This window comes from Lipophrys pholis (assembly GCF_963383615.2).
Source record: "Lipophrys pholis genome assembly, chromosome: 15".
In the NCBI taxonomy this organism is placed as follows: Eukaryota; Metazoa; Chordata; class Actinopteri; order Blenniiformes; family Blenniidae; genus Lipophrys; species Lipophrys pholis.
In genome coordinates, this window is record NC_137642.1 from 20,942,207 (window position 1) to 21,064,102 (window position 121,896).

The window sequence follows — 121,896 nt, forward strand, 5'->3', positions numbered from 1 at the left end:
CAATGCAGGACAGAATTCATATCATATCTGAAGACTAAAATTGTAGAAAGGCAGTAGAAGTTCACAACAGCCTCATCGGGTCACTGAGGAGCTGGTCTGAAGGCGAACAGAACTATCTTCCATACTGGAGGGATGTCAAGCTGGACATGGGACCGCATGTCACCGAGCAAAGCATTGTGGGAATAGCCTACTGACTGAATGAGATGATTTTTAAAAACATTTTTTGGTGGAGGTCTTTATGTGGCCTTTGAACTAACTTCGGATGTACACTTTATTTTTTCCTTTTAGGTGTACAAATAGACAAAAAAACCAAACCCAAAAAACTTGCCAGTAAAATGACTACAGATGCGTAAAAAGGCCACCTGGCCCTCTTAAAGGAGGGACTAGTATCCAGAGGAAGTCATATGAAATCCATACAATGGTAGAGGTGGGACAATGAGAAGGTGAGTAGTTTTTTTTTATTTCCTGCCTTGCTTTTAAAGTTTATTGGGAGGAGTGTTTGTCTCTCTCTTTCTGGAGAACTTGAATCCATTGTTCGACTTTGAGGCAACAGTGACAACAGTGACACTATCCATCACGCAGAAAAAGCAGGAAGTATTTACAACGACTGTCAAAGTTCACTGACAGCTGAGATGAAAGTGGTCGAGCCGGCAAAGTCGAGGACCGCGTGAAAGATATAAGCAAGGTTTACAGTCCCAGAGGTAAAGGCTGGTGTGGTGAGTGAGAGGTCCTGCAGCGGCAACACTTTTTCAGTCCTCAGAGCTCAAATCAAGACAGACGATTTGAGTGTCTTTGCACGTGAGTGAGGTTCCACCAAAGCTTCTTCGTGTTTGCAGTGACGTGAATTAAAACGGGCTTTCTCTGCTTTCCGGTAATCAAAATGAACAGTTGGTCTTCTATTCGAGTTGCAGATACTGTTCCATTGACGTCATTTGATAAAAATATCACTGTGCTTGGCATCGAGGCTTCGAGATAGATTCCATCTTCTCAAGTATAAAGCTCCGGACACTGAAGGCTGGATAACTTGGAAGCAGTGGATACATACGATGCATAAAAGTCTTTAGGCCATATAACAGAAATGTCATCCACATGTAAACATGAACATGCTCCCCAAAAAAGATCAACATCAATCTTTAAGTGTTGTTCTATGGTTCCTAAACATCAGACTGGTCTCCACACAAACAATAATTCACCTATAGGGAATTTTTTAACCTTATAAATCACTATAAGTGCTCATACTCTCATCCAGTCAAGGAGCCGACAGCCGTCGTCCATCATCCGTGTGAAAACAGTGATGGGAAGAGGGTGGAATGAAGGTGAGGGCGATGGACAGCACTCCTGACTCATCTGTCTTCTCTGGTGAAGAGGCTGACGCTTCACCCATCTGATCGGGCAGTTAAATGCAAGGTGTGCTTAAAGGGTGCTAAATGGGGCAACTGTAAAGTTGACATTGAGATGGTTTATAAAATGGAACTTTCTTGTAATTTGATTGATGCGAGCAGACGACTGGGAGAAATGTACTTTTCTGAAAACTGTCACCCAACAATTGACCAGTTCAGCTTTGTTACATTTGTTTATAGCTCAAGTGAATGGAAATTGTAAATGACAGCTTTTTTTTTTTTTTAAGTGTGAGGTACTCAAGTACTTTTGAGTAAGGTACTCCCCTTGACACGGCAGCAAGTGACAAGAGAAAATGTTGCGTATGACGTCATTTTGTTTGCATTTCATGAGTACAGTTGAGTCCTGTGTGGGTTAAAGAGTCAAGTGGGAAAACGCTCTTATAGAGCCATCGGTGACCAGAAGTTAGCAGATAGTTAAAGTTGATATTATTCTTAATCCTTCCCATGTAAAGTATCAAACTTCGTTGGCATTCCAGTTTTAAAACTTTCCAAAAACGCGCAGATTCACTCGAGGTTAGCAATGTGATTCATTATGAGAGGATGTATCTTTGTAGAGTTAATTTTTTTACGGGTCTTTGTAAAGTTAGTTCGCAGACGTTAGTGTTCCAACTGTAAAGCAGTTTTTTTCTGGTGAAGTGGATTTGCTTTGCCTCGATCTTCTATTTACACTAACAAAGAAAACTTTTTTTCATCCCTTCCTTTATTTTTCCAGCTTTAGATGTCATAAGAGAATATGAAATCGACTGGAGCGGAATTGTAGAAGACTTGTTTTATGACCGTCTGTGTCAAACTGCCTTGTGGAAAGTAGGACGTTGGAGACTTGGTGGCAGGTGTGTCCCTCACTGCCGGCACAATGAAGCCGTTTCTCAGCAATGACATGAGTGCTGCTGTGTCGAAGGGGGCATCACTTGTAAATTGGCTGAACTGAGGGAACTGGGGGGAAATGTGAAATACTGAAAAGAAAAAGAAATAAGAAAGCACTAAAACCTCCTGCATCACGGATGTCTAAGTGCAGTCATTACATGATAAGCTTTTGCCGTTAGTACTGCATGTATTTGATTAGGACACTTATGGAAACTTTAATGTGAAAGAGTGGGCGGAAAAGCCATCAGGAGAGTGATGGCAAAATAATATGTTAATGTAACCTTTGAATTGCACATGTGATTAAAGAAATGTCAGGTAAGATGGAAAGTGGGGCGGTAATGTAAGGTACACATCCACTATATGTCCACGGTGCCAAAGTCTGTCTACAAAGTGCACCAGTTATCTGTCCATTTTCAAGCTTCAGGGACGTTTTCAACTTTCTCCGGGTTGCTGCTGTCAATTCCTTCAAAGGGGAAATTTCAGCCGCGGGAAACTTCATTTGGCTCGCAGGCAACATGTGATTCATCCCCAAGGTGCTAACAAAGTTTGTCAAGGTGAAAGCAATTTTGTACGCGTCAGTCACATGAGTGACAAACAGCGGCGATGATTTAATTTCCCCCGATGGCGTCCTCGTGTATGTGGCTGCACGCAAAAGGGAAACGACAACAGCACACACCTGCACTTCAAAATGGGGCAAAAAGTCCAACAAATGAGGCCCGTTAGAGACATATAAAAGGAAGGATATGAGGGCAAGTCATTTGTGCTCATGATTTAATACTTCATATCAAAAATAAGGATTAGATGAATCATTTTTATGAGCCACTGCTTCCACTGATGCTTCACTGAAATCCCTATGAAACAGCATGTCCTGGGGGACTGCGGGTAAATGCTATTTACCAATATTTGTATTCGTGAGTCCATGCCGTTGGTCCAGAATGGAAGATCTCAATGGCGAGAGGATGGTTTTCTATAGACATTTATTCACTTATTGATGACACCTCCGGGCTCAATCCGAATCATGTTGGCACTGGTGCCAACTGCAGGCCAACATTAGATGGTTGACTTTCTTTTAGGTGTGCTGGGAGAGGGGAGCAGCCCTCTTGCACTCGTCCTTCTCCTTTATCTCTTCATCGACAGCAGTTCAAAGGTGATTCCAGAAAATGATGGATGAAGGCCGAGTTGCTCCACAAACAGGCCTTTGGTCTATCCCTGGGACAAGAAACACACACGCAACCATAAATCTAATGCGCATGTTTTTAGACATTGGGAGGAAACTGTGAAAAATCTGTGTTCACTCTGAAGCAACACTGTTACCACTACAACGCCACACAGCCGACTTGAATTATTTGATGTTTTTTTCATTTGTTTGGAAGAAATCATGAAAAATGAATGACTTTGTTGTGAAAAGGTGTTTTTAACACTCAAGATCCACTCAATATTTTTTGGAATACAGATGACGCACATCCAACCAATTTCCATAAACAGAAAGGTAGGGCTGCGAAATTATAACAAAAAAAACATAATCACAATTATTTAGTTAGTGTTGAGTTTAAGAAATATCATCCATTTATTTATTTATGTATTTTGTTAAATGAATATTTGTTCATATTAAATTTTCTAAACCTTTAAAATTTGTTTGTATTTTTTTTTCCCAATTGAATTGTTTTAAAGTTCAAATTTTATAAAGAATATGACTCCTTTAACCTCCTTGGGTCCACATATGTGGACATAATTTTGATTTGTCTCGATCTGGGTTCGGGTTTTAGGAGGTTAATGAAACCTTGTGATGACCTTGAAAACACTTCTCCTATAGCTGTTTTGTTTTTATAAACTGGCTCGTTTGCTCGCATGATATTGTCAATATCACCTCAGGTCTCAGTGTTGTGTTGTGTCCAATACTCTTAAGAATTATTATTATTATTTTTTTTAAATATATGCGTTTTTTGGGAAAATTTGACCATTTACTCGGTGGTTGGCCGGATTGGAGACACTTGCGGGCCGATTTTGGCCCACAGACTTTATGTTTGACACCCCTGCCAAAAACATTCTCACAACACTGCCGCAGCAGCAGCACAGGTTGTCAAAACAGGCCAGGAGCGATTCATGGATACTGATGTTAGTTTCTGATCCTGGAGTCCAGTGCTGGTTAGCCCGTAACACTACGTATCTCTTCAGTGGTGACATGTGCCGAACCTGACCTGCTCCTCAAGGATTATAGACCCGAGTTGTGTTGCCCGAGTGCACACCAGATTTGAACAGTGTTTCACCACAGTTTGTCAGATTCAATTTGTCTTGCCATTCTCCGCTGGGCTCTCTCATCACCAAGATTTTTATTGTCAGCAGAACTGCTGCTCATCAGTGACTCTTTTTTCATCATCCTGTGTGAACTGTAGAGACTGTGGGGAAAGTCGAGGAAAAGATCAGCGGTTTCAAAAATCCTTCATCAAACCAACATAAAGGCCCCTCCCGTCTTACTTACATATGATTTAGTGTATTTTCTGGTTATCATTGATGGAAGTGAAGCTTTGGGATCCCAGTCTGCAAAAAGGTAGTCCGAGTGGTAGGTAACTGAGCCTCACCAAACAACACGACTAATGTTCACAGTCACTTGCACACAATTTGCCAGGAGCGATTTGTCAAAGCCACTACTCTGTAAAAGGTACGGTCTAATTGCTGGTGTATAAATATTCCACAACATCAGTCTTTTTTCCACGAGATGAAAAGGGACATTAGGGCTTTCTATTTCCCCCTGCACTTTTAAACCCATTATTAATTGATATAGATGTCATCATTTTGTCAAGGCTTTGGCGTGAATATTTCATCCTGTGGGAAGGTGGGGGAAAAAAGACGAAAACTGTGAAACCTGATGAAATGGACATGAATGAATAGGTCTGGTGTTGTTGGTGCCTTTGGATGGATCAGATGGAGACTAAAAATAATTCTAAATGTCAGTGATAGATTTTGGCAAGAATAGGTAATGATTTGAATAATTGCTAAATTAGGTTCTAAAATAATTATTCATGAAGACATTATATGGCTGTTCTCGTTCACCTGCTTGAAGTTCTCAATGGCTTTTTGAGCAGAAAGCTTTTGGGGTCCATTTTATTTTAATCCCTTTTGTGTGCAGCTCCAATAATTGTGTGCAAACTAAATATAAGTATATGAAAATGTAGCAGATGTTGAGACTGTGTATTTCTTAATTTGTCACAAGCGTTAAAATCTAGAGACAAGTAATAACTAGGAAAAGGTGAAAGAGGTGAATGGTGAAGTTATTGTATTACATTGCAAACAATTCAAATCTCTGCATATAGATTGCAAGACCAGAAATGGTCACTGCTCACAATCGGTGGGTCTTCATGCATCGCTGCGTTGAATAAAGATGTGATTACACAGTCTACAGAACCGCATGGGCTCAGGATGTGATACTGCACACTTGGACCCGTTGGTGTGGGAGGATATCAAACATATTGGAGAATTAGTGCAAATAATTCCAATTGTGGAGCGAAAGATAAAAGGAAAATAGAAAGGAAAATGTAATATCCGTCACAAAGTCAAAGCTGTAGAAACAAAGTAGAGGACTGGGCCAGGCACTCGGTAGAACATATACCTTTGCCAACGCCACCTTGCAATGTTAACGTCAAAAGATGATGTTCTGTTGGTTCCCATTCTTTTGTGTTACTTGAACGCACTGTTAGAGCGAGTTGGCATACGTTGTGGACAAAGGAGGCGTTGAGTTGAGTTAGCAGTGAGCGAGTAGACGGCTAAAAGTAGCGGCAGCCCTCCAGTACGTCGACATGGCAGCAGACGCTGATCTCCATTGATCTCCTCCATGAGGTGCTTCTCATGGGATATTGTATGGGACATTTAAAAAAAAAGAAAATTTCCTTTTTTTTTTTTTTTTCACTTATTCAGAAACAGTTATCCGATAACCATCCAAACATCTGATGGATTGGTCCCTGGATGATGACAAATCACCCCTAAAGATTTCATGCAATTTGGGTTGATATTTAGTTTTTACGAAAAGTTGGTAAAATACATACATAAACCCCCTGTGCCAACTTCATGCACACCTTCAACATACAAAACCCGATATCCTCAAACATTCACTCGATCCTTCCATTACTCGTGGAATGTTACTGAACTTCCTGTAGACAGAGTCTCAGAGCAGTTTGCCCCAGTCGGTTTCAGTTTAGTCTCCATTTTGACAGTTATTCCTTCACTGAACAATGACCATAACAAATGTGCTTTCATAGTGACAGAGGTGAATCCTTTTTAATACAGAAGCTCCAAGAAACAGCAATCAGACATTAAGAGTCCTCTCTCCATCGGGTATGTTTTTAAGTTGGGTGGTCTTAACAAGCCCACCCTCTGCTGCTGAACTGGACCATTGGATAATCATAAAGAGATTCAGGGTCCTTCTGATAAAAAAAACAAACAAACGAAAAAAAAGAACAGGTCCAAATTCATTAATATAGAAATACCACAGGGTTGCAATGATCCACACCCTACCCCCACCCCCCGGAACAAGCTAGTACATTATTCAAAATGAGCAACTCCAGCCAAATCTGTCAGCTTCAGGATTTTATATGTCATCTTTGAATGATTCACCGCTTAATATCAGCTTTTAACAATGAGCGTCACACATGGGTTTATTTACACTTTGCAAAACATCCCAACTGTTTTGGAAATGGGTTTGTATTTGTGAATCGTTGCACTGTAGTCAGCAGAATACTAAATAAAGCAGACGTAGTAATGACTTTGTTTTCATGGAGATTAACGTAAAGTTGATCCAAGCTTGGGCTGAGGGGAAACTCACTCTGACGTCTCTCTGTTTGCACATAATGTGGGCGGGCTCGCAATTATCGTCGCCGTCCGACTGCACTTGGTTATCTGCTCGGGCTTCCTGTCAGCAGGCAATCTTGCTGGAATCAGGCAGCCCAGTTGAAATACCATTTCACAGATCCTCGCTGTCATTCCTGTGTGCACAGCTGCTGCGCCACACGGCCCCTTCTCCTCATGGCCGCTTGAGTCAAAGACCGATTTGGTCTCGTTTGCCCCTCCCACACCTGCAACCAGCAGCAAACCAACCAACTACAGTTCCGTCTTTAATTCTACACTTAATTATGTCTATACATTACAACTTTATCATTGCTTTATTTGTGTTTGATTCTCTTCCGCTGTATAACAAGATGAATCACCTGAATCATTCAGTTACGTTTATCTATACGACACTTTTGACCCACCGTTTGGATCATGGGGTTTGCGAGCCTTTCTTTGTGGAATTTAGAATAGAATAGAATAGAATAGAATACTGTAATTTGCATGTTCTCCCTGTGATTACATGGGGTTTTCTTCGTGGACCCAGTTTTCCCCCAAAAAACATGCATTTCAATCTAATTAGTGTCTCTGAAGGCCCCGTTTTGCGTTTTGGGCATCGTTCTACACGACAACAGATCCCAAGGTGGAACTTTTCGAAAATGCTCCGACTCTGTCTGTGTGAAAATGGAGGAAAGCAAAACCTTTTTACGCTGCGACTCAAACCGAAGTGGTTTTTCACAAGAAGGCTGCCCAGTATGAGCTGCAGGCAACGCAGCAGGTTATCCAGCATGTTGCTCTGTACGAGATGAAGCAGCACCAAGTGGAGAGCGAGACACTATGACACGCAGCAGTGGTCCTCTCTCTCTCTGTCTGCTGGTGTTAGTTGCTGGTGCTGTCCAAACTAGTTTCCCCTTCCTCTTGATATTTTGGCAGGACATAATTTACAGTCTGTCTTGCTTACGTCATTCTCATGAACATTATAGAATCTCCAAACTACGGACATCCACGGTGCTCTCTTGCATACCGGGGATGATGCCGACACATGACGTTACATAACACTCACCGGGTTGTTCTAGCGATCTATGAGTACTCCATGCAGTATTCGTGCAGTACCTGATATCGGTATATTCCAACATTTCATTAATGTGTCCCACTCGAGATGGAGTTGGACTTTATCTGGCCACTGAACTTATATGAGTTTGACACTGCTGTTCCCAAGCTGCAACATGTTACTGTACCATCTTAAAATTCGTTTGTATTATTTTGTTTGGTCAGGCAGTAAAGTAGCATCATTCACCATAAGGGGGTGAAATGTTTTCTCACATTACAATATAATCCAACATACAGTATGTGGCAGGAACTTCTCAACTACAGACTTGAGTACAACTAAAATCACATTTGACATTTTTTTTAAAAAATATAAAAATAACGACTGACAGTTTTGTAATACGCGTAAAAACACTTTCAACAGTCCAATTTAGAGAAATACTAATGGAACAAAAGAATAAATCGTAAAGCCATTACAGGAGGTTGGGAACGACCGCGACAGTCGCACTGCTTGGAGAGCTGGAACTGAGCGGAGACAGATGGCTAATGTGGAGAACACAGCACGATACATGCCGAAATGAGCAGCAAGTGAGCAGCGACGCCGCCGCTACAGACTGCAGACATTTCTCATCACTAAAGGAGCAAATGCAATGAGTGGAAGCTCCACATACTCGCATTTAATTTCAATCAGCAACCCAGGATTGTGTCTACCTGGTAGGATGCTGGAAGTATCGCCATTTATAGTAAAGTGTAAAAAAATGTGGACGGAGGAAATGCTGCTGCTTCAATTAGTCATTTTAATGAGATTAATTTCTAAAGCTTTCATAAATTCTTCTGGCAGATGTGCTGGGTGAGAAAAACATTTTTGTAGCCCTCACAGTGATCAATGTTGCCCATCCCTTATTTAGAGCAACAATATTGTAATTACTTTTAGCACAGTGAGGCCGTCTGAGCAGGAGAAATCATTTCAGGAAGGCTTTATAACCTCATTATCCCGTGCAGTATTTTGGAGGTGATCGCATCCCCAATGACCTGTTTTTCTTTGCCATAAATATCTAACTAATATCTAATGTCAAAAAGCAAATATAAACAGGTGCGGTAGCGCCGCGGCATGCTCTCAGATAGAACGAGAATCTTCAGGGTCTCTATTAAATTGAGGGCACGGGATGCTACACTCAAAAAAATCTGAAATATGTTTGATTAACATGAGCATATTGAGTTTCTTGTTGTTAAATGGTTCATTCTAATACATGTTGTTCAGATGATATGAATAAATGGGATTCAATCTACTTAATATGAATAGATCGAAATGTGTGACATGATTAAAATACATTAACTCAACAAATAATTTTTTGTGTTTGTGGAAATGACTGAGAATAATTTTTTTCAGTGTAAGAGGGTTGTAGTGGTTGGATTTAACAGTCCCTCTTTTGGATTCTCTCTCTGCTGCCAGGTATACAATTCTCAAGTGTCCGCCTGCATGCGGCGCTATGGCTAAATAAGCAACCCGCGCCCTTGGATTCATGAAGCCTTTTTTTTTTTTTCTTTTTTTTTTCATGAAGCCTGTGGGTTTCTGAATACATTTTCCCAAACAGTGAGTGTTGCTACGCTGTACGTACATACTGCATGTGCACAAATACGCACACTCGCATTGTGAATTATTTCCCTACCGGGTGCACTGCATCGACTTACATTCATTTCCTGCAGACTTGCTCCACTTTTAACTGTGGCTACAATTTGTTGAACCCTTAAACTACCGTAACTCTGACCTTTGATCCCATTGCTTGAGCGCATGAGCCCATTTAAGTCCCCAGACTTCAAGTTACGTTAATCACACTGTTGGGAAGGTCCCACTGCTCTGACTTTGAATGAGGTTGAAAGGAGTCCAAACTCTGATCTGAAGAAAACAACAACAACAAAAAAAAAACAGATGTTCTTCTTGTGATTGTTGCTACTATATAAACGGGGGAAGACTAAGAAAATTAAAGCTCTAAGCAGTGTTGAACAGGTCCTGGTACATGCACACACATTGGAGCGTGGTGCATGCCGAGGTTTTGCGCACGCCAGAGTGCGATGGAAACAATATGACATGAAAGGTCCAAAAATGTAAAAATTTCTTATGGACTGTCGGCAGAGATTGAATACTCCCCCTCCCCTCAGTAAAACCTCAAGCCACAGTTAATTAATACAGTTCAGTGGTTAATAATAACTCATAGAAATGTAAAACATGATCTTTTCTGTTGCAAGCAAGTCGCGCTACATCTGTGTATGGATATCGGCATATGGGTTTGATCAGGGGACGTATTTGATCAAGCATGTGAAGTTTTAGGCCCATTGCAGCCTGGAGAGCAGAATTCCGTGTCACTTTCTGTTTCATGGTGAACCATCCAATTTTTTGCAGGCTGCCATGGCTACACAATGTACATACACACACACAGGTGTGCCTCTATCACAAGGGGATATCACATTGATTACATTCATTTTGTTTTCTTTCAAACTAACAAAACTCTGATACATATCTACTTCTTGGCTACACAAGCTGCCGGAACATCAAGGTTTCTAGTTTGAAAGGTCTGATTGATCAACTGGGAGCGTTCACGCAACAACAAAATACTGCAATGTTATAAATGACAAACAACATTATCGTCACTCTTATAAGCCAACACACAGACAAACACACGGAACTACTACTGGCAAACAACCAGTGTTCAACTAATGAAGTCTGCCTGTTTTTGACCTTGACATGCGATGAGGTTTGTTCATTACAGAATGCAATTGTAGAAAATAACACTTTATATTCTAGATTAACAAATGCTGTCATTAAAAGTTATGTCACATTAGCCTCTATTACCCCAAAGAAACCTCACATTCAAGTGTGAAATTCATATTCGAATAGCATTCAGGAATATTTTTAGTTCCACCTATCCATGAATGCTCCAAATGAAATCAAACATGAAGTCTTGCTTATGGCCTCATTAGGATTTCTCTGAATGTGGAAACGAACAAAAGGCCTCCAATAAGACCGTCTTTCTGTGCTGCTGTTGGTTTTGGACTCTAGGAAGAGCAGTTCTTCACTTCTTCTGCATCTGTTTGATACGTTTACATGCAACGACAGGCAATTGAAAATAGTCACAGATGTAAAATCACAAGGAGGTATCTCTGTTACAGCCAGTTAGAATAGAATAGAGACTGTTGGGCTCACAAGCTGTCCTGACTGTACCCTGCCCTCTGCTCTTGACAGCACAGAAACTGTGACGATTGACAAAAGAAACAACAGATTTGAAGATGCTCTTTTAGGGGTTTTCTGTCAGATTTAGGTACTAAAGCTGCTTTGATAATATGGTAGGCTTTGAGCAAATACACCTGTCATGATCATTCTCCCTATTTCAACCATTTGAAATAACAATACGCATATTCACAGGTCATTTTCATGGACTGCAGGATGGAATAATGTTTTGCACTCCTCCCTCACCACATCCCAACTGGAGGTCAGGCCCTTTCCAAAAACATCTACATTCTACAGTCAACCGTCTGTAGATGTGAATACTCTATGAATATGTATGTCTGGCTTTCCATATTCCTATATTTGCCCTGTAACAGACGAGCAATCTGTCCAGTGAATAGCCCGGCTTCCACCAATTGTAAGTTGGGATTGGCTCCAACCCCCTGTGATCCTAAGGCCCCGTTTACTTGACCATGGCATTTTCAGTGGCTCCGTGCTCTGCTCGTGTTTTCACTTGAAATCGTTATCGTGTAAACGGGCCCCGAGTTGGACAAAGCTGTAGAGAGGACGGAGGCCATGTCTGATGCTCGTCTCAATGACAAGAGTCCAGTGTTTTCTTCCTCTATGATTGTCGGATCATTCTTATTGTTCAGGGCTTTTATCCCCGTGTGAGATGCTCTGAAAGACCAAATCCCATAATATCCAAGGACACCATGAACTTTCAGAGACCATACCCACAATTACCTGCTGTGGATTCTTTGCATTTTAAATGCTTCGAGGACTGTCTACCTCAATGAGTTTTCGTATCTGTCAACAGTTTTCCCAAGACCTTGGTGCACGATTTACAGATGCATCTTTCTGGTCCACTTGCTCCAGTCCAGTACCTGCCAGCATTCAGTTTGTCTGCATGCAGCAGAGACACAGATGCGGCGATGAAAGAGAATCAAGAACATGTCGACCTTCAAAAGACCTCCATACCTCATTCTTGACTCAAGAGCGCTTTGCTAGTGTGAATCAGCACACTTGGGTTATATGATACAATTACAGTTAGCTCGTACAAAATCAATAAAACCTGTGCTTTATTCATAATGAGTGTAATGGTGTATTGCACCTCTACTTTCAGATAATGCAATTAAATGGACACATTTAAATGCTGTTTACAATTCACACAAAGTAATCTATTTACATTTATGTCAGTAAGAATCTCAAACTGCCCGAAGCCTTGATCCATGCTCCCATCTCTCTGGACCATTTGAGCTACATTCACCATATCGTTGTATTTAAACAAAACATCGTCTCTCAAGGATGGTCCAGTCCCCTGGAAGAGCATGTTGACATTTTATGTGTCTGCAAACCATGAATACATTGATTGTTCACATTTGGAGACGGTTGATTTGATTGATCCCAGAATGCAACCTCGAGAAGTTCCTGTTATCGTGTCAGAAACAATAAAGTAAAGTGGCGTCAAGAAAAGTCCTGTCTGCCTTGATGGAAGACAGAAAGATGGGAAAAAATAAAAACTTTTGGGGACTTCTCGCAAAACACATAAATAGAGCTGAGTTCATGTTTTACGAGTTTCTTTTTCATGAATGGATGGTGCACACTTATGAGGTTTTATTCTGGTGCAATCACGTCGACTAATGTACACCATAGGCTGCTATTCAGCCTGTTCTTATCTGCAAACAGCAAACTTCATGTCGCGTCCAAACTTCCTTAGATTCATGTTGTAGATTGCTTATAAGATTGTTATAATTGCAGTGTGTAGTGGGTATTAGACAATTTACAGACATACTTCATAAAGTCAGTAAGATGACTTAATTTAATTAGTTTGTCAAATCTTTTGATTTCCTTATAAACGGTGATACGTAAACACTGACAGTGTACCTGACTGTAACATTACCACCAAAAGTTAAAGGTAAAAGAGGAGCAAGATGAAGAACAAAGCAAGTATCTCCTGACTGTGCTATATGTAGTATTAAACGTGTTAAATCACTTTTGACTTTCAAAGTGAACTTGCATCCTGCCTTTAAATCTGCACTGGCTGTTTTCTGACGCCATTCCTCAAAATGCACACAAAAAAAAAACAACAACAAACACGGTACACCTGTAATGTGGCATCGTCCTCTTTTTGCAGTGATGAAATACTGCATATGAAAGCTGCTTTTATCACACGAGACCCCAGGAGGAATATCATTACAAGCCACACGCTGTTTGCATTTTGGTATGACTGAACGGAGGCAAACACAGTAATCCTGGTAGTACATCTGTGACAGAACAAGGAGGCTGACTAATAAAGCTTATAGCAGGGAGCGGATACATCAGAGACACCAGTATTGATTGGTCCATTTAAAAAAATTCTCTACGTGACTTTTAGAGCTCAGTGAGAAGAAAATTCAAAATGCGATCTCGTCTTCGCCTGGCGTGCATTACCTACGGTCTCAATTATAAGCTCAATTTAGCATCAAATTAAGTTCCTAATCATTTTCCACACTTCTTAAATTCAGCCTTCCTCTTCACTCAGTGAATACACTTAAAAAGAAAACTGGATCAACCTATAAATTATTTACAGCCTATTTAGTGACATTTGCATCAAATTGCACCTCGACTCAGAACACAATTAAAGCGCGATCAATCCTCAAAGCTCTTTCACCGAACAAATCTGCAGAGAACCTTCACACTTCTGTCATTGAGTCACCCGCAGTCTAACTTTGCTGTCGGCTCAAACGAGTGGCCGTGTACTCGTTAATGTTTATAGCTGGGGTTGCACCGATAACACAATTTTAAAGTACAAGTACGAGTACGAACATTTAGCTACTTGATGATACTGATTACTGATAGGAGCACTTTTTAGATGCCATAAACGTAATTGAAACTCCATATGCGAATGATATGTGAAGGCTATGTGACGGCGTGAACGACCTCCGTACAGCCTCTGGGTGGGCATTACATGCACCTCCAACAGTCTTACTGAGTTTAATCATTCGTACAGTGCACCGTCAGCTGATTCCCCATTTAGAACCCGCTATTCCATATGCTAGACCTATGATGAAGTGAGCAAGCAAATCCATTGGCTTAGATTATACAAAGATGTCCCGAAATATTGTAAAACATATCATGTCAAGTTATTACTGCAGCCCAAACTAATAGACTAGACTAGACTAGACTAGACTAGAATAGAATAGAACAGAATGCATTATATATAATAAATAGAAAGAAAGTTGAATATCAAATAAGACAGGATTAAGAAATGTAATAAGTAACTTTAAATAATAATAGTGTGTACATGACTTGATGATCAATATGAGCACAGAAAGAATGAAAATAACTAAAACACAGAAAACATTATATACAGGGAGAAGTTATAGAGTTTTATGACCACAGGAAGGAAGGACATTTTAGAAATTGTACTAATTTTGGAATTGTTTTCCCCCCCCATTTTAGTTATTGTGGGTTTTTTTTTTTAAGTCTTTCTTATTCAAGAGATAAAAGTAGTTTTGAAAATGACTCTGTTGTGTGAATAAAATAAAGATAAAAATGTCTATTCAGATATAATTTTGTGAAGATTTCAGGGAGCCCTCACAAAAGAGTCCAAGGTTCACATGTCGCCCCAGAGCCGCAGGTTGCAGACCCCTGTTCTAGCTGAAAGATTTAATAGTACTTTAAAAAAGTATTTATGAGTCGTGCCATCTTTCTAGTTATTTGCTCATAGAGAAATGCCACAAGATCAACAGTTAAAAAAATCTAATAAATCTAACACCATCAAAGAAAACACAAAACTGATGCAATAACCATTACATTAATGTCTGCTAGATATATTATGCAAATTGTTTTTTTCGTTTATTTTACATTTAAAGCTGCTTAACCTTTTGCTTCATTTTTCTTGAGTTAATTTATTTGAATTTATTATTACATTAAGATGAATATGCTTCTAAATGTATTTATACACCGGTTACTGTTTTCTTCATTTAATCATCTTTTAATTAGTTGTTATTGCTTGCATGCATCCAAGAAACCTCATTTGTGACGAATAAACAAATTTGAGCTGAAAACTTTACAAGTTTGAGAAAAGTCTAAAAACAAAAACACATTCAAAGTCAAAAGATGTGGCATTTCTGAAATAATTACCAAATGCAAAGTGGATCAGATGAACATAAACCGACATCTGATGTTCAGTCGTTAAGACAGCGTCGAGTCAACACTGTCACACGGGCTTTGCAATCACACAGTAGAAAGGTTTTCCCCAAGCATCCTTGAGAACCAAACTCATGTTTTCTGGTTCAAATCCTTCTGTCTCTTCAAGTAATCCCAAACAGACTAGATGATGCTGAGATAAGGACTCTGCTGGGGCCATGCCCTCAGACTCTTTCTTCTTCTCCAGAAAGTAGCTCCTAATGACATTGATTGTGTGTTCGATATTCAGCTGTACTGTTTTTTTTTTTTTGTTTTTTTTTATGTCTTCCTAAAGGAAGTAGGGTTTGTCCTGCAGGAAGGAAGAATCACCCTCAGAACACCTCGTGCTCCACATGTTTTCACTCTGCCGTCTCTTGCTACTGGCTGATACCAGCACAGGCCTTGTCAGAGTAGAGTAACTCCTGAGTGAAGGACGAGGTTCGACGAAAAGCGATAATGAGGCTGAAGGGTGAGGATTAAAAAAAAAAAAAACCCCGGAGGGAGCAGGGTGAAACCTGTAAAAACATTGACCATTTTTGGTGCTACAGTCCTCTGTAGAGGGGGCACGTAAAGCTGTGGGGCCCCAGATCCTCTGGGAGACTATATTGCTTTTTTTTTTTTTTAAATAGAATCTTGTGTAAGACAGGGATGTTGTGAGATGCACTGAAGTTCGAGTACAAGACCTTTACTGTCATTGTACAACTGCAGACAACAACAGCACAATGCGATTATGGTGGTACTCCCTGAGTTACAATACAATTAAATAAAGGCTAAGATGAAATAGGATAAAAAGTAATAAGTGTATTTCATAAATATGTAATAGTCCAAATTAAGGTGAGGGTACACAATATTGCACATGAACAGTGATTTCTCAACTGTCCCCTGTGTCCTGTGTGACATTGGGGGTGGGGTTGGGTGGGGGGGTGGGGTCAGGCAGAGTTCAGCAGTTTGACAGCTCTCGAGAAGAAGCTGTTTTTTCAGTCTCGTGGTGTGTGTGCTGTTTGACCTGTATCCCCTGAGTGGAGGGAGGCATGTGGCGTTTATGTGGTGAGCAGGATGTGATGCGTCACGGATGATGCAACATGCCCGGTTTATACATCAGGCTTGGTAGATGTTCTCAACAACTGGCAGTTGAGTCCCAATGACGTTTTGGGCCGTCTTGATGACCTCTGGAGCTTCCTCAGGATGAAGAGTGGTTGTTGTGCCATACCGATGGAAGTGGGTGTGTGTGCTGTCCAGCAAAGGTCAGGGCCCTTTCTGAAGTCCACCACAAACTGTTTTGTCTTCTTGCTGTCCAGAAGCTGATTGGTGGCCATCAAAGTGAGCAAATAAAAGAATAAAGTCCTCTGCCAATGACGGGCTGCTGTTAACAGGGAGGCCTAAATACCTGTCCACATGCACCTGGGATTATTGTTGAAGTTGTCTTTAATTTTGAGTGTGTGGTTTTGTTTAGATGCTTCGATATCTTCCAAATCAGGTGTGCAGAGTCTCTCTGTGATGGATGAATTCCTGCATTGAGCGTTCCAGACAGTCTATGTACCAGTGCAATATCTATTGAAGAGATCATATAATTAAGATTACGGTACTTGGAGAATTTCCACGCAGGAACATGGCGAACATGCAAACATCATACAAAAAGGCCCTGGTCATTAGGAAACCAGGGTTTTAATGCTGTGAAGCCAGATTGTCAACCACTTAACAGTGCTACCACTCCCTGCTCTAAATACAAAATAACCTCAGTTGTTGGAGAGAATAAGTAGCAGTTCAGACGTATTGAAAATTTGTAAATCTGTTTATGTGGCGGTTTTGTTGGGTTGATTGAGTTCCTGCATAAAACAAGTACTAAAACTGTTCCGAGTGGTATTTTATACAGTTAATTCACAATGTGATATTTAACAATGTTGATCCAAAACGAAAGATAAAGCAAATTTAACACCACCTGTGAATACTTTAGGAGTTAAGACATCCTACCTCCATATTGATTCTATGCAAAGACGAACACAAATGAGTGAACTACATTCTGATAGTGACTGACTGCATGAAATCACAAGTAGCTGTTGCTGTAAGTGCAAATTGCAATGGCGTCATAAGCCAGTCATGATCCGGACATTGGTCACATTTTCAGATGTGTTCAGAAAAACCATAGGAAATCACAAGTATACGGCCGTTGTTTACAGTCCACAAAACATACGAGTACCAAATACCTCCTCAGAAAAGCTACCTGCCATCGCAGGAATTGTTTGAAGTATCTGCCGTCTTCCATAAATTAAAATTTAAAAAGATTTAATTACATATGTTGATCTGACTCAGTTATCCCCATTAAAGTTTGCTTCATGATCCAAGCAAACAAAGAAGTAGAGTCGTTTTGTTGTGTAATTATCTCTGTGGTGCTAATTACTGCAGAGCATATGAAAAATAAATAGGATGGATGTTCAAAAATCTCCCTTTGAGGTGGTTTAGGTAAAACAAAGAGAAATAATGTGAGACAGAAAAAAATCCCTGCATCCCAGTATGGATCCTGGAGACACGACAGTTTGTGTAGGTGTGATCAGGTTAAAGTCATATTTGGACAACAACAGAGATGTTTCCGGTGTGAATGAGGTCAAAGTCATGCGTCTTCATAGCAAATGAGGCAGCCATGTTAATTCAGAGTTGTACGAGCGATATGCAAAAAAGATTTCTTCCAGTTACTTTCCCACAGTGTTCACAGTGAACCCTGTCCGTGTTACAATTGCATTGACTGCCCGTATTTTCCCCAGAGTCAAAATGCCCTTGCAGAGAGGTGTGAGCAGAGTGGTAGCGGTGGGGTTTGGAAAGACGGTGTGGGCCTGAGGGGGGTGTGTTGGCCTGCACACTGGCACCTGGAGTCCAAATCCCCCAGAGGGGTGCCACAAGTGCAGCTTCTTGCCTGAGGGCCACTCCTCCATCCGCACCGTGTCGACCATGATCCCGTCAGTGTTTCCCCCACAGCTGTGACTGACAGGCTGCTGGCTGCTGCTTAATCAGTGAGACTGACCCAGACCGTCAGTCAGCACAGCCTGGGGGGCATCATCAACAAGCTCATGCTATGAGATCCTACCGTCTCCACATTAATTCACCAGTACAGCGCAGTGGAGGTTGATAATGGCAATTTGCATGAACCTTTTTCAGAATTTCTTGGAAAACGGGGCCAGAGTGGATAGCATTGAGTTTTAAAATATACTATATATATATCTTAGTGATGGAGCAGGTCCAGTACCAGTATCGGGTATCAGGTCAGAAACACTCCGTCATGTCATGCATCAGCACGAGTAAGCAAGTACGCAAGAGAGCACGACCGACGTCAGTGGTTTGAAGATTCTTCATTATTAATGAGAAAAACAAAAGTAAGACAGACGGTCAGTTATAGATGTACGTCTATCCGTACTGCAGACCGTAAGGCTTTTGGAGTATCAGACTTTATGACATTTAATAGGTACTTCTATTGGTAATCGGTATCAGCAAGAAGCTAAAGGGTAGTACTCATCCATGTACTCATCTTTTAAAAGTCGTATGAGTGCATCCTTAATATTTCACTAATATAATAATATCATTGTAGTGCTTAGCATTCTTCTCACAATGACAATAGTTTGAGTTTGTGCAGTTTGCATGTTCTTGTGTATGTCGGTTTTCTCTGGGGACCCTCAGTCCTAAGACATGATTAGATGAGATTGTGTCTTTCTGTATTTATTCTGTGATAGAGTGATGACCTGTCCAAGGGGCACTCTGCCTCCACCCTTCGTATCAGCTCCAGGTGGATGGAGCCAAAGTCCTTGGAGCAACACCTCCACAAGCAAAGGGTGAAATCATTCACACGTCAAGGCCCCAGAATGAGTCTGTTCCTCTCCTCGACAGACCAGATGCGAACAAGACGGCAGTCTAAACTTCTTGCATCTGAACTTTTCAGATCTAATTTAAACATTTTGTAAGTCGTCATGCCTTCGGTTTTCAAATGCCACCAAAATAACCTGATGATGAGTACAAATCAGTGCTGTGGTGAGAAGGCCAAGTGTTAAAAGGCAAGAGGACAAAGAATGGGTAATATGAAAGTTATTAGTCCTGGTTTACTATATCTGTGTTTTGACTTTGATAAAAAATACAATTATTTCAGATTTCCAACAAAACTAACTAAAAACATGAATATTCAGATTGGACATGCCCAATGTTGCAGAAGACATTCCCATTTTGATGTAAAGGTTAAAAACCCTTGCCAGGGGTTGCCAATTTCCTTACATGAATTTTGGGGCCTTTCAATCATTTAGGATGTGTGACTATTATTGACAGCAATGCGTTTTGTTATTATTGCATGTATAATTGTATCATGAATTTTATTGTAATTAACATAACACATATTTGGCTCCGAGAAGGCTGGAGAGTCATTTTGAGTGTACAAAAATGCTCAATAGATGGACAATAATAACAGTGTTCCAGAGTGTCATGACTCCTGGTCCATGTTCTCCTGGGACTTGGCAGTCTCATAGTTGACAGTCACCTCCAACGGCAATCTAACTTCCTTGTCTGTCCATACGAATGTCCGTGTACTCACTATTGTTTATGTTTAGAAAGTATTGGTTTTTTTTCTTTCAGAAAACAGCCAGCACCTAAGAGTGGCCTTACATGAAAACTACTTAATTTTGCAATATTTCCCAAAAATTGCTATGAAAATACAAACATTTTCTCAAACTAAAAGGCCAAAAAAATCATGCCTTTTTACTTGTGACACCGTCACAAGTTGTTCCCACCCAGTGACACTTTCAGCTCAAAGCGTCTCCCATCCTGTCGGGGTTGGGGACTGTGTTGGTACGACGGTGGACTTTCATTGGAACCGCACGTCGGCACTGAGGTTTCACCGTTAAAGCTTCTTACTTTGTTTGAAGAGTCCTCCACTCTTTTCTCCGGAGCAACATAAAACTTGAGCTGCGCTGCGTGTTGCAGGTAAATGGCTTCCGCGGAAATCAGTTTTCCTCCGTGAATTGAAGTAAATTTTCCAATTTGCGCTATCATACAGTCTAACGTGCTTCCTGCAGGTAAGCATCTGCAGAGCATTACAGGGTGATTAAAAACCACTCTGCTCTGCCACTCACTTTGAATAGATGTGGAGCACACACACTTCACACGTGTGGCGTAACATCAGCCGTAATGATGTACCTGCAGGCATTAGGATTCACGGGCTTACACCGGCAATCAGGTGACCGAATGGATAAAAGGGAAGGCAGGAGCACAGTGAGGCGCTGCAGCCAATGGGGAATGGTTGACAAAATGAGAAAGCGATCGTGGCATTGGGCACAGAAGCCCAGACTGCTGCCAGTAAATGAAATTCTTCTACTTGACTGACTAGCTATTTTACTCCACTAATGAAAAGTCAGGGAGGTTCTGTTTAGCTTGGACTTCTCAATCACAATGATCATTTCCTTAACACAGCAGAGATGATAAGACAGTGGTGCGGTGAAAATACGGGGAGAGCAATAATCTGAAGCTGTCTGATGGAAGCAATCAGATGGAGGATTTTGTTTAATGCGACTGCATGGGGAAATAGCCTTGAGGCTGGCAAATTGTAGCATCTAATGAAACAGTTGAATTTATGTAGTAGGTCTATAGGAGGAAAGATAAGCCTTCTTTATGTGTATTAGCAGGATATGCTACAGGCTGTATGATCACGTAAAACATGACGGTACTCCATTTGGATTATGAAATCCACTGAGTCGCATCGCCTCAATGTGCTGTCCATGACTTTGGTGCGCCAATAAAAATGGCAGATGTAATATTTGAAGAAACCTCTTACATCCAGCAAAGACCATTCCCATTTTGTACACATGCTTTGGTTTCTACATTATCTGATTATGATTATGGAGTGGCTCTTACAGGAGCAACCTCCCCGCGAGCAGAGGACAAACAAGGCATCAGAGTCGCTCCTTTCATACAAGCTCGCCTGCTTCCTAACAATAAAGCTTTAGCGGACTCTGACAGACCGTCGTGGAGCAAACAAAGCCTGGCTGAAGGATGAAGCAGAAGTCTTGTAAAGAGAAGTTTTGCAGCATATTTGGACTGAAGTGGTACAATTAGAAAGTCGAGTTTGATGTTTCAGAATCAAAAAACAAGTAAATGAAACAAGAGAAGAATCCTAAACACAGCTTTCTTAGGTAAACTGAGAAACATTTTGTGTCGGCGTGGTAAAGCATGATCAAACTTGTACATTTTGTATTTGGAAGAGCGCTGAATTGGTACTTTGGATTTGCTGCATAAATGTTGCAGGGATATTGCACAAACTAGTGACTGCTGGTCAAATTCAGATCATAATTTACCTAAAGTTCATATTCAAGGCGCATGACACAAATGTTGTCACATTTAGAATTCTTGATGATATATATGGGGGCTCTCTGGAATCTGTTAGTCATCTCTCCCTTCTCACATCGCACATCCACAACGACCAGGAGATCAGCAAACATTTTTTTTCCAACATGTTTTTCAAACATATTAAAAAAGTCCTCCGATTCACACAATAATTTAGGAACTCATTGGTAAAGTCAGTTTGCATTCTGTCGCAGCCCAGTGGGACAGGGACGAGGTTCATTTTCAGAGCAGCTTTCACTCAGCACCAGGAAGTCTCACTCAACCATATGAAGAATTTCAATGAATATTTTATTTGACTCGTTGACCTTCATTTTGTCTTGGTATTATCGTACCTGATCATACAATCCAACTGCTTCCGACAAGCCATCAAATCCTTTTTGTTAAAAATTTACATAAAATGAAGTATCCAAAAAAGGTTTGCAAATGTGTTTTCATGCAACTGAATCAATAATACTAAAGCACAGACTACATATATAAGATAATATAAAAACAACAGTGCAGCTTTGCAGTTGCAATAGAGTACTAAATAGTAGTACTGTTCACAATTGCACACATGGTTAGACAGAAATAGTATTAGTTATTGAATTACCTCAGCATCATAGATACTTGAAATTAGACACAGCTCCTCAAGCTTTCTTATGAAACTTCATATTTAGAAAAAGGAGAAACGCCGACACAGTTTGGACAACGAGTGCTTGTTGTAACAGCTTAGATGCTTCACATCGTCTATATTCAGCATACCTTCCAAACCTTAAAAACTGTTTCTCTGGCACACATTCCTCAGCCTCTATACCTAAAAAGCTTGTTTTAGTAGTTCGGCTGCGATCAGAGCTGGTAGATTTGGAGGCCATGTGTTTCTCCCATTTCTTCATTCTCTTCCTTGATCTTTCCCCTGTCTATATCTTTCTACTGAAAGCACTATATCCAGCAGCTTTGTACAGCTAACCGAGCCTGCGTGTTATGTCAGTGGCATGTATCCATATGTAATCAAAGTGAAAGCAGGGTGTGACAGCGCTGATAAGATACGTGTCGTTTGGCCTCGGAAATGTCAAAGAAAGCCGTCAGGGCCATCAGCGGCTTCCTTGAACGCTCACATAAGAAGCAGTGGGACATTAGCCGCAGCCCGCACGGACATTATTGAGGTGTCAATGGCAAAAACTGCTCAGACAGCAACAACAACAATGAAGGCAATGAAATAGGATTGAAGTCTTTTAAGGAGTCGAGAGGCGACATTGTAATGATGCAGCAGCACCACGATCATTCTGTAGCTCTCTCGACAACAACACGGACACAGGTTGGTTAGCCGAAAAGAACGTTTTATTTCTCCGTCTTTCTTCTGGAGATCAGCAGTCAGCCTTCTTGTCTTACGTCACGAGAGCTGTTATGCTCGAGTTCAAACGTGTACATGCGTTGTTATTGTCCATCTACGCATGTGCAAAAAAACTATTAACTACAGCTGGGGCTGTTTTCCTCTATTTACACTCGAACAGACTTGGAGCATCTGCAAAAAGTAGTGCCCCCCCCCATCCACAGAGACAGAGTCAGGGCTTTCTCCAAAAGTTCCACCTTCTGAAAGTTGTGGTGTGAGTCATTGTGGACAGGCATCAAAATTAAGCAACAGACTCAAAATCGAAAATTGAAAATGTCACATTAATTTTCTTTGACATGTGCAATTTAGATTGTTATAACCTCAGAGCAGACAAAACTTTAGTCCCCTTCCTGTAGCTCTTTAAACCGTGGTGCACGAGGTCCGATCATTTACTATGGAAAGTGAAAGATGTGACTTCGCACCTTGCACTTCAGGTTGTTGGATTTTATAAATAGCTCCTCTATAAATCAGAGCCGAGACATTTTTCCAGACGCCGAGGTGTTTATTGCCATGAAAGTAGCGGGTCAGCAGTCACACTGTGATAATAAAACAATGTCCAGCAGTAACTTTGTAACGACAGAGGCGAGTGGGTCTTTAAGACCGATAAACCCGGCAGAGACCAAAACAGCCACCGAAGACTGAGGACGACATGGGGAAAGAAAATTAGATGAAAGGTGAATTCTTTTCTGTCTGTGTGCCATGCGAGAGACAACAATCCACTGAGCAGACTGTTGTTAAACACAGCGAAAAGAAGAGCGAGACAGACAATAAAAGATCTAACATGGGACCAAATGAAAAGACGGTCCCAGACAAAGGAATGATCTCGGGAGATAGGGGCGATAGAAGGAGAGAGGGGAGGAAAAAGCAAAAGAGCACCCTTTGATAATACTGTGGTAAAAGTGTACATTTTCCACTACTTGCCAGTCTTTTTTATGGAAAGATGTTCCCTCTAAATATCTAAAGATCTGGACCCAAACAAAGACTGTCAAAGAAAGCTTTTGGTGTCTTTTGAGGATCCCAGGGCAAATCACTGTGTCCTAGACCTCCTATTCCAGTAGAATTCTTCCACTTGAAGGTCTAATTGTTCCGAAATGGACATTTTTTGTTTTACAGTTTTTATGTTGTTTGCCAAATTGCCACGACACTGACACAGGAGCTAAAAATGCTCTAAATACTACGCATGCACTTATATCGATACCAGTATCGGGTATCGAGTCTGATGCTGCACGGAGTGCTCGTACTCGTGAAAGATCCCCGATAGAACCTGGCCTATGTTTTTGATATCAAGTCGTGGGCCAGAAGTAGGAGGGGCTCGGACTGGAAGTGGCCCTCGGACCAGGAGTCTGAGTCCACTGTTCTAAAATACAGTTTATTAAAGTATTTTCTTTGAAACCACACACACGCGAGTAGAGAACGATACGCTAATAGGATGGTTTTTGGATTGACTTAGTGCCTTGCATGGCAGCCACCTCCGTTGCTGTGTGAGTGTGTGAATGTGTAAAGCTCTTTGGGACTGCTCTCGCAGTTGAAAAGTGGTGCAATAGGTGAAATCCATTTACCATTGAACTTTTTTAAGCTAAAGTTACAGTATTATTTGAACAATTTAAACAAGTTAACCTTTGTTCACGTGGACACAGTAAACTGATCCAACACTCTTGAAGTTGTTCTTATTAATCCCAAAAATATTTGCAAACATGTCAGTATTCATGCTCCACACTTGAAGAGCAAGTTTTGTCAACAGTTTACAACTTTGCGTGCCTCTTCACAAATTTGCACGACATGATCGCATCCAAATCGTTTATTGTGCAATGGTTTTGTTTTTTTTCCGCTAGGTGCAAATATGTCAGTTTTTTCCAATTCTGCACAGAGGGAAAGTGTGACATTTCTCTGCTTATCTAGCAATTACAAATTTCGCCTCAGCAATTCCCCTGAATCAAGCTGAATAAGATAATGCTTGAAATGTCAACTAATAGAGTAGGTGACAGTGCTGTCAGTCTTATCCCGTTTGGAAACTTCACTGTGTTGTATGTCAAGTCAGTTCAAACCCAAAGCTTGCAATGCAGCCCCACATTAGTCAAAAATTTAAAAAAATAAGTGGTTCTATATACGGCATATGGCATGGAAATGTAGTATGAACTCACAACATCATGTGTCCTGTTTGTTGGTAATGAAATTTTGCCTTGCCTCTGTGTTGCTGTCACCTTTCCACATTCCTGTGGATGACGGCGCGATATAATGAAACTCGTCAAGCAACAATTTCCTCCAGACTCCCCGCATGCTAAACTGGAGGTACGGTAATGGCCTCGCCATGTAATCTCAGACGTAAAGAAGAGGAGCTTCTTCAGCCTCGCCAGGACCCCCCCCCCAGCACCCCCACCCCCAAGTCTCCTTGCACGGCGTCTCTCAACACATTCAATTATAAAATCGATGAACGCATGTGTGTTCGGGGAGCGAGCCACAATCCTTGCCGTTCTGATATGATTATACTGCCTAATTGCATTTTTTAGCAAGGATAATACGATTATGTCTGTTGAGAGCAAATGTGAAAAGCCTAAATCCTGCCATGTTATAAAACTATACGGGGAATTGGTAATAAAATGATGCCTGCTTACTGGCTGTGTTTTCCCCTCCTGATTCCAGGGTGAAAGAGGCAATCAATCTCCTGCTGCTGCTTTTCGATGTATTATAGATATCCAGTGCCTGGACGTCACAAAACTGTTTACAGATCAACCTGGATGAACTTGGAGCCTTTAGTTATGTGCTTTAAGGATCAGATAGAGGACCTGACCACGATATTAAATTCTCTGGGGCTTATCCTGAGCCAGGAGCCACAAAACCTCCTGTTATTTTTGTCTCATATTTATACTTCAGGGCTCACATGGGGTATGTCACCAAATCTGCTTTTTATTATGTCAAAAAAATCTCAACAGAAAGTGCAGATATTTCCCTCAAAGAGAGGCTAATGCACATGTTTATGTCAAGCGGTGAATCCAAATGAAATAATATGGATTATTTGAGGCAGGGCTGGATGAGATGTTTATCTCCAGGGCAGTGTAGTAGATGGGGGTCAGCATGCCGTCAGGAGAGAGAAGTAGGCACCTTAGTTACAGTTTGGTCTGTAAAATCTTTTTGACAATGACACAATATTTGGCTTTATAGTATTGCTACCCTTTACAATGGAATGACTGAGATGTGCTTTGCTTGCAGACGTGAGGACTAAATTTGACAGTATTTTGATCAAAATCAGGTGAACAGTGTAGGACTAACACCTTTGGGTAGCCACTATTTCAAGGGACCTAAAGTAATTTGACCAAACGAAATATTTATCCATCAAGTTATTCATTTACATTTGTTTTAAATCCCTTGCAACCAATGACAGCCTGAAGCCTGGAAGCCTCATCAGAGCAATTATATGAATATTCATAACATTAACTCAATTGCACTCAACAGTGACATAAACCGTCGCTATATAACAGAATTAGTGTGTGTAAGGTTTGTCTGTTGGTTTATTGGTTCTTTTGGGGGAGCCTCCAGTCCCTCTGGAAAACAAGGCCAGACTCTAACCACCGATTAAAACAAGAGTCCAGCTCAACCACCTCCAGTTACGTACTGGGAAAGTGTGTTTGTTTTTGGTAAGAGAAAAGTCTCTGTCATTTACTACACTTACCATGGTCTTTTGGGGTCTTTTGGTATTGCTCACCATTGTGTTTTTGTTTATTTATTTATTTTTAGCTATCTCAATGACGGCTCCGAGTTTCCATCCTAAATATGGCTGATGGCAAATGTCTCATCCTTGAAAACAATTTATTTTATTTTTTTTAAAAATGAGGTAATAAGGCCATCCCTGTACCAGCAGAGCAGCTAATTGTCCAGTTATTTTGGTCCCTGGAAATGGTGGAGGGCAGATATCAAATATGTTATGATTAACGCAATGTTCACCGGATCCTAAGTTAAGCAGAAAGTTTGCACTGACAAATCAAGATTGTTTAATTTCAGACTCATTGCGACGGTGAACCGAGCTCAGTTGCTGAAACTGTGCCAGTTTTTAAATATCCAGGGCCTTAATAACTGTATGCTTTGTCCACGTTGCATTCAAAACAGTTAAATACGGTAATGAGTGGAGAATAGACTAGAAGCTATACTCGCTGCACGGTTGTCTGTTGACGCCGCTGAAGGGAACACAATGACTTCATAATGTCTCTATGCAAAACAACAAATCCCTAAACTTTGCCAAGGAAAGGTGGCTGTCAGAGTCTCGCCATAAATCAGAGCATTGTCTGGGTGCCTGTGGTGAGCAGGCAGACGGTTAAGGCCTTGAATAAAGAAGCTCTGGTTCCTTGGGTACTTCACAAGGCGACATCAATCAGCCTTGCTTGTCAAATGACGAGTCCTTAAGCGTCTCCCAGCTAAACACTGAAGTTATGCGGAACATGTGGATGATGGTGGAGAAAATCTAGGTACGATATCTATGAGAAAAACACAAAAATACTGGGATGTTGATTGGAAAGAATTAGAATTGGTTTCCCCAGAAATTATAGAGAGGATTGTCAAGAGTTTGGTGTTGCAAGTGTACTGTAAATACGTCGGAGCGAATTCTGAATGCCTCATTTCTCCAGAAGTCTAAAACAAAACTTGACTTTATTAAAACTGAAGGTTCTTAATAAGCTGAGCTCAGTGTCACGGACTGTTGCGCGAAAGTTTCCAGCTTGCTTCGCTTGGACTTTACGACTTCAATTCAATGAAGTTAAATTATTCTCCAAAAGAATGGGGTAGATGTTTCCCATTGGGGAACTATGTCTTGGTCTTTGTTCATGTAAAATTCCCTGGACACCCAGCGCGAATGCATCTGCGGCTTTACTGAAATAGATTTCTAATCAACAGAAGGTTTCTCTTCGAAGCTTCTTTCTGTCCACAACTGAGGGTCGGCGAGCAAAGGCACACCTGATTGATTTCCAGGTCATGTCAGGACAATGCAGAAGACAATGCGAGAGAAATGAGGTGGGCCACACCCTCTTTAGGAGCGAGGGGCTTTGTCCCACCATTTGTCTTAAATTGGTGGAGCACTGGTGGCACATTAACCCAGACTGACCCGTGTGTGAATTGAGAGGGACGAGATTGATTTGTAGCCAGAAACAAATTCCTTTCTCCTTCCTCTTTAAGGGTAAATAGAGAAAGTACTTGTTTTCTATTCCTTCTCCCGCCTCTCTTTCATTCATTACATTCCCTCTCAAGCAGTGACCACAATTTAGCCCCCATTTATTTAAATGTTGAAAAGAGGCACCTCCACTTGCTTTTCCTTTTTACCTTCACAATACCCGGCAACATCTTAAGCCTCATTTCATTACTCCGAGGACCCAAATGGACAATTATGAGATCAGTCCTTCAGGGGATGAGAGAGCTGCTTAACAGAACACCTAAGGACGTGTGCGATGCAGAAATGGCAAGCATGAAGCACGGACCAATAAATGTATGCCCAATGAAAAAACCTTCTATTAATGTTAGCCAGTAACCTTCCTGCCCCCGCATTTAGCCAAAGTATTTCTCCTCATCGTTATTGTATATTACTGTCAATTACAGGCCTGTGTAAAGGTTGTGTGAGTTCTCGTTGGACCCCTCCCCCACCCTAATGAAATGATTGAAGCAAAGGCTGTGTGGCAATAGGAAACATGAATGGCGAACATGTAGGATGATGTGCTTTGCAAGTCTCCTTTTGATGCTTCAAAAATGGAATTATTCTACACAGTATGAACGGACTTTACTTAGACTCAGTTTATGCAACAGTGTATATAACATTTATAAAAAAAAAAAAACATTTTAGATTTAATAATGCCAATAATAACTATTGATGTCCTGATCACACTTTTTGGCTCACTATACGATTTTTCAGATTTGAGTATTGGCCGATATCGATACTTTCCCAATCCGATACTTACATTGTGACCATACTTATAGTATATTATAGTAGCAACTAAGTTGTCTAAAGCTAAACGCTTTATTGAAAGAAGCTTTGCTTAGTCGCAATTATTGTAAAACTCACTTATGGGATCAAAATTCCGAACAACCGAAAATGTCCAATATCGGACCCAATGTAATATCCACCGATTCGATCAGGACATCCCTGATAACAATTTTAATTTGATTCAGGATTTCCCAGTGACTCCATTCAGTTAAAGTGAATCTACCAGAAGAAAAATCTTCCTATAAAACGCGGCACTTCTGCACAGAGAATAAAACAATACAGGAAAATAATAACGTTACGATTCATTTCCACAAGTTTCCGTCGCGAAGTTCCCCAAATCGATCACACCAAAGTCGACACGTTTACAAAGAAACAGCAATTTGTCGCCATCAAACTGTTTATGTTTCGCCAAGAAAGAGCTCCATTCCGAAGCTCAATGGTAATTATGCTGACAGAGCTCATCCAGCAGTACCAGAGGTAAAGTGCAAATAAGCTCCTGGGCTTTTGCCTTCATCCCTCCTGTCTCAGCTGCCTCCAGTGTCTCATACATCTGCCGTCTCTGACCTACTTGCATACATGCAGAAGATAAAAAGGTCAAACAGGAGAATATCCTGTGGCCTGTCTGTGCATGTTCAGGATATTTTAACATGTTCAGGCACGCGTGTTTCAGTAAAGCTTTTAGGACCCATTTACACGGAAACAATTTCAAGTGAAAACACCAAACTTTCGTTGTGATTTGGGTCTCTGTTTACATGAGGACGGTGCTCGGAGCCACTGAAAATGCACCTTTTTAAAAAAAAACTGTGCCAGTGAAGCGTGCCACCCTCAGGTTCTCCAACAGAGGCTGATTTCCAAATCACCATTCTTTTATTAGATCAATTCAAAATGAACACAAAACTCGCACACAAGGACTCTGCAGCCCCGTGTGTTTCCTCCGCCTGTCATGTCCGTGTCTCTGGGCGGACGTGGAAACCTTTCTGAATAGAAAATGCAAAATCATATGCATTCTCACCTGAAATGTTGTGTGAACATATCCTTAGTCACATGTAAATGCTGTACCTGTTTATACATCATACATTTTTACCTGAGTTAAAGTTGCATGGACAGAAAGACAGAAAAGGCAGCAGTGAGCAGCAGCGATGCACCAGATGTCAAACATGTTTGTTTTTTCCCCCAGCAACATATCCAGGTTTTAAAAAAAAAAAAAAACAGATATTTCCCTCTCTACGTTTAAAAAAAAATCTTTATACAGACCACATAAACACCTCGTTCAGAGCTGCTATTAGCATGCCAAACCTGTAGGGGGCAGTGTAGCGAGATGCATAAAGCCATGACAGCCACTCAGAATTCTGGAAAAAAAACATGACGTCACAAATTGTGACGTAAATATCCGCCTCCCACCCTTGAGATGCAACCGGAGACACAGGCCGTTTTCCCATTCCTAGAACGCCAGTGCGTACTCGCATACGTCATGAGAAACTACTTGCAGGGCGTCCTCGGAAGTGCGGATCTCCTCCGCTATCTCTTGCCAAATGTATTATGGGCTTTCCAAGCCTACACAGGTCCGTGTCGATGCATCCTCGATAAAGTGGGCGGAGCGAGAATACATCCGGGTATTCCATGCGTACTCGGTGAGAAACGGCCTAAGAATTGGTTCAGTACTTGGTCTCCCACTGATGACGTTTCACGGGTACACAAGAATAGACAAGTATGGGTATTGGAAAACGGCCACAGAGTTTATCCAGATCTACACTGTGGGCGGGGTTTTCAAGAATCCTCGTTTGTGGTTGTGTGTTGGAGTCGTAGCTGCGTTTATGTGTAAATACGTGGCCAAAACGCAGAGAAATATCACAGTTTTTTTGTACAGGACTAATAAGGAACTACCATGACAGAACCGGGTTAATTTCACACATCATAGAAGATCTTATCATTTTCATTGCATGCACCAATAAAGTTCTCCTCTAGTGTTTAGCACACAAATCAATAGGTCTTCTAAAGTAATCATTGGACACACCAATGACAGTCTCCTACAGATTTCTGACAATGTTCATCGCACTGAGGAAATATCTAATTCAATTCAATTCATTGTGCCTTTACTTTGTTTTGCTGTCTTCTTTCAAAGCAAGAAAGTTTTTAGAACATACCTTTGGTTTGGCTCAGAGGAGGACCCAAGATGCCAGAAAGCGCCGTAGGTGGAACAGAAGCTCCACTTTTATTTCCAACAAGCAAAAAGCGAAACTCCAGACGACCAAAGAAAAAAAAGTCCACGAGATCACAGGAGAATCACAAAGGGATGCTGGAAAGTCCAGAACATGGGAACACAGAAACACAGACAGACCAACAAGAACAAACAAATCTCCACCCCTATATATACACCATCGTCACCAGGTGCAGACAATCACACACTCAAGCACAGTTGAAAGACATCAGGGCACCAATCAGACACAAGGAGGGGAAGTCAAGGAGCCTGCAACAAAAGACAAGAGTGGGACTTTCAACAGAACACAGGAACAGTAATCATGAACCATGAGAGTTTTTCCGTCTTCTTTAGAAACATGAAGGAATGTCCAATATGTTGTATGACGTAAAAACTTACTTGCATGAAAAGAATCCAAAATGCTTGCAAAGAAATATCTGCCCTTTGTTTTAAATCCTTGTTTTGCATGTTTGCAAAGTCCTCCAACACATCAGATTTGATCTTTTTTTATTTTCTTGATGACGACCTATGTCAGATTCAGGCGTGTTGGACCAGAAAGATGCTGGAAATATGCAAAAATCAACAGCTTTGATTGTCCGTCACGTCCCATGTTTGTTCTATCCATACATATTTGGTGTGCTCTGCACTCACTACATCATCGTAAAAGTGACTGGGAGATTTTTGGTGACCCTCCAGCTCTCCAGCACCGTGGAGTTGAAGATATTCGGCTTGGTCTCCAGGCTTAAGTTTCTGGATGTCCATATTGGTGTTAGCAAAATAAAAGCAGATCCAGCGTCACCAATTCTTGCCTGCACATCTTTTTCAAAGCTTCACTAGAGATCACGCTGCCTAGATACGTAAAGGAAGGTACATCTTCAGGGCTTCATTATCCAAGGTAATGGGGTCATAGCTGGTCTTTTTCATTCTCTACACAGATAATAGAACAATACTACCAGTTAAATTCAAAACCAAATGCAGTGTGTACATACTTTTGGTCTGGAACCATATTTATCCTGGTTTATCTAGCATTACCACCCAGTATGAGTGAAAAAATGAGCCTCCTTGTTTTTTGTTTGATAAATGAAGTGGCGGGATAAAACACAAATTAAAGTGGGCCAATCAAAAAGAACCTAACATTTAGGTGAAGATTTTCCATCCGGTTTCATTTCTAGACTATTTGTTTATTCAAGATGTAAGGTGAAAAAGTTCAGACCAGCACTTAACTAAGCATAACCACAGGAAAAATGAATAACCAAGGTTACCCCGAAAGCAGTAAAATCCATTAAAACGTCATCGAAGCAATTACTTGTATTTAATTAACACAAAAGCAAAGCATGAACATTAAGCCTTATGTGAAGAGTACTTCATGGCCAGAAGCAAAAATTCTTGCCGTTGCCTGGAAACCTCAACAAGCCTCCCCATTTTCGGTTTATAGCCAACAAAAGAAAGTTCATACGTTGAATAATGAGCTATATAAATAGTGCACATCAAGGTAAGCCGTTTTTCTCATTGTGTTGTGAGCCAAGCTACTGGCTGAAGGCTTCTACTCCTCTCGTACATTAGTGTTGTTTATTTCCTAAAGAATCAATCCTCTCGAGACCTCTGCTGACTCTCTAATGCGTTTAAAAACAAAGAAAAAACCCGGTAATGATGACTTCCAGTCTCTTTTTTTTTAATTATGAGTTTGACTTAAGGAGTTCATCAATCCCGTACTATCCAGAGTAGCATTGGATACCTGAGGTTCTTTAGAGAAGTTTTATTCTCAAGAGGAACATTTAGAAAATGTGATCAATTAACATTTAGTGTAAGTGTTTGATAAAAATATTTCCACATACAAACGAGTAAACTAAATTATATAAGGTCTTCCTTTTAAGAAAAGGTACGTCCAGTGTGTTTTTTTGTTGTTTGAAATGCGATGGCATTGTCCGACACACAGAGATGAAATGAAATGTAGTGATTTCTGTTGACGGGACATAAAATCAACTCACATTTCACTTTGGTAAATAGGAAACATAAACAACACATTGCCAGCCTGGCCGCCCACCAGTGAAGATGGAAGTGACATCGGTGGAAACAACGATAATGGTTTCATAACAAGCCTTCAAAAACAAGCTTGATGAAGTGCCTCAAGGAACAAAGAGAAAACTCCAGAAAACTCAAAGAGCACAAGAATAAATACAAATGAAGTAGAATGGAAGTACAGAAGGGAAAACGAAGAATAAACAACTGGTTGGATAACGACAGCTATAACAACAATTTTGGGGCAAAAATATATTTTAAATGTTTTATTTCATTGAACATATCGACACTTCCTTTATGCAACCTTTATGAACAAAATAAATTTTTTCTGGAGCAAAACACACGTTAATGATCTGAAATGTAGAAAAATGTTGAAGAGTTACAAATTAGATAGACTTTATCTTACCTGGGTTTTTTTTTTTTTTTTGGTCTTGTTTCCGTAGCTAATTTTAGCAATTCTTTTCTTTATATGGATTTTTACGACTTTTGCCATTTTATGAATCTTCACTTGTGCTTTTTTCTTTTTTTTTGGAGTAGTTTTGGCTATTTTATCCTTTTATAGTGATTCTGGCTGATATAGCTGTGCTGCTAACTCGATCAGACCCGGTAAACGATAAGAAGACAGACCGTAGGAATACGCCTCTTGAAATGAAGACTCACTCGGCTCACGACGGCTCGGTCACGTCCTAAGGACGCCTAATGTCAGGAAACCAAAAGTTTCAAGGAGATGGACTGAAACGAGAAGGAGGAAAAGAGGCCAGAAACCACCTGGCGAAGTGAAGAGTCGAGTCCATCATGAGGCGAAGGGAAAGCTAAAAGGTCAGACAGGTTTGGTTGGTGAAGTAGTATTGCTGTCTTACGTCTCTGACGGGATGAAGAGGGTGAGTGAGTGAGTGATCAGACCTCATTTCTCTCAATCTTCTATTGTCCAGTTCTGGAGGCCTGTCTGAGCCCTTTCCTGTTCTTAGTGGACAGCAGCGGTACCAGGTGGTCTCATGTGGTTATTTCAGTTAATGTTGGCTTCCTATCTTGAACCAGTCCGTCCATTTTCATCAGAACTCTGGCACCAATGTGGCATTTTGTCACAGAGAACTGCTGCTCGCTGGGGTATTTTCTATTTTTCCCCCCCACACCATTTTTTGTAAAGTCTCAAGATAGTTCAGAAGAAGATCAGCAGTTTCTAAAAAAAAACAAACCCCAGCAGTTTCTCCATTTTTTTTCATGCCCAGATTGAATGTCAGCAGCTTATCTTACCCACGTCTACATGCCGAAATAGACTAATTGATGTGGACAAAACAGTACGATGTTCTCAGGAAATGAATTTACAAAACTAACTCTTATGTCACGGTGACCTTTGAAATTTTAATAATTTCATTCATGAACAAGAATGGACATGTGAAATAAAATTGAATAAACTTTTCCAGATGTGGCGCGATACAAGAACTTGATAGTTCACACAGTGACCTTCTATTCTCTCTCTTGACTATCAATAGATATCATCAATCCATCCAGGTTTTGTCCCGCTCAGTTCACATCAGGTCCCAGTGGAAGTATGAAGATAAAGAAACCCGAATATCCTTCATGATATTCTGCAAGTCTTGTGTGGACCCCGCAAGCTGTTTCAGTCACTTATATCCACCTAAACCCAGATTGGGAATGTGTAGACAGGTAAACAGAAAGCTTACTGACTCACCGACCACGTCACCAAATCTGCGAACCGATATCATGAGATCTTCTGTTAATGAAAACTAACAAGGCGACAGACATCAATAACATCAAACAGAAGAAGCTACGTCACTATGACGACGGGACGCCCGGCATTGTTGCTTTGCTTGGTCGTGTCAATACTTTTACGTTGTATTTTCCATTCAGTTTGTTTAGGCCAAGCACAGATAGACGTCCATCACGAGGGTGAGTATAAAGTAAAAAGCATAACGACGGAATAGTGTGACCGTCTCCCTAAGCTTTTCTTTATTGCCTGGCATTCTGCTTATTACATTTTACACCTGCATGTGTGTGTGTGTGTGTGTGTGTGTGTTGAAAACAATTTTCAAACCAGCATGTATAAAATAAATCTGCATTCTGATGAAATTACAAGAGGGAGAGAGTAAGTGATGAATAAGGGATAATCTTTAATGAAATTGTTGAACTCGTTCATTCTACAGAAGCAATTTTAGCCAAGCCGTTTGGGATGTTCGCCTGTAATCACGGTCATGTAAGGGTAGAAGGTAAAGTGCGTCATATGAAAAGTAAGTTAGGCAGGCCATAAAGGACGCAATTCAAAGTAGCAGGTGAAAGAGTGAGGGCGTGTTGAACTCCTTCCTCCTTTGAGCCAATGCAGAGCGGCTGATCTGCAGAGAGAGTGGTCATCACAAGTGAGAGGTACAGTATATTGAAGTGTTCTCTCTAAAATTAATTTCTTGGAATTCTTTTTTTTTAGACTTAAATAGGTCTAAGCCTCACATGGAAGTAAGAGGAAACTGTGTATTTGATGCATACAGACTAAATATATTCATAGTATTTGTACATGGTCATTTAGAATTACCGTCTGATCCTGTGATGGTGTCAAGCGGTTCGTCTGAACTGTCCCTTTTCCTGAGTGCGTGGACGGCCTGGCCAGAGGTCTGCCTGCCACTCAGCACATCTGCGACATGAGAGGACACGCAAGGACCATGCAAATGTGACATGTAATTATACATACAAGCAATAAATGTAGGTTTAAAGTTGACCAAGACCCCATTTACACGACAATGACTCAAATGAAAATGCATGGGCTTTGAGCACCGTTGTCCTGTAAGCAGGACCCTGATGTGCAGAAAGGGTGCTGGTTAGAACTCTAGAGGTTTGCTATAACTAAAATTGGGTAACTTAAAGAATCCTTTTTTAACTAAGCAGATTCTCGTTAATTGCAACAAACACAGAAATAGGACCTACTCTCTAAAACAGCAGCCATGTTTTGTGTGTTCTGTTGGAGGCTGCTGGTCCACTGGTTGAGGACAACACAGCCAACACCGGCCAAGCTCAGCAGCAGGGCGGTGTCCACAGGTTTGTCCACGGCGACTTGCGCTGTGCTGGAGAGGAGAGAAAACAGGGACAAAATAAAGACAGAAAGGAGGATTCAATACATTTGCTGCAGCAAGCCCATCAGATGTCACTCGAGACTTGGGGTCTCGTAAAACATATTAGGAAGGCAAAATGGAAGGAGGGAGGTGAAGTAGGTTGAAGCGATAAGAGGAAGCCTCGTTAATTCTAAATTCAGTCAAGTTGTTTCGTTACCTCTTTTGCATGTCGGTGACTGGCTGGTGGAGAAAGCGAGCGTTGTTCTGAATCCGGTCAAAGAGCAGAGCCATGCAGCACCCTGAGGACAGCAAATGTCATTATCGTTATCTGGCAGCAGAACAATGACCAACTCTGAGGAAGTCTCCCCGGCCACCCTGTGAAGGGTGAACTGATGTGATCTTCTCCTCTTTCTTTTGTTCTTCCGCCTGCACTGTAAAAACATTATGGATTACCTTTGTTTTTGAAACTGATGCATGGGAGTGCGTTAGGTTCACTGATTGAATTGTACTTTTTTCCCCCCCTGCAGCTTGTGGATTCAGTCAGTGTCTGCTAATTTCCAAGGATCGTTGAGACGCGATCGTTTACACTTGCTGTTATGAAAAAAACTATTTATTCATTCAAATATTCTTTTTTTTTTCCAGAGGAGCTTTTTGGTCTGCATCTATTGCTTCAATGCAAAAAAAAAACAAATTTGAGCGCAGGCTTTTTGCAAGGTTTGGTTCCCTCTGTGTGTGTGTGTGTGCATCTTTACTAAAATCCATGCTTGTTAGATCAATGACTTTGAATTGTCTCTTGTTGATCACCAAGAGATTTTTAGTGAAAGGCTTTAGCCTCAGCAACCCCATTGTGTAGAAATAAGGCAGAGACATCTTTGTGTTGTGCCAGTTACTTAGATTTTACCAGAGAGAAGGAAAATGTGCAGTTGTCAAGAAGGGAGGAGAACATCTGGACTACTAGGACGAAGTAAAGGTTACACTATTCCTCAATTGTACAGATGGTTGGACAGATGATGGATAGATGAAGGGATCATAGCTTTATGGACAGAACCCATTTTTATAAATTGTTCATACAATGAGGAAATATAGTATACATATGAAAAGCTGACCGTGTTATTTCAGCACCATGCACTCCTTACATATAGAACAAACAGGCCTACTGTACAGTGGGTGTGGAAGAACCACTGCGTTCGCTCATGCGACGTGTGCGAGCAAGGTCACCGCCATCCCTGCTTCTTCTCAGTGGCAAGCGAGGTGCGACAGAGCCTTGAAATTATACAGGCACAATCATGAAGTGTCAAAACAATGCTCCAGCCGCGGCGCCTTGTCACATTAAGAGAAACCGTTTCACTTCAAAAGACGAAAAATACACTCCGATGAAATATCACGCTTCTGAAATAAGATAGGTGGTGCAGGTGGTGCTTCGCCTACTGTGTTTCTGAGAAACAACAAATCTGCCATCGCCTAATCATGTCGTGATGGCCAATGACGTCGGAGCGATCAGCTGGAAATCGGAGCATGGTGTCAGTCACACTATAGTTAGCAGCACTAATGCCGGCATGGCGGGCGGCACATGTGTCTGGCCTGGAGCATCTCGGAGGGCCAAAGCTCACACTCTGCCAGTCACTCTCCGCCCATCCTCAGACCTCCTTCGGTCCCTGGTGAGGAAGCAGGAACGACTCCACAAAAATGAACCCACAGCTCTTCTGGATGTCTTTTGAAGGTGAGAAGAGCTGGGAGGCGATTTAGGGGCCAGGTTATTCTTTATTTAACAAATGGTGAAGTAAGGAAGACATGCAGCCTTTCTCTGTCCCTGGACTGTAAATAAATTACAACTGTCGCACAGTCTTTTGAACTATAGAGCCGAGAAAATATATCTGAAGATTGACTCATTTTTTAACAAAGATACTTCTTCTGCAAACATACACATGCTCATTTATTCATCTTATTATTTAAACCATGAACATCAACACAGATGTGAATGTGGAATGATTAAAGAAACATGTTTTCATGGGCCACAGGCTGGTATAGTGGTTTGCCCTCCTGCCTCACAGCAAGAAAATCTAGGGACTGAGTCTGGGTGTAAGAGGCCTTTTTGTATGGAGTTTGCATGATCTCTCTATACATGTGGGTTTTTGAGTATTATTGTTTCCTCCCTACGTCTAAAAATATATATTTGAGGTTAATTGGTGACTATAAGTTCATTGCGTGTCTGAAAGTGTCTGGAAGTGCTTTGCCTTCACACACAGACAGCTAAGTTAATTAAAGCAGTACAAAGACAGATTAATAGAAAATATTCTCTCTCAGGTGGGGTTTTGTGTGACTTCAGACATCGACGGAACGTCACTCGCGGTTCTGCTGTAAAAGACAATTTCTCTCAGATTTCAAGCATACTGACCCTTCCCTGCGAGGTATGCATGTTATTTTACCTTTTACACATTGATGCGTTTTCTGTTTTATGAATGTTTACTTTATGTATGTCAATAGTTTGACTGTGGATCTGTGGAGAAATAAACCCATCAAACGAACTGTTGTTTCATTGATGCTTGGGTGGGGTGGGTGGGGGGGTTGATAGAGCGAGAGAGGGGCTGAAGGGCCACATGTGGCTCCAGAGCTGCAGGTTGCAGCCCCTTGGTCTAGACACTCGTGTGATGTGATGAACGTTTCATCTCCATAAGAAACATTTGCAGAGTTCATTCTTTTATACGGCCACCCTCAAACTTAACGCTATGCTCTGCAGAGGAAAGCGTGTAATGTACGAGTGCACTTTACCAGACAGATTGAAGGCTGCCAGTTTAGCAGGTGGGATGTTCGCCAGGAGGTTTTCCAGGCCGGCGTAAATAAAAGCACTGCATCTGCTCAGCAGCTGCTCCACCACAGACAGACTTGACAGAGAAAGGCGCGTTAGCGGAGCGGCGACGATTAAGTGTGTTGTGATGTAACAAAAAAACAAAAAAAAAACACTTCCTGTCTCAGACCTGGGTTTTTGTTTGGTGCCTATGAAGCCCTCCCACTGATGAGTGGAGTGCTGGTTGTAGGTTTCCAAAATCTTCTTCATCACAATACTGAAACTGCTGTCGCCTGTATGGAGAAATCATCATGTAGTATAGTAAACACAAAGTAAATGGAAAAAAGGAAGCAGTCTTACATGTTTCTGATTGGAAAAGAGGTTGTGTTCTATGAAAAGGATAAATGCTCAATCCAAAAACATACGTCTGCTCCAATCAGTTTACTTACCAAAACGGCCTTTATTGTGAAGGTCGACAATGTCTGTTGAGGAAAGTTAAGAATCATTTCTACGAACGTTTAACTTAAGTCGACTGGTAATCGATGAAACAAGAGTTTTACAGCTCAAAAAAAAAAAAAAAGAAGATACATTTGAAGTCACGTGTGTCCACTGGGATGGTGTTAGAAGGCAGCGTGTGGTTTGCAGCAATCTGGGTAAATAATAATAAAAAATAAGGATGAGTTTCATGACCACAGCAGCAAAGTCAAAGTAAGCTGACGCATACATGCACATGTCTCTGGCATATGGACAGCTGCACATGCAGAAGGCAGGAGTGGCCGTTAAGACCGAGGAGTAGGAGCAAAAGAAATCCGTGGAAAAAAATAAACGAAAGTGGTGCATGACAGAAGATAAATTCTCAGAAGGTGCAAATAGGATCTTTATGAAAACACATTATGTAATTGATTGAAAAACCACACTTAAAAGGGAGGGAACTTAAATAATTGGCAGTGCTGACAGCAGGTAAAAGTAATTTTGCCGTCTGTATCTGGCAGGCCAAGATTAATTTACTGAACTCACCGCTTTGATGGCTTGGCTTTGATCTCTCTTCGCCTTCGTTCCCTTGCCACCTTTGGTCTCCTTTTTGTTGTCACTTTCAACTGCCACAAACAGGAAGCAGAATTAATACGTACACTTGTCTGCGGGCTAGATTACACAGCTTTCAGACTTGGTAATAGAATTAAAAGAAGGAAAAATAGTCTGCAAAGCCAGTGACATTTATTGGCGACCAAAGAACTAAAAGTTTCGTCCTGCCTGCAAAAGTGACATCCTTGACCGTTAGGCCCTGTGTACATGGCAAGTTTTGGATGTTCGTTTACACGACAACAGATACAAAGTTTAAGAGGTGCATTTTCCGAGCTCCGAGTCTCGCTGTCGAGTGAATGGATCCCCCAAAACGCTACAAACGTTTCGCGTTTTCTCTTAAACACGCCGTTGTATAAACAGTGCTTTACTTATGATTTAAAACATCTCATTAGAATATGCTCATTTACACGGACAACAACTACAAGTGTATCCGCAAAACTCCCTTCACTTTTAGAGGGCCCGTTTACACGACTTGGTCGGATCCACTGCATCCGTAAAGTTTTTATACCGACTCCCTGATTCCCCCCTGCAGAGACCGTCATGGGCTATGGAGCTGTCGTGTAAAAGGGGTTTACAATGAAGGCATTTGCTTCATTTTACAGGAAGAAAGACTAATGTTCAATAAAGTGACAGAGAGATTTAGGTTCCCACATGATGAGTAACACCTTCAGTGCGCGCACACACACACACACACAGAAACACACACACACACACACACACCCACACCCACACACGCTTAACAGTAACCTTTTAACATAGACTCAAGTGATGCAAATGATTCAACCTTTGAAAAGGTTCACATGTCTGCAGGATGAGTCTCAACACGCTTTTTCTTTTCTTCCCAAAATAATAATCTACATTCTTCCTCCCCCGAGGACCGAAATATCACTGCCGAAAAACCCATTTTACGCTCACAAAAGACATCCAAAATAAAACAAATGTGACAGATAATGTTAATTAAAAACAAGACCCATTTCTTTTCTATTTTTACTGTTGGAAAATTAACCGGCGCCGCATGCGGGTAATTACTCTGCAGACTATCGTGACAGATTTATGCACGGGAGAGATTTTATTTACACTGAAATTGAACTTTCAATTAAGTAGCAATTTACAAAGGAAGAGACTCTCAAGGTTCAAGAGGAACAGCAGTAAACAGTGCGCTCCGTGTGCTTGACGGGGTGATGTGTTGTGTCAGACTTGCTCCGGGTTTGTTCTTCATGGATTTTTTGGGGTTTACACTCTTCAAAACAACCTACTATTCTGAGATTGAGAGGCGGAGTGAACAAAATACAACAGAGGGTTTCATGAAATGTGGAGTGACACTTGAAGATGGAAAAATCAAACAATGCATTGAATAGTTTTAATTTTCCTAACAGATGATGTCTGTCTGTCATTTAGACTTAAACTGTCATTTACCCAGTCAGTGGTTAAAACCACGGACAGCGCCAACCCCGTGGAGCAGGTGCGTCAACATGGCCGCCGTTAATTTGAGGCTCACTTTAGCCGAGTGGACAGGCGGCGCTCACGGATGTCTGCATGAAGTTCTGCGCGGCGGCGGGATGTGAAATAACCTTTCAGCGCTCAGCTAATTCTACTTCTCTGGATGACTGCCCGTGGTCCAAATCCCGATGTCAAGATGCTTTTGCAAATGTAGAGCTTTTATTTACTGAACCGTGATGAGGAACTACATGAAGCAAACATCCAGGCAGATATTCAATTGTTTTATGAATATGGATCGAATTTGTGGTTTCAGGTCTGCCTCAAATGGATTTGAACATTAGTTTCTCCATCTCTTTTCATTATAATAACTTATTTCTGTCGATTTCTACTACTACACTGACGTCCATTTATTCTTCTTAAAAGGTACCTCATGTTACATGTAAGTGATTTCATTGATAATTCATAGTCTGGGTGGCAGCAGTGACTTTCTTGCACGGTATTCTAAGTTCATAGTTTGAACTTACATATTTTTCATGTTTCATGGTACCATTGGTGAATTCTTATGAGTAATTACACCATCTTCAAGTATAATGACTTATTATAACACAGACTCTTGTAGATCTCGCAGCAACAATCTAATTTCTGGATTGTTTAGCCTAAAAATGTTACATTTTTCATCTTAAAAGGTATTTTTAAAATCAGGTTTCCGTTACTCAATTTGATTAATTATTCTTGGTATATCTTTAATTTAGTTCTTTTCTCATTGTAGCTTGTATTCAACGTGTTCTTGTCCACGAATATCTCTCCCATCATTCAGAATGTGTCTCTCAAATTGTAATTCAAGTCGTATCCAACTTGAGCATCTTCTATTAAAGACATTGCATGTATTATTTCTGTGATGTGGTGATGTCTCCAAAGTGGACAAGTTGAATAGTGCAAATTTAAAAAGGTAACACAGTTTCCTAGATAACAAAGAAATGAGATGGAGTGAGCAGTGACAGGCTCAGATTAAAAAGCTTTGGGCAATAGAAAAGTACAAATTTAAAGAAGGTGTCTTACTGGGGCTGTAATATCAGCATCAATGAAAAGTAAGGCTTGTCGGTCTGTATCGCTCAGATTCATTGGAACAACTATCCAGCCAGAAGCGTGTAATGTAAAGCCCTTCATGTACTTTTTTTAAATCAGCAGCAACCTCCCAAGATCAAACAGTATTTGTTACTTTGACACCCTAAATTTTCATGAGAACATAATACAAATATAATACAAGCATCCGCTCTAAGGTCTCTAAGTGGACGTATAATTTTTGCAGGTGAGAAAAAAGTATGGATGTATTACGCCAGCTGTTTGTGAATATAAATCAGAATGCTTCATCATGTTTCATTTACATGAACACAGAGAATTTATACCCACAGAGGAACGCTGAGGCAGACCTGCGGCTCAAAAAGCCTCTTAGTGCTGGGAACACATCCATTAAACACTGTTGATGCTAACATGTCACACTGCGTGCAGTCATGTTGAAAACTCAACCCGGGGTCCTATGACCTGCTGCAAACTGCTTTAAATCCACCTAAACTGGGCAGGTTTGTTAATATTCAGCAACATCAAACACAGCTTAAGAGCCTCAGAGGGTCTGTACACCTCGAGTATACACTTCCGGGTGGAGGTACTGTATGTACTCTTGCTACCTTTCTGTGGCACGTCTCTGTTCATGCGACTGTAAAAAAGCTGCAGAGAAAAGTCTCGCGACACAGCGTTCAGGTGTCCCTCTTGTAGGATGGACAGGGACTCCAGCGGCAACTCCAGCAACATCCTGTCGGCCAATATCACCAGATATTCCTCTGTTTCCACTGGGAGCTTCGCTGTAAATGCCACACAAAGAAAACAACAGGGATTATCAGCTTGGTGTCATTTCGTTCTGACAAATCTATCTTTAAATACATGAAATGCTGTACTGGATTTTCAAGACATATTGCCCCAATTATAAAGTTTATAATAAGTAGAACTGTGGAGGGATTTCGTTGGCATACTGTAAGACAGGGGTGTCAGACATAAGGCCTTCTGTGTCATTAAAACTGTCTTTATGTTGAGATTGTTGTCATTTCTGGCAGTAATTGTTTGATTTTTTTGGAACATATAGATATTTTCCTCACGTATAATCTGCACCAAAACAAAGGAAAACTTTGTTATTATAGTTATTATGGCACTATTTTACCTGTCCGGCCCACTCAAGATGAAATTGGGCTGTATGTGGCCCCTGAACTAAAATATGACTGACACTCCTGCTTTAAAGGAGTGAGACTATTTTGGATCCAGCTTTAAAGAGACAGGCACACAAATATGGCAAAACATGACAAAGGGATGCACACAACATTTTGCCTCAGGTCAAATCTATAAAACCCATGTACAAACAATTGGCCTGAGGGCTCGGGTCAGCCAGTTCCAAACGGCTTCTAGACGTCACATGCCTTCCAGTTCGTAGAGGAATCACCGCAAGTATTGGAATACGTCTTCATGTGATACATGGTAAAGATAACCACACTGGCTTCAGGGTACGGAGACACACACACAAGCTCACGCCCAGCACTCTCTTCTTTTACCTGAGCTTCCCCTTTCTTCTTTATCTCTGGTTTTGGTGAGTGAAGTCAGTGAAGTCAGTGAAGGCGCTGCAGGCCTGATGGTTGGATAAAAGAACAGGAGAGAAACAGTGCAGTGTTATGTCTGATGTTGCACACACAAGAAGTAGATTTGGACACTAAAGTGTAAAAAAAAAAAAAAAAGGTGCATATAACCTGCTGCAGCTGAGTACACACGTGAATACTCATCTCTCAAAGTGAAAAGTACCACAAACATGAAGAGCAGCTTTGAAGTCAGAATGAAAAAAAAAAAAAAAAGACGTCCCGGCAGTGAAGTATTTGCTTTTAAAAAGTCCAAATGTCTGCAGTAAGTAAGATCTATGGTGCAGAAACCGCAGTGCATCAACAAGGTCATAAATGTACAGCAGACTCTCAGACACGTGAACTGTGCATAAGTCACCACGCAAAAACTCCTTTGATAAGTAACTGCACGACTTTGGAAACATTAAAAATCTCAACTTCAAAGTAGCAACGATTCTTTCCTTAGGCAGCGGAAAGACTAAATGAAAATTGTGGAGCCTTTGTAGTGGACAAGACGGAGAGGATCTGATGACGCGGCGCTCACCTTAAGCCACTGAAGTCAAACTGTGTGAGAAGAGGATTCAAATAGTCTTCCATGCCTTCTACAATTTCTCTGAAGCTGGGCGCCAACTTTTCTGTTTTCTGTAGAGAGAAAAAAAAAAAAAAGGAGACATTTTCAATCTGTAAAACTTTTAAGAAGTATAATACATGGAATAAAATTGATTTCAAGATGTAAAACCGGACAAGAATCACTCTTATATCAGAATTTATAACGACATACAAAAGCATCATGTGACACCTTTCCAATTCTATGTTTGTTTAATGTATACATTATTATAGTCCAACAAGTTGTGGTAACAGCAAAACAACCTGTTATCTTTCAAAATCAATCACCGTATTTTATTTACATATTTTTTTCTACATATATTAAAGTAAGAGATCTATATTCAGAGCGAGACGATTGCACACACATCAGCGTTCCAGAAATTTGAAGCAGGTTGTCACTTCCCCTACTTCAGCGCTTAGTAAAAGTACTTCATCAGGAATTCAGTGTCTATTTAAGATTGTTAATTTGCAAAGAAATTAAGTTGGTTTTGTGGCTCAACCCCCTCCCCACTCCTCCATCAACCAATCCCTGCAAAGGCAGATTGATTGACAAGGTGATTGACTCAATTATGTTGCTCACACTGCACCGCTGTTCATAATAATCGTGTGGCATTCCACACATTTTGAAAAAAAAAAAATCAACTCCAGTAATGAGAGCAAACATTACATTTTGTTAAAGAGATTACCACTTTTATTTAACGGCCTGCCAGTAAAGACTGAAATAACTGTGGATTTATAACATTAGGTGAGATCTGCAATTAGCCACCGCATGTTTTTTGTTAATGGCCATTGTGATCCAGATATATGTGGTAGGCGGGTGTTTTCACAATTAAAATGTACTGCCGTCTTTCCCGTTCCACTAACCGTTTTGCATCACAGATCATTTTAAAGCTTCAATCTCTCTAATTCTTAAGAATAACATTGAATTGCATTAATTGAAAACATATTTACGTTTCAGTAAAATATGAATAGGTTGCAACCTCCACTTATTAATAATAAACCGCTGGACACTCAATGTTGATCTGAAGCTGGTGCCAGTGCTCGGATTTATAAATAACCAATCTTGTGTCTACAGCAGCGAGAGCTATGAGTTGATACTAACTGTCGCAGAGTGAGCATATTTATGAGGCATGCAGTGGTAACTGTGAGCAGATTGCCTGAAAAGCTGAAGTCTCAACAAGACAGATTTGAACCTGCTGTTCCTCGGAGGCCTCCGGGCGGCCCTCACTGTTGTACCAGGAGTCCGTCCTGGGGAGGCCATGTCTGCTCCCCTGGCCAAAGGCTCCAGTTTGCTCCTGAAGTGCCAGCAGGGCTCGCGGGCTGACCGGAACCTTCGCCATCCAGGAACACGTCAGGGTACCTGCAACAGCAGAACCGACACACAATCAGACTCGCATACAGAAACACACACACACACACACACACACACACACACACACACACACACACACACACACACACACACACACACACACACACACACACACACACACACACACACACACACACACACACACACACACACACACACACACACACACACACACACACACACACACACACACACACACACACACACACACACACACACACACACACACACACACACTCACACACACCAAAGGCTTTGTAATTGGTCCCGGCGAGCTCCGCCGCCCTCTCCACCTCCTCAGGCTCTTTTTATAAGATCTCCTCCCTTTTCAGCCGTCTCTTTTTGTTCTTTCCTTGCTGAGTTTTCAGTTTTAATGAATGTTTTCTCATTCGCTGGCAGGAGGTGTCAAGGCATTCCCTTTATCACTTCTCATACAGCTCCGTATGTCAGACGATTCCCAGGAAAGGTCATGTGAACAGGTTATATTGTATGCTAATACCCTGTGATGACTTATGAAAGCTGGTGTTTCATGCCTGGCCAGTAGCAAAGGGGTCATATAGAAATGCCTGTGATTTTCCTCACTTTTGTCCTCCTTTGTCTCCATTAAGGTTGAACTTTTCATTCGCTTTGTAGGTAAATGTTACGCGCAGCGGCATTATTCATCTGGCACGGTTTTATAACATAAAACAATGACATGTACATATGAGAAGGACATCTGGGGATGTGGACCAAATTATAAGCAGTAAAAAAAAAAATACATTAACACAATAATGGTTTGTTTGAAATGGACCGGGTTCCTCGTGGAAGTCCGAATGCATGAATCATCATTAGAAACGTGGAAGCACTCCACCTGAAGCTTGTGCAGTTTTTCTTTTTGTAATTTCTGAAGCTTTGATCGTCTCGTACAAGGCGCCGTAAAGTTGTGACCTAAAAACGAAGCAAAACAGACAAAAGACATGAGGCGATGGTTGAAATCCTGATACCAGAAAGTATCATTAAAATTGGCTCCATGTTGAGATTGTAATTTCAGATAATAATTGTTTGGTTTTTGTGAAAATAGGCTGTAGACATTTTCATCATGTATACTCTGCGCCACAACAAAGTCAAACGTTAAAAGTTTAAATTTAAATGTCACTATTTTACCAGTCTAGCCGATCCACAATTAAATGTTACAAATGAAAGATGGATGTGGATGCTTTTGTGAGAAAAAAAATAGGTCCAAAGTTGCTCCCTTCTCACCTCCAAAAAACCAATCTATTCATCTTAGAAGGAGAATTTATTATAAAAACTAAAACAAACACAGGGTTCAGAAGATATCCCAGGATTGAGTCAATGAAGTCTAAGTGACCGTGACCTTACGACCTCGAGGAATCTAATTATTCCAGTATTTCAGGTATATAACAGATTTGAGGGCTACATTTATGAATGGGCCTGAGCATCCAGCAACCTAATGCCAGGAGACACCCCCAGACCCTGAAACACTTGAACTTGTAGCATGAGATTCACATAGCACACTCTTCATGCTCCATATATGGCTTTAACTTAAATACATTGTGATTTGTATGACCTGCAGGCATATGGTACACTCAGTCTGTTAAATAAATGAAAACACGAGGAGGAAAATATGATGGAAAACTGAAATTACCCATCATCTGAGTGCTGAAGCAGCAAGATTTTCAGGCTGGGTGGAAGTTTCGCCAGGATGCTGAGGTGACCAGGATTGATGACCAGGTGGCAGAATGGCTAGAAGTTCAAAATTGATATCAAGATCCCAAATGTGTCTGTATAACAGGAGGAGTCTCACAAATAGACATCATATCAGGAAGAGGTTAAGTGGGGGGAAGTTTGAAAAAAGGCTAAAGGTTGAAAATGCTAAAGATGACATGACAGTTTAGTCATGTCCACTGTGTCAAGAAAATTTGTCACTTTCACCCTGGGCCCGTCTACACTCGTCTGTATCTTGCGTTTCGGGCTAACCACTTGAGTTCGGATTGTGTTACTACCGCTAAGTCACTTTGGCTAAATGGGCCGGTTGCGATACGAGTCATCTAGTTTGTGCTGGACGCTAACTTCTGCCCAGGCCGCTATGAAGCACCGTGTCTCTGCAGACCTCCGGGCACGGACGTTCATGTTCTTTTTCGTAGTTTCGTTGAAAGTTTTAAAGACTTTAACTCAGACTGGCACATTCTCTTAAAACGAAAACACGTAATACATATGACGTATTTTCCTGCGAGGTCACCGTGTTCAGATGTGTCCCTAAGCACTAGTTACATGCCGAAAATCTGGCAAATGAAAAAAGATAATGGGAAAAAAAAATAAACCGGTGCCCATGATGGTAATACTTTGGTAATACAACCGAAAAGATATCTGCCTTTCATATGACCCTGGAGCAGGATCTGGACCCAAGACATGCATGTTGGTTTGCCATTAAAAACTTTCAAGCCCAAATATTTTTCCAGCTCGACGACTCATGTCAGTGGGATTGTCGTTACTCTACAGTACATTTGGAGCAAAAACCTATCAATGGGGATTTACTGAGCTCGGTATGACAGCATCCATAAATCACGAGCGCCGGTGTTTGGTGACCCGGTACCTTGGTGGGGCCGGCGAGGGAGTTCTCCGCTCCCTTCAGCGTGCTGCTGGGCTTCTCCCGGTGAGAGAGGTGCAGATCCCTGCTGAGCAGAGCCGTGAGCTGGGACGCTCCAGTGTCGGTGCAGGCAGAGCGTAGGACCTGAGCCATCAACGCAACAGTGCGGCAGCTCTGGAAAAAAAAAAAAAAAAGAATAAAAATTTAAAGAAGATGGATGAGGGAGCAGATGGCAATTGCAGGAATTGTGGTATGTGGCGACAGCGACTGTGCTCTGCAGACTATTCTACACACTTACACGGAGCGGCAAAACATTCATGTGACCCGGTGCAGTACTGTACCTGAAAGAGGGCAAGATATTGACCTGCCACAGCAGGATCACGCTGGCCCTGACACTCCAGCATGTTGAGGGAGGCATCAGCCAGGATGGTGGGAGACAGGTTGTGTTGGAGGCACAGACTGACAGCCTCAGCCAGGGCTTTACTGGCCTGTGTCATCAGCTGCTGGGCTACTTTTCCTCTCTGCAGCACAATAAAATAAAAAAAAATGAAAAAAGTCTTTAAGCACTTTACGTTGTTAGTTGCTTCCAACACTTCAACACTATAGAGATACTGTCCACTTTGCTGCCTAATATATCCCTAATATAAAGAGAAAATCATTGTTCTGAGACTGCAGTGGTCATAATGTTATGGCTGATTGCTGTGTAGTGCTGGGCAAGGCCTTCCTCAGAGCGTTCAGGATCTGTCTTTCATTAGAGGAACTTCAGCAACAAGTCCTCCAGAAATGCTCTGAAATGATTTGTGCAGATGATGTTTGCAAACAGCTTACGGTAATTACAAAATTTGACATCTTTATTAGTTTATGGTAACGTATGTCTGTGAAGACCGTTCAAATCGCTCTGACTACATTTTAATAGCTAAATTCAGTCTTTCAGCACTACTTAACATTCCCAAATGCTGCTACATAAATAAAACATTACTCCCTTCTTTTATTCTGTCCCTGGATTGATGCGGACATGAGCTTTTGCTGTGCTTACTTTTAGTATGAGAACTATGCAGAATGCTCTGAGATTCCACCCTCTGAGGGATTTGAGATGGGAGGAGAACCTCGGCATAAAGACTTCAGATTAGACAGCCGTCAGGAGTGATGGGGTCACTTGTCGAAAGGTATGTACCTGAGTCTCAGTGCTCTTGGCAGAGGTCATCCCAGACGCTGTTTTGCCAGCTTCAGCGTGTTCCTCCGGATTTTCCCGCTCCTTGGAGACGGCTTTAGGATCAGGCCAGGCGCCTTTCTGTACAAAGTTATTTCAAGATCACAGAAAAATGATCGTGATTAGTATAAAATCCCATGAACCATGAAGATCTAAGCTCTTCCATCTCACATTATGTAAATGATCATCCTCTCAGATCACGATAAGCTTTTAACGAAATGTTGCAGCTTTTTTTCTGGGTCGGTTGCTTATTTGTCTCATACGTTTGTATGTGGATCTACAAACCAAAAATAGCCCGCTTTTCCCCCAGATATTCCAGAGATTTGGGCCGAACATCCATCTTCTCCTCCAATTCATCCCAAAGGTGATCATTTGGATTGAAGTCTGATGACTACAGGTACCTTTGAGTCACTTTATGTCTGATCGGACTGCGGTCATAAAGAGATGGTCAGCAGCAATACTGAGAGAGGCTGTGGTGTTTAAACGATGCTTAACAGAGACTGAGGCTCCTTAAATGTGGTCAGAAAATCAACTGTTGACACAAGGCAAGATGGATCCATGCTTCCGTGTTGTTTCAACCAAATTGTGACTCTACAATCTGAATGTAAATCGAGACTCGTCAAACCAGGCAACGCTTTTCTGATCCTCTATTCTCACACGAGCTGGTCCTCAGTTTCCTGTTCCCAGCTAACAGGCGTAGCACCCAGTGAGTTCTGAGGGCAGAGACCATCTTCTTCATTCCTTGGTTGTAATGAATAGTTATTTAGTTTATTGCTGCCAGTCTGGTCTCCTCTGATCTCTGGCCTCAAAAAGGCTTTTGACCCAGACGACTGCCACTTACTGGATATTTTCTGTGTTTTGCTCCCTCCCAATAGATCAGCCGTTTCTAAAATACTCAGACCAGCCCACCTGGTCACTTAAATCCGCTGTCCTCTGCAATCTTTTGCTCGGTTTGGACATCAGCAGGTCATCTTGACCAGACCTTGGAATCATTAGGCCCGGGGGGCCTTATGTGGTCTTTTACCTCTGCTTGCTGCCCTCAGGGAGTCACTGGGTAATTTTCAATCACATTACAATTACCATATATGATGCATGCATTACTAGCAAGCTATTGGATTTATAATTTAAAATGGTCACATTTTTCACATTATCGGTAGTGTCTAGCAATTGTTACTTCACAGTGGAATAAAAGATGACTAATGAAAAAAAAAAGATAGGATCTACGATATAAGTATAAGTATTTACTTACTTACTGAACTTCAAATTTAGAAAAATGTAATCATGATTTCCAGACAAAGACTGGGAGAGATAAAGTAACTCAAACTCCAAAAAAAAAAAAAAAAAAAAAGCTTTTTATTAAGAGATAATTCTTATTGACCAAAGTTCAAGTCAACTTCTGTTTCGGCTCTCAGGAGAAGTCAAATTTTTTCATGTGGTCCTTTCTGGGAATGAGGTGCCCACCCCTGATCTAGACCATGTCTACATGTTGAAATACACTAAGTGATTGACTGATGAGCCACTTGTGTTTTCAAGTATTTGAACACTTTTACCCTCCTCATTTAAAATTTTTTTTTTATAAATAATGATAAAGAATAACACTGAAAACAAAGGAATTCCATGTTGTGTGATCTACCTGCTTCTGTAGGTCCCATAGAGCACATGCTAAAAGAGGCTCCTGCTGCAGAGCAGAGAGTCTCAGGTACTTTCCCGTCAGGCTCAGGCAGTAAGCTCTCATTTCCACGTCGTCCGGCGGCTGAAAGTCGACCGCGGCCAGCTGGCCCAAAGTCATCTGCTCCAAGGTTCTGCCCACACTCAGCCACTCCTGAACAAGACATGATGAGCTCCAGGTCAAATGAGGAGATGGATTACTTGTACGAGCATTTGACAAACAAATATTTGGAAACAGATCTTCCAGAAATTTGTCTGGACTCTTTACTCAGAAACCTAATTCAGTAGCAGATGTTACCCCAGATTTCAGCTATATTGGCTGGAAGCGTCTTTTTCATGAGGAATATTAGTTACAAAGGCTGTTTGGTGGGAAAAAAAAAAAAAAAAAAACACTGCTGTCCAAATTTTATGAGGCAGTTGAAAACATTTTTATTCAGACCGGCCTTAGGTTGACCTGCAGCTGCTCAACTTCACTCATATATTATTTTACTGCTCTGTATTTTTACTGCCCTTATTTCTGTTTTTTTTATCATTCTGCTTTTTTATTGCTGTAAAGCACCATGTGGTTGTTATCTGTGAAAGGTGCTATTTAAATACATTTCACTTACTTACAACTGACTTCTGTGTCCTGCATTTTCAGGGTTTTTTTACACGTACATAAAAAAACTCTGGCACTATAAGGACAGTCGTTCACAGAAAGGAGATGATAAATGACAGCATTATATGGGCTCTGGATGGAGGCCTAGAGAAGACGTAGCTGGCAGGTGACACTTAACATGATCATAGCTTCCTCATGAAAACTATAAAATGTCATATAAGCAATTCTCACTTAGGAATTCTATGCAGAATTGCTTATCAAGCCTATGAAACGTGTTCAGTGGAAATCATCATATACAAAATCTCATACAGTGTTACTGTCAACATTTATTACTGAAGCAAATGTGGAAATCAAAGATTAGAAAGAACTAATATCATATTGCATTAAGAAGGAATTCATAACTCTTTGTTAATGGTTTAAGAACATTTTAGAGTATATAGTATGTCTTGGCCTCTTTTCAAACAACATAAGCACACAAATTAACTTAATGTGTCCTTGGTCTTCTACTCCGCTGCAGGCTGTTGGTCATAAAAGACATAAATAGTCTAGATGAAGGAGCACTCCTGGGTCTCTGGTGAGAATGAACTGGCTCTCAGCGATGGTCACAGCAGCTGTGAAGTGGAACGCTGAGACGGTGTTGCTTTGCATGTTAGCACCCTCAAGTGGCAATGATATCAAAATGCAGACACGTGTCCCACACCTGTGACCCCCAACTTTTTTTGTTAAGCGCCTGCCCGGAATAGCTCAGACAGAAGTAGTGGACGCCCTTTTTGGTCTCTCATTTCACAAAATATTACAGTAAACCACACTCCTGTCACACATAAAAACTAAATATGTATTGCAGCGTGTGCTCTACATTCTAGAGCAGAGGTGTCAAACACATTTTTAGGGGTCACTTACAACGCAATTTCATTGCTTTTATAATTTGCTTGGTGGTTTGGCCGGATGCGTCTTTGTTGCCTGACCTGCTCTATGGAGTTGGGCTCCGGCGAGCAGCGTGTGAAGTCCTCCAGAGCTCTTTCAGCAGACGTCATCTTCTGCTGGGCAACAGCCCGCTGGGTCTCCTGAGCGCAATGCTCCTCCAGCATGACTAAACTGAAGTCTGCCAGCGCCAGTCGGAGGCGCAGCAGCCGCCGCACGGCTGCCAGGGAAAGGCCACGACTCTGGAAAGGATAAGAAGTAAACTGTCCATGTTGACTTGTGTCGTTTTTTGTTTCACACACAGGCTGGAAGTCAAGATGGAGACTTTAACAGAAACTTAGAGACACAATATTTAGCTCACATTACTCATTTTCAAAGTTGATTTCAGCTTTTTTAATGTACATAAATGGACATTAATGTTTTTTTCCCCTTTTTTTATAATCATTCATTAATATTTTGTACATTAAAACCTTTTGTCTGATACAAGCCAATTAAAAAGAAAACGTAATGTATAATTTTCTAGTTTCTCATTTTCAATATATTTGATGATTAAAATCACACAGAGCTTTTACATTTCAAGAATTAAATGTATTTCCTCTTTGAGGATTATATGCCAGTTCAGACAAAATTATTTAAAATCGGGTTGTGTCTCAAAAGCGGTGTTCACCTCCGATATTAGCTTTAATGTGAGGGTGTGTAACGGCGTACAATGTAATTGGCTGCAAAAGATTGATCTGATCTGGAAATCTTCCCCCTTCCACATTGAATTGTTCTCACAAGAGAAACCTCAATGTACACAGGGTATTTAAAACCAATATTCATTATGGCAGGCTGGTACACGTGACAGAAAATACAAAAAGATAAAAGGGGAGGGAGAGGTTGTATTGTACTGGGACGCGGCACCATCTGCTGGACACACGGTGCTCTACACCGTACCCTCCAGCCTCCCAACAGCTGAACTGAGCAGCCGCTGAAGATTTATTCAGAAAACTAAAGAAAGACTTTGTGATTTTATCAAGATGTAAATGAAAGTTGTATCCAGAGGCAATGTCTTCCCGAAGTCCTTAGATAACCGTGTGTGTGTGTGTGTGTGTGTGTGTGTGTGTGTGTGTGTGTGCGTGTGTCTACTTCAGTCTAAAAACAAAGCTTCTCATTGTATAATTCATACCGTAAAGGACATTTTTAACATGAAAATAGTTTTTCTTTCCATTGCAACTCCTGCTCAGAGATTCCTCTGGATAGAATCAACATTTCTTGCCATCTGCACAGATCCTTAATCAGCTAACAGTCCTCGCCAGACTGTTTGGCAAATTACACTCCCAGACTGTAACAGTCAAGCGATTGTGCTTCTGCAGCCGTTCCAAACACGCCTCATTCTCTGCTGATCACTGTCCTCAAAAGTATCCCACGGCCCCGGAAGCCTTTTGAGAGAATATCAGCGAGGGTCAGGTGTTTCTTTACCTCCTCCTGCGGGGGAAGCAGGCTCTGAGCGTTTAGTGCCACGTGCTCCTGCGCAGTGACGGCCAGCTGCAGCTGGACGAGGCCGTCAAGGAGGAAGCGCCGTTTCTCCTCTCTGTCGGTGCTGTGGCTGGCCAGGATTCTGCAGAGGAGCATGGGGATTGATAAAAAAGACAAACATGCGAAGTGCAGGGATGTGTGAGGGAGCAAATGAAAGGGGTTAATGCGAATAGGAAAGCGTAATGTGTTCAATACTCTGTAAATCTACAAACTGTTTGTTAATGTAAGATGAGATTTACTTGTTTTATATAAATGTGGAAATGAGGGCAGGCCATTTGAAGAAGGGGAAAAATGTAAGAATTCTGTGTGTGGCAGTTTCTATTTTCTATTTCCTATCGGAGGAGCAATATGTTGAATTCACAGAAGTTTGCAGGTGTTACAGTTGGAGAACTGAGTTGAGATCAGTAGACGTTGAGAGAAGTTGCATATGACCCGGTGCTGTGTGGGTTTTTCTTCCCCCATGACCCAAAATAAAGAAAGTTATGGGATTAATTGATGTTAGACAGGCCAGCGTGACAATAACTTCCTCCACCAACACAACAATATCAAACTTTGTTACATACACTGTGCTAGTGAAGAGAGAAAAATTCTGATACTAATTCTATAGCCTACTCCTGTTCGCATTAATATTTATAGTGATTGTGATAAACACGCAGCAGGATATCTGTTTGCATCTACAAAGCTTGATGAGAATGTGAATAATATATTGAAGTGGTAACGTCATCATTTAGGTTGGAATTTTCCCGAATAGGAGGCAGCAGAGAACAGATGACATTGTGTATGTTTCTGTCTCGCACAGTCACAGTTTGTTCAATATACAGTGTCTGTGTTCAGTCTTGAGCTCAAACTTTCTATTTCTGCTGTTTTGGCTCATTGCTTCAGGAACCACAATGAGCCAAGTTAAATACACTAGTGAGATTTAAAATGGAATGGTGGTGATTGGTTTATCTAAATATGTTTAAATAATGTAATATTACATCTGCTTGTGTGTTGCACTATTCAAATGTACTCAAATTAGTAAAAAGAAAAAAAAAAAAAAGCTATACTGAGATATACAATGCACTGCCAACACACAGCATCAATATATGATGACATGTCAACCCATATTCCTCCAACAGCATTTTCCATTTGCAGCTAAACCAAGTTTACATGTCACTGTTGACTAACCTCAGACCGTGTGCACACTCCCCATGTGCCTCTGCTGCCTGCTCTTTATAGTTGAGTTCAGTGAAAGCGCTGGCACACTCTCTGAGTGTAGCACAGGCCGTCATCAGCCTCCATGTGGCCTCAGTGCTCAGCGTCTCTCTAGGCTCACCAGCACCAAAGACGTTTAAACACTCAGCGGCGCCTCTGGAACACAAGACGACACAATACTTGCTTTACATGACATACTGTAATGAATGTCATCAGTACTAATCAAGAGGAATTTAAGATTTTATTCAAAAATACTCTGAAAGCACTGCATTTAAAGTTACTGTGTGTTATATTGTAGTAGGAACAGTGGGATGCTGGTGGCACTATTAGGTGGGATAGCACAAAGATTTCTTAAAAAGGCCTTTCACAAGACTTTTTCTCTGGGCTAATTCTGTGTTCCCTCATTCAGTTTTTGCGCCTGCGTGTTAAAGAGGCAAGGCACAAAGATTATTATCGTAGGTGCCAGTTTAACCAGCCCCACGCCGGTGGGAGCACATACACAAAAAGCACATCAAAGTCGACAGGATTTTCCAAACTGGTGCGCTCTTACTTTTGTTAATGATTCGGAAAACTGTCCGCAAAAATCGCAACAAAATATGACAAACTGGCCAGTCAAAGCAGATGGGATTTTGGTGAAAAACACACAAAAACTCATTCCTATTCATTTATGCTTAATACTTTGAGTCTAAAATAATAAAGAAATAATCTGAATGATTAACATTTCAAATTTACTGAAAGTAACAAGCTGTAATACCATTTGGCACCATAGGATGGTGTAGTGAGTCAGTCTAACAACCTTGCTGCCATCCATCCAACAAAAGAGGAAACCACAGCAGCTTCTGGCCGGAGTGACAGGAATGTGAAAGCTGAAAGCTTTTTGCAATAACTAACTTTGAATCTCTAAATAATTTTGACAAACTACTGCCACCCAGTGCACAAAAAAGTAGCATCACTTCAAACTCGAATACTGTAACATAAATACACCGCATGCACAGAACACCAAGCAGATGTAATATCTAAATAACCTACATGTGTAATCATCAATTTGATGAGAGAGTGTTGAGTTTACCTCTTCTCCAACGAAGTAATCAAATATGTGAGCTCTGGCACTCGGTTTATTCGTTGCTCCAGGATGAGCTTCAAAGCTGCACAGCCTTGTTTTATGATCTCATCAACCTATAAATTTCAATGAAGGGAAAACATTCATGACGACCACGTTGCATTAACACTGTAAAAGTGCTGTTTGAAGCAAATAAATCATTACTTTGGTTTGGTCCTGCTGCCCTACTACAGCTGTAACCTTGGTGAGGGTGAACTGGTACCAGAACTCCTCGTCTCCTCCCAGGACCCGAGCCTTATCCAGCAGGATCAGAGCTTGAGCAAAGTTCTGCTCCTCGCATGCCAGACGGGCCAGGAAGATCACACTCCTGGAAATGGAAGTCTGATCTCCCAGCTCCTGAATGGAGAGAGTTGAAAAACGAAGGCAAAGTAAAAAAATATATAGTTTTCTCCTTGCTTGCATTGTTATATAACACAACCAAGTCTCACACTTTGGTTTCCTCAAATTGACACTAACACCATTAAAATGCAAACTGCATTATACGAGACTGATGACGAGATGTAGGACAGCCAGATCTATATTTTATTTAACTCACTATTGTGTTCACATAAATAAAACATATACTGACATATCTATCAAACTATGAACTCTGTCAGAGTTCTGGTTTAAAACAGATTTAAAGAGGCAGACGTCACTGTCATCCTCTGTCACTTCAGAAAACCCAGGGTATTATTTCCAGCTGACGACACACTGCTGATTAACACTTAAACTGATACACACTTGACTTTGATACACTGACTATTTAGTGACTGCTATGAAACAGTCAGCTATGAGACAGGACCACCACGGAGAGAGACATAGGCCAAGATTTCAAGAGAAAATACTTCGGTTTGGCGTTTACCTCTACCATTTATTTATTTTTCAAACTCACCTTAGCAACCATGTGGCTGTCTGCTAGTAGCTGCCTGGCTGACTGATAGAGGCCCATGCTGAGGCAAACCTCAGCTTTGTCCACCCAAATCTCCTGAGCACACACACTGGAACCATGTGGGTGAGACGCTGCCTTTTTGTCTGTTTTCTGAAAGGAAGAAAGGAACTTTTTCTAATAAAGAGGCGTTTCTTTCACATTTCAGTTTTTCATTCAATACAGTATCACACAGACAAGAATTACGACTTGGGTGATGGGGTCAGGGTGAGGCCTAGGTAGGTGCCAGTTACAGTTTAAAACCATTCTAAGTATTCGTACTTCATATAAGCACACAGTTTAACACTATTTTTTCCTTCTCTATAAAAAAGAAAGGATATACAGTTCACATATAATGCAACTCTTTCACCATATGTGACAAGTAGTGATGTTCTGAGGATGGCACTGGAAAGTTACGCACACACACTCAAACACCACAAGGTGAATTAAAGCTGCGATACAAGGTATGTTTTATATACTGTATATATTTTAATCTGACATTGACTCCAGAGAAGTATGAAAGAGAAGATTAAAAAAAGTAAAAAAAAAAATAAAATAAAAATCACGATCATAAAAAACAATGTCCATCATGTACTGTTCAGTTAAAGCATAACACCCATCCAGGTTTACGAGAAAAGTAATGTGACTGTTATGGACCTAATCGATTAATCATAACTTACTGTCACATCATAAAAGTTCCTAATTTCAGCAGACAGTATATTTTTTTTTATATGTTCTTACCAATCATCCTCTGAGAAGTGATACAAACAGTGAATTAAAGTCCTTTCTTTAACGTGTCGATGCAAAATGAAAACAAAGGCGGATCTGTTTTCGGAAGTAGCAGCTAACCTGGTTCGAACCACCGTCGAGGTCTCTCCTCTTCCGAGCCACGGCCATGGCTTTGTGGCACCTGCAGTCAATGGATGCAATGTCACGGATTATAAAATATGTACAGGCATTAAAGTTTTATGGCCGAGTTCACGTACCCAATTTGTTCTTGCTCCTGGACTGCACTCAGAGTCATGAGTTTCTCCTGATACGGTGAGAGCGTCTCCAGACCCAGCTGAACACAAGTCCTCAAAATTCTAATTGGCAACAAGGGAGGGAAATGAAATTAACGTCACAAGGTGACGGACGGGTTCCTGTGCATCCTCAAGTTCTGGATTTGTAAAACACACCAGCTGATTAACAGCTGACATTGGAGGGTTTAAAGGGGCATGATGTCAAATTTACGTCAAGCTTCTGTTGTGTGCTGGGAGTCGATGAGTCGGTTTATCTTCTATGTTACTTTTCCTGGCTTTTTATTTTGGTCAGTAGTTGCAGTGTTCTATGTATGATCATGTGTTATTAGCTGAGAATCTCAGCTGCTGTGTCCTGGCTTTTGAGACTTTCTTAAAGTGTGTTTTTGTGCCCAAAATGGCTTCATACAACATTTTTTCTTGCGTGGGATCGTGCACATTGCCTGTTCACAGGCCCAATTTGTGACATTGCATATATCGGTGCTTTTACCTGAGTCTGTAGAGGTCAGACAGGCTCCTCCAATCCAAAAGGTCATGAGCAATGGTTTCGGCAAGGTGCAGTACGGGCAGGGTCAGATGGTCGAGTGAAAGTGAAAGCAGCTCTTTTTCCAGGAGGTTGAGGTAAAACAAGCTTTGTGTCTGCAGCCAAACAAATAGGGAAAAATAAAGGCATAAAAACTAAATAGGGAAAGGCTACGGGACCCCCTGAGATTCCAGTGAATTACAGTGAAGCCAAACACTGGCCAACACACCCATTGTCACCAAACGAACTAAAAAGAGGGAGTGGTTATTTCCTCAGTTGAAGTCACACATTCAAACATTATGAGCACACATTCACCAAAAGACGGAGCAAGCAAGCGAGGAGACTTTCTTCCCTATTGGGGCTTCATACACAGACTATTGGGACACAGATAAGAAAACTATTATAAAGGGACTTGTGTATAATAAGGGACAGAGTGTCTTCTTTTGGTTTTTATTAACGATAACATTTAACATTTTTAACGCAGATGTATCTACCTCACTGCTCCATTTTACATCACCCAAGATTCTGTGAGTAACACTGATCCAGAACAATGTGCAGCTGAGCTTTCTGGTATAGCGCCATCAGATGCAAAGTGTTGGATGCGAGAGAAAACATTTTTCTGACCCTGAGTGAAAATGTGGGTAAGTGAGAAAGCTGTACCTGCTTTGGGATGCTGTCTGCGTTGATACAGTGAGGGCTGTCGCTGGTTTGGAAAATCTGCCTGGCCTGGTCGGGACAGACGAAGCGGGCCCATTCCCTCGGCGTGGAAGGTAGTGTCGGATCCAAGACCACATGTTTCGGTCTTTCCTCCACAGGGGTGGGCTGGTCAGGCAGACACACGGGACACTTAATTTGTTGTTTGCTCGTCTACAGTCAGTTACAGCTCACCATTTACCTGACAAACGCAACAACTTTATATCATTATTGCACAATGATCTGACTGTTTGTCTATCTATGTGCACGTGTAATAAAAACATAGACAGAGTTATAACTACTAATAATAACTACTATTATAACGATTGTTTCAAGTTATTGTGGGAAACTTTTCTCTGCTTCTTAACACTCGTTTTTTGGTTCTCCTTTCGGTTGCTATCCTGATATTTCCATAAATAGTGTACATGTATGCATAACATCAACCCACCCGACTAACAAATTAGTCAATCCTTCAATTAGTCAACCATTGATATTGATAAACCAACCATCAACTAATGGCATGGGGCTAATACTGATGTGTTTGTCAGTGATATTGTGCATCTTTATTGAAAAATAAATAGGTAAATAATAAATAGATTTCACCTACATGACAGTTTGTCTTCCTTAAAGGACTTAAATTCTACTGCAACTTGTACTACCGCTACTTCAGCGACTGCTAATACTACTTCCACTTCTTATACTACTACTACTACTAATATCATTATTACTACTACCACTTCTACTTCTCCTATCTTTACTACTACAGTACAACTACTTCTGCTACACTGCTACTCATACTTTATAAAACTTCAAAGTAATAGAATTATTGTGGGAAATCAGACGAGGTCATCTGTACGACATGCACAACTCACATCTTTCACTTTTTTGCCTTTGCCCTTGTCTTTGCCCTTTCTGGATCCCGGAGAAGGAGAAGGCTGGACAGTCTGACTCTTTGCCATCTCACTGGAAATCTCACAAGCCACTGAGATCGAAACCTGTGGGGTGGGTGGGGTTGGGAGTGGGGTGGGGGGGAACCACTTATTCCACATCGGAAGCCCGTTCTACACTCACAGTGAAACGGTGAAAAGTGACTGCACCTGCCATATCCTGAGTACAAAGGTGTACGCTCGCAGGAGGTTGAGCTGGTGCTCGGGCGATGTCTTGTCTGTCATGACGGCGAGGAGCGCGTGCGCTTGGATCAAATAGTCGAGGCGACGCACCTCCTTCAGGCTGGACACATTTTCTCTGAATGAGGAGTTCTGGACTCCGACCAGCGACTCACATTTCACTGAGCTCGGGCCTCGCCGTGTGGATGCATCCTCTGGAGGAAAGACACACATCTGAGAGTTAAAGTTAACTCAGAAGAAAAGTAATATATACCTGCAAGCATAAATGAAAACATAATTATAGTAGTTTTAACACTTTAACAATAAAGCCAGAAAAAGACTGAAGCTTTTTGGAAGTTTGTCTCTTGGGGGATTTTTAATGGGGCTTTCAGCAGGAGACAAAAAAGACGTTCTAAAGGTAGCTGTTTAAACAGTGTCGTGTTTAATCTCAGTTATTTTATTCCCACATGAGCTCTTGATGAGAACTGAGTCCTTGTGTGGTCATTTTAGTTTCCTCAAGTTGGCATTTGCTTTGTGACACAAGAGTGCAAACAATGAGTTTTGATGTAACAATAAAAAAGCAGGCCCCCTGACATTTCTGCTGTTTTTGATGCAGTGGGAAACGTTGACATCTCCCGACAAATAAAGTGAACACAGCTGTTGAAGGACTCCTGGGATATCCTCATCCCGTTCCCATGTGGTGAATCCTGAAGGGAATTCTTCTACCATTCCCTGAAGATTATACGGTGCGCCGTCGCACAAGCAGCAACACTAACTAAATGTGTCACGATATGATGAAGAAAACAATAAAATGAGCGATACCTGCTGCTCCTGCCTCCTCGGCTTCCAGCTGCAGCAGGATGTCTATGGCCCACTGAACTTGGTGTTGGGCGTCGGCTTTGGGGAAGTTGTGACAGTACAGCCACTCGCCGAATTCCAGCAGGATGCAGACCTTCAGCCACTGAGACTCCGGACTCTGATCGCAAAAACATCCAGCGGCGGTCAATCATTTTCTTGAATTTTAATTGAAAATAAAAAGTAGTCTTCGGCTACTCAAAAATATGAAAATAGATTATAAGCCTTTGTGGAACTTTTCAGCTTCAATCATTTCTGTTCATTAAAGCTGTGAATCGGCTCTATTTTTAGCTCTTTGTCAAAGATGTCACATTCAATTCAGGGCCCTTCTCTCTGCGGTCAAGTTTCAGCCATCCTGCCCGCGCCATTCAGTTACAGCTTTAATGCTATTTTTTTTATCTTTTTGTGTAAAATTGTACGAAAATGTCACGATCAGAAAGTGGAGAGGATTTATTTGTAAAATGTGCAGAGCTTGAGAAGGTTGAGTTAAGTAGAAATACATGATGAGTTTACGGATTGGGAATAGGGCAAGGGAGTGGTGGTAGCCATATGAAACCATATCCTATATTCCATATACCCTAGAATTGTAAGTAAAGTTAACTTTGGATAACTAGATATAAGATGAGCTTAATTCAAGCAAATAATCTTAAACCAATAATTTTATTTAAAGAAGAACATTTGTTATATGGTGGCAATAGTTGACAAGGAGGCAACACTTGTTTATTTTGCTTCTAGGAATAATACAACATTATTTTTTTTAAGAAACCTAAATTAAACAACCTTTCTGTAATCACTAGGATCTTTCTGCAGATTACAAGAAAAATTATGCAATGACATGTTTTGTCCACATGATGGTGCAACAGCCTTTCACACAAACACAGTTCACCCTCACAGCCAGACGTCGGAAGATCATTTAAAAATCCATCTCCTGGTTCTATTGTTTAAAACAATGCAGAATACTTCCTGCTTGATTTGCATGAATCCCATGATTTGTATTTATGTTTTCAAGAGTAAAGACATTACCATGAGAGAGGTGATCGCTTTCTTGTAGCAGGACAGCTGTTGGGCTATGGTGCTGGCACACAGCGCCACCTGGTGCCACATGGAGGAATTGCACTGCTCTCCTTCATCTTTCAACTTCTGCATGTCTGACTGGATGCTCTCCCCCTGCCGTGCTTTCACCAGAATTCTATTTTTAAGCAGAGATCTGAGGAAAGCACAGACCAGTTTGATGTCTGTCTTTATGTGTAACTACACAGTTACTTTCCTTTTTGTGTTACTCACAGCTGATGCGTACAGCCAGGCATGTCTCTTATAGCTTTGTCCAGCAGCAGCAAAGCACTTGCAAAGTCGGCATTGTCAGTGTAGATGGTCAGCAACAGACCATACATGGCAGCTCTCAGGGATAAATCTTCTTCACCTGCCCACAGAGGTACACGAAGAGATTAGTAGTTCATGGCAGGCAGTACCACCAACGATATTACTGCGGCAACACAGCTACGCCTCTGGTAGAGGTTCGGGGCCACATAAAGCGCAATTTGACCTCAAGTGATAGAACCAATAAATTATAGCATTATAATCTCTAAATAACTAAAACTCTAAATCTATGAGCAAAAAGGTATTGATATATCATTTGGAAGGTTACATATTGTGTATTGAACTATCATTTTACAACACGTGACAAACCTCAAATTTGAATTACAACTTGCATACCACAATGGATTTCTATTAAATTATTTACGTCTTCAAAGGCATAAAACATTTGGCCACATGTAGCTGGAACTCAAAATATTGTTGGCAAGTCCAGTCCAAATAACTTCTAAAATTCTAGAAATTATATTTTTTTGTATGCATGTTTCTACATCTGTGTAGTAATCCCGATCACCTGAACTGATTCACCACATGATACAGACTAAAGTGCGTCAGTGCTGGTCAAATACATATATTTACTACAGTTCATGACATCATTTTTCACATCTGGAAAAATGTCATTGGACTGTAAATTTCATTGGACTGTAAATTTAACAACCCAGATTATGAAACTCTAGTTCTTTTTTTTTCATAACAGTAGGCAGAATTTTTACAGTCAAATTATTTTGGGACTTACATGTGGACTCATCTTTTGAACTGCCGAGAGGCTGTTGCGCCAAGGTCAGCAAACTCCTCACTTTGCTCGGTTTCTGTCAAAGAGAAGGAAAAAGCATCAATACTTGAGTTACACCAGGACTGGAAGGAGAGTGCGAGCAGCAGTGCAACGTGCTGGAAGCTACAACACCTTCCCGTGGTCTACATGTGTGTTGCCGAAATATTTACACTGAGACGCAACGACTGAAATTGTCCACATACAGTGATAAAAAAGTTACTTCAGAAAAAAAAAAAGAAATTCTACTTTAAAATCCAGTTGTACTGTTTCTCTGGTCTATGCTCTCTATTTTCATGCTATTTTGGGTAATATATTGAGTCCTTATTTTGGTTTTTCTTTCGGGTGACATATGTTTACACCGTAGGAGGGCAGGCGAGTCAAAACTTTCGATTCCACTGTGTGAAGCTCATTATGACTTTGACTTGAACCAAGTCCCAGCCTGCGACAACTATTGTCTTTTCACACTGCACCCCCCCCCAACAAAGCTTTGCCTCACACCAAGATCTCTTCTTATGGCCAGAATTCCTTTTACACTATTATCTGAGAATCCTCTTGGAATCCAGAGGTTAATGAGTTTACTGGATTTGCACACACATTATGTTCACACTGGGACTTTCCATCCGGGAATGTGAACATCCCGTCATTCTTGTGATAAAACAACACATGACTGTCAGAGAAAGCTTCTTTTTTTTTTTTTTTTCTTTCAGCATCCATCACATTTTCAACACTGCGTCAAGCACTAAAACCATCATTATAGATTCTAACATAAGACGCCTTTAATTATGGAATTGAAGCTCTTCCGCAGTTCAAAAACTGTTTATCCCCCCGGCTGGAATTGCTGTCCACAAGCGGAGCTGCAGAGATGTTTGAACACACCCACAAGTTCTCCCCCATTGCGGCAGCCTCAGGAGAGATTTTCTTCAATTTTATCATCAATTAAAGATAACAGGGTGGGTTTACAAACTTTGACACCGATTTCAGTCACTTTGACAGCAGCCAGAATAAACTGAGAAGAAAAAGAAAAACAGGACAAACACAAAATCTGTAAAAGTGAAAAACCAAAAAGTAGCAGGACATGAAAGGCTGGTTGTGACTGTCGCTCACTTCTTGTTTGGCTCACTTGCTGTTCTTTTTGTTGTTAACACTTTATTTTTTTTAGGGGGGGGGGGCTGAACTTTTGTCCTATCAGCAGTTGACATGTCTAAAAATGAAAAGTTCTTGGAGAGATTTGAAAAGGGTCTGAAACATTTCTGTGGTTTTCATCGTCTCTCTGCTCAGGTGTCGAGTTGTACCACTAAGGCAGCTGTGTTGTCAGACATAACAGAAACCCTGGGTGGCGGTGCAGTTGTGTGCAAATTGCAAAACTGCTGAAAAACAGATCCAGTAAATTAATAATGATTTCACTACATGAATACATACAGTTCTTTCAGGACTGTGCAAAACAAATCCAGAGCGTTGTTTTAAAATGCAATACACAAGTGTTTGCTTGAATCATGTATAAAGACAGATCGATGTAAATTTTGACTTTAGACCTTTATATTCTTTTTTTTTTTTAACCAGTCTCTTTCAAAAATTCAAGTCAAGTTAATGGAAAGCTGAGCAATGCACATGCAATAAGAACTAACTGTACTATTACACATTTTTCAAAGGTTCTTCATTGACATTTGGGAGGCTGCATCTTTTTTTATTTTCTTGTGGACTTTTAACTGTATCGCGTCAGTGTAACCGCACAGTGGCACAGTGGGTAGCGCCCTCGCCTCACGGTGAGTGTGTCATGGGTTCAAATACGGGCCCCGTCCACCAGAGGGGTGGTATTTGAACCCACAACCTTCTCTCTGGGGGGGCTAGAGCACCAACCACTGTGGCAACATCATGAAATTAGCAGCATAACTTCATGCATTAGCAGCTTCAATTTAAATCGTAGGAGTTTCTTAATCAATCAACTATTCAAAATCTATTGATTACAGAGAATCTTACAGAGAATCTTCCTCCACCTGCCTGATAGAACCTCAACTGAACCTAATGGGTAAAGCTGTAATCAGATTAAAGGTCATATAATGCTTCACGCTGAGTCTGTGTACATTATTAAGACATCAAATTGAGAGAAACCATTAGAAGTCACGGAAGTTGTTTGTTTCCAATTAAATCGCTTTTTTTTGTCAAATAATACAACGGTTAAATAACTTCATCGCTACAAGTCATTAAGTACTAATCTTTAGTAATTTTCACAACACTGCTCAAAACACAGGTATAATTTGCATTTTTTTTTTGTTTGTTTTGGTTACCGCTGTTAAATGTGTTGCACACTGCACAGTCCTCATGCTCAACTTCACATTGTTTAATATTAATTTCTGCAGGCGGTAACACTCTCAAAGGAAGAGAAGTGGATTGGATATTACAAGCTGCAGACTTCATCTCCTAAAGGAGTAAACAATGAGACTCTATGGCAGGCCATGCAGCCATAAATTCAGTCATAAATACTGTGATCTACTAAACTTACTTACACAGCACTCAGGGAGTGTTAGGAAGTTTGCACGACTTTGAATGCATTATATAAGCTGTAGCGTAGGCTTTTTGATTGTATACGAATCTGTTGTGAATATTTTGTTTCATCGAAAACCTAATATTGTGATGAACAGAGCACACATGGCAGAATTTAGGAGGTGGGTAGTACTTGATCATTCCTGTAAAAATTATTTAGGATCACATCTCTGAAAAACTGAAAGAAAATGCTCTTGGTGAATGCGTGATGGAATGAAAAAGTCTGAAATCAATGTCTAAAATTAATACTTGCAATAGTGACTCCTCCAGCAAGCAACCAGATCATACTCATGTTGAGAGAAAAGGTATTGAAGCTCTGTAACATTAGAAAGTAATATATGTTCAAAATGATGGATATAAATGTGTCTTGAGATGTGCCCCTTACATTTCTTTGCTTGGTGGTATTTCTCAGGGCAATAAGGATCGCCTTCAGGTGCTGCTGGAGCCGCCATCTTTCCTCGGGGCTCTGCGTCAGGGGCAGACAAGCATTCCAGTAATGCCTTGCAGTGGTGACGCACAATGCTGGATTGTCTGCTTTCTCTGCAAAGCTGTGGACAAAAGCAGGAAGTGGCCTGATGTGAGGTGAAAGAGAGGAGGAGCGCAGAACAACAGAGGGGAGGAGAGAAAGCGGTGGAAGAGGAGTACCTGACGCTGGAGAGGAGCACCTTCAAAGCCTCTCTGTAAGCATGGAGATCTCCACGGGACTCGTGCACTAAGCTCAGTCCCCTCAAACAGGCTGCGGTGCTCAGCAGCTCATTCACTGCAGGCAGACTGTACCTGCAGATGTAAGGAGATTAATAATAACACATTAACACTTGATCGACGATTCAGGGTCACAGTAACATGACCAAAGCAGCTGACTAACAGTTATCCACACTCAAGCTGCAGGTGGTGATGAGTTTACTAGTAATGACGTTACTGCAATAACGGCTGAATATCAAGATTTCCTCTTTGCGTTTTTTTTTCCCCACTTAAATTATATCAGAAAACACATTTTCCATTTAGACACCTAAATACAAACCAAAACCAGTTGTATACATTATCTATAGTTCACAATCCCATGTTGTCCTTTTCAGTCTTGTACTCTGTTAATTTCCTTAATATTTTTAATATTAGTTGTGTGTTTGTATGGAGTCTCAGTATGTGTATTACATTTCGCATTAAGATTTATTTAACAATATTTAACCAGTGATCCCCAATTTCTTGTGATTGCGTTCTTGCTCACAACCAACAATATTTTCAGATATTAGTCATTCTTTGGGACAACTCCTTCAGGGATCTTACATCGATATAGGACCAAACAGCTCTTGGGGTGTTCATATCCAAATATTTGTCCTAATCCCTCACTTTGCCCAAAAAACTTTATTAGTTATTTCCTGGCATTTCCCCCCAAAAAGTAGAATGTCCACCTGCATACTTGTTGTACATTTGATTGCTTGCTTTCGATTTTCGGTGTAATAAAGAAGCAAAGAGATTCTTCCAGGAGAATTGCCTCCAAATGATTGAGTTGGTGGTCGAGTGATTTGTTTTCCACATATTGGACTAATCTTCATCTGTAATTCTTGCTTTGCAGCTCATTTTCCTAATTTGCATTAATATATTTAGTTGTGTGTTTGTCGTAATTCATAGTGTCCTATCTCAAATCCATTGAGGATATTATTTCAAATTGAGGAAATTATTTTGCTTCCCACTCCAAACCATGATACAAAATGAATCATGCTGTACCCACACTGACTTACATAGTATTACAAAAAGAATAGACACTATGCTTGCATAGTATGTGTATATGATCATCCACCAACAAGCACAGCAGTGCCTGAAAAAAGGCTGGTGAAACCTGCATTTCCACTTTTTAGTTGAGCCTAGAGTTTTTTCTTTTTTTTTTTATATGAATCATGTAACATTGAAGCTGGGACACTACTTGGAAAAAATACAATGCAGTACTCGTGAATATGCACAAGATGTCACCTCCAGCACAGACAGCTTTTTGCAAAGCAGTCAGCCATCTCCAAAACCTACCTGTGTGGTTTTACTTTACAATGCATTCCTGTTCACATCCTGGCCAGTTTTTCACAAGGCAGCTTTACCCAAACATTTCAAAAAACACTGTCATTGGTTTTTTTTTTTAAACGCAATGTGATGAACTGACTCCACTTACAAAGCATAGGCCGTGCTGCCGAGGCTCTTCATTGCTGCTTCCTCCAGCAGCAGAGCATTCTGGGTGCAGCTCAACACCAGGCTGTGGTCCTTGACATGGTGGCAGAAGGAAGCCAGCTGGCACCACACCTGCAGCTCCACCGCCGCGTCGCACCAGCTGCAGGCAGACGCCATGCTCACCAGCTTCAGGTGAGGAAGAAAAGACAGGGAAGGTGGCGAGAGGGAGGGAGGGGATATGGGGAAGAAAGGAGGGACGCAGGGGAAGACGAGCAGATATTGAAAAAGCGAGGGAGGGAATTAGGTAACCACAGGATAGGACAAATAGGGAAAACAAAGAAAATCAGGAAGTACAGGCAAGGGAAAAGACAAGAGGAAAGGGTACAGAGAGAGGCAAACAGGGGGCGCGTAATACGGAGAGGAATATGGTGTGATGAGTGATGGTAAAGGAGAAATGTGGATCAGATTCAGCAGAAGAAAGGATAAGCAGAGGGGGTGAATCAAAATGAGCAGATAGAAAGTGAGAGAGGAGGACCAAGGGCAGAAGAAAGGATGAGAGGCAGAGTGAAAGAGGATATAGGGGTAGTGTGGGGGAAAAAAAAAAGCCAAAGGGCCAGACTGTCAGAAAGAGCAATTGGCTATGAAAAAAAAGAAAGGCACAACACGCTTCACGACAGAAAGATGTCTGCTAAGCATAATCCAACTAAAGCACGATGATCAAGGCATGCGTGGGATTTTTTTTTTAATTATATTGACACATGATGAGATGCAGACGGGCTCGGCGGGTCAGCCTGGCATCTGTTGTTGCCATCTGGGCATCGGCTACTGGAGGGAAAACATACTGTGGAGAGACTGGGAGCGGAGAACTCCATATGCCTCGGGTCTCTGTTGCAATGGAACATCTCCACTCCGACCAGCACGCGCATCATCGCCGACACTTGCTCGGTCTCGCTCTGCAACACAGAGACAAAGAAAGACGGTGTGCTGTACATTTTTTTTTTTCTTGAGCAGTCCTCTTCTGACTACACCACCAGTCCCTTAAGTTTAATTACGACAAGAATACATAGACACACGTATTGCTGTTTGCCTATGAATTACACATGAGCATGCAGCCGGATTTCCATATTGTCTGTGTTCCACATGCTGCAGAGATGGCATTGTTGATAATGAATGACTTCCCATTGTGTGGAAAATGAGTTGATGAATGATTTATTGATTGCAATTAGAGATGAGCCCCCATTCATGTCAACGCCGCATTTCTTAATATGTATTGCAAGAAACAAATCTCATCAAGCTGTGACTCAAAGCGCATCAGGCTGAAGGAGGTCATGCGGGGCAGGATATTCTTGGCTAGTGATTGGTGGCAGGATTATGGTAAGTAATCATAACAAGGCTATTTATCTGACTAACTGAATAAGTGCCGTCTCCAAATTTTTGTCCCACTGTGAAGCGCTACAATCAGCAAGTACAGCGGTGACTTCACTGAGGGAGATACAATGCTGTGATAATTAGAGGGGAAAAGAAAACGAGTGCCTGGATTGATAAAGTAAGGGATTACTGGAGCGCCAATAAGTTTACTACTAATATATGACCATCTAACAGGTAGAAAAAAAACTTACAAAGATTACTGACATACTGAATAAATTCAGTATAATATGAAAAACCGTAATTGTTAGCAGTAGGTAGCATTAGCTACTTGGTAGTAAATGTCACAACACATACGACCAAACTAAGTAACATATCCAGACACACAACCATGGCGGCTTCCAGAGTGTCACGACTCCCAGGCCATACTCTCCTGGGACTTGGTAGTTTTATAGTAGTCACTCATAATAGCAATGCAACTTGGTTGGTGGTTTCATTACAAAAACAAACAATACCACCCACTAGTGGCCCAACATGCTAATTACATTATGATTAGGGCTCGACATTTCTGTGGAATCAGACATCATTTTCAAAATTTTGCTGTGTAAACACGAAACTTTGTGAAACAACAAAAAGCAAAAACGGAGCGTTGTCACTTGAAATGTGTCAACGACAGTAATTAATCTGCAAACACAGTAGCTGTGATGTATAAAATGTATAAGCAGCTCTAAATCAATGTTGGCTTCCCCTCATATAAGCTGCCTCGTGCTGTCTGCACGGTGTAATTCATTTATTCACTGATCTGTTGCTACTTTTTGAAGTTATACTTTTTTTCTTTGCATCCTCCTCTTTCGAGCACAATTGGTTGGCTTTAAAAATCACTTAATATACAAAATAACATTCGCGCGCCATCATTGGGCTTCAAACTGACCCATGTAACTTGAGCTGGACTCAATGAGTGACTCAAACTGACCTACACAGTGTTGATGGCTGAACTGGTGCAGCAATACATCAATGTGGACACTATGACAGCATTTTAATTGACATCAACATTAACAGGCATGTCAGTAATCATAAGCCCACTGCACCAAAAGTCCATTGTAGACCGACAATAAGCAGATGACCGTACCACAGTATATGTTGGAAATATGACATGACTATATTGTGACACGAAGCCAAAAAGCTGTCTAAGTAAGAAAAAACCCTCCCGCTCATACCAAATACTATGTTGTGTAATAAAAAGCTTTCCAATTAACTGTTCTTCTCCTAATACAGATATAGAAAGATGACAGTGCCTTGAAGTAAAAAATAAAGTAATTGTGCAGCAGGGGATGAAAATAGCTGTACTGTACTTCTTAATCATTCTTGTTACATCAAAAAGATGAGCAGAACTTTGAGGTTTGTACACTTAGATGGTTCTATTAGGGCTTATCCCCATTTTTTTACTTATTTTTTTAATAATCTCTGCGAACTCCATTCTAAAAGTGAAAAAGTTTACATGTAACCTAACAAAGTTTCGACTTTTGCCAGCATTCAGTGTACAAAGACTTCGGTGAACATTTCTCACTCTCGAGTGTGAACTTTGAGTATCAAGATCCACTTTTTTTCTGTGGCGTCAGCTCGTTCGTGAGCAGGGACACAGGCTGCAGTTAAATGAGGCAGCTGTAAAAGCTGCATGAATGTAATGAGGAGGATATCAAACTTTTTCATGCATAATCAGTACTGCATTTTGTCTTATCTTTATTGTGTTTTTGTAGTAGACATCTTGGTATCTCTGGTACTGTGTGTGATTGTTTTTGTTTTAAAAAAAACAGCATATGGTGCGCCTCAGGGGTCAGTTCTGGACACTACGCATTTTTCTACTTACATACCACCGCTTGGTGAGGGAAGTATATTCCATTTTCATGCAGATGACACCCAACTCTTTCTCTTTTGACCCAACAAAAAGGTCTCAGCTAATGATTCTCTCTGCATGCCTGAATGCCCTTCAAATTACTTTCTAAAACTCAAAACAGAAAAATTGAAAGTCATTTCGATACGTCCAGCCTCAAAAATCACCTTATTTCACACAAGCATCCTCTTTGAATTATTCTGTTTCACCTGAAATTGAAGAATCATTTTGAACAATTCAGTTTTTTTATCAGTTACACATAACTTTCAAGAGCCACACTCTTATGGTTGCCAAACACCTGGAAACTTCGAGAAATGCTTTTTTTAAATGTCTGTTTATTCAAATTGAGCATAAGCAAACTCTTCTTAAGAGTACTAACAAAACCATAACAGATCTCGCTTCACTCCTCTGGCCACGGTCCACATGAGAAAAAGTTTGAAGAAGTCAGTCTTGAGCACATCTGTGAGTGTTTCAGTACAAAATGTACCCAGAGGTCTCTAGGCAGATCTCTATTACTGATATCCACCAGTTCAGATTTTCATCAAATAACTACTCGCAACTCTTGCAAAAACAGCCATGCACCGAGTTGCCAATGGACCTTAAAAATGAAAATTACATGTACGTAGGTAAATAAATGGGGTTTTCTACATATGTGAGGATGAGCTTGATACATGCTGCTTGATAGTGATGTAAATCAGGAAGTTTGAAAAATCCCATTTCATGAAGGCCAGACAACATCCAGTACATCCCAATTTTCCACACTGATCACAGATACACGTTCACTTGAACAGTAAAGTAAAATAGGACATGGAAAACTACTTATTGTGTCATAGGGGGCCGCTGCCTTTGCAGCTTTCTGTTGGGCTCTGCAGCAGCTTCCTCCGATGACCCACTAGTGCAACAAAGTCCCTGGGGATCCTGCCCCATCACCATGGCGCAAAACTGACTAATAGGTGCTTGCAGATTAATTATGCCCTTTAGAGTTTATTTTACACCACTGGGGTGTTTAGAAGGACTACTGTAACAGCTACTTTTGAGATAGATACACTGGAGTTCTGATGTTTGTTTTGTCTTCTGGTTGTTTGTTATCTATTTTGGATTTTTAAAAATTCACCTTGAAGAGGAGCACGGTTTTGGATATATTGGCACTGACATGTACTATAAAAAAAATGCAAATGCTTGTGATTCTGATCTATTCTTAACTGTATAAATATTTAGAAATTAGAACATCAATTAATGAAGTCATTGTAGAACTTCACAAAACTGTAGAAACCTTTGAAGTGACAGACGGCGAGGTACCTCATCTTTCGGCACGTCCATCTTTGGACCAATCTGCTGCTGCAGGAGTCTCTTGATCTGCACCCACGTGGCCAACACCTGCTTTCGTGCAGCGAGGGGGACGGTCTCCGCGGAATTGTGGCATGTGGATACACGGAGGGCGTTTTCACACAGCTAAGAAGTAAAAACAATTGGGAAAATTTGCTTTGCACAGTAGAAGTCATGCTCATTTTTGTATTTTGTCATATTGATCTTGAAACTGCACCAGCTGCAAGTGTTTGCTTCGTTTAGTACAGGGGTCTGCAGCCCATGGCTCTGGAGCCACATATGGCTCTACAGCCCCTCTGTTGTGGGTTCCTAGTTAATATACATAAAGAAATGTACACAAAATGTAGACAATATGACGAGGGAAAGAAGAAGGAGATTGAAGAAGAGAGAGAGAGAGAGAGCACAGCTTCTAACATTTTGACGGAGCTGCTTCCTCCTCCGCAGACTCGTGACGTCAGTGGCATGGAAGTAACATACGTGTGACTTGACTGTTCAGACAGCGGCCGCATTGAAAGACATCAGACACACATCCGATTTGGCAGCACTTGTGATCGAGGCCTGGGTCGGGTGTGCAAACATCGAAACTGTCACAAAACAGATGGGATCTGGGTCACTTGTGAGCCGAAAATCGGAATTGGGTTGCATTTCCTCGCAGCGTGATCGTCGCCTTGGTTACACACTTTCAGTTAGGATTTCGAGCTAAGAAGCATTGTGACAAAGAAATAATCTACCCAACCAACTTTGATTTTGCTAACTTTATTTCACAAACTCAACCTCGCCCACATAATATTGAATAACCTTTTTGTGGTTCAAAGAGGACTACTATACAACTTGTGTGCGTAAGTCTCTATACGATCTTGACTCTTTTGTCAGCTCAGGACACAACAGGCGCCTACACAAAGAGCTCAGAATCCAGCAAGACTCTGTTTGAGACGGACACTCCATCTGACTCTGTTGCACTTGTTTATGAAAGCTGCATGAAAAAATGAGGGGGACACAACGAAATGTTGTTAAGAATTCACTGCTGAAGTGTCTTTCATCTGAAGTTAGAGCCGATATTCAAGGCAGATCCTTTGAGCGAAGAAAAGAAAGCAGACGAGTTATAATTGGAAGACAAGAGAATGTGGAAATGATACGTTAATAGCAGAAAGAAGCACCGTGATGAAAAAAAAATCCATGTAGGGAACTACAGTACATGCTTGGTTGTGTGTGTAATGCATGACTGGGTGATTTCAAAGATGAACTAACAAGAGAGGGTGGCATGGCAAAACATATGTCTTAATGTGGAATTAATGCTTCCCTGGCTCCAAATTCCTAAAATATATGCATATACACACACATATGGACCCTAAACAACATCTGTGGGAATGATACTCGCGTCTGTTGAGTGCTCGGCATCAAAAATGGTCTCCTTTACCCTTTTGACTGTATTAAGCAGTGATATATAGAATTAGAGATGAGAAGGAAATATAGAGCCCAAAAGCAGAAGCCATGAATGCACTGACTGCAACGGAGAGAAGCTTTACTAGTTTACTATTTTCAAAGTATCATAACAATGCCTCCTATTTCTTTTTTTCTTATTTTTTGTGGGGGAATCTGAAAAGTTAGAAGAAAGCAATCACAATCTAAGCTGTCTTTTTCGGGACTCCGAATTTGAATTTGAATGTGTAAAAGCTTTCAGAAAGTTGACGGCGTGTAAATGGGCCCATACATAATGTTAGTTGTGTATTGTCTGCACACCTACACACAGTGACACACACACACACACACAAAAGATTAGAATTTTGAGTTTCTGGACACGTCTTGCAAAAGATTTGGCAAAGTGCATTCCGAGATTATACACGCACTCCTCAACACACTCTGTTCAGCTCGTTGCTGAGATTCCAATCAGTTCTTAAGCTTCCGGGGCTGGGATTTCACACATTGTTTTCACAGAACAAAGATCAGAAAGTGTAAGGGGAGACAAAAGGGAAAAAAAAAATCAAAAGCTCAAACGCCCCCGTCAGTCTGAGAAGGAGCTGACAGAGGGCTAATCAACTGCTCCCACATTACCCATCTATAAAATCAACAAGACTCACAGCCAAACCTGCTTTGATCATTCGTGGTGTTAAACAGGTGGTTGTTTGAGCCGCCGTGAACACGTGACCAGGATGCTTCAAAGTAAAGAGAGTATTTAATCTTCTCGTCTTAACCTCACCAGCTTATATCCTGTATTGATTATCCTACAGAAGTGGTTGGTTCTGTTTGAAGTCCGTTTGGCATAAATTTAGTTCACAGCTTGGACTTTTGGTGGGGGGGAGGGGTTGGGCTGCAAACTTTTCTAGAGACAATCTGGGTCGTATTCAGGAAAAAAATAAAAAAATAAAAAAATTGTGAACCACTGTTTTACATTCTTATTTAAATATCTTTCGGATTCAACAAATTAGATTTGCAAATAAACGCGGATGTAAGGACTTTTTAATATAAACATAAGGACATGGAAGCATTCTAATGCATATGTGTACTCATGTGTGGAGGCAGGATGCTAATTCACTGTGACAAAGGATTCTTCCATCCACGCTCACCATCACACACCAGTCGATGTCGGAGAGAATTTATGTAAAAATATGGTTTCTATAGTGGGTGGCAGGGGGGTTTTTAGACACATGCTGATGACACTGATGTGTGGATGTTGTGCAGCCTGCGTGAAACTTTAACATTTCACATAAATACATCAGTGCTAATACGAATAACAAAACAGGTTTATTAATACATGAAATGCACTCATACGCTCTTTTTTTCCCCCGTCTCTACTTGCACACAGTGACATACCTCCAATGCTTTGCGGACATCCTGCAGGGCACCAGGGTCTAGAAAAACCCCTTGGACGCTGGCAGACTTCTCCATCCTCTTCTCGCCTCTGCTTTTGCCCTTGTCTGCTGCTGGAGCCGCCTCGACGCTGTCTGGTCCAGGCAACGGCTGGATCAGCCCCCGGGCCACAGCGTTGCACAGCAACACAAACAGAGCACGATTCCTAAAGAATGTAACACAATGAATGCTCCGAACTGGCATTACCTCCGATAAGAATAACAGAAAATTGAGCTGCAAGGACAAACATCTCAGTCTGGGCTATTCCTTAAATTAGAAAACCCTTTTTTTGTCCCCCCCCACAGATTTGGACAGGAAATATATGTTTCCCTGGCTGTGCTGTCACAAGGATGCTGCTGCATCTCAATATTTACACAATTATCGTTGCGCCCAAGGACAGTTCGGCTTGTTTTGAGGAGCATTCGCCGCTTATTTTCATAGCCCTCAAAAAAAAGAAGAGAGCATAAATTGTCCTCTATTCTGTGAGGGAGCTAAAGAATTGTGAATACATTTGGGTGTATTCTTCAGCAGTAAACCATGACTGCCTAAAAAGTTTGATTTTATTGAATATTGCTGCTATCAGCTAAAACATTTCTAATTTCCAAGTTTTACCTGCATCGCCTGGGTCTGTGTACACACGTATTCTCTGAGGCTGCATAAAGTGACTGTTGGTCTGATGAAACCCCCCCGAAACACGAGGAATATGTTCAAATATGTGGAGTCATCACTCTCCCGGTTTCTCAAATGCTGAGGTTTGTGAATAATAGCTGATGATTGATGAGAGCTGACACCAACAGCAAGATCACAGAAGTATTTTTAAAGTCGTCATCATTAGCGAAGGCCCTTTGAATTTTCTTTCGTTTTTCGTCACACTTGACTAAAAAAAAAAAAAAACTTGAAAAACTAACACTGATGTAGTGACTTTGACATACCCGGCGTACTCGGTCTTTCGGAGCATCTCCACCACACTCTGGAAGGTAGGAAGCAGGCGTTGGTAGTCCCCGGCTGCCAGCAAGTGGCTGTTATAGTTCCACAGGTAAATGGCCGCATTGCCTACGACCCACGGCTCTCTGATCTGTGCACCGAGCTCCCCCGCTCGCAAGAAACTGGAGGTGGCGTGGGCAGACAGGGCCTGAATCCACTCTCTGCAGAGATCCATAATGGAGTAGGATGGAGATGGAGATACACTGTAAGAGTTAGACTGAATAGTAATTATGTGGTGCCGTTTGACATGAATAATTTAACGAGAGGCAGGAGAGTTAATTACTTTACAAAAAAAAAAGTTTTGTTTCATGTGCGCCGATTGAAAGTTAAACACATTTCTGTCGTAAAAGAAAGGCGTTTCTAATTATATTTAATGAGTCACTTATATGCACACCTGGATGCACAGAAAAAAAAAACACATATTTCTGTGTTATGCTGCAATGTGACACAGGAAGAGTGCCCCAGTGGCTTTGGTAATTAAAACCAGTGAAAAGTTCTGTGACGTAAGGTAAAAGGAGCTATTATATTTTAGCTCGGGGAAGGCTGGGGTGGAGAACTATCCCACAAAAGGATTGAGTCCACCAAACAGATTCAGGTTTGATTTTAGGACCACAACTTGGAAGCCGTAAACTCATTTCCATAACACTTCATCAGGCAAGAGACCATATATGATAACTCCTGCAACTCTTCATTTTTCGAGCAAATAATAATGGAAGCATATTATTAGGGTTTTTCTAGAATTTGGAGCCTTGTGACTATGCAAAAAAAAAAAAAAACCTTGCACAAGAGACTTTAAGTCCATTTTCAAACATATGCCTCAACTAAATCTAGGAAAGTCACATTTGAGGTATGACAATGTATTAGTGAGTGCCCTGTGAATGGTTAAAGCCAAACTGAGATTTTTGTTCCAATGAAGTTCATTTGCTGTCAAAAAGAAGCCATGATAACGATGTTTTCCTGGTTAAAACAAAATCAGAAAAGCTGTTGTTTATCACTCTCCATCACTGTTTTACTGGTTCATTTCCAATGACTGGATTGAATAACTCCAATCAAATCCCATTTGACATAGTATTTGTAAACCCGACTGACTGACTCTGCTCGCTGCCTTCCAGGACACAGCTCCATGGAATCCATTAGCCTGACCATGTGTCTCTACCCGCTGCACACCAACTCACCCACCGTTCTCTCAAACCACTCCACCTTGCATTGTGCTGATGCTCTGTGCCACCCAGTGGACGTCCTTATGAACTAGACTGCCTCCCAGTCGAGGCCACTGGCTTGTGCCTCAGTGATGTGAACTACTATTTACCCTTCACCTGATGACTGCCCAGATCAATCAGGTTGGGTACTCCATGGGCTATTCGAGCAGGACCCTATGATTAGAGACCATCATTGGGACGTGAAATGTTCTGAGACAAAGGAGCAGACCACTACAGGACCCATTGCTGATGAGCCCAGCACACTCTCCAAAAGTCTCTGCTCCACTTCAGCCCAGCAGGGTGAGATCACCATCCCAACAAATACTTTCCTCAACCACTTCAGTGAAAGCCAATTATCGGCAACTGCTGTGTTTTATCGGTTTTCCTCTAGGCTGCGTCACGACTCCCCATAAATGATCACAAATGTAGACTCAAGTCTATGTTTCCATGTATTCAATGGCCAATTAAGAATAAATGTCTTTGTGTTTAGTTCGGGAGGTGGGAGGTGGATCTACTGTACATACACGCATTTTGAGATGCTCTAAGATTTAAAAAATAAAAACCTCATGGTGAATGTGTGCTTACACAATGCTTTTAAAATCTGACAACCATTTCAGCTTTTGTGTCTAAACATTCACTTGGTCTGGAATCTATATTCAGCTTTAGATATTAAGCTACTGGATCTCTGGTTGAGAACTACTGCCTCACAGTGACAACCTAAGTTTGTATGGTTTACATGTATGTGTGGTGCTTGTTCTCCGGCTTTCTTAGTTCAAAGATATGTGAGCGAAGTTAATAGGCATTGATGGACAGTGGTGATCGCCGACCAGTCCAGGCTGGACCTGATTTTTTACTCAATGTCAGCTGTGATTGGCTCAAATCCCTTTATGACCAGAACTTGGAAAAAGCTTGGAGATGGCTTGAGAGCAAAATGCTAAACGCACCTATTAAGGCCGCGAGCAACACACATCGAAAACACATAGAGGAGAATACCATTTAGAGGATGGAAAAACAAAAGTATGTAGGGATTTAAAGTGAGGAAAATATAAACAAAGCAAATCACCCTAGAGGACACACAAATATTGCCTCAGGCCTAGTCAAAGAGGTGCAGACATACACGATTATGTAACACTATAGAGGAGAGGTGTCAAACAGTTTCTGGTAAGAGGGTCTAATCTGGCCCTCCAAACCAAAACATGCAGAATGCAACAGCTATAGGAGAAGTTTTTTGGACATTTCACCATATTTTCCACCAGAAGGCATCAATAAAATTGGCTTTATGTTGAGATTGTAGTCATTTTTGGGAATAGCTGTTTGGTTTTGTGACGATATAGACCTTTTCATCACATATACTCTGCGCCACAACAACCAAAAAATATTACAATTTAAATTGAAAGTTTTTTATGTCACTATTTTACTGGCCCAGCTCACTCAAGATAAAGCTGTTTGCGGCTCTTTAAACTAAAATGTTTTTGACACCCCTGCTGCATAGTCAAACATTTAAAACTATTACATCTAAAGCTTTGATCATATAGAAGGTTTACATATCATCCAGGAATTATGGTCCTGGAAAATGCAAAAGAAGTCTGTATTACTGGTTGCTACCTAAAATCTGAATGCAAATCAAAATAGTAGAAGATTATATTGTCTATTTTTGTGTTGTCCAGCATGTGTGGGAATATTGTGTGCACACCTGTAAATAATCCACTGCGCGTCTTCCTCTGAGACGCGTCCCTCCGCTGGGAGAACAGCAGGACTGTTGAGCTGCACCCCCTCCGCCAGCAGCTTCTGGATCGTGGCCTGAGCGAGACAGAATAGATTCATTTCTCAGCCTCCAGAGACGATACCGAAGGTGACTTCCTGCTTTGACAGCTTCACAATAAAAGGAGAAGAGAAGACCTCCCACTACGGGGAATGACAGCTCATCGAGAGGCGTTAAAGCTCAGCTACGCAGATCAAAGAAGGGAATCTTGAGCCTTTTACTGCAGTGCCAACTCAGGTAAGACAAGTGGAAGTGGCCTTCATCATCCGATTGAGAGGACTGTTTCTTTTAAACGAAGGACTCATTTTCCAGAGCTCAAAAAAAGGTAACGCTGTGTCATAGAACAAAGAGAGAGATACACGAGAGGAGCAGGAGGAAAGGCTACAGCGTGTGTCAGTTTTGGCAAGGTCGTGTCGTTGCCGCGGATCATTGTCTCCATTTTCTTCAAAGAGCTGTCAAAGCTATAACATCTCCATAGACTTAAAGACTTAGTCCTGCCGGCTCGATGTGAAGGGAGATTACACGCTAGGACAAGCTCATGAGACAAGCACAGCAATCTCTGACTCCCACCCATCAACAGCTGCCTCACAGGCTTGTTTAAAATGCCATAATGCATGTCTACTTTGTCAAGCAGTTATGATTTCTCAAAAAAAAAAAGGGGCTTAAGCTAGAAAAACGTGGAATTTTGCAGTCCTAAAAGTCCTTGTGACCATTAGGACCTCACAAGAAAAACAAGCAAATCCAGGTAATCTTCAAATAAAAGCCTGTCAGGCCATAAAATTGACCTTAACCTTGCTGAATTATGCACATTAACATGAATAATGAGAAAGGGTCACAATACAAAGGCAGACAGCCGAAGGGCTTTGTGTCTCATCTGTGGAAGAAAATAAATGGCCTCACAGTGTTTGTCTGACCCTCTTTCAATATCAAAACCCCCCAAAAATATATTGTGGTCAGTTGAAAATCTGCTAATCGTTGCACATCAAAAAACTGAATCCACTTGGCTTCAGTTTTAACATTCTATAAACAATATGTGCTTTCATGGGTGGGAAGACTCTGCAATTAGACTTCATAAACAGTCTATTCTGTATTGTTTTATAATGTTAGACTCGATTATGCTTTAAATTCAGAATCAATGAAATGATGAATGATATTGCAGGCCACCTAATTTACTTCTGTTACTGCAAAAAACATTGATAATGCATGTCAGGCATTTCCTTCTGGGGTCACCACTGTGGATCACGTGAGCTAAATGTTTTATTTGACACAAGTTTTAGGAAACCAGACACACATGTGCACAGAGAACAATACCCCAAAGTTTTCGGTTTTCATTTGAAAACATAAACGTTTAAACACGGCCTTAGTTTACGCTTGTCAGCTGTTTCTAACTGGTCTGGTTTTTGAATTTGACTCGACTTTGTCCTTTGAATACCTTAGCAATCTGCTTTATTGTGTCCCAAACTTTAATTCCTTCCCGATTCTTGTTTGCCTTTTTGGCATGATGCATTCAGATGTGAATGATGTCACAGTGTATAATGATTTCATATCACCAAAAACAATATCATTACATCTTCCTGCCAAGATGATGGAATTTATAAGATTAAAGACATCATCAATTGAAGAAAACAAAACAAAACTGTGTCTTTGGGTTGTTAATTTATCTCTTGATATCGTCCTAGAACTCATTATCAGAATATTTCCTACATCAAATGCCATCCTTTTCTTTCACTGCAAAACATTGTCGAATGTTAGATGACTCATCCTGCAGTCATGTGTGCATCCGACATCTACAGCCAAAAGAAATGCAGGGGCAGCTTGATGAAGAACAACAGAAGCATCAGCTTTTGAGTAGTGGCTCATAAAAACATTGGTGTCTAATACAATGCTAATGGTGCTAATAGCTACTGGGGATGTCAATCAAATTTGAAAGACTCTACGTTGAGAAATACATATGTGCAATTTAAATATCACTTTTACATCAATTCATGACACCTTTGATGAGAAGAAATGGAGTTGATATTGTACTAAGTGAATATGAGAGGTACTATGGAGCCACCATGCTCTCTACATGATGGTGGTTTGTCATTGTCCTTCAGAAATGAGCTCACTTCAAAATCATCAGGATGGCCACACATGGAAAATTTTAAACCTGTATAAATCATTCATCGTTGATGGTCTGTTCACTCAAGTGCAGGGTATCCACTCCAACTGCACTAATGCACCCTCAAACCATCAGTGGTGCTGGGGTTTGAACTGGTCACAAACAGCCAGCAGAATAGTTTCTCTCTCTTCTTGAACCTGGAGGACACAGCCTCCATGATTTTCAAAGAGAATTTTAAACTTGGATGGATTGGACCACCTTTCTTCTTTGCTTCAAGTTCATCTCAAAGGAACTCGCAGGCAGTTGGAGCTGCTTCAGCGTTGTGTTATAGTCTTGTCATCGCTGAGCCTTAACATGCATTAGTGGATGCAGTGATGAACTGAGCTCACAGACGATGACTTCCAGCAGTGTCCTTGACACCGTGCAATGATTTCTGCACATTCATATTTGCTTTTGACTGAGGGAACAAAAATCTAAACAATGCTTGTTTTCAGCTTTGTACCTGATAAGAGATTTTAATAGATCCTTGTAAACCTTTGAAGGATATTAATTAGGATGATATTGTATATAGATGCAGTATTTAAGAATTGTTATACAGTACATATCTAGGACATATACAAGGAAGCTGAGCAAAATGCGCGTTAACATAATTAGTTGTGAAACAGTGGATATTTGTTTTTTTTTGCATTACCCAACTCTTGTTGCTAGTATCAAATTTATTAGATTGACAAAAACAATGTGTGTGTTCAATGATGGCAGCTTTCAATTCAATCAAATATCATTTGAATCTATATTTATATTAGAGATGCACCAATACCAGTATCAGATACAGGTACTGATATCGGTACCGACATTCACTACACATGAAAGATCCTCGAAACTACCTGGCGAGTATTACGTGACGTTATGCGTTAGCATAACACTGGCGTATGGAGTATAAATTAGACTTCATGGCATTCGTATCGGTCCTCACTATTGGCAAGTAGCTGAAAGGTTGCTACTAGTACTTTAAAAAAATGGTATCGGTGCATACCTAATTCATCTTTCATCTAATGTCCAGAAACGTTCCCTGTGTACACTTAAGGACAAGCGATAACAAGAACACACCTCGGCACTGAGGAAGTGAATTTCAGCTAGAAGGCGTAGCATGTTCACACAGCTTTGGCTTCCACTGCATTCAGCGCAGCTTTCTCCCTCCGAGCATCTGCACTCTACAGAGGATGGACAAAACCCGTCATGGTAAATCTCTCAGTTGCAGTATTTACGTCATTATCATTGTCATTATCGGTGCATTACAACTACGGCATTCGTCACCTAAATCAAATCTGTTGTAAGAAAATGATTCATACACAGACAATAAAATGACACTATCTTGTGATTCCAGTATATATATATATATATATATATATATATATCCTCGGCTTGATTAACTGTGATTTAGTTTAATAAGGTCTTGCAGAGAATCAGGGTTATTTCATTTCTTTTATTGTCAACCGGAGAATCATTTATCCTCTTACTGTCAGACTTGGAAATGTTCCATCTTCCATCATCGTAAAGCAAACAGAAACGGCAAGCGGCCCGACACACGTCCCACACTTCCAGCTTCCTGGCTGTCTTTGAGAGTGTTGCCCAAAGGTTCACCCTGAAAAGGCAGAGAAATAAAGATGACTCTTACAAGAGTCTCTTTGGAAAGGTCGAGGTCAGGACAAGGACATGTCTATGACATGTATAGCATGTTTATTTTTGCAGATTCATGAATAATAAATATGTACTCTCCTCTCACTCGTGACCATTAAGCCCTCCAGCTTTGATGTGCCCACTTTCTTAGAGTAATGACATGTGGGGATACCAACTATGTGCCATGAAAAGGAAGACGTAACAGAAAGGTTGCAAACTTCTGTAGTTGCACAACAACTTTAAACGCACCAATAGATCAAACATTCATTAGTATCTCGCATTCAGTAAAAGCAAGAAGTAACAAATTCAACCGGGCTATAAATGTCGGACGATACCGGCAATTTTCCAGCTGGTTTCTCGGAAAGAGCAGGGAATAAAAAATAATGGCTGAGAAAATGTTACACCAGTAAAAATACATTGATCTACATACATGCTTTGTACAAAATCTCACCTCTCTGTACTCTCCGCGTCAGCGTCTTGCCTGGCCAGGTGTCCATCCACCTTCTGCACACATGTGGAGTGATGCTGAGCCTCTGCCGCAAGCTGAGCCACTGGTTCACTCCCAGCACTGCCTACGGGAACTACACAATGCATGCATGAGTCAAAGTTTATTAATACGGGAAAAGGCTTTTGTATTTAATATCGATAATGAATCACTGTAAGTTTTTGGGTTATTTAGCATTACAAAAGATTTAATCTCTCTAATGCATGATGTTTCAGGAACGGTTGTGCAACGTACTCAATATCAGTGCCTGATTACCAGCAAGTTTCAACAAACAAAAAGTTGCAATCAAAAGAAAATTCTGAAAAGATACTCTTTCCAGTTCAAACAGATACTATACATATTGTCAGTTCTTACTGAAGTGCATCAATAGTGACAACAGTATTGAGGTATTTGTGCTTGTGAGCAGAATGGCAAAGTACACAATCGTGGCAACGCACGTCTCATTGACGTACATCTGAGGAGGAACACAAAATTTCAACAACGTTACATGTTGCAATTAATTCATTGTTGTCGGCTCAAGGGTTACCACGCATACGGGCTTTGAAGCTCAAAATACGGTGATTAAGCAGCTTCGTCTGGGAGGGGATGCCTCAGGTTCAAGAACAAAGACGAAGTGGTGCCTCCAGGGAGCAAAGCTTTTAACCCGTGCCTGCAGCACGAGCACTTTGACTCGCTGTCAGTGGCCACTTCTTCTCTGGGTCATTAGAACGAACTGCATGTCCATTGGACCAAGGAGCCTGAGATCAAAGCATCTCCTCGAGCACAGGCCCGACCGCAGCGGGCAATCGATGGGGTTTCAATGTGAGGAACACTCGAAAGGCACTCTCAGTTTCTCTGCGAAATAAGGGAACAACTTTGAAACAACGCTACCATGAAAAGTTCAAATCTGGACACTGAGAGATGGAGACAGTCTCCTTATACTGAGAGGAGTTGGCGCAGCCTTTTAGGTGCTCTTGACTGGGGGCTTATTTAGCACAGATCAATGTAACTCTGTGACACCAGCACACTCCGAAAATTCGCAAAGCGCTTAAAAATTTTATGTGTGCCACAGTTCAAAACACAAGATAAATGTTTGATTATTCAAATGTATATCTCCCTGGTCTGTCGGCCTTTTTTCCCCATTATTAATGCAATAGGACTCATTAAATGAACTTCAAAGAAAATAAAGAAATAATAATAGAAACAGAGTGAGCCACACCAACAAGCTCACAGAGAACTGAGACCAAGAGGCAGAGCGAGAGCGAGCGAAGTGGAACAAATGGGGAGTTAAACACAGACTGGAGTGCAGACTGGAGTAGGTAGAGAGCAGAAAGAAAGTGTACAGTGTGAATGTACTTTTTAATAGGTGCATTGTGGGTACTTCACAGTTGACCTAATGTAAAAGTCAACTTCAAGTGAAATGATAGCTTCCCACAAATAATTTATTTCATGAGGCAGAACTGGCCTGCCAGAGTCCAATCCGGCCCGCAAGATAAAAACTTATTTATAAATCACAATGTTATCATTCACTGGTTCGACCCACTTGAGATAAAATTGCGGGGGTTTGTGGTCCCTGAACTAAAGTGAATTTGACCCCCCCATGCTCTAAAAGTATTAATTTTTTTCTTACCCTTTATCCTGATTACAGTTCCAAATACAGATAGAAACGGCACAAAGAAAGTACAAAACAATTACATATAGAAATGTGTACTTTTTGATGTGCCGTCTGCATCCAGGACCATCTGAAAATCATCAGGAGCCAAAAGCAGCCCTGCAGTGACCAGAATGGAACGACTCTGTGCTTTATCTTCAGGCTGCATCTCTCTGATCTGGAACGGATATGAAAAAATGACAATGTCAGCATTCCATCGTGTCCCTTTAAACCTGCCCAGCTCAGTTTTTAGAGACAGGGTCCCCACTGCTTTCACTGTGATGATGACTAATACAAATGTGTTCAATAAAAAGCCCCGTCCCTCTGCGGCTTAAATGTTGATGTCGAACACTGTGTAATATTAGGATTAGGCAGTGTGACACGGGGGGGGGGGGGTTGTAAGAGGACCTGCTGCATCAGCACTGAGGCTTTATCTTCGTTACGGGAGGGTGTTTGGTAGAGGGTCTGCCTGAGCTGCGAGAGGCGGAACGCTGACGACAGGCGCTCTTGCAGAGCTCCGTTATCCAGCAGCAGGGCTTTCCGAAGGTGAGTCAAAGAGGCCGCCAGGCACCCCTCCTCCTCTTCAATCGCCGCCAGCTCGGAGTGGACCTGACAGCGCATCTCCAGGAACATACTGTAAAAGTCACATAGAAAAACAAAACCACTGTACACTGTGAAGAGACCAAACTCTCCGAGTTAGCTTTCTGAAGTCTGCACAATAACAATGAGATTTACTTGGGAAAAAAGAAAAAAAACTACTTAAAATTTGCTCTTTATAAAAGGTAACAACCGAGTTCATTGAAGAAAAATGTGAAATGTTTTCATACAATAAACCATGATAATAACATTCACTATGTGAAACTAAAACACAGGGATTTCATGAATGTATAGGTTGGCACTACTAAAGCTTATTTCATTATTTTGTCACCACTACACCAAAAAGTAATTCTATTGTAAAAAGGTGTCTTTAAATAAAACAATTGATTATTTTACCATCAGCGTCTATATTTTCCCCATGATTTCTTCTCAAAAATATTAGAAGAATAGCCATTTCCCACACTTTAGGCAATTTTTTTTTACCCATTTACATAATGTTTCAGGACAAAATGCATAATTTTTGTGTTTTCATTTCAGAAAGAGAAAAGTTTTAACGTTTACACAGCAACGTTCTGAGAACGATGTCACAGGAAAAACACCCAAAATCCACACAGAATGGACTCCAATCCATTTCAGAGAGAAATTGACAAAAACCTTTGCATGTCTTCTAGAGCACTGGCCACCCGTAGCAGTGGTTGCTTTACACGTTTCCTCAGGTTATGCTGCAACAGGGGCAGGCAGAGACCCCACTGTGTGGCACACACTGCCTGCACAGCCTGAGGGGTCCCCTCTCTCACTGCAGTCCGCAGCCACTGATCCAACCTGCCTACTTCCTTCAGACGGGCCTGCGGGATGACAACAACAGATTGGGAATGTCTCCCGTAGCAGTGACGGCACAACACTTCCATCACTTGGCAAGTAGGGCTTGGATCTTAGTGCCAATTGCTTGAATGTGACAGTTTTCACACTGCGCTATGAAATATGATTACTAGATCGTGTTCCCTCCGGCAGTTGTGGTGCTTACACAGGAAAAACTTCAGGAAAATTAAAAGAAATTTGGGTGTAGATTCAATAATTCTTTGAAACTTATGTGCCAATTATAAATCGGTAGAGCTTCCATGGCCTTTGATTGGCCCCCTTCTGTGTCCCCTCATTTATTATTAGTGTAAAGTCAGTGTAATTTAAAGAGGATGTAAACCTGAACGCTTACGACTAGACTTCTGCTCGTATTTTCACAAAATATTAGCAAACAGTCAATCGAGCTACTGCCAAAGGCTTCACTGCTGTGGTGGAAACACATGGCTCATATTTGACACATATCACAGATCACCTCTACACTGGCTTTGGAATAGTCGTTCATCTTCGCGCCCTTCTTCAGCAGGTTGAATTTACAGTTGACACATTCCATTATTATGCGTTGGCCGGCACTCTAAAATGGCAAATACACACGGGAAATCCAAAGTCAGTGTTCAGCAGTACATTGAGGAAAATATGACAAAGCTACTAATTCTTTTTTTTTTTCCCCCCAATTCAATTCAGTCACCTCAAGGCACTTTTACAGATGAAAACCCAACAATTGCACATGAGCGAGTATAAGAGACGGTGGAAAGGAAAAACTCCCTTATTGCAGGAATAAACCTTTGCGAAACTATGGGGTTGTGGAAATAGCAAATTAATTCAAATTGAATAGAGAATCCTTAACCCCTTCCCGAACGAGGATTTTAATCCTTTTCCACAATCTGTCTGTCTGTCCTGTAAAGTAGAATAAGTTCATTTTACTTTTTTTGTGGAAGGTGACAAGTTTCCATATACTTTTTTATAAGTTTTGTAAACTTAAGTAAGCAGTGCTTCTATAATAGTCAATATTGTGATCTCGCAACCCAAAGTAATGTTTTGTGGTTAGTCAGGGTTTTCGATTCATGCTTACTATTCCCTTATAAGCAAATGCTACTGGCATTAACTGAGTGATAAGAATTTGATTAATCGAAATAAGAAGTACCTAATATCAGTACAATATCTAGTACAATCAGCAATATAAGTGCAAGTTCATTCTAATTAAAACAGGCAAAAACATGCTCTGCAGATCCAGGTCACACTCCATAATCCAAATCAAGACGGAAGCCAAATGAGCATGAATAAGATTAAGTGAGAGCTTAATAAGATTATGATTATGTGTCCAAATGTTGGAAAAGATTAAATATTGCCGACAACTTGGATTTTCTAATAAAGGACGACAGTTTTTATTAACTTGTTTTAAACACCTGAGTAAGCCTCAGCTAGCATTTTTAACTCATCACAATGTTAATATTTAGAGAGCGTCCTTTTCTCTCCTTCTATCCCCGAACCGGAACAGCAGCAAGTCTCCACCTCTGAGTCTGGTTCTGCAGGTTTCTTCCTGTTAAAAGGCAGGTTTATTTTCCTTTCCACCATCGCCCACGCTTGCTCATCTGGGATTGTTGGGTTTTTCTCAGTAAAAGTGTCTTGAAATGACTGTGTTGTATTTAGTGCAATAGAAAAAAACCTGAACTGAATTGAACTCGACGATGTTATCCTTTCATGAAATTTTCTCCAGTGTAAGAAGTGTCCACAGTGTCAAGAACTATTCACCATTTCAATCATAAGAATAATATATTGTTGAAGTGAAATGCTCAATCCCTTCAGTTCCTCAATAATTCATCTGAGGTGTTGTGTAGTAGCTTCTATTTAAGAGTCAGCGTTATATTTTGTGTGCTCGTGTGTGTGTGTGTGTGTGTGTGTGTGTGTGTGTGCACATGTGCGTGTGTGTAGGGCGTAGAGTTCTAGCTAGCGCGATTACCGCCGGGGTCTTTAAAGAGAATATCGGACACTCACAGCCTCTCCCGCCGACTTGAGCTCTTTCAAACAGTCGGCAGCTACTTTCTGATGCTTCACTTGCAAGGCCAGCAGAGCCAGCTCCAGGAGGAAGGCAACTCTGCAAATCCCAGATAAAACATAATTTATACAATTCACAACCCCTCAGTACAGTAATCTGAGCTGCGCGCTGCCCTTGGGATAGGCATATGTGGGTTTATAGTGCCAGGAGGTTTTAAGGAAGAGGACGCAGGAGCGACCAATAATCTTGTGTGCAATTTGATTGGGACGCTTTGGGTCACAGACCTGTGAGGTGGCTGGATGGGTGAGGGGCACTGTGGATCTTTTGACATGGCAGCCCCGCTGGGCACTTTGGTACGAACCACCAGCAGATCCAAAATCTGCTCAAGCTCAGCAGAATCCTCGTCTGTCAGCATGTTCTTATTTATTTCTCCCAAGCTGCTGCAAACATCAGAAAAAAAAAAAAGCAACTGTGAGCTTTAGCCTATACATATGTGCTCATATGAAACAGCACATACATTTGTGTCTCTCCAATTTCTCCACTCCAAACAGAGGATAAACCGCAGGCTAAATGACCTACATGCTGCTGAGGATGACTGGGTCAGACTGACTCATGCTGTAACGCCATAAGGAGCTCTGACTGTTAGAGCATGAATAAAAAGGGTTGGGGGCTGGGTTTGTACTGGGATGGCACACCAAAAGACATGGTATTATACCATCAATGTATGCAGGCAAGCAGGCAGAAAAAGGCCACTATGAGACGCCAGAGGCAACGCTGGGTGCCAACTGAGCGCTGACCTATTGACCTCAGTTTAACATCTACAACCAAAAAGCATGAACAAAATACGACTCACTTTTAGGCTAATGTTAGCGAGAAGCCTTCAAAAAAAAAAAAAAAAAACAGCAAACATGGCATCAGTTGCATTCAAACAAAGTATTGCCTACCCAGTTTTTAAAAGAAAAAAAATTATTTATGAAAGCAGATCAAGAGCTTCTTTTGTGTGGACCACTGCAGATATAGTGTTTACCTCAGCTGCACATTCATAGAACAGGCCTTTCATTGTGACAGCACAAAAACAATATCTGCAGTATGAACCAGCAGAAATAAGACAGACATCCACATAATACCACAGAGATACATTCCTTACTTTTTGAATGTCTGCAGCTTGTACATGACTGTAAATTCACTGTTCTTTCTGCTGGTTTCTAGGAGGACGTCACTCTTTGACAGCTGGTGTTGTACCTAACAAGAAAAAGAAGGAAATTACACAGACATCGCAGAGGCAGTGTTGTGCACGGTACTGAGAATTAGTATGTGAAGAGTTAGTTGCTTCTTTAAGATTGTGACGTTACAAATTTAATTATATATCAGGTTTACTATACTCTGCGATGGTGTGCTATGATTGTGGGTGCATAACAAGCTCACTGGTCTTACTAGTTTTATAATTGTCAAGTAGTGGTACAATTTCTATTAATGCACTATTGAAAATAACCATTAGCACACTCACTTTCTGTCACCCGGTTGTTAAGTTTGACTTTTGGGCTTTTTCAAAGAATGATTGACTCAGTCAGTATTACAATACATCAGGGTTTTCTCATCCTGTTAAAGATGTCCACATTGTAAGGACTGTAAAGATTCTAGATGACCTTTTAAAGTCAGCGTATCGTCACGGATTATGACTTTGCTGAAACTGGAGATCCTGACAGTTAACTGAATATAAGGGAAGGTGGTACAATTTATTGGGAAATCCATTTTCTCAACTCTCTGTAAATTGCTCAGCTAAACGCCTTTCTGCAGGGGTTTTTCCAAGTGCAGGAGGAAGAGCCACGGCCCTCAAAGGTCAGGAAACATTTGCTACTCCTCTGCACTGTTCTCAAACAGTCAGTATGATTCTTCTGAATTAAATCACTTCAAGCCCAGAGGATTTCTTCCTATGGATGCCAGCTGGAAGCCGTGTCTGACATGTGGCCTTGGACGATATTGACTGACTGTTGGATTGAATTTATCTTACTGGTAGTAGCAAGAATAAACCAATATATTTAGCAGCAGGGAGAAGTAGATCCTTGCTAATGTTGTGGGGTTAACTCACTCTGATATAAGTGATGCTTTGGTTGTTTTGTTAAATTTTTTTCTCCTTTAGATTAATCACAACAGATTAAAATAAATGGGCCTTCAACACGCTTTCATATGAAAGATGGCAAAATAACCGCTGTGCATACAAGACACCGTTTACCTGTAGTGTAAAAAGTTGTGGATACAGTTCTGGAATATGTGACTTGATGAATTCCTCAGTAACGTTGGCAAAACTTTCGGCCTCTTGATGTTTCTTAGAGTCAATAAGACTTTTGATCAGGTGTCTGTATGGAAACACAAATGTATATATCAGCAGATGAAGATTACACTGGAAAGGCATGAAGATTCCCCAAGTAACATTGGTCGAGTTACCAGGACAGTACAAACCAATTTTAACTAAATGTTGGGACCATGTGCATTGTCAAAACAGGATGGAATAATTCGCAAGTTTAGCAGCAATGCCTTGCTTCGCAAAACATCTTTTGGATTTCTCAATTTACCTTGGTCTCATTGTATTACCTTCCCTCAAACAATCAGAAGAAGTAACTGATTTTGTGAAAAGTCATATTAATGAAGAGCTCAATCCAATTCAATCCATTTTTATTGACATACAAACTACCAGAGACTAATAAAATAAGCAGCGTATGTATTAACATCTTAGATGGTGTTTAAAGCCAGGAATTTCAGATCTGATTAAAAAAGAGATGAAGAAAGTGCCTATTTGATACGCAATAGCTGGCTCGAGGAGACAAAACTAAATTTAGGCTCAATCCTCTGAGCTTCAGCCTGATTTTAGGCTTGACCACTTTGGTTTGAGCAAAACCAGCTGAAGACAAGCAACAGAGGCTGCCCTAACATAAAATGAATTGTAGTAATCTCGACAAGTGGTAAAAAATGCATGGACTACTGCTTCAAAGTTCAGTTTTTTAAGGATTGGCTTAATTTTAGCCCAAAAAAGAAGCTCAATTTACATATGTCCTTGATGTGACTGTCAGGTTTAATGTTTGAAAAATTGAGGTTTTTAATAGTTATTCACAGTGGTACCAGCAAAAACCATTACATGTGTCTTGTGACTCATCTGCAGGAGAGCAGAGAAGGGCCCAAGAGTGAACCTTGTGGAACACCACAAGAGAAAGAAGCAGTGACAGACACACAGTCAAGTAAGATCAGAACCATTCCAGGGACATGCTCTTCATCCAACAGCTCCAAAAGAGACATCAGTGTGTCAGGGTTCACCGTGTCAATTGTTGCAGTTAGATAGTTGCCGCAGTCAGGATGTTGATCCTATTGTGAAGAGCTTTAAAAGTTGGGCAACCTCAATCGTTATTTTCGTCTAAACACCTAAGAGCTGACGTCTGCCATGTGCCTTTACAGTAGTTGGATGTCTATCTACACGAGTTCTTTTGAATTCCTATTCACAATGAATGTATGATTTGTGTTGTTCATTAACCATCCAGCCGTTTGAAAGAGAGTTGTGAAAGACACCTATGCTCATTGACCCCTGTGTCTGATATGGATAATTACTGATCATGCTAGAAATATGGAATCCAATCCCTTTTAATGCTCTGACCACATAAAGTTAACGAGTGACTTCCTTTGTCCGCTGAACAAAGAAAAAAAAGTAACATTTGAGCTGGAAGTGTCAAGGAAGACCATGATTAAACAGCTTACATTAGAACAGCTTTTCCAATCTGTGGCCAAGAAAAAGGGAACCAATTAAGAGTGGAACCAGAAAACCAAGGTCATGAATAAACTGCTTCCTAATTAGTTCTGCACGTCATCTTTGTAAATCCAGGACTGATGAGAGGCAGAACCCAGAAGGGTGCATAATAGCCAAGGGTAAACAAAAGATCATGTGCAGGGTCACTTGCATCATGAGTTCAGCTCTCCAGCTGTAGTCCACCTCCTCCACCTCCTCCAGACTTTGCACCACCTGCCCGAGCGAGTGCACCAGGTGGAGGCTCCGCCCTGGCTGTAGGAGAGGACGCACGGTTTGGAAATACAGCACGGAAGCGTCGAACACCAGAGAGTGGTAGCTGTAAGGCACAAACCACAAGCAAAAAAAAAAAAAGAAAATGTAAGAAGAACACTGAATTATTGATATGGTACACATGCAAGCTATTTCCTCTCAATTCAGGCCAAGTGTCAACTCTGTATGCACTCTGTGTACACTGTACAGATTAAGCATCGCCCAATGAGCCACAGGAGAGTAGCCCGAGTGTGGAATGTGGAATAAGTGAACTTTATGAATTCAAGGCGTGGTTTGAGAGGAAATTGTGCAAACAGACTGTTTGAGAGCTGCTAATTTATTCACCAGAGAGCTTGCTGTGCATTAGTCTGGCCTGGATGTATTGGGATATTCAATCCCTTCGGTGTTATGAGATTGCTCATTCAGTCCTTTCATTGACAGGTTATGAGTTAATTAGCAAAAGGATTCAGTGCTGATTGCACGGAAAGGCTAAGGCAATAATTCCAAAGGCTTCTTTCAAGATAAATACAAGGGTACTTGGCTTGTAGAAATTGTTTACAGATAGTTATCACTCATTTACACCTTCTCGGAATTACTTGCAGCCAGCTGTCAAAATGAAGGGCACAAGCTGAACGTGATCCACCTAATCATTAGTTTATATTAATAAATAGACAACAGAATGGTGGAAACAACTGTTATTTCACATACTGTGAATTTACCGACGGCCCTACGCTGGCTCACATACTCTTGCAATACCATGTTGTTGCAGGTCAATCTAGCTTCTTGTCTGTTCTCAGTTCAAGAACAGAAGCAACTCAGACTTGTTTTAGGACTCTGTTTGACACCCCTGCTCACGCCCAACCGGATATTTGTCACATTCACAGCAGCCACGTAGTAACATTTTGAAATCCTGTTTAACATCAAGGTGGAAAAGAGTTGTGATATGATCAAAATTGCGCACAGTCACCGGCTACTCGGTGTTGGAGAGACGAGACGCACTTCAAGTATGCAAGAGTGCATATTCCCAGACCTCCACCCAGCACTGCAGTGTGCAGGAAGCAATTTTCTTGGATGATCTAAACACCCAACCATCCATTCCTATCTCACTGGGGAGGAAAGTTGTTGGGATCCATAAGTAAGAAAAGCATTAACAGAGGTGTGCTAAAGTTAGAGGATTACTTTAAAAGAGTAAGTGAGGCAAACAGGTCCGGATTGTCATACCAGCAAATTATGTCTGTGTCAAAACCAAAATATTTTTTTAAAAAAATCATTATGTTAACAGTTTATTCAATTTGAAATGATCTAATCTAATGTCTTGTACACACACACACACACACACACACACACACACACACACACACACACACACACACACACACACACACACACACACACACACACACACACACACACACACACACACACACACACACACACACACACACACACACACACACACACACACACACACACACACACACACACACACACACACACACACACACACACACACACACACACAAAATTAGAACCGTGAGTCAAAAGTCTGAACCAACCTTTAGTTTAGTTCCGGGGTGTCAAACTCATTTTAGTCCAGGGGTCAAATACAGCCCAGTTTCATCTCGAGTGGGCCGGATCGGTAAAATAGTGCCATAATGACCTTTAAAATTAAACTTTAAAGTAGTTTTTTTGTTGTGGCGCTGAGTACACAGGATGAAAATGTCTATATTTTGGAAACAAAGCAATTACTATTGAAAATGACAACAATCTCAACATAAAGCCAATTATAATGATACGATTTGTAAATATAATGAAATGTCAAAAATAAAACTCCTATAGCTGTTGCATTATGCATTATTTTGACAAACTCACCCTGACAGCACGGCTTTGAGACTGGTTTAATAGCGATGAGGTTACTAAGCTTTCAGGGCAGAACCACCAGTTTCTCAGCTCGGGTCTCAGAGTTGTCTTTTGTCCTCTTACTCTTAGAAAATGTCTTATTAAATCAATGTTTTACTGGAAATTGTTACTATTTGCTTGGTGGTTTGGTTGGCCAGATTGGTGCCTTATGTTCAACACCCCCTGGTTTATGTGCTCCATAACGACCCTATCTTATATAATTGTAACTGAATATAATGTAAACACATTGAAGCTCTGTGTAGCACCACAGTGAAGGCAGACTGAATACTACAGTCAGTCAATCTATGTAAAGAAAAGCAGTATCACTTAAAGTTTACAAGGTCTACCTTTATAAAACACGTCAACCACCTCTTAACCTAATCTGTCACAGCTTTAAAAAAACAAAAACAAAGACATCATGTTGACAATCACTCACTTTTCTTCTGGATTATAGTGGCACCTTCTAAACAAAACACACACCGACTGGTCTACCTGCTTGACACTCTAACAGCAAAGCCCCACTCACTCTGAGAGGTTGCATACCTTGGCTCTTGCTTTGAAATTTCAATTGCTTTCAGAAAATACATCGTAGCCTCTTCAAAGTCTTCCTGAAATAAAAAAAAACAATGCAAAACAATGAAAACTTGTCATATTATACAAACGTACAAAGAGCAGACAACGGGATTACTCAAACGAGGCCAAAGTGTGAAAAAACAAAGATTGGAACTGCACTAAAAAGACAATATTTGTCAAAGAGTGGATCAAACTTGTGTTTGTTTACACAGTTGGGACATCGGTTCCATCTTCAGTGTAAAACAGTACAGTGTGTCTCCACAGCGCGTGTGTACCTCTGGGCCACAGATACACTAACGCGAGCACAATGCCCTTAAGGTGATGTGTCCAATTTACTGTTCTCACCACAGTCCCAGTGGCCGGCGGAGACTTCAGCTGGCCCTGGCAGAGGTAGGCTCGACACAAAGACTGATTAGCCGGCGGATTCCCTTCAAAGTACGTCTTGAGACACGCCGCGCTTATCTCGAAACAACCCAGCTGAAAGCACAGACAATAAGAGGCACAAAGGCCAAACTGGATGAATATTTGAACATCATGTGCAGTTGGTGTGCTTTAGAATTACATGCGTTATGTGAAGTATTCTGAAATTGCTTGATGTAGTATGTGGAGTATTGAAGGAGTGCTGTGTTGCATATTGTTTCCATTAAGTATCACAATAATCCACACAGGGTAGTTTTCAAGGAATTCCGCTGTCCTGGGGGATCATCGTATTTTTATTGCATCCTGTAAGATTTTGATGCTCTTAATAAGCACTTCCCTTTTTTTTCCTCATGTTAGAACATCATTGGTGAGTTTCTGTGGAACTTGAGGATTATTACAAACTTATTCTACTCCGAATGTGGACTAATTCAATATTCTCTTAAGTCTGACACTTGAAGGCAAAATCCATTTTCACAAAGAACTTGCTTTATGATAAAAAAAAGTAGAGAGAGGAAATCACATCATGGAACACTCTGTTTCATTATTCAGATGTGTTTTCTTTGCCATGGGACAGTTCAGCCTACATTAGTAAATATTCATTAATATCTCCTATTGGGAGCAGCATACTTAGATTAAGCTAACTGAAAACAATGACATAATATCTATAATAAGCAGGAGAGGGGTTCTTCAGAGAATTTTACTTGCATGATTTTATTACCATCTCAGGATAGAAAAATAGAGCAAACGGCCTCCAGAAGGTCCTTGGCCCTGTTCTGTTCTCAAACCCACCAGAATTGTAATGTCGGTAAATTCCACATGAGAGGACGCTCGCATGTTGTCACAGCAGCAGGCATTTTACTCATACACATGAGCTTCATATCTGTGGTAGTCAGATACAGCGCTTTCATTCTCAGAGGTCGCTTGATGTCTTCTGCGACGTCGCAGCAGCCATGAACGACTCGCGGCTTAAAGACAACCGTCGGAGCACTTGGGAGAGCGGGGTTACAGGCACACTCAGAGCACATGTTTTTATTTTCTCCACTAAAACCTTTCATACAAGGGGATTCAGCTCCAGAGTCTGATGCTGATGAAAGGCCAGGATCAAACTGCACGACACTTTAGCAAGTACTGCTACGGTTTTGATGTATAGAGTGGGGAGAGAAAACATGGAACACTGCCAACATGGATTGTATGCAGTGAATTTGTTTGTGCAGGACTGCCTCTCTTGGCAGAGTTTGCATGTTCTCCCTGTGCGTGCATGGGTTTTCTCAGGGGGCTCCGGTTCCTCCTACGGCAACGTCTTCAAGTGAACACGCAAAACCTTCGTTGCTCGGAGCCAGTGAAAACACAACTTTTTGGAAGTGACTCCCAAGGTGGAACTTTTTGAAAATCCTCAGATTCTGTTGGCATGTAGATAGCCAAAAACAACAATTTCTGAAAATGCTCAGGTTCCTGTTTCCCTGTTGAGGGTGGAAACACTGCTACCAGGCATGCGCACCACGGGCATAGTAAATAGTTCGTCTACTCATGTGCGAGTAGATGGACAATAACAACAGTAACAACAACAAACTTTTCTGAACCGAAAACACAAAAACGATGACTTTTCACTGAAAACGTTGCTTAAAGGGGGCCTAAATTATAAGCTTTCAGCCTATTAATGAATGCAAATTGTCTGCAGGTGTGCATGCGAGTATGTGCAAGTCTGTCTGTCTCTTTGCTTTGTCCTGTAAGAGACAAGAGAGTATCTTGCTTTTTCAGCATAGCCAGTCTGGATCAGCTCCAGCAATGGTACAAACTGGGATTGAAGATGAGACATGTTCATTTTTGACTTTGCTTGTCTTGCAAAATACAATATGCTTCTCTGAATAGTTTGCGTTTCTATTAATTTGCCTACCTAGCAGTACATTACACACTGGAAAAAAGGTACTAGTTTTGCAACAAACTCTGCATAGATCGAGGACAATCAAACCCATCAACATACAGCCAGTGTCTACTTGTTATCTATTCATGATTATATCAGTTCTTACTGCACTATATTCCTCTGCTGCTTCACATTTGTTTTATGTGTTTTTATGATTTTTCTGGTGAAAAAACATTAATCACCATGGAGATCAGAGGCAAATCCACCTCATTCCCTCCAATAAACATCATGTTGAAATTGAAAGAAATACAATTCAATCGTAATGATGGAAAATGTAGAATTACACCCAAACACTGGTATTCACAGTATTTTAGTTGATACTTATAGCTACTGATAAAAGTGTAATTTGTTAAATGAAAAAATAAAAAAAAAGTATTCAGTAACTTAATTTAATGTGAGCTCATGCCTGCTGTTTGTTCTCAGAATCTGGATTACAGAGAACACAATTTAAGATGGCATTAGTCGGACCTTTTGGTAGAGCAGTGGTGAGCGCTCTCACAAGAAGGTCTGGGGTTCAAATACCACCCGGGACTTTCTATGTAGAGTTTGCATCGTCATCCCGGTCCAAAAACATACATGTGACCTTGAATTGCCCCTAAGTGTGAATGTGTGTGGTTGTCTGTCTCTGTCCTGGGAGTTAGCTGGGATTGGCCCCTGCATAAAATGAGCTGGCATATATATATATATATATATAGGATGGCTGGGTGATAATGGAATCTGCCCCATTTAATGAATAAAGACATTAAATTGGCATTGGTCGGATCTTACAGTTGGCATAGCGCATGTAACTTTAAGCCAGCTCCTGTAATACAGACGTTTATACAGTGACTTTAACTGATTCCCTCCCAGTGTGTGCAGGCCATCATCATCATCATCATCATCATCATCAGCCCCAACCAGTCTCACCTGGAGAGCTACCTCTGCACAAACGACGTACAACTCCGCGGAGACGTTTCCAGCCGCCGTGGAGCTTCTCAGCAACTCGTAAGCAGCCTGCAGGGCCTCGGTGTCTGCAGGCATGAATTAAACATGATAAATATCCTACTTTCGCGGCGTTTCATGACGGTCATCTGAGTGCACGACGGACCTTTTTGTTGCGCCGCTTTCGCCAGGTAATGGCGAATGTCCAGCTCCATGTCGGTGGGTGATAGCCGCCTGTTCGCCTGTTAAAGTGAGCCGCTGTGAAGTTGGGATATGAGTTTTAGATCATTTAAAGTTGCTCAAGGCGTACTATTGCATTGGTAACGTAACATGATCGGCATCGAGGATGAGCGGGGCCCTTTAAATGTTGTCGCCGCAAGGAATTGTGGGGCAGCATGATCTCGTCTTCGTTGATAAAGGATGTATCAGTGTTTCCTATGCTAAAGGAGGTTATAAAGGAAGCATTGAGCCTCCTTTCCTTAGCTTGTTGAGAATTTGAACGTTCCTTATTGTGGCTGCTATTTAAACACTTCCGTGGTTTTAAGGAAAAATAGATAGGAAAGGAGATAGGAGGGACTATTAGGACGTACCCGACGAATCGAATTAATTCAAGAAACAAGTAATTTCCTACCACTGGAAATCCATGCAGCACCTGACGTAGCTCTGTGTTGCCGTACAGTGTTGCTAAGCAACGGGAGACACTCATGTAACTACAGTGCCCGAAAAGGGACAAAAAGGCTTAAACTGAAGTTGGCTCTGTTACGCTGGAAACTATATAAAAGAAGTTTATACTATACATGATACGAGTTTACGCCAACTGCCTACCAGTATTTTCATGAGTAGATACGAAAACAGCAGCCAAAATACCTCCATCACCTGCCAATTGCCAATAAACATACCACTATGGTCCAAATATGGATTAGGTTGCCTGTGTGTGAAAGGATTGACTTCAAAATCTTACTTATCCTCCAAAAAGCTTTGAATGGTTTGGAGCCTAAATACATCTCAGATTTACATGTAGAATATGAAACTTCCAGACCCCTGATGTCCCCAGAATAGGATTTATTAACAACTTTTCTCAGAGTCAAACAAGGTGATGCAACCGTTAGTTCTGATGCTCCTTACCTGTGGATATGACTTATTTTATTACCTTTGTTTTACCAAGGTTTTACTCTATTTATTATCCTTTTTTACGGCTTTCTTAATTGCCTTGTTTTAACACGTTCCTTCTATTTTCTTGTAAACACTGTGAATTGCCTTGTGTCTTGGTGCTATAGAAATAGAAAGACATTGCCTTGCCTCCGCTGGTGCTGTCATCATGCACATTTCTGGTTAGATGACAGGTTTTTGTGTATCTTATTGTCACAGAAACCCTAAATTTATAAAAAGCCTACATTAAAAATACCCAGAAAAATAAATGCAACATGAACATATACTCAGGGCTGATTATGTTCTCGGATAGACTTTTAGGTCAGGAGTTTTGCTGGCTGCTGTGGTTAAGATTGATCGTCTATTCGGTGTTAGCCAAGTTCTGGACCCACACACCTGAGTCCATGAAGATTCTTTGAACTGAGGCTTTTCCTGCCCCTCAAGGACTACCACATTGCCTGTTTTGGATGTCTCCCTGCTGCATCACACTTTAGTCACAGGAATGAGTCATTAAAAACATGCACCCTGGGTCCATCAGCCCCCACCAGATCCCCATGAGCGTTGCTCTATGTGGCTGCTACTGATGGGTCATTTTGGTAAGAAATGTCCTTTGAATGAATGAATGAAGACTAAGGACTATGAATAGGACTTTATCCATCGTCACAGAGCGTTGGATTCAATCAGCTCACTGTAGCCAAATGGCGAATACACCCTGGACAGCTCCTCCGTCCATCACAGGACGGAGACAGTCAATTGACAGCCACCATTCAGGTTCCAATGTAGGTTTATAAACTGTGAACATCCACAGGGAGAACATGGAAAAAGAACAGAAAGGCCTTATTTCCCCTACCTGCATTGAAACCAGAGACTTTATTGCTATAAGGCATTTAGTAACCAGCTGATTCTATTTATTCCAGTCTCAGTGAAGATTTGGCATCTTCAGACGTTGCCATTTTCCCACCAAAGCACATCATTTTCACTAATTATTCACTCGGTGTCCATAGATTATAACCTCATTCCCATGCAATCATATTTTTTCACTTAGATCAGCATAGAGGCCCGGTACATTTTTCCTCTCCCACACACACACACACACACACACACACACACACACACACACACACACTCACAGATGGGCACACAAAAGCATTGGATCCGTGTCTCCATGCTCGCGGTCTCAGTGCTTCCCAACTTCAAAGTGCATCATTAGAAATCGGGCTACTCAGTAAGCAAATATAATTTACTTGGTCAAACCAAATACTGCAGCTGTAGCATGACAAACTGCCCCCCCCCCCCCCCCCCCCCCCAACCCCCATAACGGAGTGGGAATTCCGAGTTTGAGGTTTAATTGGCTGAATCATACATTACCTGCCTTCATTTCAAAGCGGCGTAGATCGCTCTTCAGTGGCCCTCAAGCAAATTTGTTGAGCAGTTCATCGTGGGATCACTCTAAAAATACCCACAAAGAGAATATTCAGCCTTTGGAATAGCTTTAAGTGTGAAATATATCGCTAGATGTTTTCTTTTCTGTCTTTTGACCTACTTAATGGGTTGACTTTGGCTTTTATGTGCTGTTTATATTTTCTGCAACAGTCATTCATGCAGCAGTGTTGCCGTTAGATGTGTCTTACTGTACGCTCTGTAAAAACACCTTCAGTTATTGGAGAAAATAACAAATATGAACACATTTAATGGAGCTTTTCATTCCTGACTTAAAGTGTATTGGCAACAAATTATATTCTACAGCCTGTTAATGGAGGCGATTCTGTCAATGAAAGTAGCATTGGTTTTTATTCGTTTCAATAATTTACATATATTATGGTAAGTGTAGAAACACATTGCACAAATGTAACATACGTGAGCAGCTTGTAAGGAAAAAGTGTTTGGCATGAAAAAAAAAAAAATTAAAGAAACGGGGGAGAGTTCTGACTTAAACCGCTGACACTTAAGCTCTGCAATTCTCTTTGTCATTGAAGTGTGCGCTGTCATCATTGCCAAGATCTAAAGAGCTCTCTGAGGTCGTCAGAAGAAAGGTTGCAGACGCCTTTGAGCCTGACGAGGGATTTAAAACGATCCAAATGATTTGAGATAAATTACTCCACTGTGAGGGAAATCATCTACAAGTTGGGTGGATTTCAAACGGCTGTTGGGTTTCTCCAGGGCTGACTTCCCCAGCAGATTCAGACCAATTGCGGAGTGTTTGATGCAAAGCGAAGTCTCCAGGAGCTGCAGGTAGCTTCTCCGCATGTGTCTGCATATAAAGAACGACTTCAGAGATGGGATCTACAGGCGAAATGTAGCAGAAGAAATTTATGCCATTAGAGATTGGAAAATAAGAGAGATTTTACACATTTTAAATGTCTAACAGTTGGAAAAAAAAAACGTCTGTTTCCTATTATGCACAAAAACGTAACGTTTGACCATTTAAAGAGCTACCTTAAACCTTTTCTTTGATATCTTACTATCTCAGTTCTTTTTCTTTTGTTGCACTTGGTTAAAAAAAATACAAATAAAAGCAAGTTACACATTTTATAAATTTTGTTGTTTTATTGATGTCACCTTTACTAATAGACATTCTTTCACAGTGGATCTGATATTTAGTTGGCCAAATATGTGATTTTAAATTGTTCATGTGATATAAACATGGCAGAAAGAGTCAGAAAATATTTGGAATTTATTTCTCATATACATTTTAAACAATATAATTAATTTATTACATAAGCTGAGGTAAGCTATTCGGAGGCTTTCATTATAAAAACATGCACAGTGTCTATACAGCCTGCAATTGCTGTACTGAAAGAGTTATTGTCTGTAGCTTAACTAATAATTTGTCTTTCTTCATACCTTCAAAAAGAATAAATATTAGTTGTAAACCTCACTTGAGGCAACCTACAACCAAAGCAATATCCTTTTAAATTGCAATTTTTGTAATTTTCTTGTAAGTGAATTGCTATTATGTGCTTCCTCTCTGCAGAATCGAGTCTGAGCGACTTCACAAATACAGTAGCCAACCAATCTGGCCTTCACAGATGGCGCTGTATGATGATAAATGGGCACTTAAAATGCTGAATGTATTTGTTCGGACTGTCATCCGGTACGCCGCTTTAATACACCTGTCCAGCTGCACACATAGATCATGAATCTTTACTGCCGAACGATCACACAAATTAAAACCTAAGCCATTTATAATGTTGCTTTACTCTTATAACATGAAGGCAAGATGGAAAAAACAACTTACTGGACAAAGGTTTTGCTCGTCCATTTCATGGCAGAGAGTGGTAATGCTTTTCAAAAGAGCTTTTTAGAAATAAAAGTAAAAACCCCTATGAGAATGGCTCTGTGCCAGCACTCCAGAAAAAAGACCATTTTCAGTGTGTACGCAGTGTTTGACTTGAGTTCTCTGTCAATAGCCAAGCCGCAGCAGGGGCTCGCAGCCACAAAGAAAGATTTAAACATCTTGGATTACAAGAATAAGAAGCCTGGACTCCTTTCAGAATTTAATTTCAGGAACTGTAAAGCGTGTTGAAGTCAAGAGTCCAATACAAACATGTAAAGCCACATTTAGTTTGGGCAGATTTCACTATCTGCTCACACACACTATCGTGAATGCTGTGAGAGGGAGTGCACTCGAAGTTGTGCTCTCTTCCAAATTTGAGAAACTGAAATGCCATTAAGTGATGATCCATGAGCTGTGTCTGCGAGGTATCTTTGGACCGGCGCTCAGACGGATTTAATGAGGATACAAGCGCGCCGCACAATCTTGTCACCGACGCTGATGCACAACCAAGGTGTAAGACAAAGATAAACAATGCACCAACAGTATTGAAATTCCGGTAATCATCACCAGCATTTTCCCTGAGATGAATAGAAGCGAAAACCCTAAAGGCTGTAGCTCCAATGTTTCACACCGGGAGGCTCGTTGTCAACATGCATTCAGATAAACAAGATGAGTCGGAGTAATTTGTTAGCAGGTTTTTAACTCATCTTTTATTTCAATCGCTGGGAAGTAGAGAACAGAAACTATTCATATATATATATATTATTCTGACATATAAAACAAAACAAAACAAAAAAAGCCAACAAATCTGTAATGTTTTCTGACTGATCTGTATGAGTTTCAGGATAACACAGAAACATCTGAACAATTTCCAATGCACATTAATGAGGAAAACTGAGAGAATTTTAAACATTGGCACAATAAAGTTTAGTGATTTACACACGAGTACATGTACGAGTACGAGTACTAGCTACCTGCTGATACCTAGTACCAATACCAGTACTTATTAAATGCCATTAAACCAAATTCATACACAAACAATACAAAACAAAGCAATTATTGATTTACTTGAAATTGGTTTGTGGAGAAGAGATGTTTTGGGGGTTTTCTGGCACCCAACATGCTGCCATGGTTGCATTTTGTAGAGGAATGTGCTTCAGAACCACACTGTTTTGAAACGGATATGAGCGGCTGCATGACAGTTGACGACATTGTTCATGAATAAATCAGAATTTGGTTTAACCCATCATTATTACTTGTACTGAGGGGCGAGGGAGGCGTATATCTAATAGTATAGCTGATGGCGCTTTATTCTAAACCTAAGTTTGCAAGAATAAAATTCACTTTGCAAATATTCAATATCAATTGGCTACTACTATTTATTTTTTAGCTATCTTGCCATCACGATAAATTGATTTTCAAATAGTTTGAACGTGCGTGCGATTTTGATGACATCCGCATATCAAACTGGAGATATTTGTTGGCATCAAGGTACAAACCTGCACACTTCACCTCGCATCCATAATGGATCAATGCCACTCTGTGCACTAAAATCCATTCCATTATCCATAGCACAAGTCTGAACGTTTCAGAGGCAACTCCACAACAGCAGCATATCCTTAAGATGTTAAATCAGCGGGAGCCGATAAAATATTGAATGGCTCTCAAATTGTTATCAATTATTAAACAAACTGCACACGTGAAACCCACATACACAAAGAGTGGCAGCAATGGCCCGAATTATACAGACTGCTTCCATACGTGCATGCAAGTCTCATTAAGCACTGTGTGGACGCACGTAGTACAAAATGCTCAGTTCTCAGAGCCAGAGCACTTCATCTATGATTGAAAAGAGACGTCTTTCTTTAGGTTAAAAAAATAAATAAAAGAAGTGTAGATCTGTGAGGGGAAGCAGATTGTACTGCAATAGAGTACAAGAGTTCTAAAACAAGCTTTTGTTAAAGTAAAATATAGCACACATTTGCATGAGAAAGAACATTTTGTTTGGAGATTTTCTTAAAAGGGTGAAAAAATTATCAATATTTTATTAGGAAGATGTTGTGTATCTTTGAAGTCGTCTTATTGATCTGTGAGCTTGCAAAGGTTTACGTAAGTCTGACCTAAATAGTTCTCCAGTTGTACTGTAACATTGTCATAACTTTTTTTCACAGGTGAAAGTATGAATGGTGAGCTCTTCTAAATGAGCTAAAATTACATTAAGCTATACTAACATTATTTTTTTAATGCATTTTTCTCTTTATTCTTCTCCTCTTTCATTCACAAAACCTAGATATTCCGCTTGGCTGACCACTAATTATTCTCCCATGGCTGTAATCGGCTAAATAATCGGCCTTAGTTCAGGTAATCAGTATTACTACAAAGATGTAGAAATGTGTTTACATTGAAGACAATGTCCAGAAGTTATTCTGATCATAATATAAACTAATGTTCTATATCTTTGAGTTTCAGCTAAATGTGACCAAATGATTTATGCCTTTTAAAATCCACTGTGATCTGTAAGTTGCCAATGAGATGATATTATTTAAATTACTGTTCTTTTATTCAAATTCATGGTTTGTCATGTTTTCTGAAATATATTAATATTTTGTTACATTTATTTACAGATTATAATGCAATAAATTACTGGTCCAGCCCACTTTATATCAAATTGTGACCTCTTAGTTTGACACCTCTGGTTTACGCAGTGCTTTTATGCCACATGCTATTCCTGCAGCTTCTGGGACTTGAACCCAGGCGCCCGACCCCAAAGGTCAACACCTAATTCAACACGCCACAGTGTTTATCTCAACTGTTGTGTTTCCTCAGTGTGAAATTAGTTTCCTGCAAACAACACAGCTTGCAGCCTGTTTATCTGCAACTTTACCCCCCGCCCCCCTCCCGACAATGGTGCTCCTCTTTTTCCTCTGCAATAGTGCAGCCAGCAGTGCACTGCTGAGTGTGCTTGTTGCAACTCACAGCATAGCAGGGGGAGACGGGGAAAGTGAGGGTGAGCAGAGTGTGAGGAGCATCAGCTGTGTTCAGAATGAAGAGGAAAGAAACTTTAGTATCGATCTCATCATCCGAGAATTAGTCGATGTGATTATCTACTTTGGTATCAGCTGAATTGGAAGAGACTCCACTGTGCAGATGAATTATTCAGCTGGTAATCAGAAAACAATCATTTAGAAATAGACAACATCGAATCAATACACTGTCACCAAAAGTGAAACTATTATATTTACAATCTAACTTTCATCTTAGTACAAAGCTTAACATTGATTCAGGGTCCCTGTGACCTAACTTTCTAATCATACTTTATTTATTCCTACATTGACCTAGGATGGGGTGGGCAGCCACATTAAGGCGTTCCTGGGATGGGGGTCAAAGGTCTTGCTCAGCGACCCACAGTTGTGACCTATCTGCTCAGGGAGTTGAACCTGCGAACGACTGATCCCAAGTCTGCTTCTTTAGGCCTAAACATGTTGGACTAAAGAGCAGGAGTATCTGGACACAAACCTCAGAACATGCAAACTTCACCTTCTTACAACTGACATCCATTACACCTTCCCAAAAGTCAACTTTTTTTGATCAATATTCTTTCTTAATTTCTTTTACAACTTCTGACTTACATCTAGGTCACACGGTGATGCAGTGATTAGCACTGACAGTGAGGATATAATGGGTTCAAATGCTGGCTGGGCCTTTCTGTGTGGAGTTTGCATGTTCTCTCCCTGGGTGTGTGTGGGTCTCCTAGCACAGTCCAAAAGCATGCATCTTTTCTTTGCCCATAGTTAGCTGGGATTGGCTCCAACGCCCTGTGACCATGCACAGGATAAAGCTGTATAGAAGGTGGATGAATGAAGCTTGCATATACCTATATTGCCAGCCAACAATTACAGAGTTCTACTACTGAGGTTAAGCAAGTCACTACTCTTGCCTGACAAAGGCTTCACTGCAGACAAACATTTGAATTTACATCACAGCATAATGTTAAAGAGTGGCTCTCGATAATTATCTGTCTACGGACGGGGGTTTGTAATCAGCAGTCAACAAAATGCATTCTTGGCTGATAAGAAGATCTTTGGTTCTTCAGTCAGCTAATTGTTAAAATAAATAATGTCTTATCCTGTTGAAACTATACATTATTCTATTGTATTTGTATATCAGTATTGTTTTTGTCACGTTAATTAAAAGTTCAACACTTCACTGTGCTGAAAGTGTGTGAGGTTTGAACTGGTGAAGGAGGCTGAGCAGGATGAGACAGATGAAGATGTGGAGATTTCCATTGGGAGTGCGCAGGATTGACATGGTTAAAAACAGACAGATTAGAGCTGAACTAAAGCAGCTTAGAGATAAAGCAAGAGCGGCCAGGATGAGATGGTCTGGACATGTGCCGATCAGAGATAGTGGATATATTGGATCAAAAGATGTTGGATGTTTGTTGCCGAACAGGAGGACAAGAGGAAGACCACAGAGAATATTCATAAATGTAGTGAAAGACGTGAAAAAGCTTTTTGCATCAGTAGAGGAGGGAGAGGTCACGGAGGTAGATGACGTGGTGTGGTAACCCTTTTGGGGAATAGCTGAAAGACAAAGAAGTGGTGTAGGAGGGATCAATGTCATCAAAATGGTATCAAAATGTGAAGTCCTGGTCCCAGAGGGCCACAGTAAAAACCGAACACACTGAGCAGCTCGTGACATGGTTCTACATTGATTCCATTTTGTCATATTGGAGGGGAGAGACTCTAAAAACAAAGCTTCAATTAGTTCCTTCACCGCTTACCCAAAACTAGTGTGGATCATGAAACCTTTCTATCTGCTTTGTCATGTTTGTATTGAAGTTTCTTTTTTGAAGCGCCGTACTGTTCTGCGAACATCGATTCCTGCCATTAATCTCCCAAAATGCAGTGAAGGACGGTAGTCATGAAGACGTCCAGTCAGCTTCAACAGAGCAATATTGGCAGAGCTCAAGATGCGCTTCTTACATGGCAAATATCACACAGTAAAACACATCACACACCAAAAACGTTTAAGCACAGAGTTATACCCACAAGTGTTTGCAACTCAAGAGATTTCTCTGCAAATAATTTTGCAACACCACCTACATGTAAGACATAACTCAGTCAGTGCGGAATTTTAAACAGACGTAGGTGTGATTTAAATGAATGGGTCCAAAACACACAGCAACTTTGCTGAAAAAGCCCACGTAGATCTCTGTATAATTACTTTCTCATGAATCCGAAGCCCTGCTTTGTAAAATGTACAGGAAGAACAATCCATGCTTGGATAATGAGCCACGGGCTGAATCTGAAGCCTTTCTCAAATGTGCATATTTCATTCTTTTTTTTTGGCTATCAATAACTTCTTTAGATTAAATTACTGCTCAAGCAAAAATGTAGCATTCTATAATGGTTTTAACAGTGTCTTAATTCGTTTTTATATCAGTGTATGTTAATGTTTGTTTCCTTTAAGCAGTGACGTTTTCTATTAGACAGGGGTAATTAGTGTTTTGAATCACACTATGGGAGCATTTGCACGCATTGGTTACACCTCAAAGGAGTTTTGGCACAGAATACCAGCTTATACACAAGTAATGCTGAGTCATTATGAGCAATAAATCCTTTGCAGGTTCTCTCCTTGGACATCTGATTCTCTCAATATCTTTGTCATCTTGCTTTGTCCAAACTGAAAGCACCCAAGTGGCATCTCCTCTACATTTGTTTATCCGCGGTGTACGATTCAAGTGGCCTACTTAATGCACAATAGGCTCACTCACTCGGGATGACTTAGTTTTCCTCAATCTGCTAGCTTAAACAGTTCAACATTTGAAAATAATCTGGCCTGTCAGAGCTGGACCGTCGCACACACAGTTTCTTATCTACACAAGCATGTGTTCAAACAGCTAATGAGGGTATTGACTCACTCCTCATGCTCACATCGGAGATGACGGATGTCCCTGATTTGTTTAAACATCAACAGCGTGGGGATTGGATTTGATGGCACCCTGGATGCATGCTTAGCAATAACTGACACGATGCCCAATCCTTCTCAGCATGTGTTTGCTGATTTGGTTGCACTCCATAGAGATTAGTCATTTATATACAAGTTCTGGCGGAAGGCAGTCGTCACTCCAGAGCATATATTTTACATGTATGCAGTAAGGCATATTTTTATGCAGCTTGGATTTAGGTATTATATTTGGAATTCATGGTGCCACATGCAACTTTAAATTCCACTCGTGTGCACATATGTTCGTCACTGCACAATCAGCCTTGCTGGCGTACCGTACTTGTAGGTTACCTTCTTGTCCGTGAAGCGACTATCGTGGAGCGACTGTATAAAGAAAACAGTCCTCTTTAATGAGGCCTTGCTTCAACTCCTAAATCACCACTAGACAGTTTTAGCATTTAATTTTGGTGAAATTGCTCAACAGGCTGATTAAAAAAGCCCTAATGTATCTGATGGAGGGTAAAGACCCATTGAGAAGTGATTAATCAGTTGTACAGCTAAGTGCCTTAAAGATAAACGATGCAGCTAAGCCATGTGATGTATATTTCGTCACAGTAGAGGCGTGACTCTCTGCAATACTGGTTGTTTTGTCACTTAGTTTATCAGACTAATGAATCGGAGATTTATACAGTATAATCATTGATTAAAGGGTCTAAGAGGGGAACATTACAACCCTTATAGAAAATGAGGCTTTTCTTTTGTTCAACAATTACTAACTACTTTATACAGATATGGGTCATGGGGTTGGCTTGAGCCGATACCCTCCAGCACATGTTAAGTTAACCAGTGTCACCAGTGTATAGTATTGAAGGGCTATCATAGACATCATAGACAAGCATGTCATTGATCTTCAGTATCATTTCCTTTGATATGCTGATATATCGCGCAGCTCGCATTAGATGCGTACTGCGTGACTGCATGGCTCCGGGTTGCACGTCTATTGGGAACATGCGAGCACGAGTTAAAATTCTTTTTAAAATACAGTAATTACGTGTGACTGTTAACACGGAAGTATTTCCGTAATACAATGAGGACAGATTTGCTGTGGCAGCCTTAAATGACGATGTTAAAAATAAAATAAAATAAAATGTCTGCGAGACGTGCCCGGCATGGGTCCATTGTCGCCGCCGCCAACCCCTCCACCGACCCACCCAAGGGTGGAAACCTCCGTGACCGTTTCCAAAAAGGTGCATTTTCAGCGGCAAAGAGCTCTGTTATAACCATAGACACAATGAACGTTTTTCATTTTCACTTGCAAACATTATCGTCTAAACTGGGCGAATTGCTGAGAAAATGCTGACAAATGCAAAGTTGTTAGGCGTTGGATTGGTTTCCCTTGGATTGATGTAAAAAATATAGACAGGTTTGGATTACCTGGTGACAGAAAGGCAAAGCTTTGCAACAGTCAGGCAGTCTGGGTTTAGATAATGAAGTCTAAATAAAACAAATGGAACTTTGGAGAGAGACTTCCACACATTATGACACTTGATTATAATTGTCATAATGTGTAAACAGTATAGATAATGCAGTTTTATCCTGAAATGTGAAAATGATCATCAAAATGTGGCAAAAACAGTTTATTGACTTAAAGCTCAGTCACTTTTCTGAACAGATGAGAATTTAAGTGTCGACTCAAAGGGAGACTCAAAGAACTAATGAAAAAAACACAGTAGGTACCTGTAAATGCTGCATTTTCATCACATTACATATTACTTGAGGTTTTTTTTTTTAGCATTTATTTCCACCACAGTTTAATGTGACCCAACAGTAAAGTAAACAATAGCTCACCAACTTTTTATTGTAATATTCACATGACACAAGCTGTTGGAAACACTCATTCTTTTCCACATTTTTTTTAACACATTTTCTGAGAGTTGACACTGCATTTGGATCGCAACTTCGCTTCGACATTAACATTTAGAAACTGCCGGTATCCATGGCAACTAATGAACCCTTGTGACTTCCAACTTTTCTCCTCCTGACTAAGAATAGCAGAGCACGATTTCCAATTATTTATTTATTTTTTTCATCCATCCAGCATTTTTCATCCTTTCCATTTTCTGAATGTGTTTGTGATCACAAAAACCTCACAGGGCTGAGGCACTTCTGTCCACTTTAAGTGGAAGCATAGACTGGACTGATTGATCTTGTTAATAAATCCACGACACCTCCACCTCGATACCGTCCTCTCAGACTGAGTATAATTTGTAATTACAGTAGCCACACACTGCCTCCATCCTGACAGGCGTCAATAAACGGCTTAAAGACACATTGTTGGTGCTCCGTCCTCCGGTCTTCTGCATGACAAAACCTACGGCCCAGCTTGACCTGAACGTAAACCACGCCTCTGATTCAATTGCATCACGGCACATTAAGGCACTTCACCCATTGACATGACTTTTATAGAAAATAACCTCTAGTTATTGTGATTTATGTTTGAGTTTTTTTAAAAGAATTTCCTTTTCAGTTTAGTGCCCAAATGTTGGTGCAACGATGTGCCAAAGGCTGTGGTGCGTGTACTAATTGGATATCATTGGGTGAATGACATTACAGTCTGACAGTTGGTGAAGATTAATGAGGTGAAAGAACTTGACCCCAAACTGTTACGTTGATGTTGAGTCCTCCTCCGGCTGCGGCTGTATTTAGCAGTCCCTACGTCTGAAATGAGAGTCCATAAGCAAGTTACTGACAGCAGGATGACCTTTAAAACTGAGCAGTGAACTTAAGTGCCAGTCGGCCACCTCTGACAGGACTACCCAGATGGATAACCAACTGTGTGCCCCATCAAAACTGACCTGCAACCCCTTCTAGAGTACTCCCGAAAATAAGGTTACATTGAACATTTTAACCCTCAGATCTTGCAAAAACAATATATTGAAACTTGAAACATTGTTGTGGCCTTAGTTAAAAGTAGGACAAATACATCCTAGTTTGGAATAGTATACATAAAACATTTCCTCTCATGTACTGATATTATTAATTCGAGACTGAAAGCGTTACTGACATACTTTCAGCTCAGGCATAAACAGCCTCATATAGATTGTAACAGATTTTTGTCTGAAGAAATAGTAAATGGTAATAGTACAACGTGTCCAACTGGTAGGTGCCGTTTACCTCCAGTAATTAAGGAAGTCATCTTTACAACTAATTTGTGCTTTGAAAAGTGGTGCAGCAGTTTGCCCAGACTTAAGCATATAATTATGTGAGTGAACGTCCTCAGGGGATTTGTCCCCAGTGTGGAGCAGAATCACAGAAGTGGTCTGCCCCTGCATTTGGTACAGTTACGTTATCCTGAAGCAGAATTATTGAGGGGAAAAAAGAAGACAATAACAGACATTTGTTGGACTGCCAACAATAGATGTTTAATGACTTTGCGTGTATTTAATATTGCAGACATAATATTAAGTGGCTTACAAAAGCTTTTCCACATTTTGTCACAGTGCACACTGAAATCTATGTATTATTTTCCTTACAATTCACAATCATGCTGTCTTGGTTTATCACATAAAGCACCATTGAAATACATTTACATCTGGTTGTGATGACAAAATTCGGAAAAGTGCATGGATAATGAATACTTTTGCAAGCTATGCACCACAAGGAGTGGTGAGCTTCCTCATAGCGTGATGAGTGATGTGTATCTTTAAGTAGACTGAAGGTTTAAATGACAGTTTGTGTGATTTTCTGTGTCTATGTCGACCCTTTAATGGGCAGTAAGCACAATGTCTTTCTGTCTGAGATCAGCTCGACTAGCAAACTTAAGTTGGATTTAGTAGACATAAGTTGGATATAGTATAGAAGGTGAATGGATAAATTCTTTACTAAATGTCAAAAAAAAAAAAAGAAGAAAGTCCGGCAGCTTAAAATAAACCCTTGTTAGCACAAACACTCACAGAAAATATGTTACATGTTGTACCATGTCAGAGTTTGTTTCTGGCTCATTGGTTTTACAGCCATCTGTCCAAGACATATGAGATATGTGTTCCCCAATGTGAACATGTGAATTAGGATGACAGGCATGATAAAGTGATCTGAATCTGCTCCACATCTATCTTTTTTGTTTTTTTTTCGTGCGGTGTTCTTTGTACGATTCAATGCACCTTGATGTTAAAATGGATTACCAGATGTTTTCATGTCACCTTTACATATCCTTTCATGTTCTTTATGCTGCTTGTTCCGACATCATTTTGGCTGCAAATCCTTCACAGCTGGGAATGTCAAACGTATCCCTAGGTGGGTTTTTTTTTTCTTTCTTTAAGTAGGCCAGGTAATGTTCTATAAATTGTAAGGAATTGCAAATAAGTATGGTTTTATGCAGGGAAAATGACATTTCCAAATTCCATAGATCTGGCTCGGCTACATGAGCTGCAACAAAATCTGACACCACCCTTTCAAAAAGAGATGAAAATAATACATCTATGAATATTTCAGGAGGAACCTGTCAGTCAGAGAACAGTACACCGGGCTAATGAGAATCCGTATTTCATCATGCTGTGATATTTTAAGTGTCGTTTCCATATTTTCTTGTGCGTGCACCGCAGCGTTTGAATGCTTCTGTACTCTCTCAGGTGGCTCTGGATCTCTGCAGCCAGGGTGCCGGTCCTGCCAGGATGTGGAGGAGGAAGAGGAGGAGGAGCAGCCCACGTCTGGAAGAGTTGGATCAAAAGCAAGAGGACCCTCAGAGATATTCAATACTCCTGCAACATCCACCGAGCCGAGGTACAGAGTTGACCTGCAATGAAACTCCCTCCTACCCCGTGTTCCCATATTTATCTCTCTCTTTCCTCTGTTCCCTTGATTCTCGCCCGTGTTGGCACATGAGCAACACCACCGCGTGCGGCTGGTCACCGCGCTGCATCGGGGCTCGCATTTGCGCCGCTCAGATTTTGCGAGGGGAGTGTTGAGACGCTATAGTGATGACAAAGTTCACATCACGGTCACATTATGAAAGCAATTTCTGAGGGAGAAGCTCCCTCCCGCTTTCCTTCGCTCTGCTCCTCTCACTCTTTTTTTTTTTGCTTCTTTCTCTTTGATGATAAGTTAAAGTAACATGTGCTCGGGAAGAGAAATAAATATAATACCAGTCTGTCACAGTGTGATGGGGGAATAAAAAGGAAAAGATGGGTCAAAAATACATTTCGGAAATTATCATTTGGGTCAGATGTAAATGATCTTCATGTGAGATTCGGGGAGTATTGGTCATGTGTGTTATGCTTCTTAATACAGCCTACTGCTCTGTCTTCTCTCAGTTGCTTCTTGGCCGCTTGCCCACCAGATTGGCTCTAGCCTCAGGACACATGCCAGAATAAGGCATCCCACTGGCTCTCGCCACATGGGCTATTCAAAATAGAGCAACTCAAAACTTAATGACAGAAAAAAAATCGAATTAAGTCTTAATAAACTCGAATCCGCCCCATTCCTCCCATAATTATCCTTTTATGCTTAAACAGAAGAGAGTTCAGTGTACAGCAATAGCTTTGCTCATCCTCTATACCACGGGTCTGCAACCTTCATGACCAAAAGAGACGTTTTCACGATTTTCCACCAAATAAAATTAGGTTGGAGCTATGGCTGTTTCCTCTTCCATAGCTGTTTTTAGCCTGGAGATTAAACCATTTTAGAAAATCAGAATGGAATGTAAATGAATAAACATAATAAATATAGAAATGTACTTAAATAGAAATATTCTGAAAACGTCTAGGAGACGCTACAGAGGAGCTCAATGGTCACATGTGCCTCCAGAGCCACAGGTTGCAAAGCCCTGCTCTGTACCAACCCCCCCACCTCTCCTGTATTTAGCCACACATCTCATCTCTGATCATCTTGTAGGTAAGTTGTATAACCCACAAATTAGTGTTCCAAACTACGTCTCGTGCTTCAAGGCCTGATAAACTTTGGATTGCATTGATCAATCACCCATCACCAGTTACTGCACTGCACAAGCTGCACTGATGAGCCACAATCGTAAAACCACAACTAAGTGCAGGGACAATCATTGATTTCCTCATTTCAATGGCACCTGCCAATGGCTGGGGATATATGAAGCAGTTAGAATGTAGAGTCTTCAAGTTATTGAGTTGGAAGTACAAAACAAATTAAGGATGGAGACAACCATAATAATGGTCCAATTAAGGTGGTTAGACAGTAGTGTCAACACAAACCAGCAGATTTTGTTGAGCTAGTACAAATTGGTCAAATAAAAGGTCTAGTTGGCGTGTGTGTGTGTGTGTGTGTGTGTGTGTGTGTGTCATTTTGCTATCGAATAACATCCAGGCGTAACTCCACTCAACAAAACACAGTGAATGTCACATTGAGCAGAGGCTTTTTTGTTGTTTTTTTGCAGTAAGCTGCTGAACTAGATAGTAAAGTGTTTTAGTGTAGATTAACACAAGGCATAATCTTGTCCTCACAGTTTTTCTCTTCAGTTTCCAAAAGAAGCAAATCACTACCCATTCTCTTTATTTAGACCCATTATCTGTCAGCTCCACACCTCATTCCATAGTTCTACCAAGCGACCGGACAGTAGCTGTTCACAGCAAAAGGGGGGCTGTCGAGCTGTCAAATGTACTTTGTGCTTACAGCAAAGGATCAAAAAGAGAGCAGCGGAGTGGGAAGGAGGGAGGTGTGATGGTTCTCTGCCGCCGTGCTGCCTCTTCACAGTTCATATGTTGTTGTTTTTTTCTTTTCCCTTTTTTCCTCACCACACTGAGTGGCACAGATTAGGGCATTTCCCCTCTCAATTCACAGTCCCTCTTGAGGGAAACACTTTATGTAAGGGCACAGATGGGCTGTTATGCTCATGAAAATGCATCCCCCATGAGCCAAGACATCAAGTTCAACCTAACGCAGGCTCTCTCCCATAACCTCACTCCCTCTGTCTGCCCTTCACTACCTCTCCACTTTTACAGCCATGTCTTCCAGAATTGTCGCTCAATTGCCTCTTTTGACAGCCCTGCAGGGTGCGAGTGTTCTGAGTAATGCATTGCGCTGTAAAAAAAAAAAAAAGAAGAAGAAGAAGAAAAAAAAGCTCTCTCGTATTCTTGGTCCACGTCCTACAACACATTGACCTTGCTGGCCATTTTCTCGCCGCCCCCTTTATTTGGCAACCCCCGAGCCAACTCTACATCTGAAGGTCACACTGTCACGCTGTTGCTTCTTCAACCAGCGCTTGTTTGGATCGCGGTTACTCCGGCCAAGCTGTCACGGTTCTGTCACGCTGCCAGAGAGTTCCAGTCATGACCCGGGCATCCACCAGTTTCTACTCGGGCATTAGTCAGAGCACACACAGACTGAGCATCAGTGGAAAAATGGATACACATTAACGAGACATACAGTAAGGCAGACACCCGGTGGAATTTCACATGTTGGAAAGAGCCGAACACTGTGGAATAAATGCTTGAGAAGCACGCAAAGCATTTATCATTTTGCTAAGAGCCATTTCAGACTGATTCAGCGCTTTTCAAAAGAAAGATTTAGTTCGGATCCATTGCAGAAAATGTGAAACATGCACCCCAAACTCCATCAGATCCTGGGGGCTCAGATCCCAGCTGGATGTGTATGATGTTGTGTGAAGATATTGCAGACACCTCCTGTGAACAGACAGCCTCTCTGCTGCTTACAGCAGATGCAAAGACATCAAACTGAAAACACTGCTGGCTATAGCCTATTAAACTTACATTGTGTACTTTTGTTTTTTTGGGGGTTTTTTTTAAGCCGTGCAAGTTGCCATAACAAATGTTCTTCCGTTTCAAGAAAAAGGATGTTGTTGTTTTTTTTTTTTTGTGGCGCACAAATGCTGAGACGACTGAGATTCCAGAGATGCCACACAAAGTTGCAAAACAAACCTGTTTTGCACTTTTCAGACATCCAGTTATCTTTGGACTCTTGGTGTAAATATGGACTATTATTAGAAATATTGCGACACTGTCCAGCAAGGACATGAAGTGTTTGTAGTGTAGATGAGTGGAGAAACTTTGAGGCTCCAGTGAGGAGTTACTAACTGAAATACCAACATGTACTGTGGCTCATCACTGTTGGGGAAGTTTTTCCTGTTTATCTGAATATTAAAGTGCACACAGTCTAATGTGACATCCTAAATGAAGCATCGTTCAGCACGATTTCAATCAGGAGGAAGGATGAAGGAGTCTACGTGCATCAGCTTGCGCAGAGCCTAAATTGATTTCTCAGCTGACAAGTTAGTAAAGATGAGTGTTTGTGTACGCCGGTATTGAAAAAGCTTTTGATTAAGGTGCAACAACGAATGGTTCAATGTAAAGCTTGTCTTCATTATAGGGGAGAACACAAAGCTGATGCGATTTACAAGCTACACATCTCTCCTGGTCTTTCAATTAAGGACCCAACAGGAGCTTTTACACTTTTCACATTATAGAAGTACTTTGTTTGCTTGTTCCTTTTCTTTTCTATAACTTTTGAATCTTAATGAGTATGTGTTCAGCGTTTCACGATTGCGTCCTCGCAACTCACTCACTGTTTGATACAAGCTTTCTTGAAAGCCCAATTATTTCTCATCAGCCAGTTTCCAGGGGAGCTTTCTGTCAACAGCTAGAGTTACAGAATAAAGACTATCTAATTCTTCTTTTCGATTTTACTGAACCTGGATTAGATATACCATAGGGAAATCAGTGAAATGACTTCACTGTGTCCAAACGGGGTTCAAACACAAATGTTTGTTGAGGACTTGTCAACTTGTCAAAATTGTTCATCGCTCAGGATTTTAAAGACCCTCCCAAAATATTGTGTCGAATAAGACCAGTGGTGTAATCAAGGGTAGAACTGGGTGTACGGCATAATCCCACTCTTTCTTCATGGAGTATCACATACACCCACTTCCAAATCCCCACAATGCACCAGTATCTATGAGCCAGATTGACAATTTTTCTTCTCAAAAATGATGAAGCCATGAGCCGCCCTACTCTGCTTGTGATATGCAAGTACTCGCTGAATTGATTGGTTAATCTATGTTTACCGCATGAGGGCTGACAAGCCAATCAGATGCAGAGTAGGGTGGTTCACAATTATTGAAACATTGATAACTGATAATCTATACCAAAACTATGTGACAATGAACCAATAGTATGGATGGATTTTCACCAAATAGAGGAGTCTTATATGCCACTATTTTCTAAAAATTTACAAAAATCGAGCGTACACTGACTTCTCCAGGGACCTTGAAAGCCGATCTCGTGGGGTAATTGTTGGGATGAGTGTTGCTTGCTGACATTGCTGTAGCGGCAGCTGGTGCAGGTTAATAATAAATGCTTGGGTTGATTGTGTTGTGGAATGCTCCTGTGGAGTGATATGCCAGTTAAATTTTTTCATACTACGCACTAGCTCTGATTAGTGGTGAGCCGGTGCATGACTATTAAACAGCACCCGGCAACTGGATAAGACTAACCACCTAATGCTTCTGGTGCCAAGAAATGAAGGGGCAAGGAGTGGAACGTTTAGTGGATTCGTCACTCACAAGACCAAGTTGAGCATTCGCAGCAGCCTAAAATAGGAGTTCTTTGCTGAAATGAGTTGCTTATTAAAATCCTTATATAAATGGTGAAAAGAAGCTTTATTCTTTGAAGGACACAACCTCCTCAGTCTTACGAGGACCGGGCCACTGAAGGCTGAGTAGTATGCACAGTAAAGCTAATGAAATGAGACGGTCTACGGGGCATTTTTGGCCTCACGTCTGTGTAGAGGAGCAGTGCACCGGTCGCCTAGCAACCATGATATCAGTCCCATATTATGGAAAAAATAATTGAGAAGAGAGTCGGAGGCAATTGTGCTTTTTTTGGTGCCACTTTGCCTCGAGGAGCCTGAGCTACTTCACACTCAGCAGCACTAATATCACACACGTGCCAGTTCATTTTGTGAAGTCGATAGCCTTTACTGCGTTTTCCCATTCCGAGGAACATGTTTGCTGAAGCACGTTGTCCAGAACTGAATGCTGTGAGTGATTAATGCTGCTAATTATTTGTTGAATTTATTGTCGGTTTTTGTAGTTTATATTGCACTTTTAATGTTGGAAATGTGAGACTGTGATGCATAAAACAGTTAGATCCTACCTCATCTTAGACCCTGTTTACATGACACAACATTTTCAAATGAAAAAGCAAATCTTTTGTCATGTTTTGGGTGTGCATTTGAATGACAATGGTGGTTTGGACCACTGAAAACACAACTTGTCACTGCTACTGCTCTTGTGCACCACAGCCATAGTAAATTATTCTTGTGCACATGCGAGATGGACTATAACGTGACTCCCAGTCCATATTCTCCTAGGACTTGGTAGCTTTATTGTCGAGAGGCACCCGTAACGGCAACACAAATTTGTTGTCTGTCCATAAAAATGTCTGTGGACTCGCCATTGTTGATGTTTATACCGTATTGTTCTCTGTGCATGTTTGTGGGATCACTGGGACCGCCATGTTGGAGAATTTGTTTTTAGAATTTATTGTAGCTGTACTTTAACCAATAAGTCCATACTTTAATAACCCTTACCAGGTGGATTGTGTAATATGCCTCATTATTTGCATCTGTCACTTCATGGCCACATCATCATACCTTCTTCTGCTGCCACCAGCTGTCCAACCGGTTCTTCTCGTGAGTTCAGAGGAATCCCGCTGATCATACCGCATGCACCCAGATGTTCAAGTAGCCTTTTCTATACAGAGTCGACCCCAAAAAAGTAAAACACCTCGAGACATCCAATAATAAACAGCTAAACATTCTTCACATGAACAGCAAAAATGTTTGGCCTCGTGGAGCTTGTGGGCTGTTTCGAGTTTAAGAGGCTGAATCCAGTCCGTCACAATGTGTTCCAATAGTGACAAGCGTTTGAGGCAGGAAATGTCTTCAGTCTAATTACTGCTCTGCTGTCCATCTGCTTGCACAGTATGCTCCAAGCGCGAACATTTCTTTTTTGCCAAAGTATTGCTCGACTATGCATCTCCTGCATTGTGTTATTAAGTTCTAAGTGGATGAAATATTATTTCACAGTAAGCAATTCTACTGCAGTTAAATTACCGACCGGCTCTTAATGAAGACGGTCTCTGCAGCAATAGCACCGTCATTACATTTCACAGCAGCCACATAAAACACATTTGTTTGTACTGGAGAGGCTGATTTCCAGAGAAGGTGGTGTCATGTGGGATGTGCACACACTCGACAAACATGCGCTTCTTTCCCCGCCTCCTCTTTCATGACAGCTGCCACAACACACTGGCGCAATGAGTGTTGCTCCCAAAGTGCTACACTTCTTTGAGTCATTCATAATACGGTGAGACATGACGTTTGACACAAACCTCAAAACACGAGTGATGCAGCAGCTCACATCTCAAGTTAACGACAAAGGACAAAATCAGAACTTTGTGGCTCTCTTAAGTCTCAAGCTCCATAGTGCTTAAAATGACTTAATCAGGACTTAACAACAATATAAATGTATTTTAAATTTGAGTGAAGCCAAGCTGTCACATTGAGAGTGAAACTCACGCAAACAACTCTAAAGTCACTCTCATGCTGAACATCATGTGCCTCACACACCTCGTAAATATTAGTTGGAAAAAAATATTCGTAATAAAACATCCCCTTGACTGCTTGACATAGAAAGTTCTGGAGTGAACGCACCTAAAACATTTATGTAGGCTGGCCAAAATATTTCTGTCTGTTCATGTACAGCAAAATAGACTCCATGTCTATGTTTGCACTGCAGGCAAGAATGGTCACTTTGCCTCGACCTCATTCAAGTCTGT

The 121,896-nt window shown here is 41.0% G+C and overlaps 2 protein-coding genes across 2 annotated transcripts; both read right to left on the reverse strand.

Moving 5' to 3' along the window:
• Positions 1-35,548: 35,548 nt before the first annotated feature.
• On the reverse strand, positions 35,549-90,338 carry cfap46 (cilia and flagella associated protein 46; the record flags this gene model as incomplete). Its single annotated transcript, XM_080481087.1, has 52 exons — positions 35,549-35,786; positions 35,981-36,079; positions 36,370-36,506; positions 36,712-36,793; positions 39,264-39,376; positions 39,470-39,572; positions 39,729-39,761; positions 39,868-39,928; positions 40,297-40,376; positions 43,488-43,661; positions 44,400-44,473; positions 45,001-45,098; positions 46,256-46,422; positions 47,285-47,361; positions 48,080-48,177; positions 49,028-49,195; positions 49,363-49,542; positions 50,196-50,312; positions 51,865-52,053; positions 53,463-53,660; positions 54,880-55,018; positions 56,104-56,286; positions 57,200-57,306; positions 57,395-57,586; positions 58,122-58,268; positions 59,004-59,064; positions 59,141-59,239; positions 59,664-59,812; positions 60,357-60,518; positions 61,262-61,384; positions 61,487-61,710; positions 62,318-62,471; positions 63,374-63,557; positions 63,635-63,770; positions 64,458-64,530; positions 67,420-67,582; positions 67,680-67,811; positions 69,193-69,374; positions 70,031-70,141; positions 73,744-73,896; positions 76,582-76,783; positions 77,550-77,762; positions 80,494-80,600; positions 83,771-83,874; positions 84,181-84,305; positions 84,792-84,921; positions 86,536-86,653; positions 86,884-87,109; positions 87,727-87,917; positions 88,403-88,501; positions 89,923-90,022; positions 90,208-90,338. 52 exons carry the CDS (start codon positions 90,336-90,338, stop codon positions 35,674-35,676), a joined length of 6,981 nt encoding a protein of 2,326 aa, XP_080337213.1. The 3' UTR covers positions 35,549-35,673.
• Positions 90,339-91,066: 728 nt separating this feature from the next.
• LOC308120472 (cilia- and flagella-associated protein 46-like) lies at positions 91,067-99,914 on the reverse strand (the record flags this gene model as incomplete). Its single annotated transcript, XM_080481088.1, has 7 exons — positions 91,067-91,165; positions 92,157-92,276; positions 93,864-94,032; positions 96,408-96,472; positions 96,783-96,914; positions 99,685-99,788; positions 99,866-99,914. The coding sequence occupies 7 exons, from the start codon at positions 99,912-99,914 to the stop codon at positions 91,067-91,069; spliced, it is 738 nt and encodes a 245-aa protein (XP_080337214.1).
• Between the last annotated feature and the right edge of the window lie 21,982 nt (positions 99,915-121,896).